Source organism: Dipteris shenzhenensis, chromosome 10, assembly GCF_047967505.1.
Source record: "Dipteris shenzhenensis isolate YYH24624 ecotype China chromosome 10, Dip_SZ_1.0, whole genome shotgun sequence".
Lineage (NCBI taxonomy): Eukaryota > Viridiplantae > Streptophyta > Polypodiopsida > Gleicheniales > Dipteridaceae > Dipteris > Dipteris shenzhenensis.
In genome coordinates this window covers 52,158,681-52,302,859 of record NC_141605.1, presented here as the reverse complement: position 1 = coordinate 52,302,859, position 144,179 = coordinate 52,158,681, and the positions used below count along the sequence as shown (strand labels likewise).

The 144,179-nt window shown below is 39.3% G+C and overlaps 1 protein-coding gene across 1 annotated transcript; it reads left to right on the top strand.

The window, feature by feature from the left end:
* Positions 1 to 111,770: 111,770 nt before the first annotated feature.
* Positions 111,771 to 112,807, top strand: LOC147897961 (toll/interleukin-1 receptor-like protein). Its single transcript, XM_087380157.1, has 2 exons — positions 111,771 to 112,323; positions 112,761 to 112,807. The coding sequence occupies exons 1-2, from the start codon at positions 111,771 to 111,773 to the stop codon at positions 112,805 to 112,807; spliced, it is 600 nt and encodes a 199-aa protein (XP_087236283.1).
* Positions 112,808 to 144,179: the final 31,372 nt, after the last annotated feature.

Below are 144,179 nucleotides of genomic sequence, written 5' to 3'. Positions count from 1 at the left end.
AAGGAGGGTGGATATTTATGTCACTTCTTGACGAGTTCAAGGATTTGGTGCTCGAACCTCTGCTCATTATAGCTACCAATTTGTGAGATCTCTTTCGTGATCTTCATGTCAATCTTCAACAACTAATTGTATAATGCATTGTTCAAGGAGACGATGGGTGGGATGATACACCATGGATGATTCAAGGTAAAGAACTAGTGATACACTGGGAGGAATTCGATTTCAATTCTACTCATTATGCGGTGATCGAGCTACTTGCTACATCGGAGGTAATTAAAAGGGTGACATTCAAAAAGGGTGGGATGCTCCCCAAGTTTTGGGGAGATTTGGTGCATCTGCTTATTAATTCCTGTGGATTAGCTCGTCTTGAATGATTTCTTCTTGATCTCACTACAAAGGTTTCTAGGGCTCGGCTATATAATGTTTCGACCAAGGAATTTCTTTGTAACTAATCAACCTTATGTGCCTCATTTTGAGCTTCAAGTTGTAATTCTTTTTGGTATAAAGATAAACTATCAACAACGGATTGCAAGTTTATTTGGTGCTGAAAGTCTTGCTCAAGTATTGAATTCTCCCCACCCTCTCCTTCTACCTATCTTGGACTACTGAGAAACTTGGGATGTCTGGATTTTAGTCTTGGTGTGATGACATCTTGGCTCCTCCATTTTGATGGCACATACAAGCCTTCGTCCAAGGCTGCTGGTGTGGGTGTGAAGCTCAGTTCACCAGGGGGTGAGGTGTATTGTTATAGCAAGTCTATAGAACAAGTACTTGCAACCAAGCTGAGTACTCGGCACTCATTTTTGGGCTACAAAAGGCACAAGAACATCGCATCAAGCAACTTGAGGTGCAAGGAGATTCCAACTTGTGTGTGAACAAGTTAGTGGAAGGTGGAAGGTGCGGAACAAAGACTTGGTTCCACGACATCAACAAGCATTGGAACTTTGCCAACAATTTGAAGAGGTAAAAATTCAGCATATCCCTCGAGCTCAAAATCTAGGTGCTGATTTCTCAGCACGTGAAGCTTGTACTTCAATCATGCATGAAACGAGTGGAAGTACCGCCACAACAAAGCCGCAAGCCACGAATGAGGGTGATCATTTATAAGGAATGCAGAGGTTGTGGTCATCATGAAACTAAGTGTTGGGCATATTTGATACGAGTTTACAGACTTTGGAAGATCATCAGAAAGGTCCTCAAGGACATTGCTCAAAATAAGGATGCCAGACCACACACCCCTTGAAGAAATAGCATGGCGATTACAAGAACTGGAAGAAGCTAAAGGTGATGTGCAAGATCTCCAATTATTGACATTTGTCATGGCATTCTTGTTTGCCTTGATGAATAACCTCATGCAACGCTATGTCTCTAACCCTCGCTTGTAAAGATGGATGCAATATCATGAGGGTTGGTTAAGATTGTCTATGAGCTATTCTATGCTGAAGATTCTTCCCGTATAATATTTCACAATACACCAGTCACACCCTACCCTGCCTATGTGTGCTTTGTGGATGTATCTCCCTGATTTTTTGTTCAAGCTACCTCTTTCAATTGTTTGCCAATAGATAAGCCTCATTTGTCTCTCTCTTTTCCATTTTACAAGCATGGTTAACATTCCCATGTTCTATGGATGGGTTCAAGAAAATCCAAATGAGTATCTTGTGGCCTTCAAGCGCTGTTGTGTTTCTCTAAACTTTCTTACTGAAGATAGATGGCTGTTGGTTCTTTCCACATTTCTAGAGGGTTTGGCTCAAGTGTGGTATGAGAAGCAGGTTGAAGACTTTCACCAAAGCTGGCCAAGGTTGATAGCAGTGATGATTGAGTATTTCAACAAAGAAGAGGAGCTGGAGAATGTGTACTTGCAGGTGGCAAACTTGAAGTAGTCAGAAGGTGAGACAGCGCGTTGATATGTGGATCGAGTGGCTGTGCTCCTGGACTGTTAAATTACCATGTAGGAGGACAATGCCAGATTTTGAGCTGGAATGACTCAACATGTGCTGGGCTACCTTGTAGCAGGAGCAAGTGACAAATTATGCCTCAAGCTTAAATGGGAGAATCCCGAAACTATGGTGCTAGCACATGAGATTGCTCAAAAGTTTGATAAAGTTCAATGTGACCCCGCTTCAAAGAAGATGATTGTCCCTCTGCAACCCCCTCAGTTCTTGCAACAACAACCTGGAGGGTCTAACTCAGAGGCATACCCCCATCCCTCATCAAGGATGTATCCACCGCCTCCACCTCAAATGTATGGTCCTCCCTTAGATGCTTACCCTCAACAAGGAGTATATACTCAACCTCTGCCTCCCTAGCCTTGCCCACGAGCCCCCCTCCTTCCTACTCCCCCAGCCCATCCTACTAAAGAACCCGGAGTCAATGACCTAGCCAAGGCCCTGAATGATCTTCGGCTTGAGATGGTAGGCATCAGAAATCAAGCCAATCGCCCTCCAAGAGAACGTGCCAATGTTGTGTGCTACGAGTGCCACCAGAAGGGTCATTATCCAACGGAATGCCCCAATATTCCAAGGGTGAATCTTCTAAGTGAATCAGGCACCGAGGATTCTGATGTAGAGATCCTTGACCTTAGGAAAAGAGGTCGTACCACCTCAGACCCCTCTCCAAACTGTGGACTGGGTTGCCTCAGGAAGAAGATGTCCTTCTCAAAGCTCTCAGATGCTAAGATGGTAGACCCACCAATAGAGAAGACTAAAAGATCTCGCAAGAGTAAGTGGTCACCCTCGGATTTTCCCATCGGCTCGGGGCAAGAGGACTATTCGGTCGTTCAAGACCTTGCTCATGGGTCTTTGAGCATCACACTCCCTCAACTAATAGCATTAAGCCCTAAGGTGAGACGTGAGCTGTAGCAAGGGCTCTCAACAAGGAGGAGCAAGAAAAAGGGAAAGGTATGAGAGGTCTCTTCTATCTCTGAAGAAATTGATTGGCACCCACATACTGTCATAGATAATTACCGTGTCAAAAGTGTGTGTCTCGATGGGGGAGCTGCATGTAATATCATGGTGCCCCGTATCATGAAGAAATTGAATTTAAAATGCACAAGGCATTCCTCCACTCGAATCAAGGTAGAAGATGGTCGATGACTCGCCAACCTAGGAGTCATTGAGGATTTGCCCATCACTGTCAATAGGTTAACCACCACCGTCAATTTCTATGTAGTGGACATCGAAGATATAGGAAGGAGTTACCCAGCCATACTCGGGAGACCATGGTTGAGAAAGAGTGATGCAGTCATCTATTGGAAGACAGGATGCATCTTTTGGTGCTTCTAAGGAGAAGATCCTAGTGCAACCAGGTGCCATTGAACCAAAAGAAGAAGAGGAGTAGGACAGTGATACTCTCTTATCCTTGCTGTCTGAATCAATGAAAGAATCAAAAGGGGGGGAGAAGTTCTCAGAGGAGGAAGTTTACATAATGGGGGTGTCTCCGACCCCGCCATCTACAGAAAAGGTAATAGCTAGTCCTTAACAGCTTGAACCTATGCTTTCCCCAGACCTCATGCCAAGTGAGAAAGACGAGTTCCTAGAAATGTTCAAAGATTTCCCTGACCTCTTCGCAATTAGCTACCGCCACCTTTGCCATGTGATGTGCATGTGACTGCCATAGAGCACAAGATAGAGCTGAAGTTGATGCGAAGCCTGTGGCTCAGAAGTATCAGAGATTAGGGCCCCTACAGACCGATGCTTTGTGCTCAGAGTTGCAAAAACTTATAGAAGCTGGGTTTATTGTTCCGGTTCACACAATACTAAATGGGTTTCACCAGTGGTAGTCACCCCAAAGAAAAACAACAAGTGGCAGGTCTGCATTGACTATAAGAAACTCAATGCAGCCACCAAGAGGGACCATCATCCTCTTCCCTTTCAAGACCTCATTCTTGAGAAGGTAATTGGTCATGAGATGTATACTTTCTGTGATGGTTACTCCCGAGTTTTATCAAATCAGAATTGCTGAGGAGGATGTGCTTAAAACCACATTTGCCACACCTTGGGGGACGTTTGCATTCAAAGTATGCCATTTGGCCTCACCAATGCTCCTGCTACCTTTCAAAGATTTATGCAGATGGTGTTTTTTCCATATTTGGGGGTTTTCTTGGAGGTTTTTTTAAAATGATTTCTGTATATTCTCGGCATGTAAGGAGCATATCATGAAGGCTAGGATGGCCTTCCAAAGGGTCAATGATGTGAATGGCAGCCTCAACCCTGATAAATGCACCATTGGAGCCACTCAAGGGAGGTTACTGGAACATATTGTCTCATCTGCGGGCATCAAACTGGACTCCGAGAAGGTAGAAGCTATCCTCAAACTCTCCTTGCCAACAACCAAACATTAGGTACGCTCATTTTTCAATCTAGCATGATACTATCGCCGCTTCATTGATCAATATGCTGCTTTGACATGATCCATGACTATGCTATTAAAAGATAGAGTTGATTTCTCTTGGGATGAGGATTGTGATCATGGGTTTGTACAAATCAAGAGTGCTCTGGCTTTAGAACCCATTCTATGAAATCGTGATTGGTCAAAGACTTTCTATATCAATCCTGGGTTTGGTGAGCATGCTCTGGCAGGTATTCTTCTCCAGCAAGGGGAGGATTGGTTCATCCATCCCGTTTGATTTGCTTCTCGACAATTGCTAAAAAGTGAATGACACTACTCTGAGGTTGACAAGCATGCTTTGTCTTTGGTATTCTGCATTGAAAAATTTAAGCATTATGTGGCTGGAAAGTCCATCATAATCTACAGCAATGGTCTTGCAAAGCAGGTTCTTCAATCACCAAATCCCATGGGCCAGTTGGCCAAATGGTTGGTAGTTTTACAAGAATATGATTTTTCTTTCAAAATTATAAAAGGGGGTTGTTACAACTTGAAGAATGCTTTGATTGAGTTAGAGGAGTGCCTCAATGTAACCCTTGTAGTGGCCATAGAAGTTGGGGATCTATGGTATGGTGGTATCTATAGATTTCTGACCGCTTTCTCCTTTCCTCCAAAAAATACTAGATATGAGAGAAAGAAGATCTGCAGAGATAGTGGGCGCTATACTCTCTTTGATGGGGTGTTATACCGTCAAGGCCTGGATGGGACACTGACGGGACATTGATGCAGATGAAGTACCTAAGGTATTGAAGCATTATCATGAGGGATTTTGTGGAGGCCATTATGCCGGTGACTATACAGCTAAGAAGATTTTACATGCTGGGTACTACTAGCCGACCTTGTTTAAGGATGTCACTATGTATTGCAAAACTTGTGAACCATGTCAATTCTTTGGTAGGAAGGGTTTGTGTCCTGGGCAACATCACCCAGTGATGTCCATCCATCCGTTTCAGAAGTGGGGAATAGATTTTGATGGGCCCCTGCCCATGACTGCTCGCAAAAAGAAGTATCTTCTGGTAGCCACTTATGTCACTAAGTGGGCTGAAGCTATCACCCTCCCCGCTGCAAAAATGGTAAGGCAGTTTCAAATTTCATATTTGAACATATCTGCACAAGGTTTGAGACAGCCATGGAAATAGTATCTGATCATGGGAGTCCATTCTTAAATGAAGCAGTGGAGTTGCTTATGGATCACATGGGTATTGATCATCGCACTTCTAGCATCTATTATCTAGCATCCATGGGAGAAACGGAGCGGACCAATGGCCTCCTTTGTAAATCCATGGAAAAAATGGCCACAAGGAACAGGAACTAGTGGGATCAGAAGGTCATTGAAGTTGTGTGGGCTTACAACATCACTAATAAAATGTCTATAGGCCACACTCCTTTTGAGTTGGTATACGGTACTGAGGTAGTTTTACCCCTAGAGATAGAGATTCCGGCCTTGAGATTGGCACAAGAATAGAGGATGATAGAAGATGAAAATGTAGAGGCCAAGTTGGTACAACTTGAGAAAATAGATGAAACCCGACGCCTTGCACTACATCATTCACAAGGGATGGGAAAGACACTTGGCTGAGGGGGATGTTGTGCTATGCTTTGATAACAGATTGAACCACCAAATGGATAAGAAGTTCCTGCCACTGTGGACTGGTCCATAGAAAGTCATCAACGTAGCAATGGGTCTGTACAAGTTCAGGAGTTGCATGAGCCATATGGCAAGAAGGTGATTAACAAATGTTATCTCAAGCCCTTCTTTATGCGTGATGGTCCCATGCATGGAAATGCTGTGCATTCCCTGCCTGGGGGGGGGAACTGTTATGGATAAATTTGACCAAAGTAAAAGGCATAAATATGTGTGTGTGCTTGTATGTGTGGCAATAGTATAATAAAATATGGTGTGCATAAGGCCCAGGATTGAGGTGGCAGGGCATGACCATGCGCTACCCTTCCACGTAAGAGGATTCATAAGGTGTGTTGTACATAATCCATGGTAGTAATAATATAAAATGATAAGGTGGCATGGGTCCACGCCCGCATTTAGTGAGATATGGCCCAAGGACCATGGGAGAAGTAATATAAAATAGGTGGAGTTGGATATTATATTGGATTATTCCCTCCATGTAGGATAGGCCCATGTGGGGGGGGTGTAGAAAGTCCAAGAATGCAAGTTAAAGAATGGGAAAGTAGGATGAGGTGGCAAGATTCCTTGTGCCAACCCTCCACTTGTCCTCCTAGATGTTTAAACATATTATTAAATTGGAAAGCGACCAAGGGAGTATCTTAGACTTGGAATATGGGAGTTGATGTATGTGGAAAAATGAGGCGAAGGGTTGTCGCACACAATTGAGAGTGTGTAACCGCCTAGCCTACATGGGAGACTCTTCCACACACACCATGCATGTGGGAGGATGCATTTATTGGGAGAGACCCCCTCTCTTGGCTATAAAAGGAGGGGGCTATTTCTTGATGGAACATGTTCATTCTTGTAAAGCCACCTAGCTAGTACTTTTATTTCTTCCCCCCATCTTTCCTTTCAAATAAAGCATGACCCTCCTCCCTTGATGTCTCCATCTCTACATTCCACCTCCCATCATGTGCATGCTCCTCTTCCCCTTCTCCCTTCCCCCTTGTGGCATAGTCCCTCTCTTCATTCCCACCCCTCTTAATCCTTTTTCCCCACCTAATATTAATGCTTCTTCCCTCATGTTTCCCTTTCCTCTATGACCCTCGAGCATCGCCATGCCTCACATCTAGCATCATGCCTCGAGTTAATAGTATGTGTGTGTGTGTGTGTATAGAGAGAGAGAGAGAGGGGGGCGGGGGGGGGGGAGGAGGGAGGAAAGGTGCTCCAACACACAGATTGTGTGGAGCCTAAGATTCACACTTAGGAAGAAATGGTCTAACTTCAAAGTTCTTAAAGGCTAGCACACTTCCTTGTATAAACAACTTGACCACACTCAATGATCATGAAATATGAAAAATACAGCTATGAATAAGAAAATCGGAAGGCATTCATTCAAAACTAGGAGACATCAATAGATAGAGGGGGAGGGATAGGTGCACCCACACAGGGATTGATATACCATTAAGAGGCAAATACTTTCAGCTCATTCCTTTCTGAACATGAAATGTTGCGAAAGATTATGACATCAACAATGAGTTAAGGTGAAAGAGTGAGATAGATACATTTTATGGTGCAAAGAAGCAATGCAAGTTCCAAGGAGTTCCATGCCTTCTTGAACATGCAAAAAATAAGCCAAAGTATACATAAAAAAGGAGTAGCTACATCATCTTTGAGAATCAGCGAGTCACGGAGTGTGCATGGCATCTGAAATCGATGTTATTTTAGCACACAACTATGTTTCTAGTCAAGTTACCACAAAGTAGCCTTCATTACATCAGTTTAAGACAGAGAGTCTTTGGGTTTGGATTTGAAATCCTTAATTAAAGCTTGCCCATCTCAATAGACTACCCATGTATTTGCTTTGCATGCTTCCCTTACTTTTGTGTGTTCACTATTTCGTTGTTTGAGATGAATCAGAGTGAACCCCATAGATATCCAAATCTTTGTATAACCCTCAGCTTATGTCTTTGTCTAAGGATCTTCACTCTTGCTACCCTCGAGTAGACCTGTGCTTGTGTGCCGTTTTGATTGATATTGCATATATCATTCTCATCCCATTCAACATTCTGTCTTGAGACATGTGATAATGTCTTCTATGGATTTTCCCTCGTCTCATCACAAACTTGCATGCCTCTTTCAATCATGCTATGCATGAAATTGATCTATTATGCACTCTAGATTCTTGCTCTTTTGCTTCCATATATATATATATATATATATATACAACAACACAAAGCATCCCCTCGTCTTTCTCTGCTTTCTCCATTTCATCAAGTAGCCAATCCACATGAATATCCTTTGGAAGTGCTCTTAGACGCTGAGGGTATGGCACACGAGATCCGTGGTGTGTACGAAAGAGGGCCCTTTCTTCTTGTCTTCTTGCCTTTGCATCCTCGTATCTCGTCACCCATCTTTTCATCACATCACTATTAAGCACGCAAAAGAGGTTGATACTATTACGCAACTCCATGTCTATTACTTTGTTGCGTCCTTTTCCTTGAGGCACAATAGAGGTCATCCTTAGGTCTTCATCATCTCTCCATAGTCGTGGGAGAGAGCTATCCACATCAATAAGAAACTCAGAAATATATACAAGTGACTCTTGTACCAACCAACCCTCGGCCATGCTACCTTCGGGTCTTGCATTTTGTCTCACGAAGCCCTTCAAGGTCTTCATGAAGCGCTCGAGAAAGAACAACCATCGTGCATGTATAGTACCGCATATAGCAATCTCATCCACCAAATGCACTATGAGATGTAGTTGGCTTGTGAGAATAGAACGTGGAAATGTCTCCTCCACTAAACAAACCGCCTCCACTGACATAACTCGAGCATTCTCAAGCGTGGTGGGATCTATTTCCTTTGAGCTCACATACCTCACAAGCTCGCCCATCTTGTAAATACAATCTTTCACGTCCTTTGATGCACTACGTGAAATGCTAGTAGGTAGTATGAACTGAACCCGCGAGGAGGTGGTTGATTAGTTGCTTATAGCTATTCACTCACAAATTTGAAAGGAAAAAGATATTATGCATATAAAATACTTACTTGGAGCATCTTGTGCCAATCATGAGATTTCAAGCCATATAATTGCTCTACACCTCTTTTCTTACTCTTTGTAAAGGCTCCCTTCAAACACCTCATGCATCCAGTGGGAGTACGAATTGTAGTAATAGCGCGCTTCACCGTCGCCATCTCTAGCTTTGATAACATCCACGGTGCACGAGGTTAAAAAACACGCCCATTTGGTCTCTCTTGAGGCCAAGCTTCACGCATCCTCCCTGTGGTACATAGATCCTCCCTTATGCCTGCCGAATCTCGTGTCCCATTCAAATGCTTCCAAATGGTAGATGCCACATTCTTGAAGATATGCATGGGATCGAGCAGGTGATTGATCTTGAGGTGGGACCAATATGGTAAACGATAAAAGATGGAGTATCTAAACAAAATAAAGTGTTAGCGTGCAATCCTTACTTTCAACCAATATAGCCAATCTTTACTTCCAGCCAATAGTTACAAATCCTTACCGGCTCATGCCAAGTGGTGGAGGAGTCGTGGAACCGTCCCAAATTCTCATCCAATCTCCCGCAGTGAGTGATTGTGGGAGGACTTCATTCCAAGGGGCAACATATCTAGGATGATCAGGTGGGAGAAATCGATGGTGATTCTCATAGATGACCTTATTCAATGCGTCTGCCCGTGAGGCAACTAGCGAAGGACCACAAACAGGACATGCATGGTAACCCGATGTAGTGAGACTTGAAACAATAGATGCAATTAAGAGTGGAAGGTGGGTTTAGGGTGCCACGTCCTTGCCTATTCATAATTCAAAAATGCAATGCTTACCTGAACACTCGCCATAGCCTGGGAAGTCATGCATCGTCCACATCAAGACTGCTTTGCAGTTGAAGTCTCGTGACGAGGGAGGCCTGCTCACATCATGCACCTCGACACCTCTCCAAAGTATCTCTAGCTCATCAATCAAAGGCTCCAAATAAACATCAGGGTTTTTGACTTTATGTTTCCCTGGAATTAGAAGGGACAGCATGACATGTCCTTTCTTAATAGCCATAGAGGGTGGAAGATTGTAATTCACCAATACCACTGGGGCCATACACTGTAAGACGTGCTTTTGAGACCAAATGGGTTCACACCGTCCATACCCAATCCAAGTCTCAAGCTCCTAGGTTCTTCCTTGAAGCTTGGCCATGTCTCTTCAATATGCTTCCACGCAGGAGAGTCCGCGGGAGTTCTCCACTTGCCATCGGTTGATCGATGGGAGGAATGCCATGACATGAGCTCTGCAATAGATTTGCACTTAAACATATGTTGGATGCGAGGGATTATGGGAAAATGTCGCAATACCTTACGAGGCACGTCCAAGGTTTTGAGATCTGCTCTATATCTTGCCTCTCCACAAGTAGGACACTCTCTTGCATCCTTATGTAGTCCACGAAACAAAACGCAATCGTTGACACATGCATGGATGCGCTTGTAATCTAATCCTCCAAGAGAGGTCACATGTTGCCTTGCCATATCTCTTGAGGTCGGTAATTTATTCTCCCTTGGAAGCATTTTACACAATAGCCTGCACGTGAAGACCATAAATGAGGAAAAGCATTCGAGTAATTGACCCACGCGCATAATTCACCCTGTTTGCAAAATCGACTTTAAATTAAAGCTTACTTGAGTAATGCATTCAAACTTGCATTGCTCCATCCATAGATGGTTTGCAAGTTTAGTAACTCAAGGAAGGCACGTAGAACAGAGAATGTGCACCCCTCAAACAGTGGAGTCGATGCTGTGGTAAAAAGATCATCCTGCTCCATGCTATTATCCCTCCCTTGATGGACATATAAATCCCGCACCATATCATCAAACACCTCCTCCTCCACGGCTTCATGAGGTAATGGTGGAGGGCTACTATCACCATCACTCCATGCATCCGTAACGGTCCCTCCTGAAGATCCCACCTCATATCGCCGACGCTTCGCCTCCTCACGACGGGCATAAGGTAACATGTGCGGGTGTGGCACTGCATCCTGTATCAAATTAAAACGGGATCATTATAACTCAAACATATGAACACCCATAGGTATCTCAATCAACCTTAACTTACAAATCCTTACCCTGTTTACGGTCACATCCCATTCTCCATACTTTGAGATATGATTGAGCGTAATCCTGCGTGCACGATACATGTATCCTCGACATCGATCACACAGACATTTGATTTTTTGCTCCAACCACATTTCGCGATGGTGGATACGGAGGGATTCATCCTCACTGGAGCTGCTTGTTGAAGATGGAGACATCCTACAAACAAACAACCCACCAAATTTGCTCTTCTTCAAATGCTTAACTTAAAAACTCTGTGTCGCGTCTATCACCGCATCTATCGTCGCGTCTAATGTCGCGTCTACATGCGCGTCTAAATGCCCGTCTACTCTGTGTATTTAAACGTGCCTGTAGACGCGCTAATAGATGCGACTATAGATGCATTTACTCTGTGTATTCAGACGCGACTATAGATGCGCTAATAGACGCGACTATACCCGCAACTTTTAAATCTGCTTTTCGGCGCGCCGCTCGCTTTGCTTTTCTTTTGACTACTTAAACTTCACGAGCTGCTTTCTTCCTTCTTTATTAGCAGTTCTATAGATTCGAAGCTTAAGAGAGAGCCTCCCATACATAGTTCCAAGCTTTCACTCAAGACAAAGGGACCGTACCTACACATCTTGCTTCCAAGTCTAAAGAAGAGGAGGAGTACGAACAAGGAGAAGAAACAAGTTTGGAAAAGAAAGATCCTTCCATACCTTTTTCCAAGTAAGTCCTTTTGAAGTTGTTCTTGCTTGCTCTTTCCAGTTTTGTACTTTTTCGCATCCACGAAACGCAGCATCTAGGTATGAGCGACACGTTCTTTTGTCGGGCGAAACGTCCTTTTCCACTTTTGAGTATTCTCGACTGTCAGAGCGCGTGTATAGAGGCGTTTGAGGGCGCGTCTAAAAGCGCATCTACAGGCGCGTCTATATGCGTGTCTGGCTTGTTACAGACACACACAGACGCGTATATAGACGCTCAAACAGACGATTTGTTAAACGGAAATTTTAACGAATTGTTAGACGCGCTGTTAGACGGATGTTTGGATGGACTGTTAAACGCTCTGTTAGACGCGTTTATAGACGCGAAGATTAGACACTCTGTTAGATGCGTTTATAGACGCGAAGATTAGACGGGTCTATAGACGCGCTCTGACAGAGCCTCTTTTTTTTTTTCCCCCTTTCTTCTCAGCTCCCAAAGTAATAGATTTGTTTATTTTTTTCCAGTTCAACATGTGGCCAGGAAGTGCTTCTAGCTCACCTGATCCGCGTGAATCGATATGGAAGGATTTATATAATATTTTCGGGCACCCTCCTAGTCCTGCGGAGTTATACGGGTACATGACGGGTACCCTTAACACTCCCCAGGAGTCGGCACTACAGACTCCAAGCCACCCCACACCACCTGAGATCACCCCAGCGGAGTCCGCACAGCCGTCTTATGCCCCGTCTTATGCCTCTTCCCCCGTACCGTCTTATGCCCCTTCCCCCATGCCGTCTTATGTCCCTTCTGCCATCCCGTCTTATGCCCCTTCCCCCATGCCTTCAGGAGGTCCTTCTGCCTCAGCGAGCCGTCGACGTACTCCCCAGCCGTCGAGACTCGGTTCTCCAGCTACAAGTGGTCAGCGTAGTCCCGCGCAGTCCCCAGCTACGAGTGGCCAGCGTACGAGCTCGACACGACAGGGTGGCAGGCGTAGTAGCAAGGAGAGCGGTGGGAGAGCGGTGGCGGATGCATGGCACAGTGCTTTGGGCCATGTGGCGGTGAGGAGGAGGATGATTCCGATGATTTAGACGTGCCTCTGGGTGATGGTACGATTTATTATGACATCACCCAGACAGGAGGCATCTTGATGGATGCGCGGGGGAAGGATATAATGGCCTTCATGCGCTCTGTAATTGCTAACAATTACAGAGATTGCTTTATCCACTATAAAGACCACCCAAAGAGGTTGGCTGATGAGACCCTCGCTACTGTTCGCTCTAGGTATCCTAACCCCCCCAATCGCCAGTTCACAGATAAATGGGGGAAGTCAAAGATTGTTACGATACTTAGCAATAAAAGATCTTCCCTTAAGAGGCAGGCACTAGCGGAGCTTGCCAGACTTGAGGCAGGTCAACCTCCAAGGGGCCCGCCCCACACCGCTCAGAAGCGTGAGTGGAAGAAGGCAATGAAGTCAGCGAGGGAGGAGCCCACCAGTCTGCAGCACGTGGAGGCACGGAGAATCCAGATGGAGGAGTATGGGAGCGCGCATTTTGGAGCAGGGGGTGTTGAATCATGGGAGGCCCAATTTGTAAGTATCGATCTCAAATTATATTGCTTATGTAGTTTATTAGGAGGTTGGTTGTTTCTTTGTACTAATCCCTCCACAAAGTGTATTGCAGTCATGCAGCTTGAGATCGTGGGCAGATACCCTACTCCAGTGGAGACAGCCTACCACCGCCACCATCGCAGAGGAGATACATGGAGGCACTTCTATGATGATGGGTTGATTACTGAGGAGCAGTATACCCGAGCTACTGGACAGGCCCCCCAGGTATTTGAAAGTAATTAAATAATGCCAAAATTATAAGTAAAGATTTGATTTTTCATACATTGATATATGTTGTCCCTTGTTTACAGGGCGCCCCTGCACAAGACAACGAGGAAGACGAGGAAGGAGGTGCAGAAGGGAGCGCAGAAGGCAATGCAGAAGGGAGCGTGGAAGGCAGCGAGGATTAGTCGTAGAAGTAGTGCTACTATTCTTTTTTGTACTTAAAGCCATTGGCTTGGCTTCGTGCCTCTTGTATATAGACTCCTCTTATTTTTTGTACTTGAAGCCACATGACATGGCTTAGCTTCCTTATTTTTTGTACTTGGAGCCACATGATGTGGCTTAGCTTTGTGCTATATGTATATACAAGCACTTTTTGAGCTTTCAATTTTATTGCGTTTTGGAGTTGTAATATTTTATTTGGAATTGTAATTAAAATGAGGTTGGCTGTAAGAATTGAATTACAGAATGTGGATATGGGATTCTTGTAACAATATAGCATACACAACATACACAGTATTCTGTAAAAAAAAAAAAAAAAAAAGACGCGTCTATCAGTGCGTTTACAAACGTGTTTATATTCGCGTCTGTCTGTTCGACTTGCGTCTATACATGCATCTATCAAAGCGTTTATATGCGCGTCTATTTACGCGTGTATGAGCGCATCTATATGCGCATAAGTCTGATATATAGACGCGCTAATAGACGCGGGTCTCCTGACGCGCAAATAGACGCGCCCGTAAGTTTTTTATTTAGTTCATGAAACGCGTCTGTGCGCGCGTCTATGGGTGCTTTGTCTTGTTGTGATAGAGAGAGAGAGAGAGAGAGAGAGAGAGAGAGAGAGAGAGGTAAAACAATAGGTGAACATTTAGTAGCCGCATTGTGGCAATAATTAATTGCACTCAAGTTATCTGGGAAAAGCTAAAGGAGTCACAGAATTGGGATTCTCTGAGCAGTTTGAAAGAATTTAGTGTAGAGGAAGGAAAAGCAAGGTTGGCAAGGTGGTGGCTAGCCATCATCCTTAATGTTTTGCATATATGATTGAGCAATATTCAATTGCGAATTGACTGAAAGCTGAATAAAATTCCATGCTATTGATGACATTTAAAAATACTAGTTCTTATGCTTTCAAGCATAAGAAAAAAGCAATTTGAAGAACAAATTTTTTGCCCACCTCTTCTTCCTTCCGCCCACTTATGATTTTGCTTTCTGTTTAATAGGAGTACTCTGGTTATGTCTTTCCCCATTCGTCTCTAGACTCTCTCTAGAGGGATGTTGGAATGGGATCCTCATATTTGTAAAGGTGCTTGAGGACTTTGTTGTGGTGCATTAGATAGTTTCTTGAGTCTTGGAGGGTTGAAAAATCTGTGAAGTTCATTGAAGATGAGTACATGGGCACCGTGCAGCTAATTGGTGCATGGACATTGTTCACATCATGGTTTGAAAGGAGACAATTCAAGCATGGCCTCCAAGTGTGATTGATGAGGTGCCATGATGGTTTGGATAAGTCACCTTGGCTGATTGGTGCATGGATGTTGTGGTCATGAAAGGCGAAGCATGGCCTGCGAGTGTCAGTTGATGAATGAATGAAGCATCATGGTGATTTGGCTAGGTCACCTTGGCTCCTATGAAACTAGATGGTTGGCAGTTTCTTAAGGGCTCGGCTTGTGTGGCTATCTCCACCAATTCGATGAGAGTCATCAAGTTGGTGGCTTGTGTGGCTATCTCCACCAACTCGATGAGAGTCATGTAGCTCTCATAGTCCTTTTGAGTAGAAATAGATGAAAGAATCTGCTCTCTAAAGTGTCCATAGGCATGTCATAGGGGCCAGAATCAAGTTGATCTAAGTTTGTCTTTGTAAGAGAAACAAACACGATCGTCGTGAGCTCAAGTCATCAATTATTTTTGTATCTTGATCAGTTGAAATACAAAGGCTTTAGAGTTTTTAAATACAGTGAAACTCTTTTTTTACATTTGAATTCTTGGATATTGAAATTCATGCATAATATGTGTCGGTTTAAGAAAGTCTCTTGATCCCTCATATTTTTGATTCATTTGAGAGTGTGGAAGTGTTAAGGTTGTTTGAAAAACAAAAGAGTGACATCTTGAAAAGGGTCAAAATACCCTCCCCATAACTATGTCCTTGGAAAGTGTTGGAACTGAACCTAATAGTTTTCTAGATTTGAGAGAGTAGCAGCGGCCTCTCACTAAAGCTGAAAAAATAGAAAAGTGTGCTAGCAACTTAATAGTAGGACAAAAATCATTTATGCAAAGGATTGCAAGCCAAAGCCTCGAGGGGTTGCACTACTAAGAAAGCTTATGTATCACGTATTAAATGGTTGTTTCCCTATGGTATAAGTTAATACTTACTTCCATTTGAATGTTTAATCTACAGTACTAGAAAATCTTTTATACTAATAACATGCATTTAATGAATAATATTTAAATCCCTACCTACATATTGGTCCTGTAAAAATCCACACAGTGCTTTTGCAACTATAAAGCACCCCTTGTATTACACCCACATCATATGGTTACATATCTTTACGTTCCCCCCTTGAGGTTTCATCCCCTAATGTTGGGTGATGTTTATAATTTTACCTAAACACTTTTACAAGATATCATGTGTTCAAAAATTTAATTCCAATAAAATACTTATGTTTGTGAAATATTTGGATAAAAATACATGTATAATAAGGATATTGGAATTGACCATTTAAATAGGGATCAAAGTAGCATTTTAAATTGTGAATCTTCATTAAGAAATTAAGGTATTAAATATGAAATTAAAAAATGACAAGTTGAGTGCCACATTTTCTTCGAGGTCTCTTTCATTTTGGCCCTTTTTTACTTTTCAAATATTCTATGGCAAAAATGATATCTTCTATAGAAGTAAGGCTGCTAACTAAACGGGTCAATACTTTTGGAAAAAAATCCAAGGTGAGAAGCTCATGCTGCACTTTTACTAAACGGGTCAATACTTTTGGAAAAAAATCCAAGGTGAGAAGCTCATGCTGCACTTTTATTTTTCCTTCACACCTCCAAAACCATTGTATCTTGAAGCATCTCAAACATTGATTTCACCACTTAATTAAAAACTGACATATGTATTACAAAATACACCCCAATTTATGCCTTGTATGGTTTCCAACAACCACACTTGGTTTCCAACAATCACACTTGTTGATTGCTCCCTTGAGGCATATCCAAAAGGCAAATGAAAAGCACTTCAAAAGGACATGGTCCAATTGTAAATATTGAAACCCATAATATCAAAACTTAATGATAAAATGTTATTAGATTTGCAAATACTTAGCATAAGGATAAAAAATGTTAGAAAAACATGGCCTCATTGTAAACGTGCAAGCCTGCTTGCATTTGCAACATCCTCATTTCTTCCCACCCAAATGAGATATTGCACTAATGCATGAGGATATTTACAGCTCTAGAAAAACTATAATAACTGCAAGAAAAGTAACCTGCGTGCTCATTATCACAGTAATGATTTCTCGTCACAAGATTGAAATTCTAGTCACAAGATTGATCTTGAAAGCGACCATAGAAGAAAACCTGGATAACTCAAAAGATTAGGACTACAAGATGCAAGCCGAAGCAATTAACTCAAAAGATTAGGAAGCAATTCATTAGGTTTAATCACATCCTTCCCGCACTAACCTCCTTCTGCGTTTCGTCGTGTAGTTTGTGAAGAGGATGCCTGCCCAATTTGAATAAAAGAACATGATTAGAGCTTCTGCTATCACCCTCATACGTTATGGAGAGACAGAAGCTCAACAGGGTTGGTTTATAGAACCTTGAACGCCCACTTCTGGGCACCAAAAGTGCTCCAGGCGGAATTTTTTCGAATCTGTAATTGACAATGTCACATGTAAACGATGCCTGATTTGCCGAAATCACGGGTTTAAAACAGACACTGGAACTTGTTTATCGGCAACAAAATCCTAGGTGGGAGCTACCCAGATCTTTCCTTACCCAGCGCGCGCACTCTCCCGCCCCTAGTCATCAAAGCACAAAAGCCGGGCAAGCTATAGCCTCTAGGTTAAATAAGAAGCTCTGCCAGGCTTCGGGTAGAACACCTCTAAATATGCATGGCGTGCACAAACAAATCGCCGTGCCTCGCGACGAAGCACCGGGCAATTCAGACTGAGACCCTCTTGTATATTAGTGTAAGTATTACTACCAACCTTGTACCTTATCCCGTGAACCTTATGCTTTATACCGCGCGACATGCATCCCTTTAAACAGTAAAGTGATCCGCAGGAGCAAGATAGACTTCCACAATTCAACGGTAGGAAAAAAAATAAGCCGCTTGCGCTACCATATGCATCTCGACATTCAAAGCGAACGTGACCAGAAACAGGAGGGTTTGAGCATGCTTGGCGGGAGATTTGGAGCGAAACCTACTTCTGAAATCATGATCTTAGAAGAGTGAGACCTGCAGGCCGCTAAAGGGATGGATAATGGGAGAGGGCGTGGGGGTTCGAGGTGAGTAAAATCAGCAGTGACAGATAGAAGGGTGAGCACGCATGGCCTCCTGCACATGGCTGATATGCAGGCCGCTACATGTGTGCTCACTCTCTTCTGTCACGGCCTGATCACGACGATCCCCCTGCGAATGAGCTACCGGAGGAGGAAGGAAAACAACCTAGCTAACGCTCTACAATTGAAGACGAGAGAGAGTGCTGGCTATTTATACTGTCTCGGCCCAGAAGTAATCATGTGATTTGCACTTAACCCACATTATTACGAGGCTTCTTGAATTACAGGTTCGAAACCTAACTGAGCACCACTCGAAACTAGCTATAATGTCACATGATTCTCATTTCAGCGTATACAATGGATCGCTCACTATCAGTTGTATCCTCCTGATAGAGACTCCAAACATACGTGCAGAAGTGGTGCATATTGTTTGGTAGAGGGATTTACACTCTAACCAAACCTATTATCCTTAAAATAATATTTCCTATTTTGGTAAGTATCAAAAGAATAAAGTTGTAAGCAAAAAAATAGGCTCATCCAAGTAAATGAAAATACTTTCTTTGCTTTTTGAGCAAAGGCAACACATCTTTAAATAAAATAATCCCAATACATCCACAAAGTATGCAAGTTGATGACATAGGGACCGATGTTGGGTATTCAAAATCATTACGTTCACTCTGCCATGGGAATCATGGTTTCGTACATAGTGGAACATTGAACTAATTCAAAATAAGGTGTCATGGTAGTACATATGGAAGAATACTTGATACACATTCTTACCCCCCCCCCCCCTTCTCTCTCTCTCTCTCTCTCTCTCTCTCTCTCTCTCTCTCTCTCGCATGTACAAGCCCCCGCGCGGGCATGCGCACACACACACGTGTCATGTATGTGTGTGCATGCGCGCATGTGTGCGCAGATGTACCTGCATGTGTATGTAAGTGCACAGATGCAAGTATGTAGCTCCTAAAGTTTGAAAATTTTAAGTAACACAAAGCACTACAAACACAATGTTGTGATTACACAACCACTTTGAATTCTCATTTAAGCTTAGGATGACATCATCTTAGACAACTCACACTATTAGTTGTTGAGACGTGCCATCTTTTAATGGAGACTTTAATTACATGCGTGGAGGTAGTACCCTGGGGGCCCACCACGTAAAAACCCCATATATCATGTACAATCCAGGGGTATTAAGGAAAACCCCTACCTACAAATTTTTATAACCTATATACATCCCTTCTCTAAATTTTGAGATGATTAAAGTGTCCCTTATGTATGAAAATTTTCACTTTTTGAATTAAAAAGCCCCTTATGTATGTATATTTTTTGTAACTCCATAAAAATATAAAACTCTTTCCATTGATCGCACGTTCTATTTATATTTTTTAGTAATCCCCTCGGGGGTAGTACATGCAATTTGGTAGAGATCTTTCACTAGTATTATGTGATGTTAATAAGAATACTTTGTAGTTCCATCAAAGTTTAGGTCAAGAATACAATTCTATTTGCAATTGCCACCATTAATGCTATTAACCATGTAATCTAAACATGAATTTTCCATATCACACAAAAAGGTACATTTTGACATCATGATGTTCGATATTAGAACTTAAATTATAATGAGTCTTATTTTGAAGCCAAGAGGGTTCACCTTGAACTATGTAAGTATACTACATGGGTACAACTGAAGGGTTTTTTGGGGGTTTTCTAATTATCCTAAAGTTCACTTGCAAAATATCTTGTATGGTTCCAACATAATCCATTTTGCCTACGATGAGATTTGTATCCATCGTGCTAGCTCTACTCTCTTGTGAAAAATTGGCCATGATTCCTCGATCAAATGTGTTGCCTTACATCAATTTTCTCTACTCAGTAATGATTAGCATGTGCCCACATTGTATTGAACGAACAATAATACAAAGGTAATGGATTCTCATTAGCTTATACAAAAGGTTGTAGATGAATGTAAAATATGATTACATAAATTTAGATCACAACCTCCTCCTCCGTGTCTGTCATAATCTCCCCTCTTTAATTTGACTAGTAGCTTAAATGTGTTTACATATGGGTTTTTAAATTGGAAAAAAACAAACAAACCATAAGATTGCATAGAAAAAGGGGATTTTTTTTTGTATAACAATCTAATCACAAAAAATTTAGGGGAAAAAATAGATTGTTAAAGTTTAGTTGTGCTTTTTCTCTACATATAAGATTCGTAATAAAAGTCACAATCTCCAAGTAGTTTAAATTTAGACATTTCTAAAAGTATGCAATGCTTGACAAGATAAGAACCTATGTCAGATATTCAAAATCATTAGTTTCCATTAGTGCGCCATGGCAATAATTCTCTTTTACATAGTAGAGAATTTAACTCCTTTGGAAAATAATCATAGAAAGTACAATAATGTGCCATGGGAATAATGCTCTTCTACATAGTAGAAAAGTAAAAATAGTTCAAAAAATATTAGTAGTAAAAAAAGAAACTAATTCATAATAGCAGTCTCTCATGCTAGTTTTATCCATTCAACATTTCCAACTTCTTATAGTGAATGATATACAGTCAGCATTTGATAGATAAATAATTGATAGAACTATCACTACCTTAATACAAATTTATGCTAAGACTATATTTTAGAGTGAAATCATGATTTTATCTAAGTATAGGTATATCTAATTACCACTTTAAACTTAAAAAAATGTATCCATAGATTTCAAGAATAGGAGAAAATGATATGTAGGGATTCTCCTAAAAGGATAAAGATTCCAATTAGTATTTTTAATGAGTATATATGTTGATTTAGATTTCTCATCCAAAAAATGAAGTAAAAAATTCTAGGACTGGGAAATAAACAATGCATGGTATGCCAAATCCTTTGGCATACTTTCATGGCATAAAGTATACTTAAAACTTGTCTACAATTGTACTATATCCCTTTGCTTGTTCTTTAAAACACTAAAAGACTAGACATAATTTCTATAAACGTCTAATCAATGTCATTAACTTATTCTAAAGGCCCTTACTCTCAACAAATCATTCCATAAATGTAACTAACCTAACTAGTGGTGTAGTTGAAGGGGCCTTTATAGAAATTTGATTCAGAATAAGTGAAGTAGCCCAATTAGGCTAAGCTTAAAGGGATGGCTTCAAAATTTCATGCAAAATGATATCAAGACATTATTCCAACATCCACATAAAGGGGCCTTACCACTAGGCTAATGGAGATATACATCTAAGATACCACTTGATTTTTATGCAATAACATAGAGTATTGTAGCATCATCTCTCTCTCTCTCTCTCTCTCTCTCTCGGCTAATGGAGATATACATCTAAGATACCACTTGATTTTTATGCAATAACATAGAGTATTGTAGCATCATCTCTCTCTCTCTCTCTCTCTCTCTCTCTCCTTTGTTATGGAATTTTAAAGCCTTCTTAACATTTAGGCATGGTGATGACTTAATGAAAGGATGTGGAAGTGAGAAAGGAAATATAAACGAATAAGAATCTTTGAGTACAGACATATAGTAGGTCAAAACTTTGACCTCCAAATCACCTACTTCATATTACATTTTCAAACTCATTACAATGCTTTTGGTGGCAAATAATTCAATAACCTACATACCAACATGTATTTTATTTTTGACCACCCAGCTAGCCAATTTGATTACACGCTGTTATTAAATAAATGTGACACAAGAACCATGGGTTTTTGGCATTTGGATTACCCCCTAATGGTAGGTCCATTTATGTTAAACGACCTTACAGACAAAATTCAAGATATGCATAGAGTCTGCACATTGAGCATAGTTTCTTATTAGTAGGTTTTTGTGTCCCATAGCACCAAGATAAAGCTTAAGGGTTTTATTTCCTATTAACTTGGCCACTTCCTAGAATTATTCCAAGGCATTGATAAGGTATTTTGTGGTTTTGATTATTGGCCATATTAGATTATGTCATGACAGAATGTGGACATTATTATGGATTGGAAATTACACCAATGGCATCAAGTGGATTAGTAGCTAAAGTTTTAAGGTTGCATTGTCATAGAAATTTCAAGCTATTCTACCAACTTTTAGATAAATTGGCCATACTTCTTGATCAAAATGAGTTTTCCCATAGTTCTTAAGTCCCATAGTCTCTCATAGTCTAACAATAACTATAATACATATGTTTGGGTTGCTTGGATAATCATACTTATTCTGCTTTATGAACATGAAATTAGATGTTGTGAATGCTCATATTTAGGCAAAAATTCATTTGATTACATATATGATTTATTTATTTTTTTCAAAAAGATTACTTCATTAAGGATGAAGGAATCTTGCATCTTTCATTCGTTAAGTATGAATGAAAGACACAAGAGCAAGCTCAAATGCGGGAGTACATCATGTCATGCATGAGAGAAAAAACATGTCAAAAGGAGCTAACAAAAATCCAAGGTGGAAGTCGAAAATGCCTCGATCTCAACCCTGAAGAAGACTCAGAGAAGAATGGAGACCCTCTCCAAACTCTGAGAAAAGTATATCTCTTGGTTGTAGCTACTTTGGAGGATCCCTGCATGCTTGCCTAGATGGTCATCAGTGTGTGTATAGTATCAGTCCATATACTAGCCATAAACTAGGAAGGGTGAACCTGTGAACCCTCCATTGCCTCTGTACATCTGGCCCTCCAAATATGCCAAGCTGCAATGCTAGCTAAAATCTCTCAAGATGTGCTTACTGAGGCATGAGCAGCTCTGAAAGGAGTGAAAGGAACATCCTAGAGAGGGCATGACTTCACAGAGTGTCATTGTATAATGAAGGATGAGTTTGAGTCATGTCCCTCAAAAAAACCTGAGAGCCACTAAGAGATAACCATGCCACTAATCCCCAAGTCATGAAGAAGGGTGCTGTATGAAATATGCAAAGAATCCTAGCAACACTCTTCCACATCATCCTCGCCAGTCTGCACTCCCAAAGGCAATGATGAACTGACTCAATTGCTGGGTGGCATTGAGGACAAGTAGGGTTAGCCCCGAACCTCGATCTCCACAGGTTCACCGCAATCCCTCCATGAATAGAAAACGAAAAGGAGAGAGTGATCTTTCTATTTCTGAGGGATTTCCAGAGCATCCTCCAAAAGTTTTTCTGCACCTTTGCAGAAATATGAAAACTATCCCAATGAGGAGCTCTAGAGGGCCTCGAATCTCAACTGCTAAGTTGAAACTCTTGGCATTTTTGATTGTGTAATGAAAGAAGGGGATGATCTTTTCTTGGTGCCTTCCATCAATCCATTCCCACTCCTCTGGGTCCTATTGCAGGAACCTAATGGGAGGACCATCATATAACTAGAGTCTCCAAGACCCAAGTGCCAGGAGAATAGGGTTAGGATCAATATACCACTGTGAGTCCGTGCCCCACTTCATGTAACCTACAGTCCTAATAGGCTAGAAGGCAACCTCCAAAAAAATGTCCTGATAAGTCTTCCTCCCAAATGGACATAAAAAAAAAGGGTCTCCTCATGTGCATCTTGGAAGGCAATAACCTGTAGTAAGGGAACACCTATCCCATTGAAAGCTCCCAACCAAGTGGACTCTGTGATCGGCATGCCATCTGTATCTATCCACTCTGATGGTATGGTTGCCTCTATATGTTGCATTTTGACTACAATCCCTCTGAGGTGGCCAACTAATAAGAGTCTCTAATCCTTGGAAGCTTTCTAAAAGCTTGCGAGGAACCTACAATGGAAGTAGGTCCCCTTTCCCATCTAGACCACTACATATAATGTGACACTCCTACTGATCTGTCATGCTCATCCAATATAAATTCATTATGATTACATATATTTGACATGGGTTGGTGCTCTATCTCACAAAAACACTCTCACAAAGACCTCACAAAGCTTGGAGATGACTAACATGTTCCAAACTAAACCATACTTTGTATATATCTTCAATATGACATTATGTAGTAGCATGAGCTTTTAGGGACCTATATCATGTAGAGCATCAAATTGAAACCTTATTTTTATTGTTGGTTACGTTGTAATTTATGCTAAATTCACGATACAAGGATTAAGTGATATCATAGAAACCTTATAGACAAAGGTCAAGATCATCACATTAAGCATATTCTAGTGTTAGTAAGTTTTGGTGTCCCGTAGCACCAAGATAAAGCTTGAGGGCTTTATGTCCTATTAATTTGGCCACCTCCTAGAATTATTCCAAGGCATTGATATTAAGGTATTTTGTGGTTTTGATTATTGACCATATTAGCTTATGTGATGACAAAAGCTTGGAATTATTATGGATTGGAAATTACACATATGACTTTGAGTTGAATAGCTAAAGTTTTAAGGTTGAGTTCTCACCGAAATTTCAAGTATTTTATCAACTTTTAGATAAATTGGTTATACTTCTTGATTAGAATGAGTTTTCCCATAGTTTCTAAATCCACAGTCTAATAATAACTATAACAGATATGTTTGGATTGCTTTTGGAGTTAGATAATCATCTTGGGGGGAAACTAAGAAATATGTAAGATAGCAAGTGCAATCAACAAAAGGGTTTTATATTTTTCTGGAGTTTTAGAAACTATACATACATAAGGGGTTTTTCAATTCCAAAAGTGAAAATTTTCATACATAAGGGGTACTTTAATCATCGCAAAATTTACAAAGGGGTGTATAAAGGTTATAAAAATACATAGGTAGGGGGGTTCTTAGATACCCCTTGATTGCATGTGCTACATGCAAGTAATTTGGCATAGTGCTCCCCCCCAGGATAATCATACTTATCCTACTTTATGGACACAAAATTAAATGTTTTGAATGCTAATATTTAGGCAAAAATTCATCTCATTGCATATTATCGCTACACCATCCTGCAGTCAGTCCCACCACCAACCTCCTCCGGTGTGGCTGAGGATGAATCAGCAACAAGAAAGGGGGCATGTTAACATCCACAAGGTACAGCCATTGAATGCAGGGTAATCAGTGAGCAAAGGTGACCAGTCTGAATGATCTTCTTCAACAGACAAGCTCAAGGGAGTTTGATACCCAAATACACCAAGGTCAGTGATTACACACAAAGTTAATTTAGAACCTACAGGTGGCCAATGCTGGCCCTTTGGTTAAGGTGTCTCAGCGCCTCTTGCAATTAGTAATGCCTATGAGTCCACTGACTGATAAAGAGACAGATAGGTGGATTTAAAGAAATGCTATGGAGGAGGATGAGGTAAAACTAGGACTGTCAAAAGAGTTTGAAAATGAGGTCCATAAATTGGATGCTAGTATGAGTGAGTTTGATGCAAGGGAGTCAAAAGAGGAACTTTGAGGGTAGTATCAACGACAACAGAAAGATTTTGTAGTTCAAGGCAAGGCCCTAACTTCTTGGTACAGGCTATACAAGACTTAGGCATTGGCCCTAAGTTTACCTCTTTTTTGAAGATACTTCTCACTAATGCATTTGCAAAGCTCTTAATAAATGGGCCGGAAATGTCTTAACCTCTATCTCTAAAATGCTCTATTAGACAAGGATGCCCCCTGGCAACACTATTGTATGCTTGTAGATTCTCCAGGTTGGATGATTAAGGATCAAGTTGAAAAAGGGGCACTAAGAGGAATTGAATTAACTTGTGGAAATCAATTGGTGACACAACTATTTGTAGAGGACACCACTCTCACTATTTGTAGTTCCCCACAATACATAGAGAATGCCTTCAAATACATAGACAATGCCTTCAAATATGTAGAGATTTTTTGCATTGCTTGTGGCTCAAAAGTCAATCATTTGCAAATGGGATATGTTGTTGTCTCTGGAAATGATCAAGAAAAACTTAAATCAAAAGGTTGCAAACAGATTCCCTAGGGGCAAATTTCCAAACTACTGGGTATTCCTATGGGTTTCAAGGTCAATATACTCTTCATATCTCTCCATCCATTTTTGCATCTTAGGACTATTGAGGATACAAAACTTGTTTAATTTCTCCCTTTTCTCTTTGCTCATATTTATTTCAATCCCTTTACCTGGGGAACCTTGGCAATGGCATGATCATCATCCTTGATGTTCTAAGCATGTTGCATATTGAGATCCCTAGATGTAAGAAACTCTGTGATGTATACTAATGAATCTTGCACAAGCCATCCCTCTACCATGCTTGCTTTGGTTCTAAATATTTTCCTTACAAATACCTTTAAATTTTCCATAATTGTTCAAGGAAAAACATCCAACGACTATGAATGGTTCCTGCAATGGTGACCTCATCAACTACGTGTACTAGGGATGTTTTTATTGAAGCTATGCTCATATATTAATATAAAATCTTGGCAAAAGTTTTCAAGCTCCTTTTTTTAGTTTCACATCATTGGTAGAATTTAGTAACTTTTCATATATTTTCTTTTAAATTTTGAAGGAAAAAATGTAAATTTTGGCGAAACTTTCAAATTTTTGCATAAAAGTTTCAAATCCTGGTGAATGTTCCAAACATTTATTTTTATTAGGGCATACAACTTTTGATGCCAATATAAAATTGTATCTTCTTAACAAAACTAACTTGAAAAAATAATTCATGATGTGTACAAGCAAGTACACCTGAGTCATTATAATGCTTGTGGGAAAGTGCTTCTCAAGCAAGCACACATCTTCAATGGAGTCCACCTTAGCCCTCTCAATGCTCGATACAAAGATATCTTTTTGTGAGATCTACCTATTCCACATGCACATGTAAGATTAAATATTTTCTACCGATCATTTTAAATTGTATGAAATATAATGAAAGTGATAGGATAGTAAGCATACCTGATAATGCCACTAATATTGTAAATAGCTTTTCTAACATCTTCTGATAAGCATCCTCTCACTGTAATTGGGAGGATAAACTACCCAAGCAACAAAGGAGTGATAACAATGTATCACAATCATATAAGTTACATGAAAGAACCACAGTGATCTTAGTTCTACTAAGCATTCAAGATAACATGTAGAATTCAAGCTAACATCTTCGTTCTATTAAGCATTCAAGCTAACATGTAGAATCATATAAGCTACATGAACTTGCACCAAAATCTTAGTTCTACTAAGAATTCAAGCTAACATGTATAATACTTGTAAGACCTTGTGCCAATCATGGGACTTTAGGCCACTAAGCTTATTGCACTTTGTAAACGCTCCCCTCAAGCTTGAGGGGTGCACCACTAAGAAATCATAGGTATCACGTGCGTCCAAGGGGTATTAAAAAAACCCATCAACTAATTTTTAACCCCAATAAAACAACCCCTCTTTACTTATGAGCTAACGGATTTTTTTCTAAAGTTGAACTTCAAAACCCCTCTTGTTATTGTAAACTTGTTAAAACTTTTTCACAAATGGAATTTAAATACGCCTCCTTTTGAATGCATGTGGTACACTAAAATTTTGGGAGGTGAACCCCCCAAGCCCTCAAGTAACACGTGTACCATGGGTGTATGAAAAGATGCAATGTATGCCTTGACCCTGGCCTCCTGTCTCTTGGAAACGATCCATGGCAACTTCGGGAGAACAATTCTAGGAGAGTCTTCTTGGGTTCTTAAACGACCCTCTTGGGTTGTAGAACCACACTCTTGGGCTCTACATGCATGCTCTTGGGGCCCAAGTGAGGCATCCTACCCATCTCGCCCAAGTCTTCTCGAACTCCCCTTGTGTCTTTGTCACCAACCAAGTGTGCCCAAATAGAAGCCCCCATATTATTTAAGATATGCATGGGATCCAAGAGAGGATTGATTTGTAGCTCACCCCAATATGGAATCTTATGAAAGTCAGTAGTGATTCCATACGAGGAGGAGGCACCTCACTCTTAGCTTTGTAAGCCTGAATCTAGTGAGCTGCCTTCCTACGAGCCGGTGTTAGATCAAGTTGACCTTCATGTGCAGGTTGGTCAAATAGAAGGTCTTGAGCATGACCTTCATAAACCATATTCCTTATATGTTTGGAGTGTCATGCATTCAAACTAGGACCACAAATATGACAAGCAAGGTACCCTTGTGTTTTAAGTCCTACATGCATGCACAAAAAGGTCATTAGACATGCATAGATCAAACCACAAAGAATAAAAGTATTAATAGGCATTCACAAGCACATACCTATGCACTCCCCATATCCTAGATAGTCATGCATGGTCGACATCAAAGTTCCCCTGATGGAAATGTATGTGGCCTGCATCAGAGCTTTCGAAACATCAAACATATGTATGCTCCTCCATAGGGACTCCTTGGCCTTGTACTTCCCTGGCACAAGTAGGGCAAGCATTAGGTGTCCCTTCTTTACTGTTAGCCATGGTGGGATATTGTAGTTCACCAAGACTATGGGCCATGTTGACCATCATGTCGAGCGCCAACCCAAAAGGGTTCACAATGTCCATTGCGAGCCTCAAATGTAAATTGTGTAGCTCCCTGTCAAAGGCCGGCCACATGTCTATGTGCTTCCAAGTATCACAATCTGTAGGGATCCTCAAAGTGTCATCAATGGACCGACTTTTAGCATGCCACACCATCAACTGTGTAATGGACTTGCATCTCAACATGTGTTGTACTTTGGGGATGATGGGAAAATATCTCAAGACTTTCACTGGGATCTTATCACCTAGCAAGTCCCTCGTAAGTCCTGTTTATAGCGCTGCATCCCACACTCCTAACAATTAACCAAATCTCCATACTCATGAAAAAACAAAAGACAATCCTTGGGGCAAGCGTGGATGGTGTCATAATACATCTCAACCATTGTCAACAACTTATTCACTTTGTCTTTGGAATTGGGCATGGTATTTGGGGTAGGTAACATCTTCTGGAGTAACCTAGGTATTACAATTTTCATGTCCAAGAAACCTTAAGAATGAGTTGCTAATTGAAACAATTAGGAATGAGATACTAATAATGAGGAACTTTAAAACAATTAATTTGCACTAACATCATCAAGGCTAAGAAACTTGTGTTTGACGAACCATACTTTGCCTGCAAATTCAAGATCGAGAGGCAAGCTCATAGTTCTATCATCCTCGCACTAGGATACAAGCGTGTTGATGCCAAATCTTGCATCAAGATCTCATATTCAGACATCTATCCCTCATCTCCTATTGTTCCTCCAAAATAGAACCCATCATGTCTGCCATACCCTCGTCCTCCTCTAGAAGATCATCCTGAGGATCATCTAGCTCTAAGTGTGGTGGTGATGCATGCGTGGGCCTTGTTGCTCTCCTCATCTTGCATAATGATGCAAGGTTAGTATGTACAATACACATGCAATATCAATATTCATGAATTACTCAAATACCATTGGTTTACTGATGATCCACTAGCATGACAACCAATATCCTCTATTGGTGGTGCCTCTCCATACACCTACAAGTGGCACATGATGATATGGTGCTGATGATGAACCTCTCACTTGCAATGCATACAAGGATAAAGAAATATCTCGCAAAGCCACTCCATGCTCTCGAGAGGTGGCTCCCCATCTGATGAGCTCTCACTACTCATCCTCTCCACCCAGTGAGCACATCTAAATCCATCCCACAAAGTCAAGTCGAACACCCAAAATATCACAAAACTCCCCAAACCCTAAACCCTTTAAGTCCCCTTAAACCCCCAAAACTCCCTAAACCCTCTTTAACCCTCTTAAACCCTCCTAAACTCCCTTAAACCCTCCTAAACCCCCATAAACCACCAAAACTCCCTTAAACCCTCCTAACCCCCTAAAAAAACCCTAAACCCTAAACTCCCAAAACCCATTATAATCCCCACTCCCTCCAAACCCTAAACCCTAAATCCCCTTAAATCCCCTTAAACCCCCAAACCCCCTTAAACCCCCCTAAATCCCCTTAGACCCCCTCAAAACCTCCATAAAACCCCATAAACCCCCAAAATCCCTTAAACCTCCCGAACTCCCCAAACCCACACAAACCCCCAAAACCTCCCCAAAACCTCCTTGAACCTCCCAAACCCCCCCAACCCCCCTAAAAACCCTAAAACCTAAACCCATAGAACCCCCTTAAGCATGGGCATCGAGGTATTTATCGATGCCTCTAGTTATATATAATAATGTAAGTTAGACTGATGGTTTCGCACATAAAAACCCGTGCCCCCTTCTCGCGATGCCATTTGAGTTTTCCTTCTTCATCAATGTCATAATTCGTATTGTAATGAGTGAGTTCCTAATTGTCCACATAAAATCTACCCTACTACCGTAGAGCAAACTACCAAGTTGAAATCTCTAATAAGATTTTGTGTCAAATAATGACATACACAATGGAGGCCAATCGTAATGACTATGAGCACAAACTCACCACAACATTTTGGGAATATCATATGGTGTACAAAGTCATGATTAATTGCATGCGCTTTAGCCTTACGTTTTGGGGTCAAAGCAGTTATGCCCATGGAATTTATAGTTCCAAGACTAAGAGTGTCGGTTAGATGAGGCTATTCTTAAAAGGCTAATAGAGCATGAAAAAGATAACAGAGTATCAAACGAGGCTATTCCTGAAAGGGTAATAGATGTTCAAAAGCTCGCTCAAACAAGATTTAATTAAGGTCGAGAAACTATGTCGAAAAAAGTGGTTTAACCGCAATCTCTAAAACAAGAACCTTAAGGAAGGCAAACTTATGCTATTATATAGCATGAGAAATACTAATCATAAGTTTAACTATCGTGGTATGGGTCCATATCAAGTTGTGGAAATCATGCCACAAGGGTCATGTCATATCAAGACCCTTGACAGAGTTGAAATGGATGGCTACATTAATGGGAGTAAGCTTAAACGTTATCATGACCACTACGAGCCATCCATCAAGAAAAGGAGTTGAGAAAAGAAGTTGCCCACATGAAATGGCAAGCAATAGAAGAGGCTAAAGGCCATCAAGCCAAAGCAAAACAATTAGGGCTCATAATAATTTATAAAGCATCTGTATAAGCGATAAATACCTTGGACAATCTGACCATTGCACTTGCTAGAGTACAACTAGATTTTCAATTGTGCAAGGAAACTATTTATTCCACTCAACCCCTTGTGGATGTAGGTGTGCGACAAACTCTTGACATGTGAGGTAACCCTTGAACCCACTCCTATCATGATACAAGCAATAAATGGTCAAAACATGCTAGCCATAGGTTATGTGGAAATATAAACATTAGTAAATAACCATAAGGTGGTGAGCAGCAGATGCCACGTGATGCCTGTTAGATATCAATGCTCCACTCTCATGTAACTATGCGGGAACCAGCTAACTCTACTTGTAAGCCCCCCATATGAGGAGAAGGCATTTGAGTAGGTCCTGGTTTGGACACCAGATGGGGGCCATGTGTGGCCTGATGGCTGGATGGAGTTGGCACACTGCCAACTAGGCTACATGCAAGTGCGGGAAGGCATCCCATGACTGACTGCATTGAGGGTAGAGGGAGCATTTCTTGGGGCAGCCCACTCTCGGGTTGTAGGGCTTGCCGTTTGGAGTCCTAGATGATCCCGGATGGCTGTGGGTCGAACGGCAACCGTAGGTTAGTTGCTCTATTTTGCGCACTGGTTCTATCATGTGGTCGGTGGCCTATTTCGGGACTGACCCCCAGTCGACCATTTTGGGCGGACTGGGTCGGTCACCCAATGGAGCCCAATCGACTACGACTGGTGGCTATATAAGAGCAAGCCCATGAAGCCTATTTCATCACTGGCTACAGAAACCCTGATTCCTTTGCATCCAGCCTCCGTCCTCTACTGTTTCCAGCTCACCATCGAAGCTTCTTTCACAGGAGTGCACGGTTGGGAGGCAGTGCCATCTATTGTATCAGTTCTACAGTAATCAAATTTTTGATTCTCCATACTATCTGCTTTCTCTCTGTGTACGAGATCCTGTTATCTGTTGAGCACAAACATTGTATTAATTTCTTACAATGCCTACAGGTGCCATGGAAAAATAGGTGATCCTTGGAAGGAGTTGGTGTTGGGTAGTCAATTGCCAAATTGATTGGTGAGAATGCATAGCAACATTGACTAATGATGGCCACACCTCGATGCTCTCAATTGGTTTGGGAGCCTCATACCTAGTGATATACCTGACCTATGAGTCCAACACTGCACCTGCCCTAGTCCGTAAGAGAGCCGTAAGTCCATGAAGAATAATCAAAGCTTCCTCACCGGTCCCTGCCAACACCAAGGTGGTGCCTTCCTCCTTAAATGACAATACCATCAAGGCACCAAGAGGAAAGGCAAGAAGGCCACTAGCTACTGTATCCACCATATCAATGGCCTCAACCCTAGCCTCTCCACCTCAAGAGAAAGTCTCTCGTTGGATGCCCAAAGGTACACTCTTGGCCAAATACTCTCCAATCTCTAGAGGGTCAAATTTATCCCAGATTTATTTCCTACACTGGCCTGGGGTATGAGATGCTAAACCAAGGATATTGCGACAAGGAGACGTAGCGAAATGTAAAGAGCAAGAAGTCACCTCAGATGGATTCCAAAAAGGCTACTAAAAGATCAGGGTACTACGAAGGAAATAGGTATCTTTGGGTACCTACAACCCGCCACATAGCTACTCTGCCTTCCCTTGGACCCATCCATGAGCACAAGGTAGTATTCAGCCCCCTCAAGTGGCTAGGCAACAATAGGACCACAAAAACTTGTCTCTACAATGGAGGTGGACCCACATGAATAGGTTGCCCACTCATCAAGGGGAAATATTACCAAGGCAGTCATCAACAACCCCCTTATACCCATGAATTATTATGTTGACCAGAAGGATCATGGCGTCAAACACCACAATAGTCACACAAGAAGTTGCTCCTAAAAAGGGAGCAGAAACACAAGGACCTATTGCATCAAAATAGAAGTGTGAGGCCCAATCATCTGGTGTGTCCCAATGGGTTGTCAAAAGAAAACCACTAAGTAGGCTAGGAATACTAAGCCCTTGCAAATCTTATTTCATTTTTCATATCTTCATCTCTAGGTGAAAATAGGAATTCCATGAACTAGGTGAAAATAGGGAGTCTCCACAACAAGTCCGACCTTAGGTGAAAATAGAACCCTTTGTTGGTTGTGGTTTACACTAAGGAAGTCATTTCAACACAAGTTAGCTTGGGTGACTAGGGTTGAGAAGTCTGGATAAGTTCCATTTCTAGGGTCCCTAGATCACCTCCTTACATTCCAAGTCAGCATGCCCACATGCACTCACAAGCACATAGCTGAAGTCCAAAAAAGTCAACATGTTAGTCCAATCTCTAAACAGGTAAAAAACAATCAACTTTCTACTTTAATGCTAGCTTAACAACTGCTAACATGACAACTACTAAAATAGAAGTTATTGCTATACGCCTAATGTAGCATGGACTCGCTGTGATATAATGTTTGTAACTACTTTAAGCCTAACACAATGACTTCATAACATGACAACACTACTTTAAGGATAAGGCCACCTACTGCAATAACAACACTGACTTAATACACTATAATACCAATCACTACACTCATAACACCTCTCATTGCGTTATGGCTAGCACTGACCCACCATGTTACTAGGATTCCTATATAAGAAAGCAGCCCATTTTGCAGCTCCTCACATCTCAATGTACTAGGGCATTGCCAAATTTTTTCAAAATTTTTGAAAGATCTCCACATGCTCCGTGGACATTGATGACCTCTTCTCTGCCCTTGAACTTGTTTTTAGCTTTGACCAAGATATTCCAAGATGTGAAGCTTCCTTCACCTTCCCACCTTCTATTACATGATCTAGCTCTCATAATATCTTTGTTCCTCTACCTTCCCAAATGGAACAAGCCAATCTACTCAAGAGTCCGAGCCATCATCCTAGCAATCTACTTCTAGACCTCAAAAGAAGTGCCACTTTGCCAACATCGAGAATGTGCGAAATTACACTGAACATATCATGAAAGTAGCTAAATTTTCACCCCTTGGAGCCAATTAGTTGGAGAAAATTCAAGGGGTAGCGGTACATTCTTTAGATTTTGGCTATATTATCACAATATGATGAGGTAGCAGGCACTCTAGGACCCAAAAGTGGCCCTTCTCATTTAGGCCATGGGCCTTTAATCGGTGGCGGATAGGCTCTTGTGCCACCTAAATCTTTGTGAAGTCACCAATTTTGTGGCTAAGTTCAACAATTCTTCAAAAACAACAAGATGGATGCATGCGGATGGCAACTACGAGTTCTATCAGTATAACTCTACCACAATTCAAAGGGAATTTGGGTTACCTAGTGTCTCTAAGCCATATGAACAAATTTTCCAAATGGATCGATTTCTCCAAGGTTTTGATTAGTATGACACAAAAATTCATAGGGGTGGGATCCCTATCAATTTAATCAGCAACCCTGTCACTGCCAAGGCCACCAGAGCAATTACCTTACTAGCCCAAATATCATATAAAGAGCATCACGGTGTGATCCTTCCAAGTATTCTTGCCCACCTACATGAACCAAAGGAAAGGAATTGGGCTAAGTACTTTTATGTAGGGCTATTAAATGTCTACACCAACTTGCAACATTGAATCAGAAATTCGATGTTTTCATGCCTATTATCCATCTCTTATCTAATGATCCTATACCAAACAACTTTAGTGATGCCTCTAAGGACATCACACTACTGTCTATGCCAACCTTGGCACATGTCGACAAATTCCTCGCCTAAGAAGAAGGGAGAAGGCCAAACCAGCCAACAAGCTCAAGAAGCATAGGCCAAGCAGAGAAAAAAAGAAAACAAGAGCCAGACCTCATGCAAAAGCCAGTAGAAGAGACGAGGAAAAGGGAGGTCAAGGCGACAGAGAGGCTCAGGAAAAAACTTGCCTTAAAGAAGCTAGCAACTAAAGACAAACCTCTCATAGCCCTCTCTCAAGAACATGGGCCGACCTCATTGCTAAGTCCCACGGTTGGCAAGGCAGAAAATTGTACTATAGAATAGGTCCGGGAAGCCACAACAAAGCTCCAAGCACAAGCACAAAGTTAGGCATAATAGTAGAAGCCTCATCTCCCATTGACATTCATTAGCAAGAATAGAGGTCACAAGTTCTTCAGTTTTCAAATGACTCGATTTCCTATGTCTAGTTTTTCATGTCGTATTACTGTTCATGTCCTCCTAACCGTTCTTCTTTTCACCTTGGGATTTCTTGAGGTTTAATCTGATACCTTTTTCCTCTTTTGGTGCCTCATGACTTAGAGATGCTATTGAAAGAGGAAAAAGGTAACCAAAAAAGTTAAGGTCATCCTCTGTATGTCCTTCTTTGAGTAGATTCATTGCTCTTTTATTATCTTGAAGAACTGCTAGTCTTGATGCTTCTCCCAACTACTACAAAGTTTCTCCAATTGGTGCACAAACCATGTCATATTGAAATAGAGAAGATAATATTGACATTAATGTAGAATGCACTCCTTTCTTTTCCCAAGACTTTCCCCATAATTTTGTCGTGTATAATCCCTACCCAATTTATTTTGATACCCCACTTGGCTTCATGTATTGAAAAATAATTGTTGATAATTGACATATAATCATACAGACTTAAGAACAAAACTCGTTCCATGAACTATAGATACTACTTTTTCTATTGATTATGTTCTTGTATTTTTTGACCGAGTGATATTCTCTTGTTCGGAGGGTGCACTACTAAGAAATTATATGTATCAAGTGTGTTTAAGGGGTATTTAAAAACTCGCTCAACTAAAATTCCCCCCCGAATAAAAACACCCCTCTTTACTTATGAACTAATTGATTTTTCTAAAGTTATATTAGAAAAGCCCTCTTGTTAATGTAATCCTGTTAATTTTTTTCAAAAAGTGGAATTAAAATACTTCTCCTTTTGAATGCATGTGGTACACTAAATATTTTTGAGGTGAGCCCCTCGAGTTGTTAGTAGCCTTCCAAACTCCTTAGCAAGCATGTCAGCTATGAATTTTGTTGTATCTTTCACCATTGTAGAAGGAATAAGTGGTAAGTGGAAAATCTCTACTACTAGCTACTTTAAAACATACTATTTGGTGGCTAGGTACCCTGTGCAAAAACGTGAATTGCTTGTCTAAATCAAGGTTTCATCCCCACTTTCACCAATTTGTTTCTTCATACTTTGCTAAACCAATAATCCATAGCCAAACCTGGGTTTATGGCACTTTCTCATCCAAATAGAATTTGAAATTAGAGAAATGCACAATATAATAGATAAGCCACAAAGCTACTTGTTCTTCTCTATCTAGTTGTGATTCAACCATTTCTTCAAGTTCCTTTTCACTTTCCATTTCTTTATCTACTCGGTTGCATGGAGGAACAAAGGATACTATGCACTTCATCGCCATAAATGCAAAAACATGATCAAAAGTCATTTTTTCTATAGAAGTTGATTACTTCAGAGTTTGTACAAAGAATATTTCAAGATTGGCACAAGTTTTGAGGCACTTTCAAATTCCAGCATCTGGACAGTAACTACCACATGTACCAAGTGTCATCCATACAACTACGGGGACCTTTTGTTATTTATAGTATTTCCACGTCCTTAACACACTTACAAACTAGTTGCTTGCCATCCCTAACTGACGATTGAGTGTCTTTGATTAGCTATTTGTTGTTTCTCCCATCTCGACATACAGTTTCATTTAGAATACATTCACCACATAGGAAACAAATTACCATGCAAACTCACAATCTAAAACTTACCTTGTCTCAGAGTCGATAAAAGCATTTATAAAAGCATCGATATTAACGTTGAAAAATGCAAGACTATCAAAACACATTAGCTTGCTCTAATGATCAAAGGAATGTTAAGATACCTCAAGAAATTGATAGAGGGAACATAAAATTTGTACTGAAAGAGTTTTATGTGGATCAGAAACTATTAGATGCGAATTGGATAGCATATCTCCTTTATTTTCACCATGGATCATGAATGGGTGTGAAAAAAAATGCATGGACATGATTCTAGCCATGGAGATGGGACTCAATGGCCATGAGAATTTTCACAATCCTTAAACTCAGCTAGTTTTAGGCCTATCCAAAGTATCATGGCCGTCGGGTCCCATTTGCATGGTCTTGAATGAAAATTTCCATGTTTTTTCCCATGCATCCTCTATGATGGTACAAAAAAAGGAACCAAAGGTCTTCTAGGCATGCAAATGGGACCTGATGTCCATGATACTTTATACATGCTTTAAATCCATCTATTTTGAGTAATGTGCAAAGTATCATGGCCATTGCATCCCATTTGCATACCTTGAAGACCTTTGAGGCCATTTTTTGTACCATTGTTGAGGATGCATGGGAAAAAACATGGAAATGTTCATTCTTGACCATGGAAATGGGAGCGGTGGACATGATACTTTTCATGAGACTTAAACAAACCTAGTTTGAGGATTGTACAAAGGGTTGTGGCCATAGTCGCATTGGCATGGTCAAGAATGAACATTTCCATGTTTTTGTACCAATTTAGTGGGGATGGCTAGGTAAAAACATGGAAATGTTCATTCTTGACCATGCATATTTGCATGGGCCTTAAACACACTTAGTTTTAGGCCCATAGTATCATGGCCATCGGCGGGTACCAGTTGCATGGTCTTGAATGAACATTTCCATGTTGTTGCCCATGCATCATCTATGGTGGTACAAAAAAAGACCTCAAAGGTCTTCTAGGCATGCAAATGGGACCCGATGGCCATGATACTTTGTACAGTCCTTAATCCATATATTTTGAGGCCCATGAAAAGTATCATGACCATTGGGTCCCATTTGCATGTTCTTGGACAAACATTTCCATGTTTTTGCCCATGCATCCTCTATGATGGTACACAAAAAAAGGCCTCGATGAAGGTTTTCTAGGCATGCAAATGGGACCTGATGGCCATGGTACAAATGACATTTCATGATATGATACTTTTTAAGGTCCTTAAATGTAATTATTTTAAGGCCCATGCAAAGTATTATAGCCATCCAATGTCATTTGTCCCATTTGCAAAGTCAACCTCCTTGTTTTTTGATTCCCATGCATGACGCACTTATAAAAACTAGGGATTGGGCTTTGCAAATGGGGAAAGTGACATAAGATGGCTATGATACTTTTTGCAATCCTTGACCATACTTATTTTAAGTCCTCTACAAAGCATCATAGCTATACAGCATTTTTCCCCATTTGCAAACCCCAACCCTTTATGCAGTATTAACACCGATACGTACCCTAAAAGAAGGCATCATGATAATCCAAAGGGCATAACATCTTGCTAGAATATATGCACCATCACTATGTAAAGTCTTGTCAAATTAGTCCCAGTGTGACCATTGGTGCCCATAAATAATTTTTTAGATTGGTGCGATTAAAAAATAGGACAACCATATTCGAAGGCCCACTAGGTCCTAAAATTACATTGACCCAAGTTTGACTATTACTTTCACAACTTTCTCATGAACTACAACTGAATCAAACACATATATAATTCAAAAAATAAAGGTTTGTAGAGAAATTTAAAAAAAACATATTGTATTTTTTGACACTTTTATAGACATTGTTGAGACCTAAAAAACACCTACTTCCCTATTCCACCTTGCCTTTTGCCCTCTTCCATCCAGCATCCCTCACTCTCTCTCCCCTTCAAACTTTGCAACCACCTCCCCTCCACTTCTTATTTTAAAGGAATTGCATGCAACAAGGAGAAAGCTAGGCTACTCTTCTAAGAAGCTACATTTTAGTTCTTCTAGTCTTCAAGGTGACCAAGTAGTATTCACCATATAGTACCATGGATTAATACATCAACACAAAAACTAAAACACATGAAATTAACATTAAATCCTCTAGAATTAATACTTTCGGTAAGTGACGTTATATCCCTAACAACTTAAATTGGGGAGAGAGAGAGGTATGGATCTTCCTATTTTCCCTCCTCCTTTCAAAAGTAATGCAAATGTTCAGTATTTTTTCTAAAGATGTTGAAATCATCCAAGAACACCCACATGAAGCTGGTAAGATAAGGTTCAAACACCTTTTGTATCCAAGATTGGAATGTCAACAGTGCATTTTTCAATCTGAATGTCATCACATTATTGGCATAAACCCTCCATTCCATAAAAGAGCTAGTTTATTCTCATCTTCTTCAACCATCTAGACTTGATTGTACCCCCTAAAACCATCTAGAAAACTATACATCTTGTGTGCAGCAACAGCATCTAGCTAAGTATCACAAAATGGAAAAGGGAATGGATTGTTGCCACATTTAGCTTCCGGTAGTCCACACAAATTCTTAACTTACCATTCGTCTTCACGGAACGGTGACTATTGGGGATAGCCAAGTCACTTTATTTATTGGATAGATGGATCCCACCATCAATAGCTTGTCAATCTCCTTCTGGAATTGCTTCACAAAATTTGGATTCATATGGTAATGCTCTTGAATCATGGGGTTGTCATCTTTCTTCAAATTGATTGAGTGAACACAAAGTTGGATCCACTCCTTTTACATCTATGTATTCCCATGCAAGAATATCTATGTGCTCATGCAATAGCTCAGCTAGTCATTGAGAGTGTTTTAAAAGCTTATAGGACTAGTGTAGTAATGCTGCCTTTAGTTCCTCAATATAGTTGGTAAATTGGGCTTACCCATTCAGGCTGAACCAGCTCATGGCCCTATCACTCAAGAGGCACTCAAGGTGCTCGCAAATTGCAGCATTTTTTTTTGCATCTCTAAAAATAGAATCAAAACCACTCACTTGCCACCATGGGGTTTTAAATTATGCCACATGGCTATCAAGATCGTCCTTCTTACGACCCTTAAACTCAGTGAACTTACACTTCAGACTTTTTGCATTCGAATTCATTAGATTGGTTGTTGGAACTAGTGGCACTGGACTCATTGGATTGGCTGGTGGAACTAGTGGCACTACCTATCCTGCTAGATTCAATGCTCCTTTTGAAGTCTATTGATTTATTGGATTTGGTTGAGTAGTTGGATTAGATTTTGGAGGGGTGCCCTTACTAAGAAACACTATGTATAATGTGCATTCAAAGGGTATTTTAAAAACCCCATTCATTGATTTGCCAAATTTACTGAGATTGTTTGTCCAAAATATAATTGTCAAAATGTGCTCAGTGTTCTACTTGGTCTTGTTGAATCTTCAAGTTATACGTTCATCTGAAATTGTTGTTGTCTGGCCTTACGCCTTTATTCATCCCATTCTAGCCTTCTCGGAGCATTATTATTCTGGCTACCCCTTCAGGTGTTGCTAGGATTGAAAATTATGGGCTACTATGGTTGCTAAACTTGTTGGATTATTTTGTTGGTTCCTTGGCTATGGGCTCTAATCCCTCGGCTACTAGCATACAATTTTTCTCATCATCAAGTTTCGTGGCTCGATTATTTTATCCCAACCCTCCAACTCAAAGGGAGTGTTAGCATAGTTGATGGTTTGTTTGCCACTTAGCCAAGGCTACAATTTTGATTACGGATAAAAGTTCTCGATCCCAGCGCAACAGCTCGTCCGACATAGCCACATCAATGTTCATCATTGGGATGCTTCCGTCCACACCTGAGGTTTCGTTTGCATTTACTTCTTTCTCAATGGATCGTGGTTCTACATTGCACCCTGCAAGTGCCGCCATCAACGTGATCTCAAATGCAAAGCAATGGGTCCAAGGTCTACAAAGTCTAATATGCAGGCACTCATTTCTTACATTCCATTCCACACGTAATATAAGATACATGTTTTGGATGATTCAAAGGCCAAAGAAGTACCAATTTTCATTCATGGATACTAAAATACCATCATTAGTAACTTTATGATCCAATTCATCAATTACTGTATGAATTTCATATCAACCTTCACCAAACCCATCGACTGAATACTTCCGCAACAGAACTTTGATGCTTGACCATCATTTTCTACCTGCAATATTAGCATCATTGGCCACTTCGGTCTTGGAATTGGCAAAGTAAATGAATAGCATGATCGCCAGTGTCTTGGGGTTCATCAAGAACCCTCAAACATATTCCATAAAGGAATTCCTAAGGCTCTCATCTCTTATAGAGGATAGGAAAATTATTGAATAGATCATAAACATGTTGCAGTAGTACATCATGTCAACAACATTATCAAAATATTATGTATTGGAGAAAGCAGTATCCTTGGAATACAACACAAATAATTGAATATAGTATTGGAGAAAGCAGTATCTTTGGAATACAACACAAATAATTGAAGAATCACAAAATAATGAATAACAGAATCGTAAACATGTGAACAAAAGTCTTAGAGGAAATATTCATATCCATTCATCATACTTCTTCACAACAATTACATCCCTCTCTCACTTCTATCTCACATGCGTGGATTAGAAGGCATAACACCCAACATCTACCATAACTATATGGAAAATAAAAAAATACTTATCTGCATATGTTTCTATATTTATCTGTATATCCACAAGGAGTATTCACATACGGACTTAGGGTCCCTTGTAGAGTCCCCTATCTTGCTATCCATCTACCATATATTAAACATATGAGCATATGTAACACTATATGTACATGGATGATGACTAGTCCGACAACCCATAAACTTTAACACTCCCCCAATGGTCTTTATATCACAAAGTGATACACAAGCTTTGAACTTGTCAAACTTCTCATGAGACAAGGATTTTGTGAACAAATATGTTTCCTAGCCCTCGAAGAAACAATGAACTAGCTGAACAATTCCTTCCTCCATCTGATGTTGTATGAAATGGTAGTGGATGTCAATGTTCTTTGACCTCATGATTTTTTGGATTCACTTCCATGCAATGGCATTTTGGTTAAAAATCATCATAGCACCATACTAGACTGCCAATCCTTTGAGAGCCTCCAAAGCCATATGGCTTTACAAACACATGCCATGTAAGATATATATACTCAGCCTGTACTGTAGATAGTGCCATGGATTCTTGCTTCTTGCTAGACCAAGATACATAATGAGCATGAATGTGTATCCTGAAAGACTTGTATCTTTCTCTGCAAATCCTTCTAGAAGCTTCATATACACTTTCTTATAGTTCTCCATTAATGAGCATGTAGACTTGACTTCCATTTGATTCAAGTGTAATCCCATACTACAGGCAAGAGAAAGAATAAGGCAGATTGTCTTCATCCTTGTGATTAGTGCAAACATCTTCTCATAGTCAATTCCCTCCTATTGAGCATATCCTTTGGTCACCAATCTTTCCTTATCCTTGCTTATAGTCCTACTAGCTTTTGGTTAACTTTGTAGAAGCACTTGTAACCAATGACATTCTTTTATTTGGGTGGTTCCACCAACTACAAAACTTCAACTTTTAGAATGCCATTATACTTATCTTCCATGGCACCAACCCATTCCTAGGATTTTCTTCTCTCTCAAAGTTGACAGGCTCTTTCACCTATGCCATATAGCACCTATAGGCTTCATGTCTTTCAAAATTCCCTTTGCTTTATCCACTAGCTTCTATACTCATCTTGGCATCTACTTGGAAAATGAGGCTTTTTAGTTGATGTCAGTATGTTTTGGTTTTATAATTGAGAGCCCTTATGTCCAACCACACATACTATCTGACCAGGGATTGAGATCACCAATTTATAAATAATGCCATCTTTTAGACCATGTTTAGTGATCAATTTTTGTGTGAAAAAGAGAATCCTTTTGTCATCAAATAGAGTGCTTCAATATTCTGATCAATGCATTGGACAATTGACAGTAGATTCATGGTAAATCCTAGAAGATAAAGAACATTGCAAGTGAACTTTATCCTCCCATTTGGAAGATGAATTGTTATGTCACTGATTCCTTTGACTAGATGATTGTCTCCTAGATGAACATTTGGTGATCCCTTGAATAGATCAAGTGTCTTGTGGTGCATAAGATACCAATGTCACATCTAGTTTTCTTTTATGAGCACACTGTTGTGCATAATTTGATGTCCTTGATGAATACATCGTTGGATGACCTATCTCCGACAATGATCAGCATCCTGCCTTTGCCACAACACATTTTTCCACCCCTTTTTGATCCATCAAAATCATACTAAACTTTTGCTATATGTTCCCTTGATTATTTCATGTCAATATTACCAGGTCTAGCCGTTGGCTTACTAACATTCTCTGGCAATGTGAACCATCTTGCCACATTCAAAGTGTTTGATTTTGTTCTTTGTAGATGTCTTCTACTTAGGAAAATACCATTGGATTTAATTTCTCTATTTTTTTCCAAGCTTGGACTTCACCATGCTCTGCGCTTCTTGTCTTTGAATTGCATATTGTGCATCTTTGCCATTAGTGCGCGTTCAACATGTTAATCCCTCAATCCTTTCTGACAATCCTCTTCTTGGATCAATAGGCTTATCATTTCATCACACTTAATAGTCATGCCTCTGCAATCACTATTCATTAGGCTTAATAGTCATGCCTCTAGCAATCACTTCCACTTTGAGACTCTCGTAGGATGGGGGTAGACTCTAGAGTATCCATTTACTAAACTCTAGATGCCATCTTAGTGATGATTCAACACTAACGATTGGATTATTAATTGCACCACCCACCAAGTTAGACTAAAGGCTAATTAAGGAATGTATGTTTGTGTGTGTGTGTGTGTGTGTGGATATATATATATATATATATATATATATATATATATATAGAGAGAGAGAGAGAGAGAGAGAGAGAGAGAGAGAGAGAGAGAGAGATTATACATTGTTGATGCATGACATGTTTACAATGTCTTCTTCCCTATCTAAGTTACTTGGATCATATTTGTGCTAAAATACATAGAATACAAATTTGGAGATCCTCCTTACATTAATGGAGAAAATATACCTTCACAAGAGGTTCTTCCATATTTATCTATCTTACTAGGCATATGTTTTAGTGTGATACGATAGAGTATTAGAGAGAATACTTTTAGCTACGTAATGATGGGGGACTACAATGATTTTAGATAGTCACTATGGGTCGTTATCCTCTCAAGTGGAATTTAATTGGCCTAAAAATGTGGTATTGTATTTAGGAATCTACAAAGTAAGCAATGAAAGTCTTTGCCAAAGATCATGTTGATATGAGAGAATAATCCTTTTTCATGCTTTTTAAAAGCATAGATCTTTTGCTTGGCAATGCCATTCTTTTAATGGTTAGCAAAGTAGTGATGGTATTATTGTTTTGAAGATGAAAGCTCTTGTAACTTACATTTTATGCCTATATTGAAGAGCTCTTGAGGTTAGAATACTTGTGAAAGCTTATAGAATAGTTTATAGACCATTTTGGGAGATCAAGAACACTCGTTATGAGGAGTCATACTCATATTACAATTAAGATCATACCATGCCACTTATAGGATCTAGCTCAAAAATGAAGTGAAAGTGGTCCTTCACCAATAGTGAGTTTTCGTTGGTGCCATTTGTCAAAGTAAACATTTTGGAATTTCTTGGTTGCGGGTCATAAGTGTGGTAAGCTTTGCAAGTTTGAATTGGTTCAACCCAATAACTTGCGACCTTATAAATACCTAGCCTACTACACGTTCCTCCTCATATTCGTTATCAGGTTCTGCAATCCTCCTCCTCAGCTCCTCTGTAGCTCCCTCAGGCGATGGGTCGTTGTGATCAGGCCGTGACAGAAGAGAGTGAGCACACATGTAGCGGCCTGCATATCTACCATACGCAGGAGGCCATGCGTGCTCACTCTTCTCTCTGTCACTGCCAATTTTACTCACCTCGACACCCTCTCGCAACCCCCTTTTCTTTGAAAGAAAAATCAAAGGGCAGGAGACTCGCCCGTCAGAAAGTTCATATGCCGGTCTTGTATGAGAATTAGCTTTCGCTCGGCAGTTCTTAACGCGAGGCACCCTGAAGTCTTTCAGACGCATTTCAGACTTTCCTCTCCGCGTTTATCCTGTGTAACCTTCTCTTAGCACTGTTGCCTATTGTTCAAGTCTATCTCGGTGCTGCCTAGCATTTTTATTTCATGTCTAGGGCTACGGCGTCAGGACAAGCCGGAGAAGACCGGGGGGGGAGGGGGGGGGGGGGGCGGAGACGGTTTTCTGATGTGTGCGGAAGGTAGGCGGAACTGGCGGTTAGTAAGCATCAGGCATGTTCACCGGATTTCTCAGATACATCTTCGTCTTGTCAATCTGTGAAGGAGAATGTACGTTAAGTGTGAGTTGAGATCCTTTGATTGGACCAACGGTATTCCCTTCGGAGACCAGTTTATTGAGCTGGGCAGACGAGACTAGGGGTTGGGAGTTGAGCACGAAGAGTACGATGCCTCCTGAAGGTATGATTTTTTCAACCATTGAGCTCTGACTCATCTGAGATCTGCAAATTTCATTCGGTTCCCCTAAAAGGTTGCCTATTCCAGAAGCCTCTTTTCCTCTCAGCAGTTGTCCTACACCTCGTTTCTAAATTCTTGGATGAGCTTACGTGGTAAGCATGGTAGCCCGTTATGAGCATCTCGTGTGAAGCACCTTATGTATGGCTTTATCTAAGTGTTTCGAGTCCCTTACAATATGTTCACCTCGATGTTCATATTCCGCTTGAATGGGATTGCAATTTGCCTAATTAAGCCCATCCACAATGCCAATGTATTTCATGCGATAGTCTTGTGACATCTTTCTCAAAGTAGAGGCCTCTATGGTATAAGGAGCACCAAGTACACCCTCAGCTTGACCATGAAACTAACAATGAGAGTTTCTCCCACCGATTGGGGTAGATATTGGGTTCACCACAAAAATGTAGCCTTAGAACATATATTGGGTTTTGGAATCCCACGCTTACCAAGGTTTACATTTGCATAAGGTTTATTTATTTATTTTGGGAAAGAATTATGTAGAACAATTAAAAAAACGTATCTTTTCATTAGGTACCCTTGAACAGTACTTGTGTGTTAGTTATGTATGGTAACCTCCTAGAGGCTACAAAGAGGGCCTCTTCAAAAGCATCATGCAACATTATTACTCCCTCAATGCTATATTGGTTTTCCATTTTGCTAAATATGCTTTCATAGAACCTAGAACGGATATAGGAATCATAAACCTTTGATTGTTCATGGAGGACATAACATGGGCGAGGAAGACTTTTTCTACATTGCAGTCAAATGTCATTAGGGATTACAACCCTTGGTAAGGTATAATTTCTTATTATGTTTTCCTTTTATTATCTAAGAAGACTGCTCAATGTTATACATGGTTTGAAAGATGGACATAAGTTTTAGTAGGCTAATTTTAACAACATGCTTGAGCATGCTAAATGCATGTTCTCAATAAGTTTGAAATCTCTAATCTCTATTCATGAATTTTGGAGTTATTAGAGAGGCATTGAGCTATGACATGAGGTTTAGTTAAAATCTCTCAAGACTGGATGTAGTTAAAACTTGTTAGTTTAATTGGTTATGCTTCTCACACATTGAGCCCTTTCAAAGTGATAATTTCCATGAGCACTAAGGATCCTTCTACCTCATCCCATAAGATGTGGTATCCCCTTGCATCCAAGTGAACAATATGGAATTATAGTGCATGGAGCAGGTCTATAAAGCTCATGCTGCTTTGCAAAATCAAGATAGTCTACAAGAAACACTAGCATTGTATTATCGATTCTATCTAATCAATCACAAAAAATAAAAAAAAGGCACACTTTTGTGTTTACAGCATGTACTAGCTGGAAAACTTCTTGAGGGTAATGTGACACATGGAAGCATGATGAAAAGGTTCTATTTTTTATAAGCAGGCTCAGCTAGCAGTAATATCTGGGACCTTTCCAAATGTAAAGCATCCTAGAAGTATGAAAACAAAGGAATCCTATGTTGCACATGTGGAGATATAATAGGCATTCTAGTTTTAACCTTCATCCCATAAGATGTGGTATCCCCTTGCATCCAAGTGAACAATATGGAATTACAGTGCATGGAGCAGGTCTATAAAGCTCATGCTGTTTTGCAAAATCAAGATAGTCTACAAGAAACACTAGCTTTGTATTATTGATTCTATCTAATCAATCACAAAAAATAAAAAAAGGCACACGTTTGTGTTTACAGCATGTACTAGGTGGGAAACTTCTTGAGGGTAATGTGACACATGGAGTGTGTAATGATAAGAATAAATTTTTTCTTAAACTTGAAATTTTAAAAAAAAAATGCATGAACCAAAGATTGCTAAATCAAGAGAAGTATCCCTTATATAACTAGAACATCCATGAGGGCATGTTTTCAAGATGCATGGAAGGCTTAGGGATAGTAAATCAAGTTGGATGGTAAGTAGAGAACTAAATTAGGATATTGAATTAATATTCTTCTCCTTTTTTATTAGAATAGAGCAATAATTTTGTTGAGCTCAATATGTGTTAAAATTTGTTTTCTTCATAGCAAATGGATGATGTGGCAAATAAGAAAGATACATTGTTAAAAAATTAATATGATCATCATAAAGTTATCTATCCAAATGTAATAAGTATGGAATGAACCTCACAATGAGCTCACAATCAAGCATATATGTTTGTATCAAATTCTTGAGGTAGATAAATAAAGAACAAAGGGAAGAATGAAGTACAGTCTCATTTAAGACCAAGAACCATTGCATCTTAGAAATGTACTTCTTTGTCTTTTCATGTGGATTTCAAGACTCTTTTGAATTAAAATTTGCAAATTTTATATTTTATAATAAAATGCAAAAAGATGGAGAAAATTTTTCCCATAAATGATAAAATACTATGTTTTCATTCATGGGCATTTAGAACATAGCACTTCTTAATGATATATCTCAGTCAATCATTTAACTTTAGGAATGTGATTCTAGCACCACCTTCTAGAACTTCATGCGGTCATGTTCATTGATGTATGACCTTGCGAGAATCATTTTACACCCTAAATTTAATGGAAAACTATTCAGGCAATCATAAACATTGTTTATGTGGTTCTAGCATCGACTTGCTAAGAATAGGAAGCACCAATATTGGATTGGAAAAGCTATATGCTAATGCTCTATTTCTCAACTACACCAACCATTAAAGAAGTTAGATTTTTGTACATGTTACCCACTACGTGTACTAGTACCAAGTAATTGGTTCTTGATAATTGTATTATGGGTATAATCGCTATGAAGATCACATCAATTAACGTTTTGTACAAGTTACCTACCATATACTATGATTCTTTACTAACTATTGCTTGTTTTTTCAATGTTTTTCCAAATTGTGAGCAGTAGGGTTGCAACCTAAAAGGGATAATACTACCATGCATTGAATAAAAAGTCTCATCCAAGAATTTCCCCCATCAACAATGCAGTCTAATTTTACTTTGCAAAATAGAAGGGGATTTTATACCAAAATATTGACAATAGCTATAATTTCATAAGAATGAGATTAATGCACATTTTAGGTAGGATTCATATGGCAGTGAACTAGCCTTTGGATAGATAGCTATTTTCTTTTTAAAAATTTGGCACTCATAACTTTGGTCGTAAGTATGGTACCAATTTAAGTATTCTTGTACCTTGGCACACATATTTTCTTTCTTAAAGCTTGGCACTCATAAGTTTGGTCATATAGTACCAATTTAACTATTATGGTGATGATGATTTTAGATGACTTTATCATTCATAATAAAGTCCTCATAAAAGCCAAGGGTATTGGAAAAAGGAAATACTTATTTGCATGTGACAAGTTTCATTCTTGAGTTTAGCTACAAAAAAAAAAAAATAATGATGAATAATTACAAGAGGTCATGGACTATTGATTGTTACACAATTCATCCACGTTGTGCTTCATTTTAATTAGTTGAATGTTTGCCAATTAGTGCATCCCTTATATAGGGTGTGCATATCCTTGTGAGGGAAAAGGTACTCATAAGCAGAATATGTATGAGGGTAGTTCTCTTTCTATACTATCTAACTCTTATGTGGTTAAAAAATTAGATAGGCTAATGATTACGTTGGGATTCAAGACGAAGGTATATGATCTCTTTCATATGACCAAATATGTGAGTTTGAGAGTGTTAGCTATTTTGTTGTATAAGAGAATTCTCAAAGAGTCACATATGTTCTTACAGTGCCTAAATATTTATTAAAAATTTCCATTGATCAAAAAAGTATTCTAGAGTGTTAATGGGTGATATATTCACAAATATGCAACCTTGGAGATTATTTGTTATGTGTTTTTCCATTTTAAAGGGTCTCATGTTAGCGATGCAAAGGTATAGAGAGAATATAAACTTACAAATATGAAAACTTTGTTTGTGGCCCTTATTGTGGAAAAAAACATTCATTTTGTGGGTAGCTACAACATCAAAGTCTTGAGAGTGTCGATCTCAAGCCTTTGATAGCATGGACTATTTATCAAGTGAATCATTGTCACCTCTATGCAAGTTGATGGACATATCTATATGTGGAAATTTCAAGACCCTTGCTCTCATATATTGGCATAGATAAAGAGAAAGACAAATGGAATGCAAAATTTAATGAATTCGATGTAGTTCTAAATACAATTACTTTGGGTCCACAAATGAATAGCAGTAAAGTCTTCTTGAAGAAATAGTTATTCGGTATTTTCATGGGTTCTAGTAAGAGCATCACAAGTTATTTTCACTACTTCAAGTCAATTATAAGGCACCCCGCAAGTAGCTACTAGTTAAATTGATGCACAAGCACTCATGATAGAAAGTGTCACTAACGGATATACAAGAATAAAATTATAATGATGCTATTTGAGAAGAGAGAAGGAATAATATGTAAGAAATAGTAGATTATAGTGATGATGAGAAAGTATTCCTTTTAGATAAATTGAAGGTCCATGAACTATGTTAGTCTAACAAAGTTAGCAATAGTCATTTGAAAAATTGAGATATACTACCATGTTTCGAAGAATATATCCAAGCAATGATGATTTATTAATATCCAAGACATGAATGTTAGGTCTTCAAGTAACTCATACACACATGTATTCAAACATGCTAGTTATGCAAGAATAATGAGGCAAATAAAGGACTTGTTGAAATTTGAGGAAGAGAATTATGACTAGTGTGAGGGTACAATATAAGAGCTACATGTCCTATGTTTTGCAACTATAAATAATTATAGTTGTGGAACAGTACGATAGATGGTGTATGTTCTTAGAGTTTGTAGCATGTCGTCATTTAGTATCTCAATATAGGATGCATTCATTTCGTTTTGTGTCCCTTTTGAGTTTTTTGATATAACATCTAGTATGACTACCAGTGTTGGGAAATAAATGATCTTACATATAAAAAAAGGTTTCTATGTATAGATAGTTGGGTATCAACAATGGAATACACTCTATTACGTTACGGGGTGTAAATGAATCTATGGTCATGTATGTAATATGTGGTGGAAATCGTATCTAGTTTAGAGGCTACTTTAGAGTTGAAAATGAAGCAATTAGACTTTGTCATATAGCTAAGTATATGGGTTCAAGAGCGTGATTGGGCATTTTGGAGTCGATGAGACACCTTGCAAGGTCACATATATTTTCCAATTTCTTGCCATGGTTTCTATCAATCTTCTAAAATGATAATTTCATGTTTATTTCACAATTTGCAAGGTTAGATGGGATTTAAATGTAGTTCTTGGCCATTTCATTACGTTTCTCAAGGAAGGATTAAAAGCAAGCATATCCACTTGCTACTTGACCACTCCCTTAGATATTGGATGTTTGTTCATTTACCCCATATCATTAGTATTTTAGCAGTAGATAAGTTATTGTTGCAATATTGGGATAAAGTGAGCATCTCTTAAAGAATAATTGATTCCATTATCACATATATTTTGATTATTTCATAGCTTATCTCTTACCTTTTATTAAAATTTTACAATGATTTGTACATTATGATTTTGATAGGAAGTTTAAGAAATGGTTGGCCTGTCTTTTCTATTTCAAGGTATAAAGATAATTTTTGGTGATTTTCTATTAATTTTCTAGATGGTATATTAAGTAATCCCATTATGGTTTGAACAAGGGCTCAAATTTATTTGGTGAACCCATGATCCTCTAAGGTATGGAGGTATCAATATTTGTTCTTATTCTTAAGGTGCAGATTACAAGGATGCAAGAGGTTTATTTTTCTCCTACAAGATATAGAAGGATTAATTTTCATCCCTTGAAAGTCCCTACAAGGGATAGAGGATTAATTTTTTGTCACAAGACAACCAAGTGGCATTGACCACCCAAATACCTCCCAACTGAGTAGCATGTACCACGTAAATACCTCCCAATCTCATTATAAAACTATATCTCTCATGTAGGAGTACCAAAGTTATTACTCTCTCAAGCTCAATCAAACCTCTAAGAAGCTTCAAGGTGTCCACCAACCATGTACTCAATTTTCAAAAGAGTTCCATGTTGGAGTTAGTGTGTGATCATCCTCATGAGATCATCCACTTAGTTAGGGTAAGTAGTGTGGTTAGACGTGGTATACTATCGACGTGGATTCCTTGCACGCAGCAGGCTATGTAAGGGAAGACAACAAGCTGCCTTCATTCTGACGCCCTCCAAGCAGTTCTATGAGGGTCGACTTCCACGGTTTTAGGGAGGACATGCAACTCTTGGCCTCTCCATACTACTAGAGGTTGACGGTTTGACAGTTGCTAGCTATCATGTGAAGAGGAAGTAAATTTCTCGGTCAGTTGTGTGTGATGATATAGCTTTGGAGCAATCCGTTCTTGTTAGTGAGACTGTTTTGATGATTGTGAAAGCCTTTGTGGCCTTTTTGGTTCAATATTTTGTAAAGAGCAACAACCATGATCGGAGCTCTAGCTATTGGTGAATAGAATTATCTCTTGTGTGTTTCACGAGTTGAAACATCTTATTGTCTCTCTCTTCTTCTGTTTATCAATTCATAGCATATGCTTTAGTTTTATACATTCAATTGATTTTATACATGCAATATTGAAGTAGGGCTTTACCTATCATTCTCCTATCATTCCAGACTCCACATATATAATTAGAGGATGGATTATGATAAATGATATTTTAAAATGATCACATATGTTTAAGGTAGGGACATATGTTTAAGATGATCACATATGTTTAAGGTAGGGAGACATGACATCCAATCAAAAAAAGCGATATTGCCTCTAGAAACTTTACAAAAGAATTTAAGGCAAAGCAACAACTCTTTTTGTAATGAAAAAGTTGAATCCATACTATATGTCCTGATGAATCCATTCCATCCATTCAAATCAAAGAGTTAAATGATGAAGATATCATTATTCATTGGATTATCTCATTAGTATGCCCTAAACTTTTGTCTTTCTTATTATGTTCTATTGTGGATGTAATATTAAATGTGTATTATTAATCAGCTTATATGTATGAAAAGAAAAGAAAATCAAAGAGAGAGAGAGAGAGAGAGAGAGAGAGAGAGAGAGCGAGAGAGAGAGAGAGAGAGATTTGCACGAGAATACATAAGTTGCCAAACTCATATGTCCATCCCATGTCTAGTCACATGCACGCTAGCCCTATATCTTCATAAAGAGCTCCAAATTGTCTTATTTTCCTAGAAAATATATCAACTCATCTCTTAGACTATCAAGATAATCTCTATAGCTCATTAAATATAGCCACACATAGTGAGAAAGAAAGGGTAATATTTGATATAACTAGACAAGGGTTGATCTTCAAAAGTAATTTTTTGATAAATGTTTATGAAAGTGCATAAAGATTAATACAAAGTGTCTAATCAATAAATTTGGGTTTTAAGAGATACAAAACTTGCCTATTTAGATCTCAAAAGCTCACAACTTTACACATTTGTGTTTTGACCTTAAATGAACTTAAGCATGAGCATTGCACTAGAGAAGCCAATTTTGTTGCTAAAAGGATTTCTCTCTCTATTTGAATTTATGTATCAAGGGACTACAATTTGATTGCACATCAAGGGCATCCTTTTATATATTGTAACTTATTTTTATAGTAAAAAGGATGGATCAAGCAATGTTGAATAGCATGAGTTTTAGCAAGTATACATAGATATTTGGGTACATGTGGCCTATCTAGTATGTAAGGTGTAAGTTGTATTGAATCTTAGTAAATTGTGACCTTACTACAATACACAAGGTGTATCATAATGACAAAAGCAATATTGTGTGATCATAATAGTTATATATAGCACTACATGATTGCATACTAGGATAATTAATTTATTAGTGCAGCTATGTTTTGGACTAGTTATCAACACTCAAAACAAAGTAAAACAAATTGCCCAAAGTGGCAATGAGCTTCAAATGGATGAGACTAGGAGCAATTGGTGGGCTATATATGTCAAAAGTTTTCATTCAAATTTCACAAGGACTTGTGGCTTTGAATGATTAGCAAACTTTGTTCTCTATACCACGTCTCCAGGAAGGTTTTGGGTGAAATATAAACCTTCTATTGAAGAATAAAAGGTGGTGCTTTCTTTCAAATATTTGATTATGAATTGCTGATTTGGTATCTATATTATTGCACTCTTCAACTCATGCTTTAATCATGAAGCTCATAAAGATAATGTTAAGGTATGCCATGGTATTAAAGTTTAATGTAGTTATTTCAAATATCCAACAAAAAGTTTCTTTACAATATTACATGCAAGAGCCATGCGTGTTATGGCCTAGTTTGCACAATATTAATGGAAACTTTCCAACTAGATTTCATGATGTTGATGTACAATATATCATCAATTTATTAAGTGTACTAGTAGTGCCATTAATGATATCTAAAGCATACTCTAACTAAACTGGAAAAAATCATAGTGCAATTTGTGTACAACTCTTTACTTAGCTATAGTATATCATTTCAAGGATATAATTATTCATTTAGATAGTCTCATTACCTCATCTCAAGAAGCCCAATTTGTCTCAATGTTGAAGCTTAATTTACTACATTAAGACTTCAACTTTTAATTTACTTCAATAATACTTCAACTTTTAATGTAGTAAATTAATAGTAGGCATAATGAAAACTTGAAAGTGGGTCTAAATTTATTATGTTAAGTAGTTGTTGTTCACACTAGTTGAATGATGTATAATTTATAAAGCAATCATTGAGGAAAAGAGAGTTGAAATTTATATATAGTCATCATAACGACACTCTCTCTCTTTATTAAAAGATATCATTGAAGCAAAGTGTTCTATGATGAGTCATTGATCAATCCATACATGTTGCTTGCCATGGCCTCAGTTACCAAATGGTTCCATATAAGCAAAGGAGATAGCTTTATTCCCAAGGGCTCCCTTGTTCTTTCAGCCATTTGATAAAAGGGTTGATCAATATCAAAATGGATACTTTAGTCTACTATTTGATAACAAAAAGTTTGTAAATATCAACATAGATACTTTAGTCTAAAGTTGACTTGCTAATGTTTAAGGTTTTCCAAGGATTTTAATATAAACTTTGCAAGAAGTTTCCAAAATAGTCCTAGAGTGGCAATAGACTTTGGCTTATTTTCAAAGCACGAGTACATGACACATGTACGTCTTTCTTAGTAGAAGATCTGTACTTTACAGCTCATTTACTTCAAACCAAGTTGAGGGACCTAGAACTTCTTGTATCGTATGTCGGCTGCCAAACTCACTAGATAAAAAGACAATGCTATTTCGTTAAGTTTAATTACGTCAGTAACTGAGAAATGGATGTAAGGACTCCAGACGAAAGCTCTTCGAACACATCTCAAGTAATAATTCTGAATCGGGATCCGGGCTTTCATATGATGAGTTTCGTCATATTTGTTATAATGGATGTAAGGGGCCAGGGCAAAGCTGTTCGAACGCATCTCAGTAATAGTTCTTCTCGATTGTTTTGTCTATAATTTCGGACTCGGGATCTGGGGAGCCCACTTCCATATCAGTTTCGTCACATTTTCCTCCTTACAAGTTACAACAGCGTGAGCCCTATTGAGTTAATTTTGGACCTTGAAGCAAAACTGGAATGCCCAGGTATATCACATCAAAAGATCTGCACTCCCCCAAGAAACTGGGAACTAACAGGCAGGGAAGTAGCACGCCAGCTGACTCGCTGGACTCTGGAGTGACTCAAGAAATTGCACTTTTGCAGGCAGTATATCCTCCTCCTGATTTGCAAGGATCCGCATGCGTTTGACACTTTCAGGGGTACTTTGTTGATCAGCGGCCCTTGGACATCGAACCAATATTGCAATTGCCCTTGGATGGCGGGACACTGCAGCCGTGATGAACTGGGGATAGAGTATTTGACACGCATGGGGAAAGAAACTTGTGGTGAAAGAAACTTGTAACTAACTAAACGCGGCATGATCGAAAAATTAGGCCGTGCAGTATGCACGAATCAGCTGGCACATAGACCAATAGATGATACCTGGGCGTTAGGCGTCGCTGTACTCTGGGCGAGCACCTGCTACCTTATACTAATGGTGGTCTCCCAAAACGTTGAATCGTGAACGGTTTAAGGTAAGGGCGTTAGGTGTCGCTGTGCACTGGGAGCGAAGACGCGCCTGCGGATACTAAATGAGGAACCAAATGTCTACGGGAACCGTGAAAGTGCAGAAGCAAAATATATATTTCGGGAAAGCCTGAACGTGAGCACTGACCATCTAAATGGAGATAAGACATTATGATATATTTCTTTCCGGTGGAGGTGCGTGGTCCGCGTGCTCCTCTAATAAAGAGGAGTCTCCAGGACACGGCTCCCGGGCACATATTTATAAGCATCCTTAAAGGCCTCGCCCAACGCTCATCACTCAGCTCCGCGATCATACTATTATTGTGTCGTCGAAGAGCGACTGCCGTCTGGCTGTTGTGATTGTTATCTGTACATTCAAAATGGCGATTACTATGCTGGAAAAGGGTCCTGTAAACTAGCCGTGTGGATCAAAAAGTCAGAATATTGTTTTCAAAAGTTGAGGCTAATGAGGGAGCTTCATAGTGGAGCACCTCCCTCAAAGGAGATTGGAGAGAGATTGGACTAGTACATGTACAAATGTGGGTGATTCCATCAAGGCAAACTACCACTTCCTTAAAGAAAACAAACTTGTTTTGTAGAAAAGAAATAAAATATAGATGTTTGGATATGATCTCAAGAGTGTGTTTGGAAATCCACAAGCCTAGATACATGTTTTAAAAGCTCCCCCATGCCCTGAAAGTTGATCATTATCCCTCTCGCTCTCGATTTTGTTATTGCATTACCAATTAGTCACATCAGACTACTTCTCTCTTTATGATTTCATTTCTCTATCACACACATCATAATGTTTTGCATTATTGGTAGAACAGTTTGGTATTTGAGGAGATTTTTTTTTTTTTTGAGGAGAACAATTTAGTATTTGAGGAGAATACTGTAATACATTAGTTTACTTCAAGCAAACTTAATGTGCACTCTTGTAAACCTCATCTATTGCTTTTCTCTCACTCAAGTGTGATTGAATGCCAGAGCATGATCTTCCCTACTACTCTTATACTTATGACATCAAGGTGACATCTCGCATGTCCATGTACAACCACTCAGAAATGCCACCTCAGAATGCACTTCGTCTTGCATTAATCTTTATAAAAGAAATGGTATTCTTGCATATGTCTATAGGGTAAATCATGTTCTTTGCGCTCCTTCCATTTTATTGGAGACTTTGCAAAAAATCCTTAGCACAGGGCATGAGGTGGTCTTATTTAGAAGGCCACGAGGGTCTTTATAAAATGTTTCTAATTTGAAAAGTATGTTTTAAATCAATTTAAATGATTTAAATCATTAAAAACACCTACTTTTATGGCCAAAATATGGTAATTAGTTTATGAATATTATACCAATTAATATCTAATTTCCTTGCATGTTGTACATAGTACCATATCATATAAGCAATATTTATCACATAGCTCATCACATGGTAGTAAAAAAGGTTATGGTAGGAATCATAATTCGGCAATCATGAAAGAATGAAAACCTTCATCAAGTAGTTTTATTAATTATTTTAATTTCTTTGAAATTTATTAAAATATTTAAATGAATGGTTTGAATCAAATGATTCAAATCCTCTAAAAATCCTTGGAAGAGCAATGTGTAAAGAGGGTAGAAAAAGGTGATTTTGATTACATTCCTAATCTATACCCTATGCTATGATCTATTACACCATGATGCCCATGCCATTTGCCAAATCATTTAATCTAAGGTCTAATGTTGTTCACTTAATCTTAGTAGTACAACACTATATTAGGGAATTTGGGAATCTCCCAAGTCCCACTTTCAAGTAAAGGGTTAAGATTTGACCATGTGGCCAAAACTTGAACCCTTATCTAAAAGTGGGACTTGGGAGAGTTCCCTAATATGGTGTTTAGTATGGATTCCACTTTCAAGTAATGGGTTTAGATTTGACCATGTGTGCAAATCTTAACCACATTGGGAAGTCCCAAACTATTTGAAAATTCCCAAAGTTCCTAATATAGTGTTGTACTCGAAAAGTGACTCAAAAGCAAGAGGAAGAATGATAGTATAGGTTGAGTATATACTACACAATCAAAGAGCAACTATTATGTCATACAACTTGTATGCTTAACTTTCTTCACTATATCCAACCATGATGCATTTACGTGACTTAATATCCAATTTTATGCGATGATCATCATGTATGTGGGCACATGCTATGCAACCAAATATGCGAAGATGCCCAATGCGTGGCTTGTATCTAGTGAATGCCTCAAAAGGTGTCATACCCTAAATTGGTTGGTGGGAATCCAATTAAGCAAGTAGCTTATAGTGTGAATTGCCTCTATCCAATAGTGATTCGAATGATGCTTGTCACTAGGCATTGTTCTAGCACTATTTACTAAAGTCCTATTCTTTGTTTCAGGTATTGGATTTTGTGCTAAGGGTTATTTGCACATGTGAATTGCCTTCGAATGCCATTACTTAAACTGCAAAAGTTCATGAATGTTGAAGACATGTATGCACCTCCTTTGTTTGATCTCATGACTTTGATCTTCCTTCCTGTCTGGTTCTCTACCATGGCTTTGAATTCTTGAAATATGGAAAAGACTTTAGATTTCTCTTTGAAAAAATAGACCTAACAATATCTACTATAGTCATCGATGAAAGTCAAGTAGTAAAGCGAACCAATATTAATGCTACGGGTCTGTGCATAATCCCATACATCTGTATGTATCCAAACAAGAATACCTCTTGCTCAAGAGGTACTTCTCCCAAAGTTTGCTCTTGTCTTTGAGAAGAGGGAGAGTAAAAGAGTGGAGATGAGGAGAGAGGACATAGCTAGAGAGAATGCCAAAATGACTAACTATACACTATATTAGTTAAAAAGAATTAATATATACAAACCTCTTTGTGGTTGGGATTAGGGTTTCCAACCCTTGTGCATTTTTAGTACTCTATGTGTTAGTGTTATGCACATATGATAACACTTGATGTTAAGATGAATCCCCAATAGAGAGTCATCATTTAACTACAACCTTGAGATCCAGAGTGCCAATTCTTATTTTTCAACTAAGATGAGACAAGTATCCTAAACGTGAAGGGACCTCAAGGTTGTTTTGTATGGTGAAAACTCCAAACTCTTCTACACACAGAGAGGATTCGAACTACTTCGAAGATCTTGCCTATGGAGCCAAGCTATGACCAAGGCTACCATTTAGCTGAATGGTTATTGAACCCCAAGGTGAGATGCACCTATGAACTTATAATGTCACACTGCAAAAGATGAGACATGAGAATGTCAAAATCCATAGATGAGGCACAAGTGAATCTCATCATGAGTGGTGAGGATAATAAAGATCAAAGTCTTGACCTTGTCTCGACGTGCCTCCAATTGAGAGTGATAAGAAAGAACAAAGGGAAGACACGCCAAGTCTAGAGAAGTGTTCCGAAAGGCAAGAAGGAGGATTCAATGCTCACGGCATGCACACGATGGTGAGCATTGGCACATAAAATGTGAGGAAATATGGAGACAAGAGTGGAGGACAACCACCAATTGAGAATCTAGATATGCAAGAAGCTAGCACCAAGAGATGTATCATTCCAAGAATCTGCTAGATTGGTGGATGGAAATGTCTAGAATAGAGAATGAGGATATGGAAAGAAAGTGCTCAAGAAGCCCTGAGGTGGACAATTCATATTTCAAATCTATCTGACTCATCAAGTGTAAAATTTCAAGGTTTCAAGGAGATAGAGGATGACGATCCCTACAACCATCTATAAATCTTTCTAGCAGTGCATGTCAACAACATTTAAGGACGTTTATATGAAATATTTACCATGCACCATATACTACAATCGGTGGGTCAATTAGTTTCCCATTAGGTAAATCTTTGGTTGGATGGCATATATCTAAAGCTTTTCTAAGGTAATTTTTGCAAGAGATTAACAAAGAGGATGTCACACCAAGCTCAAAGGTTTGAAGCAGAGGAAAGGGAGAGGCAATCCAAGATGTTATGCTAGGCAGTTGCGATCCAATAAATCAATTAAGTACTCTTTTAGATGACAAGTTCATGCCTACTTGGTTATTTTTTGGATTACACATGGATCTATGGTCAATAGAGATAGTGAATCTCACCAAGATGTACAAAGGATTCTTGAATTGAGACGTTTCCCTCAAAAGAGTGGGGTAGCCAAGCTCAAGTAGAAGAAGAAGGCCAAGGAGAGTGAGCAAGAAGCTATGCTAAATTGAACAAGGAAAAGTACACTCATGACACAACTGAAGAAGTCAATGCAAGAGATGGGTATCCAAGGTAGGACTTGGTATTACAAGTTCTCATGCCATTATAATATTAAGGGAGAATTCCCTACCAAGTACTATGATGCATATGCCAAGTTTGAGCATGATCACTTGGAATGTTGGCTGATGTCAACCAAGCTCGGGGTGCACTCTAGTAAATCCTATGTAACATGTGCATGGCAAGGGGTATTTAAAAAACCCCTCAACTAAAATTTTTCTCCCAATAAAAACACCCCTGTGTACTTATGAACTAAGTGAATTTTTTCTAAAGCTGAATTAAAAAACCCCTCTTGTTATTGTAATCCTATTATTTTTCTTAAAAACTGAAATAAAATTACTACTTTTGAATGCACGTGGAACACTAAAATTTTGTAAGCCCGAGCAACAAATTCACTCAAGAAGTGAAGGCAAAGGATGAGAGGCCGCCATGACAAGAGGAAAAGGATGTAGAAGAGGTAGAGACCAAGGAGATCAAGGCCTGTAGTGAGACTAGGATAGATTCCAAGCAAGGATGATATAATTATGTGGAAAAGTTCGCCATGTGAAGACAAATGAAAGTTGTGGTAAGAAAACATCAAGCTCTTCAAAAACAATTTCAAATGAAAGGGGATAGATGTTGAATGCTAAGAAATCAAGGTCATTAAAATGGTAGACATGAATGCAATGTCCTACTCAAAAAGACTAGCAACTAGCCCAAAGAAGGTATCAATACGGCCAAGACATCGTTTGAAGGAGAATATCCAAGCTACGCGCGAACTGACAAACTATTTGAAGGGAAAAGCCCCTATGTTTGAGCTCTAAGAATGATCTAGATCCGATCTAATTTCCAAAGAAAGCTCCTATACAAGGAAAATCTTCAGCCAAGTACAATTGACCTAAGCCAACTTAAGGCCAAAAACCAAGCTTTGAGATAACGAAGCTTGGGAATTATTCTAAGAAATGAAGGTAAGGCTAACCATGGCTGAACTTTTGCAATTGGCTCCGTATTGTAGAGAAATATTTGAAATTTGTTCGACTCAATTTTAAAATGAAGTGCAATAGTGGTTCACTCAGTAGCCACTATCCCAATTATAGATACTCTTATGGATGAGGAGGAAGTGCCCATCATCACTACTCAGGAGAAAAACATCCCAAGAGTCATTGTGGATGGTGAGTTAAGAGTCAACATCACCTCCAAGACTCTAGTGTAGATGGTAGATCAGAGGCCCAAGCATCCCCAAGGCATGCTTTCCAATGTAGTCATTAATATCAGAGGAGTACACTATGCTGTGAGCCTCATTGTTGATCACTAGGGAATTAAATGCTTAACCCTTGCTATTGGATCTTAGGAGTGCAAAGGTTCTTCTTGATTTAGGATCAAAGGTTCTGACAATTAGGACTAGGAACCTCAAGGTTTTGATCTTGATGAACCTGAGCAAAATCTTGAGCAATTGTACATATAGAGACATGGAATTGGAAGACCAAGTTCCTAAAGATGTTGAACCTTGCTTCATGTACATGCATATCTTACCCATTCGTGAGGTCAATATATTACAAGTGGAAGTAAAAATAAGCAAATAATGCAAGATGATAAGCTCATGGAACAAAAACACCTATAGCATGAGCATTTTTTAGAGGGTCATGGGATACCAAGAATTGGCCAAGCCCAAGATTAGGATCACTTTGCTTGGCGAGCGCAGCATGATGCTTGAACCAACATAGGAACTCAAACAATGCACAAACAAGGAGCCAAGACTAGTGAAGGTAAGCAATGATGTGACGACTATAGACCATTACTAAACTTACAGAAATCAAAATTTTATTAAGAAAACTCAAATTTGTGTTTCCTTGGAACTACATGGACTTGTGCAAGGTTCCACATGATATCTATCAACATAAGATCCCTTTGTTGCTTGATGCCAATCAAAGATGAACCCCCAATTATGCCAAGAAGGTGAATGTCCAACTTGCTCAGGTGCATTGAGTCAAGTTCATCTATGAATTATATTAGAGATATTGGCTATTCTCAATTGTGGTGGTACTCAAAAAACATGGGAAGCTACAATTATGCATGGATTACTAAAAGCTAAATGCTCACACCATAACAAACCAATTTCCTATGCCATTCATCAACACTAACTAGGTAGCAGTCTAGAAGGTGTACTCATTCATGGATGAGTAAAGTATCGTTGGCATAGGAGGATCTGTAAAAGAATACTTTCATCATTAAGTGTGATGTCTATTCTCATGGAAAGTCATGCCATTTTTCATAAGAGATGCACCATTGTGACATGGTCAAGATCTTCAAGGAGAATTGGCCAAGTTCATTGCAATTTATTTGGTTGATTGGGTCCTACAATATTGGGCTATTGGACCTATTATGTCATAAGCTTGTGTTGGAGAAGAAACAAGCCAAAAACAAGTGGGATCCAAACTTACAATGGGCTTTCCTATGTATGCATGTTTGGAGTTAAGAGATGGAGTTATGAAGTAGAAAGGTGTGGCCCACTCCAAAAATTAACCATCCTCATGTGTAGTGATTCTCTTGGCCACAAAGGTCCTAGGTATGTTCAACATGATCTTTTGAGGCTAGCATACTTTGATTAAAGCATGAAGGATGGGTGAATTGATTCATCTTTCGTGTGGTTGATCAAGAAACCCTATGACAATGAGCTCAAATGGAAGTATGCATTGCACTTATGATTAGAGGAGAGGGGGTGCTTATGTGCTATGAAGGAAATATCACACACCTCCTTGATTACCTGTTGATTGATAATGACCTTACTCTTGTCCATGTTTCTCTATGTCATCATAGGTGCTCAAAAGTACATTTTCCTCTATTGTGTTGAATTATGCATCTCATGGGAGGTGTGCAAACCTGTGCAATGGACATTATTGGTGAGAAATTGCTAGTTCTTATGGGTCTAGTAGATTGGGTGTAGAGAGATAATATGGTATGTTAGTTGTCTAGGTCTCTTCTTCAAAGGAACCATATGGAAGTGGATTCCCATGGGGATTAGATTGTTGATAGCTTTGTGTTCACTGGCTACTCAAATGATTGATTAAGAACTCCAAAGTAACAATGACATCCACGACTTAGGCCATGTGAAATGGTGTTAGATTGGTCATGACCTCGGGGGGTTATTGATAAATATGTAAGCATAATGCATAGGTTCAATAGAAGGGATTATTAAAACCTTTACTTTTTCACAATTATTACATGCAAAAGGGTACCATATAGAAGGGTTATGCAAAGATCAAGAATAGAAAAGGCACATGTTTTACTCATGAAAAATTCAAAGATAAGGTAATTTTAAATTTGGCCTTGAATGCATGTGATTCAGAGGATTTATATATAGTTAATCCCTGGAGGTCATGACCTTGAATGCTATTCTATAGACTATAGAGCTATATTTAACTTCATGTCACACTCTCACTCGTGTGCATTGACTATCTTGGTGAATATATAGACTTTATTGTTGATTCTACTTTGTGATTGCACCTGTCATTGCTACTCAATTGATGATCTTGAAATCCTTAAAGACTCCTTAGACGTTTCCACCATGAATCTTTGGAATGTTGATGATGGATTCTTAAGAATAGAAGGTATCACCTTGCAGGTGTAAGAACCCAATCAATGATGAAGGTTGTCTTTTGTTGGTCCTTTGATGCTATGGAGATGTGGTTGTAACCACTCCAACCATCCACAAATGAGTACAGCTCATCTCCAACTACTCAATACAAGATGTTGTCTATGAAGTTTATGGGGAATGTGCATGGTATGTCTAGGCATTCAACTTTTAGTAATCCACACATACTCAAAGTTTTCCATTGTTTTATGATTCCACTAAGATTGTTAACAACCAAGCTCTTTTGTGCATGACAAAAAGGAATCCTACTCTAATAAGCTAGATTGACAAGAAAAAAGAATGCGACATACAATATGGCAAGAATGTCTCATTAAGTGGAAAGATAGACCTGAAGAGAGCTCAACGTGGCTAAGGGTAAGCAATCTCTAGAGGAGGTTTCCCAATTTTGATTTCAAGGACGTAAACCATTCTTAAGGGAAAGGGAATGTTATGTCAGCCATAACAGCAGAAGCCTGAGGCTTGGTTAGGATGAGGTGAGAGACCAAGAGGGCTTGATAGTGCAACGGTGGACACACGAGTTAATGCCTAGGAATAAATAGGCCTAACATTACAAAGGGATGGTTCATTGGGATGCACTACCTTTAAGATAGGAGTTAATGCAATAGCTACTTTTAAATTTTCAAACTCCTCTTCTGAGATTCATCCCATATGAAGGTGCTTCCCTTCCCCTTAAGCTGGTTCCTCATTGGAAGAGAAATCTTAGTATAATCTTGGATGAATCTCCTATAGAATCTAGTCAAAGCCAATAATATCTGTAATTCTTCTAGATTTATAGGATGCGGCCATTCCAATATGGCCCTCAAATTTTCAAGATCTATACAAATGCCTTCTTGGAATATTATATGTCCCAAGTACTTTACTTCTTTTGAAAAGAATTCACATTTGGATTCTTTAGCAAAAAGTGAGTTATCTCTAAGCAGCTAGAACACTTTTCGCAAATGTTCCAAATGCTTTTTCTTGGTTTTACTATAAATAAGGATATCATCTAAAAATATTACATCAAATTTCCCTAAATATGGCCTCAAGACACTATTTATAAGTGTCATGAAAGTTGTTGGAGCATTTGTTAAACCAAATGGCATTACTTTAAATTGATAATGCCCATACCTAGTACAAAATGATGTCGTAGGGACATTCTCTTCTCTAATTTGTACCTTGTGATATCCTGACCTTCAACTAATTTTAGTAAAATATTTTGCTTCTTGCAATTGATCAAAGAGCTCATCAATGTGAGGCATAGGATACTTATTTTTTATGGTGATTTTATTTCATGCTCAGTAATCTATGCATAAACATATAGTACCATCCTTTTTCTTTACCAGGTTAACTAGTGCAGAACAAGATGAGCTACTTGGTTGAATTTGGACCTTCCTAAGGTATTCGCTTAATTGTCTCTCGTTCTCAAGGTCCTGTGTTTGACTAAGCCTATATGGAGGTTTATAAATATGGGCAAATCTAGGAATTAAGTCCAATGTATGATCTACTTCTCTCTTAGGGGGTAAACCATCATGCAAATCAGTTGGAAAAACATCTTTAAACTTAAACGAAAAATCATAATTTTTATCACATCAAGAGAAAATTTATTCTTTTCAAATGTAGTAGAAATAAAATCACCAATAAAAGAAAGTTCACAGAGATATACCTCACATTATTGTTGTTGTAGAAGTCATTCCAATTCTATTGAGCAAATAAGAGGAGAGTTGGGCACATCATGTTTTGCCTAAATCTAGAAGATTTTACCATATTTTTCAAACATAATGGAATTATTTAGATAACTCTGCTGTAAGCTATGCCCAAGACTGTGCAACCATTCTCGACCAAGAACAACATCTATTCGATCGAGATGCATCCTAATAACCTTGGAATTCCACCTCTACACCATGAAGCATGGTGTCCCAAAACCTTTTTAACACTGCCCTTTGCTAAAGAAACAACTTATTTATTGGCACTTGGACTCTATGGCAACTTCAATTTCTTAACTAGTGACTAGTTTAAGAAATTATGTGTTGCACTATCATTGACCATAATTCTTACCCTTTTCCCCTTTATTTTTCCATGGATCCTCATCAAATCATGAGGACCCAAGGTGGGATGCCACATTGCCAATGATAGATAGTGTATGTGGGTGCTATCCTCATGATAGACCTCTACCTCAGTGTGCTTTTCAGTACCATTAAGAGGCAATGCCTACACTGCATGTACTTGTTTTTGTGGAGATCTATTTGGGGCTTTAGCTCTTGCCTGTTTGTTTTTAGGGCAATTCCAAGTAGCATGGTCTTTACCCAAACATTTGAAGCAAAGATTTTCCTGCTTGGCCCTTTCATAATCCTCTTTCTTCAAGAGAGGATATTTTTGTTTTTGAGGTTTCTTAGGTTGTGCTTGCAAGGCCTTTGTCTTAAAGTGCCCCTTCCTTTTAAAATTGGTACATTTGTTGAACTTAGGAACAAAACTTGTTTGTTCCAAAGTTCTAGCTTTGGATTTCCCCATCGTATTGTCATATATTTGGGCATACTTAATTGCTTCTTCAAAGGTCTTGAGAGAATTTCTTCTCATCTCAACCTTATAGGTATCTTTGAGACCTCCCACAAAACCCCTTATCTTCTGGAATTCTTTGATCCCTTTCAACTTAAGGGCTGCCTCCCCGTAGCTCACTCTGTATTGAACTAAAGTGCTTTTACCCATAGTACAAGTGTCCTGAGTCTCCCAAGCTCATTCTAACTCATTTCAGGTAAAAATGCTTTTAAGAAAGCTTGTTCAAATTTAGTGCAATACCTAGGAATTCTATCATTTTCTGTGAGGCTTATCCACCATTTATAAGCCTTATTTTCAAGGGAAAGAATTTCTTCTACGAATTGATTTTCAAGAGGGGTATTCTTGAGTCGATGGAAGTCTTGCCATTTTTGCAAAAATGTATTAATCATGTCCTTGTTGCATTCTTTCTCTTCCCCATTGAAAATTGGTGGTTTCAAGTCCTTAAGAATATTAGAGGTTTCTTTAAGTTGAGGAGTAGATCGCTCAACTTGACTAGGAGGAGTCGGTGATTGTGCCATAGGCGCTATGATTGATAGTTGGATAGCTTGGTCATGGATTTAGTTAGGGACTTCAATGTATCATTAATAGTTCCTAATTGTGTTTCTGTGTTTTGCATTTGATTCTCAAGTTTAATGAATTTTGAATATGGAATTCCATAATCACTGTAGTAGATGTCCTCTATTTCCATGTTATCCTCTTGAGTTTTGTTACGAGCTTCCTCATTTATTTCCTCTTCAACTATATCTTTTGCTTTTTTAGGTCTTTCCTTGCTCTCTCTAGTCATTTGATCCCTTTTTGATGTTGACATTTTCAAATATGAAATTTCCAAAGATTAGAAAGCGAAAAGCTTTATAATAAAAAAAAGAAAATAAAATGCCCACTTCCCTGATATTTGTTTGATGGTTTTTTGGATTTCTTTTCTTCAAACTCATTGTGCCTTTTTGCTTGTGAGTGATCTTGTCTTTACACTCCAATCTATCGAGCTTGAATTTTTCTATCACTCTCGATCTTCGATCCCTTTTGACTTGAATATTGGTGAGCCTAAAAACATTAGGACACCTTGGGACCTTGGAAAGAAGAAACGCCTTAGGAAAGAAAGGGGTGAAGAGGAAATAGAGAGGAATAAAAAGGAAGTGATGAGTGGACTCTTTTTGATGCCAAGTGTCTTTTTAAAGTACCTTAAACTTTTGAACCCACTTGGAATCCCTTTGTAATGCTAGGCCTATCTATTCCTAGGCATTAATTTGTGTGTCCACCATTGCATTATCAAGCCCTCTTGGTCTCTCGCCTCACCATAACCAAGCCTCATGCTTTGGCGATTATGGCTGAAGTAACATTGTGCCCAAGTTTGGAAGTTTAGCTTCTTTTCTTTAGATGTTGTCTTGTTATTATGTTTGTCAACCTAGTGTTAGATCCCCCTTGTTTGTATGTAGGGTGGAGAAAAAGATCTTATAATTACACTACTCTTGATATGATAATGTAAACCTACATTTTCAAAAAACAAAAACTTAAAAAAATTGAGAATTGTTTAGAGACATGTTCTCCCCATTTTTGAATTCAAGACATTTGATTCAACAACTAGATAAAGTTTCTGCCATACTCTTGAACCCTTTGAAAATTTCAAGCAATTCAAACTTTTTGTCTGATGGTGTAGATAAATATCTAAATTCCAGTATAGTAATAAATAAGGTGACAAAATAGTTAATACCACAAAATGATGGCATTTTGGTCATGTACCTTCCAATATATTCACTAGGCACTAGCTCCGATTGTCTCTTGGATCTAGTGGCTTGAACCTTGGTAAAGGATTCTCTATGTTGCTTCCCATAAATGAACTCTTCACACAAATATCCCTCTTGATGTATGGGATTTCATTGACCATGTTCTTGTGTTCAAGAAATTGCATCATGTACTAAAGATGTCCATACCTTTTGTGCCACAACTGGGAGCCTATATGTGCACCCATGCATGCTCTCTATCTAAGAATTGTGACTGCCAACTTAATAAATATTCCATCTCTCAACCTAGTGTGAAGAAGAGAACCTTGATATCATCAAAGGGAACCTGAATCTTTTGATCGACACATTGTATAACCGATAGTAGATTCATTGCAAGTGCCAACACATAAAGAAATATATATTTTTACGAAATGAACTCAACTTGAAGGTAAATTTAGTGAAGTAAAAAGCATTTTATTGTGTGTAACAACTGCATTTGTAGAACAAAGAGTGGATCAAGGTTCGAGATCCAAGCTAAAATTCCTTGATCTACTTACTCAGAGGTTTAATAGGTATTTTGAAAGCAAGAGTTTGATTTCATAGGTCATGTAGCAACTTCTTTTGGAAACAATCAACAACCATGTCAGATATGATTGCAAGCTTGTGAAAGAATAATAAATTTTGTTGTTGTTAACATCTAATTAAAGTGGGAGCGGGTCAAGGGGACTAGCATGAATTGACGACTGTACTTGAAGCCTTCCACGAATTGACTAATTTGGTACAAATGATGAGGCAGAATTTGGTTAATACATAGCTAAGAAACCAGGCCCTAAAAATGTTCTTCATATCATCATATTAGGGATCAAAGTTATTATAAAAGGAAAATATAAACTCAATTCGCGTGTACCTTTCATCATTGCTATGGAAATTTTGTTGCTTGATGTACTTTGACTTTCATCATCTGCTTCTTTACATATTACTTCCTATCATTGTGCATTTTATTACACTTGCATCTTTGTCTTATTATCCTTATCATTGTAAAATTTGTTGCACATGAATCTCCATCTTGAGTTCCTTTTTCTAAAACTTTATATTTCTCTTTCCCTTTTTTTCTTTTGCATAAGTATTGAACATTATATAATATCATTTCCTATTGTATGATGATTATATTATAAATACACAACATTTATAAAACATTTGTTTATACACCTTTGCAAATCTCATGAACACATAAACATCATCTTCCAATAATCATCATCTTCCAATAAAATCGCTTCTGTAAGTATCCTTTTATTAAATGTGTACAATGTCAAATTAATAAATCCTTTGTTATGAATGCTTGTGCTATCTTACAGATTCCTTAGTTGAAACCCTGAGTTGTCTTCTATAGAATTTGTAATTTATTATAAAAGAAAAGCATTAAACACTTATCTAAAAGATTTGCTACAAACTAGATGAAGTATCACAAGTATGTCAATGAACAAAGTGAACATCACAGAATATCGAGTGTTTTACATAGTTTCTAAAACTTAGTTTCTAGAACTTAGGGGGTATTGTAGGTAAAAGAGTGTTAGCATATAATAGAACATTATTTGAACAAATTTAAATGTTGGGTTTTCTTATTAACCCTTGAATGCATGCTTTAGTTTGGCCTTTTTGATACTCCGTTGACCCCTAACCAAGTATCACAAGATCCTAGTAAATGTCTCCATTTCCTCAATTCATTTATTGCATATGCTTGCTTACATGGAAGCCTTGTTGAAGAAGGTGAATGATATTTGATCATTCATAAAGCCTGCCCAAGATAAGAAAAGCAAACAAAGAGGAATCCACTAGAAATGGTGTGGAGGAAGACTACAAGAGATAAAGGGGAGAGAGAGAGAGAGAGAGAGAGAGAGAGAGAGAGAGAGAGAGAGAGAGAGAGAGAGAAGGGGGGGAGAAAAGGTGGAGATGGTGTGTAGGAAGACTTGAGGAGATAAAGGAGAGAAAGAAAGAAAGAAAGAAACTATTATTATCGTCCTCTGGGGGCCTGAAATCGACCCATGGGACCCAATGGAATGTTACAAAAAGTCTCCTTCTTTGAAGGGTGGAGTGGATAGCTAGCATGTTGCTACCTGTGTAATACATTGGTCACGGTATGCAAGGACCTTGGTAATATAATTGCCCAAGGCTGCGAGGTGAGGATGGGAAAGCAAGCTCTCCAAACTGTTGTGATGCTGCATGACATTGCTGAAATCTTCTCTTAGATGCTCATATCGCGGACATGTCAAAAGAACATGTGCCTCATTTTCCACTTCATCTAAGTTGCATAGCTGGCAGAGTCTTTCTTCCCTTGATACTCCTTCCCATGCTTTTTTCTCCACTTCTAGGGAGTGTGATCGAGTTCGGATGATTGCGATGCTTCTTCTTGCCCTGAGAGAGATAGGTGTGCATATATATTTGTGTGCTTTGTTCTCTTTCTGAGAGTATGTGGTCCAATAGAGAGAGAGAGAGAGAGAGAGAGAGAGAGAGAGAGAGGTCAACAACTTTAAAGTCTGCATTCAAGTCCAATGAAGAAGAGAAGCCACATATCAACATATTGTCCAATAGGAAAAATGCACTTCCAAAAATTCTAAAAATGCTTAATTTTTGCTTTGCCCAAATTGCATCTAAAAAACAATACATTATACTCATAATACCATTTGGCCAAAGAATATGAGTGGTACAACGGGGAGGCGTTGCAAAGTTAGTATCAATAAGCAAGGGAAAAAGCTGTAATTTTACAACGACCTATTAACTTAAATTTTGTGAACTTTACAACGACCTATTAACTTAATTTTTGCGATGAAGTCAAAGCTAAGAGAGAACTGCCAAAATCACCGAGGAGTCACATTTCCAACTCTTAAGTGTTGAAAGGCCTATTTCTAGGGTAGGAGTCGACGAGTCTCTCTCTCTCTCTCTTTCTTTGCTACTTACATACTGTGACATCAAGAGTTTATGTGCTTATCTGCTTGCCTGCTTGGCTGCCATTGGACTTCTAAAGCTGCCGTTTAATCTTTCGCCATATGGAAGCTGTCTGTGAATATGTCGTCCATACCTTCGTTCAAATCTTGTCGAGACGGGACGGACAAGTTCCACCAACGGGCATCAGCTTTGGCCCATGACCTTATTACAGTCCTTTGTGGTATGCCAACCTACTAAATGTAAATCGACAGCCATCCCCCACCATGTGAAGCCTTCGGAGGCCGTGCGGCAAGGCTTGCAAACAAAAGAATATTGGTTTTCGCAGACATACTTGAAAGCGTCTTGAGAAGAAGATTACTTTTCTCAGACATACTTGAACAGCAAGCACGTTCCCTTCACGAAGGGGCCTAATTAGCCCGCTAAAAGGGGGCTCGTGACTCGGAGACCTAAAAAAGTAGTTCTCTGAGTCGACTCTGAGCAAAATCGAAGGCGATCACCGATGGCAAGAGAGAACTAGCCCCAAGCCGCAGAAACAAGGGCGTTGAGGCGAGTAAATGGGCAGTGACAGGTAGAAGAGTAAGCACGCATGGCCTCCTGCGTATGATGTATACGCAGGCCGCTACATGTGCTCACTCTCTTCTGTCATCACGGCCGGTCACAACGACCCTTCGCCTTGAATCGTCCTCCTGTGCGCAAGGAAGAGGTGGATGCTCTCGAAGGTAACAGGCTTCGTATAAGAGATTTCTGAAGCAGTTGTCAAGCTATCCTCAGTATACCATGAATTTTATGGTGCCCACACAATGTGTGGATCACAAAGAAGCATCATTCTTTTGATATAAATGCATTATCATCCACAATCTTACATCCCATAATCTTTGAACCCCCAAATAAAGTCGCCTAGATGATTATTTTGTCATCAAACAATAACAGTTTAGTCACTCTTTATTCTATTAAGTGAGAGACAAATGAATTATAAGAGCAAATCTGTGCAATCTCAAGTGAGGGATTTCATTAGTCCCTTGAATTAAATACTCCTTTAGGTGAGATATATTTCATATTATTACAAGATATGACAAATTTGAGCAGCCTTATCATTTCTAATTATTCAGAGTGTAAGCTTGCCACTTAGGAGGTATATATTCTAAAAACTCAGAAAAAATGAATTATAAGAGAGCAAATCTGTGCAATCTCAAGGGAGGGATTTCATTTGTCCTTTGAAAGACACAAGATATGTAGGATTTAAACAGACTCACCATGATTGTTGTTTTGTAAAAGTAGAGTCTTTTGTCCCTTCCCATAAAGATTATTCTCTTTGAAATTATAAATGGATCCACACTTGACTAACAAGCTCTATAGTGAAAAAAATAACAATTATGTCTTCTTCTGTAGAGATATATATTATATCCTTCATTATTTGCAAGCATGAGCTCATCTTTTGTAAAATCTCTCTCTCTCTCTCTCTCTTTTGGAGAGGTTATCTTGTCTAGTAAATATTTTATAAAGAAGTTCAATTAATAACAAAAACATGAATCACTTGAAGTTATTCATAAAGGAGTATCATATGCTCAAACTAATGAAATGAAAATGCATATATTGAATTAAGCATCTTGGAAGGATAAGTATACTAAATGAGCACTCTTCAACTCTCATAATTCACAATGATTCTTTTGAGATCATGGGGTAGATAAAACACTCCATTTGAGGCACGTCCTGCATGCATTAAAGGGTAATAGAAAGTTCGAGTTGAATAAGTAAACCCTTTATAAGCAAGTTTCTAATTAAAAGTGGAATTAAGAAAAGCCTCCCCTAGTGAATGTGTGTTTCGAGGTTACATAGTTTCCACAAAACTTTCAAGTTTCTCCTTAAAACCCTTTTAAAATCAATGTAAGGTGTAGTAAAAGGGTCATGTTTGCTTGGGTGTAGCCATTTTTGTTGAGGTTCAGGGAATCTTCTATATATAGGTATCTTGCATGATCCATAACTTATGCATTGCTCAACGGAATTTTGCAAACTTTTTCTTCAAGTTGTAGTACACATTCCAAACTTGAACATGAGACCAAAAAATTATGGAATAAGGATTTGGAACGAGACTGTTATAGCATCACAAGTGCTATGTTGCATGTGAAGCATGCATACAGAAGACTATAGGATATATCAATTTATTCAAAAACATCAAAATTTTATTCTGTACATACATGCAAACAAGTAATCATTCCACCAAAGGACACACCTAAATGAGAACATTAGGCATGGGTTAACAGGCATCGACATTGTGCTAAATTGATGCACACCCATTTGAAGGCACGCTCCATAACATTTTTTGATTGGTTGAAAACCAAAACGGATTGAAAATTTGGAATCCAAACTAGTGGGACTACTACATGGTGGTCTGAAAACATTGATAGTTGTTGATATTGGTATCTAGATCCACCCTAAAATGGAAGAAGTTGAAAATGTGCAATTTTTGCATGTGCAAAGATCTTTTAATAAATCCAACACTATTTACAATTTTGAATTGTTTCTTTTTCCATGCACTTGTTTGCTTAAGCATGCCAACTTTAATTTAATTTCATAATACATGGCATCAAACCCGATAGCGTGCCATTTGGCCTATTTGTGTTTTGAAGCATTTTAGGCCACATTGCACTTGTTTGTGATATCCAATTCTGCTGACGTGTATCATCGGAGGGGGGAAATCCAGTGGCTGCTGATAATTTCACTACTCCCACAAATTTTAAATTTTCATATCTCTTGCCCAACGTATCTTGGAATATTAAGTACTTGCAACCTACCCCCACCTTGCAAATGCCCTGCAACCTGCACGCACCTCGACGTGACCTGTTTTCTTTTGGGTAAGTTGTATTCTATTCTTTGCTCACCTCACAAGCTACTTCTCTAGGTCTATTCTAGTCTAATGGTGGCCATGGCATCAATGGCAACAAGCAGCTCGCCATGGCTTGCAAGAGAAGCAGATAGAGGATGCAAGGCAGGAAAGCTGAAAAGCCTGGTCAAGGCTCAAGCTCAGGGGTTCACCTCCAATTTTTAGTGTACCACGTGCATTCAAAAGGAGGGGTATTTCAATCCCACTTTTGAGAAAAATTTAACGAGATTACAATAACAAGAGGAGTTTGAAATTCAACTTTAGGAAAAAATCAGTTAGCTCATAAGTGAAGAGGGGTGGTTTTATTAGTTGAGGGGTTTGTTAAATCCCTTGAACGCACATGATACCTAGTATTTCTTAGTAGTGCACCCTCCGAGGGCACAAGGAACATATTGCGGGTCAAGGAAAGCAATGGCACGGTATTGAAATGGTAACGGAAGATACTTTTGCAACATTTGTGAAGGGAGAAACAATGAGAAGAAAGAAGAATCCTTGAAGAGCAGCAGCAAGATGCAGTTGTAGATGCATGCATTCGATCATTGCCATCGAAGCGAAGGACATGAGATGTGGTGTCACGATTGGTGGGAGCATTCAAGGCAGCAACATCAGGCCATTCAGGTATCCTAAACTAGCCCAGTGGTTGACTATCCTAAACATGTCCTAAACTAGCCCCATGATTGAAATTGTGGTTGTCCTAAACAAACCCGTTAGTTGAAATTGTGACTGTCCTGAACTAGCACTGGTTGACATTGTTTTGCTTCTAGTAGCTTGATTAGTTCAATTTAGATTTATTATATACTTTAATTAGACTGCATTTTTGCACGAACTGTGTTTTGTCTTGTTTTAGTAGTGAGAAAAGGGAGCTCACTGTACTATTGTTCCATTTAAAAGAGGGCTAACTGTTCTAATGTTCCTACATGTCGCGTCAATAGACAGAGTTGTATCTCAAGTTTATGGATCAGAATCCTAACATTTCAATTGGGTGGAGGAGCTTTGAGCATTGTAAACCTTGGTATGTTAGGAAACTCAAACATAGGAATGTTTGTTGTTGCAAAATACACATGGACTTTGACCTAGCTAGGTAAGCTATGAATGAATTGAGATATGGTTGTGTTGGAGAATTGCTCCATGGGGAATGATGCCCATGTCTCCCTGCTGATCTATTGGCCACTTGAATCCTCATCATGTGTTGCAAGGGAGAACAGGTTTGGTAGCTTAAGGTCTCTATGGGAGCTAGTGGTTTGTCCAAAGGGAGACTGTGAGTGGCATCGCACTGAATGCATTTGTGGCACATGCAAGCATTGCATTCTGAAGCTGAAGAAGAAGACATTTCATGTCTATTCAAATGAAATGAGAGAAGACAACCATGTTGCTCTAAAATGGAGGAGATTTAAAAATGTCAATGTTGAAGGATCTTATAAAAAGATATGGCTATTATCATATAAGAGCACTCAACCGAGGGAGCTTATAGGTCACATGGTTCAATCCATCCCAAAATATGTGCTTCACAATTTCATGGCCAACTAGTAGGATAAGCAGTTCAGAGCGTGGCTTGCCATTTTTTCCCATGACGCTATTGTCTTTGTCATAGATTATGATGAAAATTATTCATTTCAAGAACAAGATGAGATATGAAGTGCTCACTCGTACAACAAGAAGACAACAACTCGTGTGGATACCACGTACAACCATTTGCTTGATTATTCCACGATTGATGCCAATCTTCTTACTGACTCACAAGAGTCCAAGTTAGTGCAACGCACATACCATGTCTATGTTTCAGATGATAGTGAATATGACACCTTATTTGTGCAACATGCTTTTCCACTGCATTGGGAATGGTTGAAAAAAGAAAATCCCCTTGCAAAAAATATAAGACAACATTGGGTGTGGTCAGATGGTGCTGCTTCTTAATTTTAATCAGCTTGTAGATTCTACTTTGTCTCAAGGTTCAAATCTCTGACTGGTCTAGACATCATGTGGACTTGAGGTGGAATTTCTTTGGGTCTAGCCATGGCAAGGGTGAACATGATGGATGTGGTGTTGTTATTAAGCAAGATCTGTTTAAACACCAATTAACATGCCCTCAAGAAAAGCTCAATGATGCCCATGATGCTATAACATGGCTTATAGCCAACCTCTCCACAGGCGCGCATTTGACATACAATTAACAAAGCCTTAAGAATAGTGTATGAATAGAGTGTTCCATGAAGTGAAAGTGGATGAAGTGCAAAGGAGAAGATAACACTATTGCGAGAAAATTAAAGGAGTTCGTGGTCTACATAGCATATGTTGCTTTTCAAACAATCACTTGATTAAAACAAGAAAACAAGAGTTATCTTGTTTCTGTAGTGCGTGAATCATAGGGGATCATGACAATTGTGAGAACATTGCAACTGTGAAGACATGGGAGTGAGTTCAAGTTTTCCCTCTACGTTCAAATGGAGTGACAGACAATGGAGAGACAAACAAAGACTCACCACAGTTTGGGGAGAGTTTCGATGACTGCACTAATTGTTTGTAAGAGGGGGATAACTTTGTAGTTGTTGTTGCCTCTGGAAAGAACTAGGAAGATGACCCATAGTTTCTATTGCACTGCACAAAACCTAAGCACAAGGTTGAGGAAGCATTTAAGGATAATTGGGGAACAATCTATTAGAAGTGGGATGTAGTAGTCCGAGCTTTTGGTTACAAAAAAATATCCAATAGAAGCCACAATTACGAATTGATACATAAGAGTCCACAAGCATTTGTGTACTCTCATCTAGTAAGAGATATAAAGTTCCAGATGCAACCTACGCCACAATGAAAGAAGGGAAAGAGTGTCTTCAAATTTATTTAGACACCCATGAGCACATCTCAGGGTGTCTTGGAGCAGTGGATGAGGATGACTAAGATAGTACTAAGAAAATGTAGTCTCATTGCAAGGAAACAATATTCCACTTATCTTAGAAAATGGAAAATGTATTTGAGACTACCCTTCTTTGAGTAATCCCAAACTAATTACCGCGTGTGTTTTTATAAATCCCAAACGATAAATCCCATACTTATTTTTAGCATATCCCAAACAACCACTGTGCTAGTTTTAGTAGATCCCATAATGAATCCACAAATCCAACAATCCTAAATGAATGAATTGTATGCCATTAATCTTGTAATAATAGAAGCAAACCACCGCACTAGTGGTGGTTAATATCCTAGTGTGTAACCAACCACCATGTTGGTGACCACTTATATCCTGCACTATCGCCATGCTATCCCAAAATGCGTTGCAAAGTGCTATACTTAAATAGTCCTCTTTAGGCTCATCATCTTTAACTGTCAAATTTCAGCCACCAGGCTACCTAAGACATTAGTCCTATTTCATTGCTTCATTCACCTTGTGTATTAATAAGTAGTCGTGTATAAACTCAAGATCCATTCAATTTTACTTTGGTTCACTAAAATAAGATCAGCTAACAATTTACTCGGGCAGACTTGAGATAATTTGTATATGCTCACAAAATATTACGCTCACATATTATTGACACTAAGAATAAACCAACTATCTTTTCAGAGATATTTAAGTACTAACATGAAAGCAGGTCGACACAAAATTAGGTATTACGAGCACCATAGATCATGGATGATGGTAGTCCAAGAAAGTACACAAGTCCAAGAAATGCCTGCAAGATTTTAAATTTTCCAAAATACGATGACATTTTGTAGCTCGAGGAAATTCCAAACTCTCGACTTACTTATCAACCTATTTATAGCAAGCATCTCCCAACTCTTTAGGCCAGTCTAATGAGCTATCACATACCTCATTACACACTCGGACCACCAATTTCTTGTTTGCCTTTGCCGACTTGTACGCCCATAGTAACTCCTCCTTTCACTCGGGGTCCTCTTCATCTTGGTATTTGCGCTCTATACAACTTCGCGCCGCCATCATATCCTGCCAAAAGAAACCTACATCATGAGCTTGACAAGTCCCTTAAAGGAGTAGGAAAAACGTTAGCTTGGGAAATTAATATTTAACATCTTTGCTGACCCCAAGTCATACAACCAATTGCAAAGCATGTCATCCTTGTAGCTATTATCCTCCCTCCTCTTGGGGTCTGGTTCTGCGAGGCGGTCATCCAACATTTCTCTCAGATCATAGAACATGAGCATTCCAAAGTCTTTTGGGTATGCCATAGATTTGCAGTAGGTGGATCGGTGTACAGTTTTTGGGCTAGATTTCATAATGGGCTCTTAATTGTGTCTGCACAGAACTTAAATAGGAAGAGAGTGCATTGAGCTTGGACTTCTCATTCTTCTTTTATACAACCTGACATGTCCACCTCTCATCATTCGGCTAAGGTGGGTAGTCTCCTTTGTCAACGTGTTGGAACTCTAACAAAGATATGCAAAGATAATGTGCGAGCAATATTGAATTCCATACATGGAAGGTAAAAAAAGAATCACAAATACATGTGGTGATGTCACAAGAATATAAGTGAGGACTCACAATTAATCACTTTCCAATTACCACCACTGGGCTTGCATGATCAATAGAGTAATTAATTACTAGTCATCAGGCTTGCATGCTCAGTAGATTGAAGTTAATTACCAGCCATCTGGCTTGCATGCTCAGTAGAGTGTAGGTAATTACCACAATTGATTACCAGTTAATTACAAGGACAGTGTCATAAGACTCCTAAATGAATGAATTATAAACAAATCATCCTAAACAAATGAATTTTATGACATTCATGAGGTGTGCAGGAGAGTTCATTGAGCCCAAACTTTTGATTCTTCTTTCATACGACGTGACATGTCCACATCTCATCATTCGGCTGAGGTGGATAGTCTTCTCTGTCAGCGTGTTGGAAACTCTAGCAAAGATATGCAAAGATAATGTGCGAGTAGAATAATACTAGTAATAATAGAAGCAAACCACCACGCTGGTGGTAGTGAATATCGTAGTGTGCAACCAACAACCGCACTAGTGGCCACTTATTATTAGAGGGGTGGTCAGCCCCTAAAAAAGACTCGAGTAATATATATCCAAGATTTACTCTTATACATTTTAAATTGGTTTCACTCAGAAATGAAAAAGTGGTTTTGAGGTTGAAGTCGAAACAAAAAAAAGACGGGTGAAAACAAAAAAATAGTGTAGCCGAAGCTCCAAGGGATCAAGTGTGCCATATCTGAAAAGATTTATATTAACACAAGGATTTCAGGACAGTGGTACAACATAGAGATAGTGGGAGCCTTCAGCACATACTTTGCAAAGTATGGGTCTTGACTCCTTATAATATTGAAGGCCTTCCCACAATTCCGACTGCAATCGATCCATCTTCCGACTGATAATCTCAGGTCGATGTTGTCGAACAATAAGTAACTCCTCCAATTGATCAATCTCTTGTACGACAATCTTGGGTTCTTAAGGGACCCATTGTGAAATGGCTTCATCTTTTGCAAGACAATAGGCTAAAGAAATGTCATTGCTACTGTGGCTTTCCATCTATGTTCCTTCGTTGTTCCTTCACTGGTTTGTATCGAAGAGCGTGCAAATTTCAATGATCTTTCTACAATGTATAGACATATAAATGTATATAGATATTCAAAATCTTTCCTCTTTTAGGGTCATTAACTCAGTTTAACCAAAATATTTCGTCTCACCTCATGGTCCTTGGCCTGTCAAAGGACACTATCTAGTGACATAGTTGAGAAAACATCACTTCAGTGACTTTGGAAATATTATAATATTGCATATATATATATATATTATTATATGAAATATATGCACACACACACACACACACACACACACACACACACACACACACACACACACACACACACATATCTTAACCATTGCACTTACATTGAGAAATATGAAATCCCATGACTAATCCACAATTCCTAAACGAATAAATTGTATGCCGTTCATCTTGTCTTGTAATAATAATAATAGAAGAAAACCCCTATGCTGGTGGTAGTTATATTCCTAGTGTGAAACCAACCACCATGTTGGCGACCAACCACCGCGGTGGTGGCAGTTAAGTTAATATCCTTGTAATAATAGAAGCAAACCATCGTGCTAGTGGTAGTTAATATCCTATTGTGCAACCAATCTCCGAGATAAAACCAACCAATGCTATATTAGAAGAGTCACCAGGGGGCTGGTTCCACATGGCTTTGAGAAGGTCACCTTTTTTAGCTCCCTGATTGTAGGCTTGGCCCTCCTTGCTCCTTTCCTTGCTTCTTTCAGGCTAGTTCCTTCCTTCAAGGGCCTGGTCCCTCCCTTCTCATCGCTTCCTCTTTTCTCGCTTTGAGCTGGCTCAGCCCTTCTTGCTCCTTTCCTGAAGGGGTCTAGTTCCTCCCTTTAGGATCCTTTTCCTCGTAGTCAAGCTAGGGCTTAGACTTCTTCAATTCAAGATCCTTGTCTTTTGAAAATTTTGCCCAAATGGCAAATTGAGCTGCAGCATCTACTTTCTCGTCGTAGATAGCTGTAGTAGTAGGCATGCACACTTGATCTATCAATGAACTAGGCAATGGAAAATGACATTCTCTACATACCAAACTTGCATGCACAAACACCCCAAAGCAAAAAACATGCACAAGGTGGTAGCATGCAAGCCATTGGATCATGCAGTCATCTATGATGGGGGTATGGCAGACCATGCATTTTGAACCCTATTGCATAATAGGATAGGCATATGATTTAACTATTGCGGCCATCATTACCACAGTCTTGCTCTCGGGGGGGTCACTATGTATAAACCCTCTGTATCACGTGCGTTCAAGGCATATTTCTAAAATCCCTTATCTGTAAATTTTTCATTAATAAAATGTACCCTTTTTCTATACAAATCTGTAAATTTTTTTGAAAATTGTTTTAAATACTCCCTTATGTAAATTAACTTTTGTTAAATTTAGATATTAAAAAAATCCTTTTGTTGAACTCACGTGATAGGGTTACATATAATGAGTGACCCCCCCGAGGTCTTGCTTTGTACATGACGAAGTTGCTTCTTGATTGCTTCATGATGAAGTTGCTTCTTGATTGCTTCCTCCCTCATCCTAAGGTTGTGGATGTTCTCCCTCATCTCCTCTACTCTCTTTGCTCACTCCGTGCAACAGCTTCATTTGATTCCCTCAGCATTTCTTGAAGCTACTTAAATTGCTCAAAAACATCAACAGGGACATTTCCACCAAGACTTCCACTTTAGTTTGGAAATCTCTCATGATGATGGAATGCTTTTCAAAACTTTCAAAAGCCATTGCAAGCTTATGCACAACACTATTATAGTTGTGTTGCAGGGTCTTGTAGCTTAATCTTTGAAATTCCAAAAGTATTTCTAGAAAGCACCCCCCACTGTGGTTGCTGCAACTTGCTCCAACATGGTTGCTCTTTGCATCCTTCCTAGATTGGAAAGGTGCCTCATTGTCTTCTTCATCATGGTTGATCTCTGCCCCATCCTTCTTGTCCTTGAAGCTATCTCGCAGCTCTTGCATCACTGCTCTGGTTTTTGCATTCTCCCTTTTTAGTTCCTCCATCATCCAGGTCTTTTTCAATGTTCAATGCGTTCTGCATGTTGCAGAGCCGTTTGTGAAAAGACTCTTTTTCAGCTCTTTGATCTTCAAGATACTTTCCCATCATTGCTAGCTCTTTGTCCATGATGTCCCCATTAGTTCTAACTTCTTTAAGCCTCAATACTACAGACGGGTCCTATTCCAATGCTTAAGGACCAACGATTAGCATGCACGGGGTGCTAATCATCAGTAACCAAAGCAAGATTCGTTAAGGGTCGCTATATAGCAACTTTAGGCAAATGTCGCTATATAGCAATGTTTAAAGAGCGTCGTTATATAGCGACCTTTTCATCATAGTACTCTAGCATCGTACATTCACCTAAGAGTACTTGATCATCTTCTTCAATAAAGTGTCGTGATTTTTGATGATCGTCATCTTCTTCCTCAATATTATGATCTCCATCTTCCTCCCATATGATGTCAATATGCGCATCTTCCTCTGCTCATATTGTGATCTTCATCTTCTTCGCTAGATCCATCTAGATCAATTGGATCGGGCATTGGTATTTGCATCTCGATATCCACATCTCTATCTTCAAAAATTTGCTTACTTCATGGTGCAACTTGGATCACGTACCACCATCTTGGATCAGAATGATCCGGATGAAAAAACCACCTATATTAAAGAATGGTGCCAAGTGCGCTACCATCAATTACATATATCAAATTATGCCTAAGTACATGTATCAATGGATCTTTAAAAACGAAAGCTTTGATTAATTAAATCATTAGTATGCACCTGCTCATAATGCTCGGGAAGAACAAAAGTATCACTTTCATCGGTCCAAAGTTTAGTGGAGTCTATTGCAAAGAAACCGCTATTGTCTTTTCTCACTCGCATGGGGACCGTTGTAAATAGTTCTAAACCATTTTACATAAAAAATGAAAATACTAAATTGTCTGAAATCAATTTCATAGATTTCGCGTATGGTTCCACAATAATCCAACTGTGAGGAGAGAAGATTGGTATCCGAAGCACTTGCTCGGCTATCTTGTGTGAAGTTAGCCATGACTCCACAATCAGACGTGACTCTCTTTGAATCGATATATTGAAGATGGGTGCCAAATGTTGTCAATTATATATATATCAATGGACTTTAAAAACGAAAGCTTCGACTAATTAAATCATTAGTATGCACCTGCTCACAGTGCTCGGGAAGAACAAAAGTATCACTTTCATTGGTCCAATGTTTGGTGGAGTCTATTGCAAAGAGACCGCTACTATCTTTTCTCACTGTCGCATGGGGACCGTTGTAAGTAGTTCTAAACCATTTTACATCAAGAATGAAAATAGTAAATCGTCTGAAATCTATTTCATAGATGTCGCATATGGTTCCACAATAATCCAACTGTGAGGAGAGAAGATTGGTATCCAAAGCACTTGCTCGACTATCTTGTGTGAAGTTAGCCATGACTCCACAATCATACGTGACTCTCTTTGAATCGATGCGTTCCACGCGAAAATGTCGTCCATATGACCATAATGCACTATACTTTTTGTACTGTAAAAGAGCATCATTAAAACAATGAAGATGCACCTATTTTATAGCATATATTGCCACAAATAATTACTTAATTATGTCAAGAGATAAGAAACTTACATGCACCATACATCCAGATGATAACTCTCACTCGCGCTCGCTTATTGTCTCTCCATCACGTTCGGCTTTACGTAGAGCTAGTTGTAGCCAATCAAGTGACATGTGAGTAGGGAGAAGAGCCAGATCTCGTGGATATGGTTGTGATCACCTGTACATTACTCTAAATCTCGTCCTTGCATTTATTCTTTCTGCTTTGGCCACTTCATATGTCTCAATCCACTTCTGCATCTCAGGGCTATTGAGGATACAAAACTTATTGAATTTCTCCATTTGCTCTTCGCTCATCTTTCTTTCAATCCCTTTTCCTTGAGGAACCTCGCCAACGATGCGATCATCAACCTTGTTGTGCCAAGCTTGCGGCATATCAGGATCCGTGGATGCAAGAAACTCTGTGATATATACTAATGACTCTTGCACAAGCCATCCCCCTGCCATGCTTGCTTCCGGTCTTGCTCTTTGTCTTACAAACCCCTTTAAAGTTTTCATAAACCGCTCGAGAAAAAACATCCATCGACTATGAACGGTACCTGCAATAGCCACCTCATCAACTATGTGCACAAGCAAGTGGACTTGAGTTGTCATAATGCTCGAGGGGAAGTGCTTCTCAAGCAAGCATACGGCTTCGATGGATTCAACCCTAGCCTTCTCGATGATCGATATAGATATCTCTTTTTGAGATATCCACCTATTTCACATGTCCATGCATATGTAAGATATTTGAGATATCCACCTATTTCACATGTCCATGAAGAAAATACATAATGCGATTTGATAGTAAGCATACCTCACAATACCACAGATCTTGAATATAGCATTTCTAACATCTTCTTGTAAGCACCCTTTTATTGTAATTGGGAGGATGAACTATCAAAGCAACAATGAAGTCATGTCAACAATATAACATAATAATAATTATGCCAACGCATCACTCTTATCAGTACACTAATTCTACTTAGAATACCTGTAAGACCTTGTGCCAATCATGGGACTTGAGGCCACTAAGCTTATTGTCCTTTGAAAATGCTCCTTTCAAGCAACGCATGTACCCTGTCGGTGTTTGAAAAGAGGCAAAGTCTGCCTTGACTGCTGCCTCCTCCCTCGTAGAGAGGATCCACGTTGCTTTCTGGAGGACAACTTTTCCCGAAGCATGCACTTGGGGACACAAACAAGACATCATATTCATAGCACGCAAGTCTTCTCACACTCCTCTCGAGTCCTTGGAACCAACCAAGTGTGCCCAAATAGTAGCCCCCACATTCTTGAAGATATGCATGGGATCCAAGAGATGATTGATTTGTAACTGACCCCAATAAGGAAGCTCGTGAAAGATCGATAGCCTCTTCATACCAGGAGGAGGTTCCTCTCCATTCGCCCTCCAAGCTTGAATCCAATCACTTTCCTTCAAATATGATGGTGGTGGATCAAGCTGACCTCCATGTGCGAGATGGTCGAGCGGAAGGTATCAAGCATGACCTTCATAAACATTTTTCCTCATATGTTTGGAGTAGTGTGCAAGCGATTTTAGAGCCGGTCCACAAACAGGACAAGCATGGTACCCACTTGTAACAAGTCCTACACGCATGCATGAATGTGTTAGTACAAGACATGTGTGCAAAAGAGAGTAAAAAAAGCATAATCCCTCATTGTACATGTAAAGACACAACCACATACCTATGCACTCTCCATATCCTGGTTAGTCATGCATGGTCCACATCAAGATACCCTTGACCAAAATATCATTGGTATGTCTAGGTGCTCTGGAAATATCAAAGACCTGCACTCCTCTCCATAATATCTGTAACTCCTCTATCAAAGGTGCCATGTACACATCCATGTTTTTGGCCTTGTACTTTCCTGGCACAAGTAGTGCAAGCATGAGGTGTCCCTTTTTTATTGTTAGCCATGGTGGGATATTGTAATTCACCATGACTATGGGCCATGTCGACCAAGATGTCGAGCGTAACCTGAAAGGATTCACGCCATCCATGGCTAGCCCAAGATGTAAGTTGCGTGGCTCCCTCGCAAAGTCCGGCCACTGATTATCTATGTGCTTCCAAGCTACACAATCTGCGGGAATCCTCAATGTGTCATCAGTGGACCGATGAGATGCATGCCATGTCATCAACTCCGCTATGGATTTGCATCGAAACATGTGTTGTATTCTTGCAATGATGGGAAAGTGTCTCAAGACCTTTACCGGTATCCGCTCACCCTGCAAGTCATCTCTATATCATTGTTCCCCACACTTTGGACAACTAGCCAAATCTCCATGCTCACAACGAAAGAGAATACAATCATTACAGCAAGCATGGATGGTATCATAATCCATACCCATCGTTGTTAGCATCTTTTTCGCTTCATCTCTTGATGCGGGCATGGTATTTGGTGCAAGCAACATCTTCTGGAGCAACCTATGACAAAGACACTATCCAAATGATGATTCTCAAAACAAACAATATCCAAATAATGAGTCAAATCAAGGGCTAACCTCATTAAGGCCGAGACACTTGTATCCGACCACCCATATTGTACTGGTAGATTCAAGATTGAGAGACAAGCACGTAGTTTAGACATCCTAGCACCCTCGTACAATTGTGTTGATTGCAACTCTCGCATTTTGACCTCAGACTCTGACATCACGTGTACGTGGGATGTAGTGCCCCTAAAAATGGAATCCATCATGTCGACCATATCCTCGTCATCATCCGAGAGACTATAGTCTTGCTGAAAGTGAGAAGGTATATGTGTTCCCTCGTCACCCTCCTCATCCTGTTTTAAGATTTCGTGTAAATATAAGATCTTCTATTTCCTGGTATACAATAAGATTGCGAACTTAAATAGCTTTGACTTACCGATGAGCCATCAACATGTGCAACACCAACGGGGGGTACTGGTTCTGGTTCCTCCGCATACATTCGCAAGTGGCGCATGATGATACGACGTTGATGTCGCACTTCTCGCTTGCAATGAGTGCAATGACAATATAACCTTTCCGTAAGTCACTTCGTGCTCCTGGGCATTGGCGCATCATCGGATGAGCTTCCACTCGTCCCTTCCATCTACACTTATAAAATCACAACATAAGCATGAGGAGGACATATTGACAATTATAAAAAAGCATGTTTGAGCTTCTCTTGATGCCACATCAAAAAAATGATATAGCGACGCTTTTCTCTGTTTCGTCGCTATATAGCGACGTTTTTAATTAAAAACATCGCTATATAGCGACGGATATAGCGACGCTGTGGGTTAAAACCAAAAACGCCGAAACACGCAGCGTTTTGCTCATTCCATTCCCTAATCTCTTAAGTAAGCAACCCAAAATCTCCTCCCACCTATTTTTGACGACCTCCCACCTATTCCAAGCAACCTCCCACTCTATTTTCCACTCCTCACCCTTCTCCTGCCTCTTGTACTCCCTCTCTATCCTTTTCCCTCTTTGGTTTCTTGAAAGAAAGTTCTTCAAGAGGTGAGTTTGTTTCAACAATGTAGGTTGTTTGTTTGTTAGCTTTAGTTTTGTGAGTGTTTCTTCTTGTATTGCTAAACCTGTAAACTAGTTTTCATGCTTGTTTTGAAAGGATTGAAACAAAAAACAAGATTTCAAGAAAGAAAGAAAACTCACCTCTTTTTTCTGTGTTTCTCTTCCTTCTCTTTCTCCTTGTCTCCTCAATCTCCTCCTTTCCTTGTCTCCTCAATCTCCTCCCTTCAAGAAGTTGCTTTTGTAATCTCCTCCTTCCACTAACATCTTATTTGAAAAAATGGGTTGTTTTCTCTCTTTTGTAGGGCCAGTCCACTACACCGAGCAGGACATACTATTTCAGGTAAGTGCTTCCTCTTTTTTCCATTTATTATTTTTGTTATTTGCATTGGCCTGCAGCTAGCGCCTTAAGCGCTAGCTGTAGTGATGGGCGTAGGAACCCTCTCTTCCCCTCCCACTCTTTCCTTCTTCCCCCTTCTCTTATTCTCTTTTTTCCCCTTCTCCTTTTTCCCCCTTCTCTTTTTTCCCTCTTCTCTTATTCTCTCTTTCCCCCTTCTCTATTTCCCCCTCATCTCTTTTCCCTTCTCTCTTTCCTTTCCCTCTTATTCTCTATTTCCTTTCCCTCTTATTCTCTTATGCTTATGCTTCTCTCATTCCCCCTTCTCTCTTTCCCCCTTATCTATTTCCCCCTTCTCTCATTCACATAAGCTCATGCTCATGCATGAGCATAAGCATGAGCTTATGCTTATGCTAATGCTTAAGCATAAGCATAAGCTCATGCTTATGCTCATGCATGACCATGAACTTATGCTTAAGTTTCCCCCTTCTTTATGCTTCTATTTCCGCATAAGCTTATGCTTATGCATGAGCTTATGCGGAAATAAAGAATGAGAGAAGCATAAGCTCATGCTTATGCTTCTCTGATTCTCTATTTCCGCATAAGCTCCTTCTCTTTTTCCGCATGAGCATAAGCATGAGCTTATGCTTAAGTTTCCCCCTTCTTTATGCTTTTATTTCCGCATAAGCTTATGCTTATGCATGAGCTTATGCGGAAATAGAGAATGAGAGAAGCTTATGCAGAAACTCATTCTCTATTTCCGCCTAAGCTCCTTCTCTATTTCCGCATGAGCATAAGCATGAGCTTATGCTTATGCTCATGCATGAGCATGAGCTTATGCTTAAGTTTCCGCATAAGCTCATGCTTATGCATGAGCTTATGCGGAAATAGAGAATGAGAGAAGCTGATGCGGAAACTCATTCTCTATTTCCGCATAAGCTCCTTCTTATTTCCGCATGAGCATAAGCATGAGCTTATGCTTATGCTCATGCATGAGCATGAGCTTATGCTTAAGTTTCCGCATAAGCTCATGCTTATGCATGAGCTTATGTGGAAATAGAGAATGAGAGAAGCTTATGCGGAAACTCATTCTCTATTTCCGCATAAGCTCCTTATCTTTTTCCGCATGAGCATAAGCATGAGCTTATGCTCATGCAAGAGCATGAGCTTATGCTTAAGTTTCCACATAAGCTCATGCTTATGCATGAGCTTATGCAGAAATAGAGAATGAGAGAAGCTTATGCGGAAACTCATTCTCTATTTCCGCATAAGCTCCTTCTCTACCTCCGCATGAGCATAAGCATGAGCTTATGCTCATGCATGAGCATGAGCTTATGCTTAAGTTTCCGCATAAGCTCATGCTTATGCTTATGCGGAAATAGAGAATGAGAGAAGCTTATGCGGAAACTCATTCTCTATTTCCGCATAAGCTCCTTCTCTACTTCCGCATGAGCATAAGCATAAGCATAAGCTCATGCTTATGCTCATGCCTGCACATGAGCTTATGGTTAAGTTTCCGCATAAGCTCATGCTTATGCATGAGCTTATGCGGAAATAGAGAAGGAGAGAAGCTTATGCACAAACTCATTCTCTATTTTCGCATAAGCTCCTTCTCTACTTCCGCATGAGCACAAGCAAGAGCTTATGCTTATGCTCAAGTTTCCGCATAAGCTGATGCTTATGCATGAGCTTGTACGGAAATAGAGAATGAGAGAAGCTTATGCTTCTCTCATTCTCTATTTCCGCATAAGCTCCTTCTCTACTTCCGCATGAGCATGAGCTTATGCTTAAGTTTCCGCATAAGCTCATGCTTATGCATGAGCTTATGCGGAAATAGAGAATGAGAGAAGCTTATGCGGAAACTCATTCTCTATTTCCGCATAAGCTCCTTCTCTATTTCTGCACGAGCATAAGCATGAGCTTATGCTTAAGTTTCCGCATAAGCTCATGCTTATGCATGAGCTTATGCGGAAATAGAGATTGAGAGAAGCTTATGCAGAAACTCATTCTCTATTTCCGCATAAGCTCCTTCTCTACTTCCGCATGAGCATAAGCATGAGCTTATGCTCATGCATGCGCATGAGCTTATGCTTAAGTTTCCGCATAAGCTCATGCATAAGCATGAGCTTATGCGGAAATAGAGAAGGAGAGAAGCTTATGCTTTCTCATTCTCTATTTCCGCATAAGCTCCTTCTCTACTTCCGCATGAGCATAAGCATGAGCTTATGCTTATGCTTATGCTTATGCATAAGCATAAGCATAAGCTCATGCTTATGCTCATGCATGCGCATGAGCTTATGCTTAAGTTTTCGCATAAGCTCATGCTTATGCATGAGCTTGTGCGGAAATAGAGAATGAGAGAAGCTTATGCTTCTCTCATTCTCTATTTCCACATAAGCTCCTTCTCTACTTCCACATGAGCATAAGCATGAGCTTATGCTTATGCTTATGCTTATGCATAAGCATAAGCATAAGCTCATGCTTATGCTCATGCATGCGCATGAGGTTATGCTTAAGTTTCCGCATAAGCTCATGCTTATGCAGAAATAGAGAATGAGAGAAGCTTATGCAGATCTCTTTCTCTATTTCCGCATAAGCTCATTCTCTATTTCCCACTCTATTTTCCTCTTCTCTCATTTCCCCCTCATCTCTTTCCCCCTTCTCTGATTCGCATAAACTTTCCCTCTTCTTTATTTCTCTATTTCCCAGTCTATTTCCCTCTTCTCTCATTTCCCCCTCATCTCTTTCCCCCTTCTCTCATTCACATAAGCTTTCCCCCTTCTTTATTTCTCCATTTCCGCACAAGCTTTCTCTTATGCATGAGCTTATGCGGAAATAGAGAATGAGAGAAGCTTCTCTCATTCTCTATTTCCGCATAAGTTCATTCTCTATTTCCACACAAGCTCATTCCCCCTCATCTCTTTCCCCTTCTCTATTTCCCCCTTCTCTCATTCTCTATTTCCGCATAAGCATAAGCATGAGCTTATTCTCTCTAACTCTTATTCTCTATTTCCCTTTTCTTCCTCTCTTCTTTTCTTTCCATCTTCTTTCCCTCTTTCCTTTCCCTCTTCTTTCTTCTTGCCTATGCCTATGCTTATGTTTGTTTTTTTGTTTTCTGTTTTCGTGTTTGTGTCTATGTTAGACATGGGATCACGTCGCTCATCCGACGAGTACGGACAGCCTCGCAGGAGGAGAGCTCATGATCTATATGCTCCAGAGGACTTTGATCCCTCTCAGGTGACTACCCTGAGGACTACCCCTGGTCCCCGACTCCTCTCGGACCTAGCACTACGACTACCCCTGGTTCGACTCCTCTTCCACATAGCACTACGACTACCCCTCGGGGAACTCCTTTGCTAGCCGCGCATGGCTTTGTCGGGAGTCCCGACGAGTTTGTAGCACAGATGAGCGATGAGGAGGCAGCGAGATTCTTCTCTCTGCTCTCTCAGAGGACCTCATCAATTCCTTCCCCTACACCGACGGGTGGATGTACTGCCCAGCCATCCCCTCGTGCCCCTTCGACCATGGGATCATCACCTGTGCATGCCTCTCGCGAGGGAAGGAAGAGTAGCACGGGTGGCTCATGTTGTGCTGACTTGGGAGATGTAGATGAGTCAGCACACTCACGCTCCTTTAGGTCTCCACTTGGTCCGGAGACACAGTATTAGTTAGGTCCCTTTCCCTCTCCTAGTCCCACTACTACTCCTCGCTCTGGAAGCGCTCGCGCACATTCCACTCCTTCAGACTCTGCTACCGTCAGTCCCCCTTACTCATCAGGGGATCTCTTCTATCAGATCACATCTGCCGGAGAGATAATAGAAGATAAAAAGGGCAAAGAAGTGATGGCCACCATGAGGAGGTTGATGAGTCATCACTTCAAGAGCGGCATAAATACCGATTGGTGGTATCAAGATGGCCAAAAGAAGCAGGCGATGATTGATAAGTTAAAACGAAGATACCCTAATCCGCCAAATGTGGAATTTAATGACAATTATATGCGAGAGCGCATGGGTTTGGTCCTGAAGCATCGTAGATCAACCTTGCATACTTCCATCACAAAGGGGTTGGCTAAACCCAGTTGGGCAGACAAAGCTGATTGGAAGTACTTCAAGAAGCAACATAGGGACCATCCCGAAATGTTTGAGGGTCAGAGGAGGGCTGCGAACAGATGGCTGGACGTCATAGGTACTTCGCACTTTGGTGCAGGCAGACGGTATGCATTCGAGGTAATCGTGGTAAGTCTACTTCTTCTCATTTAATGTATTGTTCTATTTGTTTTACTTACATATTACATGCACTTTAGCTAACTCTAACTCTCGTAAATTGGATCCACAGCAAGCTGCAATCTCGGGGGGTCACTCATCATATGTAACCCTATCACGTGAGTTTGACAGAAGGATATTTTCTATTCCTCAAATTTACAGAAATAAATATACATAAGGGACTATTTAAAATAGTTTTGGAAAAAATTTACAGATTTGTATAGAAAACGGGTACATTTTATTAATGAAAAAATTTACAGATAAGGGATTTTAAATATAGGCCTTGAACGCACGTGATATAGAGGGTTTATACATAGTGACCCCCCCGAGGCTGCGATGGGCCATCTTCCTACAGATGCAGAGACGCGACGCGCATTTCGGATAGGAACAAAGCCGTGGTTCATTGAGCAAGAGGCAATGGGAGCGATGGTCGATTGGGCTGAGGTGGCTGCTCGCACGGTATAAGTTTACTCCTACTTGTAATCTCACTTTTTAATTTAATTTCCAATCTAATTTTTTATTTATATGGTTCACTCTTAGGGTCAAAGCTCAAGCGTCCCATCATCAGAGGCAAGCGATCGACAGGGCCAAGGATCAGATGCAGGTGGTGACGACAAGGGAGAAGACGCAGGTGTCGAGGACCAAGGAACAGGCCAACAAGACGAAGATGATTCGGATTCGGATGAGTAGTAGTGGTAGTAGCATTTTATATATCCGCTCGTTTGAGCAGTTTTGTATCGCCCTTTCGAAAGGGTAATTTTGTTAAAAACACTGTTGTATATGTCCGACATGTATATGCATTTGTTACTCATCATTTCACAAGAACAATTTTGTATCACCCTGCAAGCAAGGAAAATTTTGTTATAAAAAACTTTCTTTTGTAATTACAAAAAAAAAAAAGGATTAGTGGGGCTAAACAAGGCCAAAAGGTGGCCCTGTTTAGCCCCACTAACCCTTTTTTTTTACTTTTGTTAATCATCGCTATATAGCGACGTTTACCAGTGTCACTGTATAGTGATGATTAACACTGTCGCTATATAGCGACGTTTACCAGTGTCGCCATATAGCGACGATGAAACATCGCTATATAGCGACACTGTTAATCATCGCTATATAGCGACTTTTGCGCCCTTTAAAAAAAAGATTTTAATGTAAAAAGCGTGGGTATTTCCATCGAAAAATGGCCTATGCCTTGTAGTGTGCAATGATGGGAAAGTGTCTCAAGACCTTTATCGGTATCTGCTCACCTTGCAAGTCATCTCTACATCGTTGTTCCCTACACTTCGGACAACTAGCCAAATCTCCATGCTCATGAGATGAAAGAGAATATAGTCATTACGACAAGCATGGATGGTATCATAATCCATACCCACCATTGTTAGCATCTTCTTCACTTCATCTCTTGATGCGGGCATGGTATTTGGTGTAGGCAACATCTTCTAGAGCAACCTATCACAATTCAAACATACATAGGCTTCGAATAATGATGATTCTCAAAAGAACAAAGAAGTCATGTCACTAATCCTACAGCTTAGAATACCTGTAAGACATTGAGTAAGCTTAGAATCCTACAACCTGACATTGAGCAAACATTTACAGACTTCTGCATTCTTTGAATTAGAGTGACAGAAGTCTGTATTTGTTTGCTCAATGGTAGGCTATTGAAGCTTCATGTGGGAAAAAAGAGAAGGAAAGAGAGAGGAAAAGAGAGGAAAAGAGAGGAGAAAAGAGAGAGAAAAAGAGAGGAGAAAAAGGAGAAAAGAGAGAAGAAAAAAAACAGAAAAAGAGAGGAGACAAGAGAGAAAAAGAGAGAAAGTGAAAAGAGAAAAAGTGGGGATAAAAGAGAAAAAAAAGAGAAGGAAAGAGAGGAGAAAAGAGAGGAAAAGAGACGAAAAGAGGAGATAAGAGAGAAAAAAAGAGGAGAAAAGAGATGAAAAAAGAGGATAAAAGAGAGAATGATAAAAGAGTCACAATTCAAACATACATAGGTTTCGAATAATGATGATTCTCAAACATATATTCAATGATTCTCAAAACAAACAATATCCAAATAATGAGTCAAATTAATGTGGGAGCTAACCTCATTAAGGCCGAGACACTTGTATCCAATCACCCATAGTTTGCTTGCAATTCAAGATTGAGAGACAAGCCCATAGTTTAGACATCCTAGCACCCTCATAGAACTCTGTTGATTGCAACTCTTGCATATTGATCTTAGACTCTGACATCACGTGTACATGTGATGTAGTGCCCCTGAAAATAGAATCCATCATATCCACCATACCCTCATCATCATCTGGCACATCCGAGAGACTATAGTCTTGCTCAAAGTGTGAAGGTATATGCGCACCTCATCACCCTCCTCACCTTGTCTCAAGATTTCATGTAAATATAAGATCTTATCTCAAGGTTTCGTGTCATAATGGTATCCAATATTAAATCACGAACTCAAATAGCATTGACTTACTGATGATCCATCACCATATGCAACACCAGTAGTGGGTACTAGTTTAGGCTCCTCCACATACATCTGCAAGTGGCGCATGACAATACGACGTTGATGTCGTACTTCTCGCTTGCAATGAGTGCAATGACAATACAACCTTTCTGTAAGCCACTCTGTGCTTCTAGGCATTGGCGCATCATCTGACGAGCTTCCACTCATCCCCTCCATCTACACACTTCCAAAATCACAACATGAGCTGCAAGGAAATCTATTAAGATCCAAAAAATAGCCACCCATGAGCTTGTTTTCTCTCTTATTGCAATAAGTGCCTAAAATCCTCGCTATATAGTGACGCTTTGTCCTATTCTGTCGCTATATAGCTACGCTTTGCCCTGTTCCATCACTATATAGTGATGCTTTTTGGATATAAATGTCACTATATAGTGACTGACTAGTGACGCTGGGCGTTTTAACCTAAAACCCCATGCGACACTTTCTTTCACATCTCTATTGCGAGAAAAGCAAAAGTCTCTTCTCCCACATTTGATGACCTCACTTTCCTCCTCTCTATTCCCCACTCTTCACCCCTACCCAACCCCTCTCCCAACACTTGTGCTTTCTCTCCACCCTTCTCCATCTCTGCTTGTGTGAGAGGAAGTTTTTCAAGAAATTGAGTCTCTTTAAGCGATGTAGGTTCATTTTTTGTGAGATTTTGTTTTGTGAGTATTAATACATGTTTCTCCTTGTATTGTGTGCTAATTTTCATGCTTGATTGTCAGAGGTTAAGGAAAAAAAACGAGATTTGGTGAAAGAAAGAAGACCCACCTCTTCTCTTAGTATTTCTCTTCCTCCTCTTTCTCCTTGTTTGTAGGTTTATGCTTTCTCCTTGTTTGTAGGCTTATGCTTGTCTACTCAATCCAATCCCTTTGAGAAGTTTCTTCTCTAAACTCCTCCTTCCTCTAACTAGTTATCTAAAAAATGGTATGTCTCCTCTCTTTTGTAGGGCTAGTTTACGAAACACCGAGCGGGGCTTTTCTAGGTAAGAAAGTGATTCCTCTTCTTTCCTTTTGTTATTTTCATCATTTGCATTGGCCTACAGGTAGCACCTTATGCGCTAGCTATAGTGATGGGTGTAGGAACCCTCTATTCCCCTCTCTTCCCATCTCTTCTCTTATTCCCTCTTCTTCCCCTCTTTTCCTCTTTCCTCTCTCTTTCCCCCCCTCTTTCCCTCATATGCTCATGCATAAGCATAAGCATAATATTTCTCTCTTTTTCTCTTATGCATATGTTTTTCCTTCTCTTATGCTTATGCTCTTTTCCCCTCTTCTTTTTCCATTCTTTCAATCTCTTTTCCCCTCTTCCTTCTCTTATTTTTCACTCTCTTTTTTCCTCTCTTTTTCTCCTCTTTTCATAAGCATATGTATTTGCCTATGCTTATGCTTATGCATGAGCATATGCTCATATGCTCATGCATAAGCACAAGCTTATGCTTTCTTTCTTTTTCTCTTATGCTCATATACTCATGCATAAGCATAAGCATATGCTTTCTTTCTTTTTCTCTTATGCTTATGCTCTTTTCCTCTCTTCTTTTTCCCCTCTTCCTTCTCTTCTCTTCCCCTCTTCCTTTTCCCCTCTTTCAATCTCTTTCCCCTCTTCTTTTTTCCCCTCTTTCAATCTCTTTTTCACTCCTTTCCTTCTCTTCTTTTTCCCCTCTTTCAATCTCTTTTCCCCTCTTCCTTCTCTTATGCTTATGCTCTTTTCCCCTCTTCTTTTCCCCCTCTTTCATGAGCATATGTTTTTTCTTCTCTTATACTTATGCTTATGCATGAGCATATGTCTCCTTCTCCTTCTCCTTTCCTTCTTTTTTTTTCCCCTCTCTTTTTCTCTTCTTTTCATAAGCATATGCCTATGCCTATGCCTATGCTTATGCCTATGCATGAGCATATGCTCATATGATTATGCATAAGCATAATATGCTTTCTCTCTTTTTTCTCTTATGCATATTTGGTTCTTTTCCTCTCTTTCAATCTCTTTCCCCCTTTCCTTTCTCTTCTTTTCCCCTCTCCTTCTCTTATGCTTCTCCTTCTCTTTTCCTTCTTATGCTTTCCCTCTTATGCTTTTTGCTTCCTACCCGCTCTTGTTTTTTGTTTTTTGTTTTCATGTTTGTGTCTAGGTTTGTCGAATCTCCCTAAATTAGATATGGGGTCACATCGCACGTCCGCATGTCTTATACTAACACATCCATGCACGCGTGCAAGTCTTGTTCCAAGTGGGTACCATGCTTGTCCTGTTTGTGGACCGGGTTTGAAATCGCTTGCATGATACTCCAAACATATAAGGAAAAATGTTTATGAAGGTCATGCTCGATACCTTTCATTAGGAAAAAAGGGAGCTCATTTTGGGGCCTTTTACGGTTTGGAAAAATAAGCTCTCAACCAATCGATAGAGGGCCAACGTAACATTGGAAATTCATGAGAATAAGAGAAAATAGAAAAAAGAAATAATACTTTATGTAGGTACAAGTGTGCTACATTAATGTGGAGATTGGTTTTTTATTCTCACAAGATCTTTGGACATGAAGATAGATTCTAGTCTAACATTTTATCTGACAAGGGCCTTCCCACTTCCACCTTCCTTTGAACTTTGAAATGTTGTGTTGCCTTTCCTTTGAAAGGTCTACCATTCTACACCACTGCCTCATTGTGCAGCAGTCTCTTCTTTTCCAAAACTGCTCCCTTGATCCTATATGGCGTAGAGTAAGATGTTTCTTGTCAACTGTCTGTCTGCCCACTTTCTCTTTCTTGAAACTTCAATTTGTTATCTTGTTTACATTACTTTGCTGTTGTTACAGATTCACAAGGTCTCCATGGTGAATAAAAACCATGGCCGTTCTTGTGGAAGATGCTCTGTGGATGATAATGCTATGAAGGCAGAATTATACCACACATCCTTACCCCGTCAACCTGCTTCTTCTATTTCTTCGGTAGAGAATTCAAGTATAGTCAAAACAGAAGGAACTTGGGAAAGGTTTAGTGTTTCGAAAGGAGCATGGGTGCTCATGCAACCTAGCAAAAGAAAAAGACCCCAGACAAAAAACATTTTCTTGGCATCATGGAAGGGAGTACGAGATTTTAAAATCACCAGAGGGAAGATATCGGTGAAAGAAGTTTTGATTCAGCATGTGTACATGCATAAAGAACTTGTCTTGTGAGACTATCCAAATGATCTTCCGCAACACAGGCCTAATTGTATATTTTTCTATTGTGGTTTTTTTCTTTACGAGGTGTATGGATTTTTAAGATGAAGCTTTCTTTCTTTGCTTATTGACATTCTTGTGTTGTTTTATTTCAGATTTATACCCTTCATCATATGAGACATGGAAAAACATCAATTTTATTCTGGGATTTATAGATGTTTTGCATGGATTGATAGGAGAACAACAATACCAAGGTCGATGTGCAACAGAGCTAGCTCAATCGGGTATATTTTTTACTGATCATTTTTATCAGTTGCTGGACAATGCTAAGACACATGGTGTGTTAAGGAAACAAGACCTTCCCGCATGGAATTTAGTGGATTGGCCTCACCCACATTTTAGTGTTACAAAGGCATATAGGGCCAAGCTTTTCAAAGAAGTACAGAAAGCTCTGAGGCCCAATATTGCCACAATAATAATAAAATTTTCTTTATGCATTCCTCTCACAGTTTTTATGGACTTGTTTAATACCTTTCCAGTGAAGGTTTCAAAAACAATATTCATAGTTAAAGCAACAAGTTCGGCATGCATGCCACAATTTTTGGATAAAGGTTGGGATAAGAAGACATGTAGTTCAGTGTTTTGTGAGGTTGTCCAACCTTCTATGCAACTGAAGTACATGGTTGCATCGCAAAATTTTATTTTTTCTTTTTATTATAAGCGCAATCGAATGCTAGGCACAAAACTAGTCCCAATGGATCAAGATGAAGATTCTTTTGGTGCAAAAAATAAACTTCTTGATATGGATGTTGTTCAGAATGGTGATGTGCTAGTCAATATCTCATTAAGAGAATGTTGCTCCCTAGCTCAATTGTGCAATGACATTCTGTTTGAGACAGAAGGTTCTATTTCAAAGGACTTTTTATTTATCTACAACAATAAAAAGGTACACCATCTGATTTATCCTAGTCTCATTAAGCACTGCTATTAGTTTACTTTACCCTATTGATTCATATTTCTTTTTTGTAGGTGCTCAAAATAAGAGAGAGTTCAATAAAATGCAAAGACATTGAAAATTTGAAAATTGAGATAACGCAGACTCCATAAACAAAGGTATTGTATTCAATAAAGTAAAATTTTGTACAGAAGTGTTTGATTGTAATGTAGAACATATTCTTGACAACCATTTTCTATTTATCTACAGCTTGATCCAGAGGCTGCTCTACATGGTCCAAGCTCTCCGTATCATCATTTTTGGAGAATCTGTTTTCTGCTGCTCCATCCTATCCTGTACAGTATCTTGGTGCTGCTCCATTGTCTCCTCTAGTGCCCATGGAGCATCTTTTTGCTACTGCTCCATCTTCTCCTCAATAACATCAGTAGTAGGTCCTTGTTCCTGTGGCTCCTCCTCATCAACTCTAGGTCCTTGTTCCTGTGGCACCACATCAGCTTCATCTGTGTCATCAAGGTGTATGACACCTTCTCGGACTTTAGAGCTCTCACCCAACTGGATAGTAGCTGATACAATATGTTTGGGGGAGGCATAGCTCAAAAACTTCCAAATTGTATTAGCTCTGAAATTATATACATAGTTTGAGCTGAAGCTATCTTCTTTCATCTGCAATGGCATATGATGATTTAGAAAACTTTGTACCACTATCAATTATCTTGAAGCTAAATAAAATTTATTTTTTCTTACAAGGTCTGGCTGTTCTATCTCAAAATAGCTTGAAAGTAGATATTTGGCACTGATCAGCACTCTCCATCTGCAGCTACTTGAATCATCTTGTTGTGGTGTCTGTACAGTTGGAAAGATATGTTAGAAACTGTTAACATTTGAAAAAAACAAAATTATTCAATAAGTTCAAAGGCATAGCATGAAATAGACATCAATAGAGGGAACGACTTTTTATCTTAAGATTTATTGGCTCTATTGAATCCAAAAGAGAGACATTAGGAGGACAGTGATCCAATACATCTAGAAGCCTTCTAATACAACTACAATACATATAATTTAGTTAGTATGAAATCAAAATAATGAAGTTTGAAGTTAAAAAAAGCACACACACCACTTACAATTTCAGCTCTCTGTGTGTGTTTTTAAGAGAATTGAATATAAAGCATTGCTTTTGCTAGATGTCAATAGAAACAAAACTCCAGTGGTCACTGCGTAAGGAAAAAAGCATTAAGAAATCAAAGGCTACAAGAGTTCTTAATCTTAAAGAAGAATCCCAAAAGAAGCAGTCACCCACATACTTGTTATGGTTTGGAAGTAGCAAAACATCGATAACTTCAAAATTGCAGTATTTGAACCAGTTGGAAATACCGATGGGAGTCTCCTTTGCATCTCTTAACTTGAAAGAAATGGCAGGATCAATAATATGAATTGTATGCTATACAGAGTGGTGAAGCTAGCTTCTCATCATGCTGCATGGGACCAAAAAATAATTAGGGTAGGGTATAAAGGAGGTACAAGGAGGATTGTTTTGCAAACAAATGTAAAATAATAGACACTTACTAGAGCATTGCAAGAATGATATTATCTGAGCAATACTGATTCTTATGAGCCAATGCTGCCAAACATGGTTTTGTCAAGTCAAAATCATTCACTGAAGTTTCATCCTCAATATGGACAACTATATTAGGGCCCAGCTCCTGCAACCTTCTTTGTATCTGCAGCTCCCTCTTTCCAGTCTCCACATCTATAATAGATTTTGATTCTTTTATTTGTTGCTTCAGCGACTCCTCATAAGTAGCCTTCCCTCTGGTGTTCTTTGAGTGGGTTACTTCAACAACCTTAACCTCATCTACCTTCGACTTCCTTGTAGGTGGAATTAATAATATGACTCTCATCTTTATGTCCTGCCATTCCACAAGATGAACAAGCTTGTCATACCTCCATCTCACTCTGGACAAAGTGTTGAAGTCTTTGGCCATCAGAGTCACCCTGTGAGCATGGGCTGCTACCATGCTCACAGAGCCGTTGAATGGTTGCACCGTCTTGGTTGAAGATAGAGTTGGCCGGTTGTAGTGGTGTTCATGGCGGAGTTGGGGTAGCACAATTGGAGCAGCGTAAGCCAAGTCATTGGAAGATGCTGGAGCACTGTGCATATGCCCCACGGTGGTAAACTAGGCAATGCGACTCCTCTAGCAACGGGGGGAGGCAAACACCAACACACAACACAAATCTAGCCAGTCATTGACTGTTGATTGCTCTTGAGTTGTTTGCTGCAATTCTTAGGAAGGCTTGGAGACATTTGTAGAAGTCAGGTGTGCCACTCCCTTCATGCAATGCAAGTTGGCCTCGATTGTGACGCTTACTTGCTTGGATTGAAGTGAATAGTGATGGAGATGAAGGTCATTGGAGGATTAGCCAAGTTGCTTGCCTCTCTTTGGCTTTGTTGTTGCCCACTATACAGTAGACTCTTAGTGCCTTATGGCTTGAGTTGAGCTAAGCAACTAATAGAGGACAACAAGTCTCTTCCTATCTTTCAAGGACTAAGCCTAACTCTCTTTCTCACACACAAGAGAAATATCTAAAGAGAATGGTCTTCTTAAAAGCTCACTAACTCATGAATAACTCTCATCTCTCTCTCACTCAATAGAGATCCCTCATAAAGAAACTCTCAATGAATCACTCGAGAGACGGAGAATGATATCCCTGTCAAAGAATGGATGGAATCCTCTCAAATAAATGGAAATTTTCTCTCAAGTAATGGATGAAGATCTCTCATCAGAAGTGGACTCTCACGGAGAACACTCAAGAGAACTCCCAATTGCTCAAGCACTCTCATGCTCTCAAGGATCACAATGCCTCAATGGAAGGCAAGGGAGCCCTGATACCATGACAAAATATGAAGAGAGGGAGAGGAGAAGAGTGGAGCTGAGGAGAGAGGGCATACCTAGAGAGCACATCACAAATGACTAAGGGTTCACTAGATTTAGTTGAAAATGTAGAATATATACAAACCCATTTAGGGTTAGGGCATCTATCCCTTTCCTTTATAGCACTCTATATGTGTTATTGCTATGCACATGTAATCACATGATGTTGAGAGCGTGGTCTCTCAACAAAAACCCCTTTTTGCACATTTTTCACATACATAAGGGTATCTTATAAAGTGGGTACTTTTAGAATGAATAGAAAAAGGGTGTGTTTTATTTATGATAAATTTACATATAAGGGGTTGACAAAATATGAAGAGGTGAGAGGAGAAGAGTGGAGATGAGAAGAGAGGGCACAACTAGAGAGCACACCACAAATGACTAATTGTACACTAGATTTAGTTGAAAAAATAGAATATATACAAACCCGTTTAGGGTTAGGGTTAGGGGATCTAACCCTTTCCTTTATAGCACTCTATAAGGTTAGTGCTATGCACATATGATCACATGATGGTGCTATACACAGTGATCACATGATGTTGAGCACGAACTCTCAACACCTTCCCTCAAGATCAATATCATGAAGTAGGCCTTCCCTCAAAATGATGATTCTAGGGAATCGAAGGACTGAGCATTACATTCCATCACACCCCTTTAATGGGAATGTCCTTCCTCTAGTTCAAACCAAGAGCTAATCGGTGTTTCTCGAATAGATCTTTATCGAGTGGTTTGGTAAAGATGTCTGCAACATTCTCTTTGCTATCACAATGCTACACTGTGATGTCACCAAGTAACACTCTTTCTTTGATGAAGTGCTCTCTGACATCAATGTGCTTTGTCCTGGAGTGATATATTGGATTCTTGGCCAATGCTTGAGACGATTGATTATCATAGGATATTATTGTTGGCTTTGACTCATCAAAGTAATCCATTTCTGACAATAGTCTTCTGAGCCATATAGCCTCACATGCACCTGTAGGGAGTGCTCTATATTATGCTTCAGTCGAAGACAAAGAAAGAGTTGGATGTTTGTTTGACAACCATGATATAGCACCTTGACCAAGGAAAAATGCATATCCCTGTGTCGATCTCCTGGTCTCATGATCTCGAACAATGTCACTATCATAGTATCCATGCAATTGTGGATGACTTCCTCTATATTCTAACCCAAACTATCTTGTACCTCTGATGTATCTCAAGACTCTTATGGCTGCATTCCAGCGAGACTGTTTTGGATTTGCCATAAATTATGCTAGTGAGCTTATTGCATAACAAATATCTAGTCATGTGATTGTCAAATGTATAAGATGGTAGAACCTGCCATTGACTATAGGCTTTTTTGAATCTTTAGTAAGTTTCAAACTCTGTTCCATGGGAGTGGCTACAATCTTGCAATCTGCCATATGAAACTTCTTCAGGAGACTATCAATATACTTGAGTTGACTCATCAATGTGCTATTTGAATCTCTCCAGAACTCAATTCCAAGACAATAGTGCATAAGTCCAAGATCTCATGTCGAACTCTGTAGATAAGTCTTGTTTCAATTTTTTGATGAAGCTATCCTTGCTTCCTGTCACAATCAGATCATCTACATACAAAAGTGCAATAGTAATGTCTTCCCCTTGAACTTTGTAGTAAAGAGTATGATCTGCATTGGACTTCATGTATCCCAAATTACCAAAATACTATTAATTCTGTTGTACCAACTTCTAGGTGCTTACTTTAAGCCATAGAGACTTTTCTTGAGATGGGAAACACTCATCTCCTTTCCTCGTCTAGATAACCATTGAGAAATGCATTCTTGACATCAAGCTGGTACACATTCCATCTGCTGAGCGTCACTAGTGATATCAAGAACTGTATGGAATCCATCTTCACTACTGGAGCATAAGTCTCATCATAGTCTTGACCATATTGTTGTGCAAATTCTTTTGCGACTAGTCTGGCTTTGTATCTTTGAATATGACCATCTAGATTGTACTTCACTTTGTATACCCATTTGTTTGCTATGGCCTTCTTTCCTAGTGGAAGGTTGCATAATTCCCAAGTATTATTCTTATACAAAGAATCCATTTCTTCATTCATAGAAGTTTGCCATTCTAGCTTGTCTACTGCATCTTCGAAGTACACTCACTTTTGTGTAGCCATGATGGTAGTCATAAGAGCATAATTGGTGGTTTCCACCTGAATTGCTTTGCCTTTTTGAGTATATATCAATTTGGCTAGAGCTCTGCTTTCCCTAGTAGACCGTTTGAGCTGTTGTGGCTATGCTTGGGGTGTTGCTAGCAATTCTTGATCTTCTTCACTCGGGGGGGTCACTATGTATAAACCCTCTATATCACGTGCGTTCATGGCCTATATTTAAAATCCCTTATCTGTAAATTTTTTCATTAATAAAATGTATCCCTTTTCTATACAAATCTGTAAATTTTTTCCAAAACTATTTTAAATAGTCCCTTATGTATATTTATTTCTGTAAATTTTAGGAATAAAAAATATCCTTCTTTTGAACTCACGTGATAGGGTTACATATGATGAGTGACCCCCCCGAGCTTCTTCATCAACCTGTTTTGTAGATGACTATGAGGTCGATGCTTCTATCTCTTGTGTAGGTGAGGTTTTCCATTCTGATTCCTCATTAGAGATTACATCTCTGGAGATAATGACCTTGCGGTTGATGATATCATACAATTTGTATGCTTTTCTTTCTTCATTGTAACCAACCATGATGCATTTGCATGACTTTTCATCCAATTTCCTGCGAGATGATCATCATGTATGTGGGCATATGCTATGCAACCAAATATGCAAATATGCCCAATGTGTGGCTTATGTCTAATCAATGCTTCATAAGGAGTCATACCCTGAATCGGTTCGGTAGGAAGCCGATTAAGCAAATAGTTTGTAGTGCTATTGCTTCTGCCCCCAATACTAATTCGAAAGATGCTTTTCACTAAGGATTGCTCTATCACTATCTGCTAAAGTCCCATTCTTCCTTTCAGCTCTTTCATTCTGCTAAGGAGTATCTGCACATGTGAATTGTCTTCGTATGCTGTGACTTTTGCAAAAGTTCATAAATGCTGAAGACATGTATTCACCTCCTCTTTCTGATCTCATGACCTTGATCTTTCTGCCTGTCTGGTTTTCTACCATGGCTTTGAATTCTTGAAATCTGGAAAACACTTCAGATTTCTCTTTCAAAAAGTAGACCCAACAATATCTATTGTAGTCGTCGAATGATTTAGTCAAGTAGTAAAAACACTTATTTCATTAGTTTTGGACTCATATGTCTACTTTGGACTATTTCTTAAAATCCTTCCCAAATGAAAAGTTTACTTTCTGGCACTATCATTTCCACATAGTACATTTCAAAATATCTCTCTACAATGTTGCACTAATAATGCGAAAACTATATTAAATCCTAAATTTGTATTTCTTGTTTATAAGAATCATATTCTTAAATTAAAAAGTCCAAGTCATTAGTTTAAATCCATGAAAAACCATGCTATTGAGGATTTGCAAAATTTTAAAAATGTATACACAAAAGACCTGCAAGACTCTTTTTACTTTCAATGCAGAAAACTATAACACTCTTGAATATTCAAGAAATTAAAAGGTTTATATAGACATGAGACGTGATGGAAGCCTCTTTTGTACTCCGAAAAATAGCAATAGCTATGCTTTCAATTTTACATTATCATAAGTTTTACAAGAAATATTGCTCTAGATGAGTCTTTGTACAAAAAATCTGCTGTGGCCTTTTCAATAATTTATTTTTTCCTTTATAGTGAGTTTAGTACAAATGGGCAATCCAAACATTTGCTTGTTTGAATGTCCTTTTCTATCATCATAGAAATGAGCGATACAGACATTTGCTTGTTTAGAATGTCCTTTCTATCGCCACTTGTCGCTTGGATGTCATCTTCATTCACTCTCATCTGACCACCACCACCACCTTGACTCTTTCTCGATATTTGAATGGTGTTATCATGGGCATTCTTCATTTGCAATATCTCCTTCTACTTCCTCCTAGGCGAGCATCTTTATGAACTTTGTAATGTGTGAAAGAATTGGTTGTGGTAATTTTATTTTGTCTTCTACATCATACCCCATGTGCTTCTTTGTTTTCTTTGACCTTGATTTCTAAGATACTATTATTGTCTCTATGGAAATTCTTGAAATTGCATCATGGTTTGGGACTCATTCCTTTATCAGACAACTACTATACAATGTGTTATCTTGGTTCTCTTCCTACCCCTTGGCTCATGCCATACTGCTATAAATGTTGTACTTCTCCCCCGGTCATCCATGCTCACGTCAACTACTTTTGCAACCCAAAACTTCACGTTCTCTATTCATCATCCGCCGATGGTTGAACTACAACAAAACAATGGACGTCTATGTCTATTTGTCGCATAAATTCTCTCTTCTTGGGTCCACAATGTGGACATGGGAGCAGTGATTCAAACTCATTTTCAAAGAGACCACATGCTGGGCGGCGCAAGTCGTTACCAACATTTAGCCAAAATAAAGGTCATTCTGCCTTAATATCATCTTCTTGCATTTTTGCAAGATCCTTTATCAATTGGTAGGTCTTGCTAATTACAATAGTAGTGTGTTACTTACAAGAGGGCTTCCAATTAGAAAATCTCCAATGCCTTTTCTCTTAATTTGTATGTAATAAAAGCTTTTAAGCCTTCTATTTCACCATTGGATTTCTCGCTGAATTCTTTTATAAGATCCCATGTTGGATGCATTTCTTTACTCGGGATTAAAGTTAAGAGAGAGTAAGGTTCTTCAGGTTCCCATTTTGTATCAAGAGAATAGTGTTGCCACTGCATCACTGGTTTTTCATCCTTTAAGAAAAAGCAAAAATAGTGTGGAGCGCTATGACCTTTCAGGGAATCACCACCTTTTTGTATAAAAGGTAGAATAAAGCTCTTCAATCATACATCCTCTCAACCATTGAGCATACTGTTCCTTCCTTATTACAGCCACCAACTTGCCTCCCACATTTTCTTATCGTCATCCATTGTCTCCATGTCCTTGTGTTTTAGTTCTCTTGAAACCGTGCTAAATACTTGATCGATATCCTCATGTGTGTGCCCAACCAACAAAAACCCAACTTCAATCTAGGAGCAATTAGCATTGAGAAAAATGCAAAGAAGAGTACATTCTTACTCTCTCATCCACCATTGTTTGCTTGTACTCTCAAAGTTGTTGGTAGGCGACCTTTTTCTGCATGTACATTGTGAATTGCCTTCATAATGGATGTTACAACTTGATTGCTATCATGTAGATGCAAGGAATCAATCCATATGTCTGTAAAAGACTTAAATCCATGCACTAACACTCCACATAGATGTGTCTTTAAAAAGTATTTTCCTTGTAGCTTAGGTGGAGTGTTAACGAATCGAGGTAATGTTGTTGCATTTTTATCCATACTCATTGATGCTTTCTAGGGATTTTATAACTCCATAGTCAGTGGCGATAGAGTGTCCATAACGATCTTCAAACTCATCTATTCCTAAGAAAACATCACTCATTGATGCACTTTCTATGGATTTCATAACTCTATATTCTTGAAACTCCTCTACTCAAGCATGATTTCCATAATTCCATAGTTACTTGGTTTGACTCCAAGAACTTTATCAGTATCCATGAAGCCATCCATGCTTGAAAAGATATCACTTTTGACATCTTTGCCCAAGTTCTCAATGTGCATGAACTCATCCACCATGAATAAGGCATTACTTGTGAAATCTTTTTCTTTCTTGGTACCCATCGACTCCTGATAAGGTGTCAGTGCTATAGTTGAGTGCATTGGAATCATCCATCTCTAAAGGAATAGAGCTTGGTACATTGGCATATTCTTTCAATTCTTTGATGTTGTAGTATACATTATGTTTATCATTAAAAACCACATGTTGAGTCTTGCCAATCTTTAAAAATTGCATGCTCCATCTCAAATCTTTACCTACGTCATAGTAGGGACCATCCAATGAGATTGAGTTATCATCCATACCATCATCAGTAACTTTTTGAATTCTCATTTGCACAAATGTCCAGTGTTCCAATTGTTCAAATCCCAAGACTTGACCTTCTACTACATGTGAAGAGAATGGGAGAGAAGTAAGGAGTCTCACTTGCAGCTTTCTCACATACACAATGGGGGAATACACACAAAGATGGAGGTTGAAAACAGTTTTCCTCTTCTTAGTTGTGAAAGACAAAATAACTCTCCCTAAGTACAAAAGGAATAGGTGAACCCTATATGTGGGTCTCAAACCAAACTCGGCTAACCTAGGCGGCATACTAACTGAGCCACTAACTAGAGTACATAAAGATAGTTGTCATCCAGCTACTATTCATGGGCAGTGTACCAACCACATCTGTAGCTAACAAGTTAGTGACATAAATGCACAACTATCACCGTGACATATCACGAGTGGAGCTCAATCTCTCAACACTACATTCTTATTTGCAAATGATAACATTTGTAAAATATCTCCCACTCTAAAAACCCAAAAATATGCACTTTGTATTCCTATTGACATGTGTTGGATGTGTCTCATCTTTGTCCCATACAATAAATGCTTTGTTGGAAGTAGTATAGGGCATGACATCTCCAAGGATTTCCATATCCCCACACCTATGCTTTATCTCAACATGTGCACTAAGAATCCTTGATACGATAATCGCCACCTTATCTTCGCCAAGTCTTCTAAAGTGATAAATAGAATTTGTATCACTTTCATGGATTGTAGCAAATGCAACTACTTCTCTTTTGCAACATAGAATCACATCCATCCCAAAAATAAATTTTGTAGCCATCTCCTTTGTGAGTTTCCTTCGCAAACAAGCTGTAACAACCATTATAAAGAACATTAGTCTCTTCTCAATAATTTAATTTATTAGTTATTTAGAAATCTAGATCTTGTTTAAAAATTTAATTAAACCCTAAACCCTAAACCCTAATTCAAACCCTTGAAACCGTAAACCCTAATCCCTAAACCCTAAACCATAACTCCTAATTTCTAAACCCTAAATCCTAATCCTAGCCCTCAAAACCCTAGATTCTATACCCTAAGAATGGGGGAGGTGGGGGTAGGGTGGGGGTGGGAGGATGGGAGTGGGAGTGGGAGGGGCGGGGTGGGAGGATGGGCGTGGGAGTGGGAGAGGGAGTCGGAATGGGGAGGTGGGGGAGGGGTGGGGGTGGGAGGATGTGCGTGGGGCTGGGAGAGGGAGTGGGAATGGGGGAGGTGGGGGTGGGAGGATGAGAGTGGCAGTGGGAGGATGGGAGTGGGAGTGAGAGGTGGAGGTGTGAGGATGGGAGTGGGAGTGGTAGAGGGAGTGGGAGTGGGAGTGAGAGGTGGAGGTGGGAAGATGGGAGGATGGGGTGGGAGAGGGAGAGAAGATAATGTGATGGAGAGGCCAATGGGAGAGGAGATAATGATATAGAAGGACCAATGAGAGAGAAGCACTTAAAACCCTAGTTTTTCTTGTATATACTCTCCTCATCTCACTGTTTCTCTCATTTCAACAAGGAAGAGCAAGAGGAGAAGCAAAAGGAGGAGCAAGAGCAAAAGCAAGCACAAGCATACATCTCAATTTTATTCCAAGTACTTTTTTTTAATTTGTATTCTTTGAAATTTATTTTAGAGAGAGAACTTAGAGAGAGAGAAAGAAGAGGGAGAGAAAAGTGAAGGAGAGATGTTTAGAGAGAGATAGGAAGAGAGAGAGTCTCGCTGCCTCGACACGGAGAGAGAGAGAGAGGAGAGACGTTTAGAGAGAGAGAGAGGGAGAGAGAGAGAGAGGGAGAGAGAGAGATAGAGAGTGAGAGAGAGAGAGAGTGAGAGGTAAACAAGAGAGAGAGAGTGAGAGAAAGAGGGGGAGGGCCACGAGAGAGAGGGAGAGAGAGAGAGAGGGCCACGCAAGAGGAGAGAGAGAGAGAGGGAGGGCCACGTGAGAGGTAAGAGAGAGAGAGAGGGCTGTGTGAGAGGAGAGAGAGAGAGGGCCATGCGAGAGGTGAGAGAGAGAGAGGGAGAGAGAGGCGAGCCTCAAGATCCATCCTATATTAAAGCACAACAAAAATTTTAGGTACAAAAAATATAATACTTTTGCATGAAAACTACAATTACTTTGATAAATCAAAAGTACAATGAGTCCCATTGATATACCTCAAGTTTTCATTCTTCCCAATCGTATAAGTGTCAATTTCATGCTTTGAGAATAGCCTAAAAGGCTTTACAAGGCTTAGATACATGCATAAATGTGAAAAAAAATCTCGAAGGGGTCACTTGTCATATGTAACCCTATCACGTGAGTTCAACAGATGGGTTTTTATTAATTCAATTACTTACAAATTTATATATACATAAGGAAGTAATTTAATACCCAAAGGTTAATATACAGAAGGGCATTTTATATTAAAAATTATCTAGAAGTTTGCAACATGTGACATGGATATTTGTGTAGAGTGGCTTATGTCATGGGACATTTTGAAATGCTAGTATTGGCATTTTCCTTTTGAAATGAGTAAGCGCTCCTCTTGCATTTTCTTGAATTCTAGAGAATTCTAAAAATCTTAGGATGAGATTATGATGTTATAATTTTCTCTCTTTATTGCTCTTTTTTGGCCTTTTCATTAGGATGAGATTAGAATGCTTGAATTTATTTTTTGAAGTTTTTAAATCTTGTCACTCTCTTTTTTTTTCTTTCTATCCACAAAGGGATTGCATTGAATCAATGGTGGAGGAGTATTTTTGAAGTTGATGCCTCTTATACTTGATTTTATTAAGTTCTACTCAGTCTATTTAGCACTGCCTTTGTAAAGATCCTTCTAGCTCTCAAACAATTGATCTATTATTTAAAAAAGGATAGATAGTGGAGAGCCATTCCTATGATTAAATCCATTGGATAAAACCTGTGAGACTAAAGAAGTAAGATATTTATTTTTAGATAGCTCTATTCAAAAGGATTCTCCCACTTGGGAAAATATAGTATCCATATAGCAACAAGGGATCAAAAGCAAAATGAGAATTTGTCATTGAGTGAGAATCCCATTATGCTTGAGGGTTTTCCATGCAGTTGTGCCTAGAGTTGTAGATTAGCAAGTACCATGAGCATCACTACCAGTGACAGTTTGAACTAGAATATGGTAAACATGATGAATTTAAAGTAAATGAAAGAATAAAACTATTTCTAGGTTAGTAGGAAAACATAAGCACTTGTGTCTACTACATTGAGAGCTAAAGAAGGCTCTTATGTATGGTATCTTCAAAGATTAAAGAAGACCCTTTCTAGCTTCTTTATACCATATCTTTTCTCAAGGTATTATATACACTATACAATGCCTAGAAATGTCATCTTGTTGTTTGCAGCATATGCTACACAATGCCTAAAAATGCCTAGAAATGGCATCTTGTTGTTTGCGGCATCTAGTGGTGGATTAGTTATTAGAAGGACAATGCTAAAATCTCCCCAAGTTTTCATGGATGTGGTTGTACATAGGTGTTAGCATGGCATTGGAGCATAGGTCCTAAATGCAGTTATATTATAGTCATACATCCGATTAACACAATGTACAGTAATAATGAAACCTAGCATAATTTAACAAGAAGTAGCTAACCTAATGTACACAGGGTTGGGGGGGCACAAGGAAACCCATTGAGCCACTCCCTTTCACCATAGCTAGGAGTCTTGGTGGATAGTAGGGCAACCACATGTTTAGGCGAGTTGAAGCAATGGATGAGCAGAGGTCAGTGTAGGGCAAAGAGAAATGCTCGCCAGGAGGGCTACTATTTCCACGAGGCAAGGGGAGGCACAAGGTGTTCCTAGGAGGACTAGGAGAGAGTGGGGCAAAGGAGGCTAAGGGGCATCCACCATGGTTATATGCCTATGAAAGGAAAAAATAATTCTCACAAATATTTAGTGTGCGTGGAAACTATGGATTCCACCCATTACAAGCTATGGATCTTATGGGGTGGAATCTATATTTGCTAAATGCCTACATCTCCATCCTCTTCCCTCTATTGTCTCTACACTGATGACAATGCGACTCTTGTGTTTAGAATCTATTTGGCATCATCGGTCATGAAGTTTCATTTCTTTGGCTAGGCCCTAGCATCCATTGCTCTTCAAGAGACCTTTGTCTCACCCTGCCCTACTCCTCCCTTTCCTCCTCTTTTATAGTGTGCCTTGTCCCCACTGGCATAGAGCAATGAGAGGAAACTTGATCTGCACTTGGCTAGAGAGGTAGCCACTGTTGTAAGGCTCATTGTTACCTCAATTGGAGCCTTGGTGCCTCCCTGATGGGCATCACAACTCTGTCTACTAACTCAAATCATTAGTCATGCCTTCTAATAGAACACCATTGTAACACATAAAATTAAGCATACTAACAAAACATCCTAAATGACATGCCAAAATCCCTTATAAAATTCAACCATGAGGCCATCTTGTTTTAGAGCATTCTCACAAGTCCTCTCCCATTCACTATCAACCATAGGGGAAGAATTGTCAAAGATGCAATCGCAAAATCAATCCAACCATGATGTCTAGGTTGTGCAATATTGTGAGAATATTCTTGAAATATGGAATCAAATGATATATGAATAACACGGTTACAAGCTCTCTACAAGCTATGAAGGTGATAGCTCATGCAATCTTATCTAAATCTTGCTGCCAAAATTTAATGGCCCTTTAATGGGCCGCCGCTTTTGAAATCCCCCCCTAATCATCTTCCATCTTCCTCGCCATATCCTTCTTCCCCATCCTCCATGATCCCCTCTTGCTAATTCAACACTCCTCCCTCCAGAGAGTACGCTTCATCGTCTCGTGTAGGCTCGCTCCTCAAAAAAGCTGTACGCCTCCACCTGCAACTATCTCCATCGCCTCGTTCTCCAAGATTTTGTTCTGCGCTTTAACTTAATGGATGAAAGCTAGGTATTTCCAATACCAAGGTCGCTCAATACCCATCTTGGCTGTTTATTTGAAGTTTGACTGCTCCCCAATCTAATTATCAGCATTGTTTGGCTTCGCATTGTTTTCAATCCTCCATTTCAGCAGTTGCAGGCCTACACATTCATTAACACAGAGACTACTTCGCAGCAACAGGAAGTCAACATGCCCCGTTAGCTACAGCACTTCTCGACCTATGGGTTCTCCAATTGGTTCCAACTGTTACCTGCAACGCTGCTCGGTGAAACTTCTGTCCAAGTTCAAACCTGCAGGTAATATAAATATGAAAGTAGAGTAGAGCAAGGTCCTATGGATTTTCTCATTACCGTCTCTTTGTGGAACTAGTTAATGGTTCTTTTGTTGTGTGATGCATCGGCTGTCATTGCTCTTGTCACCGATCTTGGATCTTTCTGTCATCGATTTTAAGCAGACTCAAGCAATCGATGCCTGCTTTTCCTCCCATATGTATTCGATTCTCTAAACCAAAGTAAGTTATTTGGCTTGGGTACCTCTCCATTGTCCAAGGAAGAGTAGCAGGAGTTGTGACTTGTAGCCATGCACAACTCAAAGAGAAAAAGGGACGTTGACGTACCCAAGTGTGGCAAGGCCATTCAAAGGAGGGCGGCTCTGGATCCGTCTATTGGCACGCATCAGGTGTTTATCAGTCATCGTGGTCTAAAGATGAAGCGTAAATTTGCTAATCACCTGTACCGTTTTCTAGAGTTACTGGGAATCAAAGCATTTTTGGACATGAAGGAGCTCCCGAAAGGAGATGACGTTCGCCCTTATATGCTGGACGCTGGTATGAGAGCAATCATAGGAGTGCCTATCTTTACTAAAATTTACGCAGAGTCTCGGTGGTGTCTGGATGAGCTTGTGCAAATGATGGAGAGTAACACCACCCAAACGTCTAAAGTGATTCTAGTCTTTTATGACGTGATGCCAGAAGAGCTGAGGAAGAAGGATGGGCCGTTTGCAAACGCTATCAAAGCCCATCGACAAGAAGGCAAGTATGACGAAGAGATGATCAGATGGTGGGAAAATGCCCTACAGCAGCTTGCAAACCCCGCTGAGATGTTGCACAGTACGGAGCTCCTCTGTCTCTTAAGTATGGACCTGATCTTCTTAAGTATGGGCTTGATCTTCTCATCAAATGTGCTCCCTCTCTGCCTCCTTATAATACTCTCTCCCTCTTTGATAGTACTGAGCCATCTCTATGATACTCTATCCTGAGAGCTTTTCTTTTTTGAGAAAACTTTTGCGAGAGCCAAATCTTTGAATCAAACCTTTGAATTAATTAATATCTATTAATGTTTAATGCTTTTACATTTATTAAGGTATGATATTTTAAGGCTGCACAACCTTTATTCAATCTTATGGTGACTATTGTGAGATTGAATCTTATGGATCTGATTGTATCCACTGAATCCATCAAGGAAACTATACATTTGATGACTAGCAACTGCATCCAACAATGTGTCCTGAAAAGGCAATGGAAAAGGATCTGTTTGTGTTGCTGCATTCAATTTTCTGTAATCCACACAGATTCTCAACTTGCCATTTTTCTTAGGATTTATGACTATAGGAGATAGCCATGTCATTGCTTCCAAGGGATAAATAAATCCAACTTTGAGCAACTTATCAAGCTCCTCCTTGACCTGTTTTGCATAATTTGGATTCATCCTGTATCTCTGAGATACTACAGGAACTGCATCTTTCTTCAGATTTATTCTATGCATACAGAATTGTGGATCTACCCCTTCATGTCTGTATACTTCCATGAAAATATATCTTTGAATTCCTTGAGAAGTTCAGTTAGTTGTTCTCTGAACTGACCCTCCACATGGACACTGATTTTGACCATTCTAGGCTCTTCCTCTGAACCCAAGTTTAGATCCTGCAATTTATCTTGTCTGACCCTTGCTGTTTTGGACATTTGCTCCTCAAACACTTTCTCTGCTTGTATAATTTGTTGCACATGCATTTTTTGCATCTGTTCTGAACTCAGAGTATCTATATCTGATTGGTCTGCTCCTTCCAAATCTGGTTGTTCCATGATCTCTGAATGATCCTTTAGTTTAGATTTCTTCTGATCTTTCTCCACTTTGTATTGTTCCACAATTCTTACCACATCTATGTCAAAGACTGGAATAACTGACTCATTGGCCCTGAGGAATGCTTCCTCTTCATCCTCCTCTATTTCATTTGCCATGCTAATTGCCTAAGCATGAAATGCCCTTGCATGAATTGGTAAGATTGTCTCCAATGTGGCAGCAAACTGTTGCATTTTCACATCATCTCCATACACCCCATTAAATCCACTTGCACCCCATTTGTCTCAAACTGAGCTACATGGGCATCAGGGTCCTCCTTCTTGGATTTTCCCTCAAAATGTGCAAATTTAACTTTGAGGTTTGCTGGATTAGGTGGTTGAGCCATTACTGGATTAATTATTGGTGGTAAAATTCTCCTTCTAACTTGCCTCTTTGGCACAGGATTAAACTGTTGTCTTCTCACTACCTGTTGTTGGATTCTTGTCCATGCTATTAATCCAAAGAAAGTATTTCGGATCCTATCTTGTTCTTCAGGTGATAATGTCTATTCCACATTGCTGCTACCTGCGACCTCTGTTTGAGCCTCCTGATCAACTGTGGCTTCCTCAGTCAGATTTCCAATCTGAGTACTTGTATCAACTCTTCTGTGTTGCTGAAGGGTCTTCTCTCTTTGTAAAGGGTCTTCCCCTTTACCTTACATAAGCTCTCTAATAATTTTGTTCATAAGGCACTGCATCTCGAAAAGGCAGTTTTGGGAATGACTCAACTGGAGTTTATAGCTTGCCTTCTACTGAGAGGATTTCTATTAATTGTCCCTTGGATTTGTGCAGGTCACCAAGGAGACTCTCTGTTCGCGCTTTGTGCCTAGTTAGCAATCCAAAATCAAAACTATAATTGAAATAAAGGTATGATAGCTTTTCTTTCTCTGCTCAATAACCCATTTGTTGGTAAATTTTTGATAAGTTGATAAGCTTTTTTTTGGGGGGGGGGGTTTCTTCTTCACGTATGTTCGATGTAGTGTCATCTTTTCATATAGTATGTCAATGTCATAACTTTTTTATTCTTGATATTACATGACTATTAGATATCGACGTAGTGTCGTATTTAGCCTTTCGACATAATACGTCGATCATCTGATTTGTAATGTAATATTTGAGTCAATTACTTGGGCCATGCATTTGCATGGTGCTTATCTTTGCGCATTGGATCGTATTACTCGATTATATGTGCAGTTAAGTAAGTAAGTCTGCATTTCGACATTTGGTTGTAATATTCAACCTTTGATGTCGTTACAAGGACTCCTTCTCATTGTTTTGAAACTAGCTCGACACTTGGTCGTATCATTCGACTGTATGTGTCATTTCTCAACCTTAGAAGAGTAATAGAATTCAACACTTTGTCGTTTATTCGACTTTTGGTGTTGTTCCTTAGATATATAATTTATAAAATAAGTAGGCTTCGACACTAGGTTGTTCATTCGGCTTTCAGTGTTGTCGTAGCTTATTTCATAAAACAAATGTTTAAACTTCCACACATGGTCATTTATTTGGCTTTCAGTGTCGTTGTAGGTTATCAGTGTTGTATGATAGTTTTGGCTTCAACACTTGGTCGTTTATTCGACTTTTGATGTTGTTGTACTTAACATTATCAAATATAATTGTCCAAGCTTTGACACTTAGTCATTTGATTTGATGTTCGTGTCATTGTAGCTTGCATATGAAATGGTTGTTTGTGTTGTTTAGTTTAAAATAGTTGTGATCTAGTATAATTAATAGACTAATGGGAAACCCATGCGTTGTTGCAATTGGTAAAATAATAGCTTAGTTAGACTCCTTCAGCTATCACCGCCTTGGTTATAAGTAGCATTGAGATTCGGATTTGCATGTTGGTATTCTTCTACCAAGTTTCCATCCTCAATAAAGACTTGACATTAATTGTGAAGGCCCAAATTGTGAGCAAATTGTAAGGATTCTTATCGCTAGCAAGCAATCATAACTCAAAGGTATACAGTTTCTTCCACATGAAATATTTTGTGTAGAATGTAGGGGACTACACTTCTAGTGTAGAATCTAGTGTCTAACACACACTTCTCCACACACTCAAATGGTAGACCCATGTAAGCATGATGCAAATTTCATAAGAATGGAGTTCGTTGTGTTCTTTATTGTAATTAACTTTGTGTTCATTGATTATTTAAAATATGAATATATTTTAGATTCTCTCTCAATACTTGGTTTTTTCATGCATGTTTTGCCAGAAATCCTTTTGTGAAAAGATGCAAGCAGAGCAAAGGAAAAATTGGCTCAAAGTCATTAGGTGGCATCTTTGTATAGGGATAAGTAAGATGAGCAAGGAGAAATAACAGACATAACTAACAATGCAATACGGATAGAGTGTTTCTACAATGAGGTCATAGCCAACACAATGGGAGAGACACTACCCAAGAGTGAAATGAATGAAGGTGGAGTACGTCACATGATCAATAGCATCTTAGGAAATATGAAGAAATGTGCAGAAGACTTGCGAGATGACTTGCCTCCTAATATTGACATGGAGAAATTAGGTTTTTGGGATTTGAAGTGGAAAGAGGAGAAGGGTAGAAGCAAGAGGGCAAAAGACATAGATTCACATTTCACTATTTTGAAGAGAGTATGATACGAGCAATTAAAACATTCATGTGATCCATCTTCTGAGGCATGGTTAGCTATTGAGGGTAGTCGCGGGGATGCTTCTCACAAAGCACATTCATTTAGGAATGGTGATTGTTCAATTGTGTTAGGTATCCCCCATGAGGCTATAGAGGAGGGTGAGAATCTTGGTGCTGGCTCATTTGGAGTATGCTTTAAAGTCACTTTTAATGGCATCTCTTTCTTTCCTCGAAGTATTACTTATGCAGCGAAGCGCTACAAAGGAAACATATCTCACAACTTAAAGTCATTTGACAAAGAGTATGGAATGCAAATATTACATCTAGGGATTGTCAGATGCATAGGATTTACTAGAAGCTTACCTTGGATCAACATTTTTCCATACTTCAATGGAGGGAGTATTGGAGACATGATGATGCAGCTACCCTTTGAGAAAGGGACTTTTAGAAAGCAAGTGTTATGCTTGAAAGGCAATGGAGTCACTAGGAGAGAACCAGATCCAATACTAAGTGATGTACAGCTTACGAGATTATAAGGCATTTGTGGAAGCTACCCCAGACATCATACATGCATTGGTTGATGCATTAGTAGCTGTACACCAAGAAGGCATTATACATTGTGATCTACACCAAGAATCATAGTCATCAGATTTATTTCAATGCAACTAACTATATGTTTGTGGAAAAACAAAATAGAATGACATTGGCCGAGATGAATAATCGACTAGCAAGATTTAACACTCAACCCCATGCCTGTTTGCGGCCTGCAGTTGAGATGATGCCTTAGTTTTATTAATCCAATTTTATTATAAAGCTACTCTTGGACAATTATGTTTATAAACTATAATGTTACTCTTTCAATGCATTTTGAATACTAGTATATGCATCTATACTATTTGAATTTAATAAAGCATTATAAAATATATTTTTTTAAAATTCTCAAATTTTTATCTTCGTGCTGTAACTTCTTGCATTTTGAATACTAGTATATGTGTTTATAGTATTTGAATTTAATAAAGTGTAAAGGGTCTTAGAATGTATTTTTATTTTTTTTCAAAATTTTATATTTGTGTATTAGAATTGTGTATTAATTTGGGAAGAGTTTGTGTTTATTACAGTTAAACTCAAACCCATGAGTCATGCATACAAATTTTTATTATAATGATTAAATTTAAACTCGCCAGTCATGCACAAATTGGCAATCTAAATTTTGCAGGTCATGCACACATAGGTGGAGGGGGGGTTATAATTAAGGTTCTCATTTTATTTTGAAGTACATCGGTCTCCTATCATGGCATCTTTTTTCAGGATTCAAGTGATTGACACTTTGAATGCAAAGAGGATAGTCCTCTATTTACAAGGGCACATAAGAACTAGGAACATGTCTAGAGAGAATTGAATCTCAAAGAGAACATGCGAGAAGCGAATCTAGGGGACTATGAGTGTGTGTCAACTGATGATAAAATCATCGAAGCATTGAAGAAGGGACTAAAAAGTGCTCAAGAAAGGTGTGAAAGTTTGCATATGAAGCCAAAGGGTGAGAATATGAAGTGGTGGATGGAACCTTGGTCAAATGGATTTGTAGATGCATATTCACAAGAATCTGATTTTGAAGAAGAAGACCAATGTCAAGCAGATCATGTGTCAAAAATAGATGATAATGACAACGATGCCTCCATAAGTGAAATCAGACATGTGGTGGATTCTCTCCTAGATGAACAAGAAGCAGTGAGCCCAGTTGTTACCATTGATGGTAAAACCTCGGGGGGGTCACTATGTATAAACCCTCTATATCACGTGCGTTCAAGGCCTATATGTAAAATCCCTTATCTGTAAATTTTTTTATTAATAAAATGTACCCCTGTTCTATACAAATCTGTAAATTTTTTCCAAAACTATTTTAAATAGTCCCTTATGTATATTTATTTCTGTAAATTTTAGGAATAAAAAATATCCTTCTGTCGAACTCACGTGATAGGGTTACATATGATGAGTGACCCCCCCGAGGGTAAAACTCTCTTCAAGTCCACATTGGTAAGCCAACTTAATGGAAATCCCACACTCTCTAAAGATAGACTCACAAGGGTTCGCCAAGGAGTATACTACTCTAAGGAAGATATACCTCTTGCTACATCAAATGAGAACCTATTTGGAATAGGTTCCGATTGTGCGGTATTCTTTCATGAAGAACACAAAACAAGGAAAAGCAATAGGAAATGCAATCCAAGATCTTTGCAAAAAAAGAAAACACAAGCTATATAGTACCTTGGATGAGTTCAAAAAATGAGAAGAAAGGTTGGTGGGGGGTATGTGGAATATAAAAGAGGGTTCAACCTTTCAGATAGACCTTTTGGAGTAGAAGTCCAGCTTGGGTGGTATCAAAAGGCAAAAGGTTCAAGATGCTTCACATATGACCTTACAGACCTTGACATGATAAATATTGAGAGCGTAATTGCATTGGCAAACCTCACCTATGAGGGTAATAGCAATAAGTATACTTTAGATGAGAATGATTGGAATGCATTCAATGACTTTGTAAAGGGGCATTAAACGCACTTGGTAGGGGCTTCTTTGTAATCTTTCTAATATGATAAAAGCTTTATTACGATTATTACTATGCGCTGAGTTTAGTTTGATTTGTCTTGATGGATTTTTTAAATTATTTATTTGCAGGATCTTGAATCACAGAAGTGGATGATTTGCAACCGCCTGGGTACTTTTGTTTATATGAATGCCACTAAGCAAGTTTGAAAATGCTATTTTGGCATCGGGTACAACAAGATGTTGTATGAATGTAGCCTCTATGGTTTTAATACCATGGTTTGATATGACTTAGTAGATGTTTGTATTTGGCAAGAAATAAATATTATATATCATCATTGAATGCTTTGTAAAATTGGCTAATCTATCATCCCTTCTCCTAGCTGAAACACCCATACATATGGTTTTGTAAAAAATGGAAAGATATAAAGCATTTATAAAAGCTCCCAATCTTTCATGTAGTATTTTTATAAAGGTTGTTTCTTGAGCTCTTTATGTGTTTCAAGTGACTTTGCACAATTCTTTGGTCTTGGTGTATGGCACACATGATTTGTCTTGTTTGATATTTGTTCCTCTTAATTTTTGCACAATAGTCTTTATTCTTTGTTTCTCTTGCCTTATGGCATCATCAAGACACAAACCCATCTTAAACTTATGCATTGCCCATTATTGCAGTCGGTACCTCAATTTTTTGTGTGTAGATTCAAATAATGCAGGTGATGTAGAGATCTTGCATTCTAAATATCTCATCCTACCTAAAGGAACTCCAAAAGTAGTAGTGTATGACTCACATAAGGACTTTTAAAATTCCTCTAGGAAAATAAATATACTTACAGAAGGGGATTTATAAATTTTCCCAAAATTTACAGAGGGGATACTAGGAAATACTACAAATAGGTTACATAGGGATTTAGAAAAGAACCCTTGAACGCACGTTATATAGACGTATTACACTAAGTGACCCCCCCGAGAAAAAAATAAGGATTTACAATCAACTCGTAGATAGTGTAAAATGAAATAAAGTACAATCGACTACAAATCTAGAGTCTGTCTAATGTAAGTGTAATATGCTTTGTCAACTCCCACAATTGGTATAAATATAATATGCTCTGTCTAGTCCTATAACTGATTCAACTGTAATCTGTCCTGTCTACTGATACAACTTCTAATCATCTTGAAAGCCTTAAAACCTTGATCGTTGCTTAAATGGTAGGGTTGTTGTGAGTGCAAAACTGAATGTGAACAAATGGATTGACTCCGATTAGAAACTAGTCGGGAAATTTTGAGCATGGCTTTGATTGGTTTTTTTGGAGTTGTCTCCTCTAAGGACAAACTAATCTATGCTAATCTAGACTACACCAACTGTCAAAGTGAAGAAAAGCACGAAATAATTTCTTTTCCATTGTTCTTTCTAATATGCTTAGGTTGCGAGTTAAAAGCAAGAAATAATCTATTTTCCATTGTTCTTTTTAATATACTTAGGTTGCGAGTTTAAAAAAGATAAATTTTTTATTTACAAAAACTAATTTACTTACAACTCATAAGAATTTAACATTCACATTCATAAGAAGTTAAGATCTTAATAAATTTAAAAATAATAAAAACTAAAAATTTACATTGACTCCAAACCCTAAACCCTAACCCCTAACCCCCAAACCCGAAACCCAAACCCTTAAATCCTAAAACTTAACCCCTAAACCCTAAACCCAAACCCCCAAACCCCCAAACCCTAAATCCTAAACTCCAAACCCAAAACTCCTAAACCCAAACTCCCAAACCCAAAACCCTAACCACTAAACCCTAAACCCAAACCCTAAAACCCTAAAATCCTAAAACCTAACCCCAAAACCCTAAACCCTAAACTCAAACCTCCAAACCCTAATTCCTAAACCATAACCCTAAACCCTAAAACTAAACCCAAACTCCCAAACCCTAAACCCTAACCCCCAAACCCTAAACTTAAACCCTCAAACTCCAAACCCTAAACCCAAACCCCCAAACCCTAAACCCTAAACCCAAACCCCTAAACCCTAAATGCTAAATCCTAAATCTAAACCCTAAACCCTAATCCCTAAACTTTGAACCCCAAAACCTAAACCCTAAACCCTAAACCCTAACCTCCAAATACTAACTCCCTAAACACTAACCCCAATCCCAAACCCTAAACCATAAACCCCTAATCCCTAACTCCAAACCCTAAGCCCTAACTCCCAAACCCTAAACCCCCAATCCCCAAACCTTAAACCCAAACCCCCAAACTCTTTTTTAGTTGAAATTAATTTAACTTAAAACTAATAAGAATTTAAAATTCACATTCATAAGAAGTTTATATTTTGACAAAGTAAATTCTTATTAGTTTGAATCACAAAATTTGAAATATAAATAAATTTAATTTAACTTAAAGTTTATGAAAAAATATAATGATTTAAACATAAAATTAAGAAAATAAGACTTAAAATAAAAAATTCAATATTAACGTACAAGAATATATAAATTCTCCCTAAAAAGAAATAAATTAAACTAATAATATACGAATGTAAGTTAAACTACTTTTAAAATTTTCAAAAATGTGATAAATTTAAAATTATACTTTCTATATTCCAACACAAAATGCATTTTTTAAACTATATTCTAAAAATTTTAATTGAGAAATTAAACTAGTAAATTGAAAATGAAAGTGAAACTCATTTAAATTTAAAAAGAAAGAAAATTTTAAAATTCAAGTTTCCACAAGTTTGCCTTTTCGCACACGTTTGTCTTTTCAAACACAAGGTTGTCTTTTCACATAATTTTCAAGTTTCCACACGTTTGTCTTTTCAAACACAAGGGTTCATAGTTTAATAAAGGCCAACAAATTTGAAATTCAAGTTTCCACATGTTTCTCTTTTCAAACACCAAGGTTTATAGTTTTGTTTGTTTAAGTTTCGACTAAATCACACACCAAGGTAGATAGTTTTGTTTACAAGTTTCCACACGTTTACATTCTGCTTTACTATCTCTCCTCTAATATCCCTCATTGATCGTAGCTCCCACATCCCTCCATCAAAACATCTCTCCTTTATCCCTCCCACTCCTTTCTCCTCCTCATTGGTAAGATTTTCTATCTCTTTCATTCTTACTCTCTCTATCCCTCTCTCTCGTACTTTCCCTTGCTCCCTCCCTCTCTAAATTTTCATCTCTCGTCTATCTCTCTCGTCTCCTCTGTTAGGACTGAGGAACCCACTTTCTTACGAGTTTCGTCACATTTCTCCTTACAAGTTACAACGATTGTGAGCCTTTGGAGCAGAACTGAAATGCGCAGGTATATCACATCAAAAGAGGTGCAATCTCCCAAGAGACTGGGCAGTGGGAACTAACAAGCCGTGAAGTAGCACGCCAGCTGAGTGATTCGAGAAATTGCACTTTTTCACGGATGTATCCTCCGTTTGATTTGCAATGATGCGCATGCTTTTGACACTTGAATGGGTACGTTGTTGTCCGCGGTCCTCGGCGATATCCCTTGGATGGCGGGACAGGACACTGTAGCCGTGATGAGCAGCAGATAGAGTACGTGACACGCATGTAGAAACGATCTTGCTGTGACAGAAACTTGTACCAAACTAAACGCAGCATAAACCGTTCTCTGGGCCAGTACCTGCTCCTTATACTTAACAATGCACATGGTGGTGGTCTCCAAAACCGTTGAATGGTGGAAGACAAGGGCGTTAGATGTCGCTGTGCGCCCGGAGCGAGAACCGAAGTAACATATTTCGGGAAAGCCTGAACGTGAGCACTGAGCAGCTAATGGAGATCGATAAGACAATATGATCTTATTTCTCTGGCGATGCGTAGTCCGCGAGGTCTACCTCTTTACAAGAGTCTCCAGGACACCGCTTCGGCGATGCATAACCTGGCTCGTCGTTGAAGGCCTCGCCCCAACGATCATCACTTGGCAGCCGTAGCCACCATGGTCGTAGTATCATGTCATTGAACAGCGAATGCCGTCTGGCTGTTGTGATTGTGAACTGTACTTTCAAAATGGAGACTTATAAAATGCCTGGCAATCAAAAAGTCAAAGTAGAGCAACTGCCTCAAAGAGAGGCCTAGTACATGTAGAAATGTGAAAAGTGATTCCATCTAGGCAAACTATCAATGCATTAAATAGGATAAGCTTGTTTGTTAAAAAGAATCGATGTCTGATATGATCTCAAGAGTGTGTTTGGAAATCCACAAGCCTAGATATAGGTTTTAAAAGTAGCCTTTGCCGTCATGCACCTCATCAAGGTGAAAGCTATCATTATTCCTCTCCTTCTTACTTTTGTTATTGCATTTTCCAACTAGTGTGATCACAGTGTTCATCACTTTTTGATTTCATCTATCTAATATACACATCATAATCTTTAGCCTACATCTAAATATTTGCATGACCAAAAATCTTCAGTGGTCTTAAAACTATCAAAGTGGCCTTTGAAATTAATCACATACCACCCCATGGCATGTTTGATTAATCATGGGTTATCTTTAATCAATAAATCAAAAATTCATGCACCCAATGCTTGCGAGCTAGGTGAATTCATTTACAATGCCAAATTAAGCCTAGAGGACTCATAAAATTAACTACTCATTCTACTTTCTCTTATACACATAAGCCCAGTGGTTGTTATCATGGTTATACAATCATCATTACATTCTTAAATTGATGCCACCCTTGCACAAACTCAATCTAAGCCGTATACTTGCGTCTAATGCATGCCAATTAGGTGGCACCATTCCCAATGGTTGGTGCGCCAAATTCAATCCTAGTTGATGGTAATTAGCTTCTTACTCTACTTGCTTTACATGTAATCCTAGTGATACATGCAAGCCCAATATCGTGACTAGTAACTCTGCTTACTCTGCATGCAAGCTTGGTGGTGCATGCAAGCCCATCGTGACTTGTAATTGTAATTATCTGCTCACTCTACTTACTTTGCATGCAAGCTTGGTGGTGCATGCAAGCCCATCACAACTTGTATTTAGCTGCTCAAGTCCGGTGGTTGTCATCGTGATTCGTAATCAATTGCTAAATATACTTACTCTATATGCAAGTCTCGTGGTTGTCAACATGTGACTGGTAATTAGTTGCTTACTCTACTTACTTTGCATGCAAGCTCGGTGGTTTTTATCATGCTTGATAATTAGCTACTCAGTTTAATTACTTTGCATGCATGCCCCTCGATGCATGCAAGCCTAGTGGTTGTCATAGTGATTTCACTTTGAATCATCATTATATTCTTAAATTGTGATTCATTACAATGTCATTCTTAAATTGATGTCGCCCTTGCATGCTCCCCCTTATGTCCAATGCATTGCAATTGCTTACTTTGCTAGCTATGTAATTAGCTTGGAAGGTCATCATGGCTGAAGTTCAACACCCCCCTTGCAAACTTGTAATACTCAACCAATCAAACATTTCAAGTTGCATACTTGCATCCAATGTACGACAGCTAGCTACTTACTATTCATGTAAGACTTGTGGTGAATTTTACTTAAATTGACACCACCCTTGCAGAATCCCTTGCACACTTAGCCATCTTGTCCCTAGCACACTCCCTTGTAGCTATACTCCCTTGAACTCACACATCTTACAACTTCTATCCCCTGTCTTAATGGATCCCTTTGGGCAAAACAAGTTCCAAACCTTACCATCAAGCCACTCCTCCCAATGAATCTCTTTGTCTTGCCATCTAGCCCCTCCTCCCCAATGGATCCCTCTCGCTTGCCATCTAGCCCTCCCCTCTTGAACTTGTGAGACATACTCTAATCTATCTATTCCCTGACCTTGAAATCTGAGACATAGTCCCATCTCACTTCAGATGCTCAATCTCTAGGTTCTCTAGTCAAGTTCACCAAGATGATGTAATAAGACAATCTGTAGGAGGGATCTATTGTTTGTCATAATTATAAAATTTTCTATCAAGGCTAATTGAAAAAGCCATTAGCAATCCTAGAGGCAGTTCGTAAGCTTGTTACTTGAAGGAGGCATGTAAGAAAAAAAACCTTTTAGATTTATTCCCCGAAGCTCACATTAGTAGAGATGGTGGAATCAAGTCTTTGAGCTTGCCAACAAATATTTAGGGTATTTTTCCTAACATGAGAGGAGCCATAAAGTTCTGGAACGTCCAAGCAATAGTAGAGCAATTAAATAGACATATGGTCTCTTTCTCCAAGAGTGTGCTAAATAGCTTAAAGAATATAAATCTAGAGAATCCTTGAAATTAACATTTGAGACCACCAAAGTTAGAGTACACTTCATGGGAACTTTCCTCAAAATAGTCTTTTACTGTATGAGAAGGATATGACATAGCTATAGATGGAAGCCACCTATGCAACATCGATAGCACATAAGATCTACTGTGGAAGGTAGAAGCAAAGTCCATACAGCACAAAAACAATATGAGGCTATTGAGGCCCAAGATAGAGAAGGAGAAAAAATGGATGAGAACAAAGGGAGAGAAGAGAATTTGAAGAGATTTAGGTCAAGAAATTGTATTAGCAATTTGAAGAAATTAGCATAAATGGGAACCAAGCAAAGGCTGCTGTAGAAAAAATGAAGAACAACTTAAAGCTCAGAAACTAGAAAAGTAAGTTGTTTATCAATACCTCTACAACATGTAGAACACATTACTAACATTGAACATCAATGATCTTATATAGTTCAGCTGGAAAAAAAAATGGCCTACAGAATTTAAAAGAGGTGCACAGCTTAGATTAGCTAGCTACAAAGAGGGAAACATTAGCTATGTTGGTTTACTCTAAAACAAAGGAGAAAGGGCTTGGGTGCACAATGTCAAAGATGTTGGCAATCAGAAGGACCAACATGCCTTCAGTAGTTTGATGCAGAGTAGAAGCAATGCAAGATCATTCAGATCCAAGAGGTCTGTGGGCCTCATCAAAACACAAGAAAAGAAGAGACAAGCTAAGTGTGGAAGTTATTGATTAAGTGACAATGTTTTGGCATCAGAATATGATATTTTCTCCAAATAACAAGGACATCTTCAAAAAGCAAATGGGACACAAGTAGTGGGACGAGCACATCATACACATGCTTGATACAATGTTCCCTAAACTTGTCCGATGGTTGTCTGTGAAGGACATATGCAAATAAGGGTGGTGTCTCCAAATAATAATGACATATGCAAAACGAAGATGGGGCACAAGCAGTGGGATGCACACATCATACACTTGCTTGCAGGTCAGTGGTTGCATAAACCAGCCTAATGGTTGTTTATGAATGAGCTTTAGAATATTTTAATTGTTTAACTAGGATAGATTGGGCTTAATGTGATTGTCCTAACTTTGCCCAATGGTTGGAACATCATGCAATATATCACTATATTGGTTTAGGTCAAACACCAGTTATATGATTGTCCTAAACTAGCGTCGTTGAACGGCAATATATCTCACTAGCTGGATGGTTGTTAGTGAATTAGTTTTGGAATCTGGACTGCTAGCTTAGACTTAGCATGATTGTCCTAAACCAGCCTGGTAGCTGAAACATCATGCAATATATCATCTTGCATTTTTTTGATCAAACACTAGTTTTTTTATTTTCCTAAACCAACATGGTTGAATAGTTTTTTTTATTGCAATAGAAAAAAATGTAAGAAAACAATACAACGTCTATCCTTAATAGATAACAAGATCTCGTACGCAAGAGAGAAAACAAGATAGTAGAGAGAATAAAAAATTTTATTACTGTAGAACTGATACAATAGATGGCACTGCCTCCCAACCGTGCACTCCCAACCGTGCACTCCTATGAAAGAAGCTTCGATGGCATACTGGAAATAGTAGAAGATGGAGGCTGGATGCTAAGGAATTAGGGTTGCTATAGCCAGTGATGAAATGGGCTTTATGGGCTTGCTTTTATATAGCCACTAGTTGTAGTCGGTTAGGCTCAATTGGGTGACCGACCCAGTTTGCCCAAAATGCTCGACTGGGGGTCGGTCCCAAAATAGGCCACCGACCATATGATAGAACCGGTGCAACTAACCTACAGTTTTCGTTCGGCCAAAAGCCATCCGGGATCATCTGAGGCTCTAAACGGGCCCCATAATTTGAGAGTGGGCTGCCCCAAGAAATGCTCTGTCTACCCTCAGTGCGGTTAGTCAAGGGATGCCTTCCCGCACTTGCATGTAGCCTAGTTGGCAGTGTGCCAACTCTATCTGGGGCCTTACAAGTAGAGTTAGCTGGTTCTCGCATAGTTACATGAGAGTGGAGCATTAATATCTAATAAAAAATAGCAATATATTGTTATTTTATGATTGATGACCACCTCAGTGGTTGAAATGGTTGTGTTTCCTAGTAGTTAAATACTAGTTAACCTTAATTTATAGGTTGGTTTGGGTCATATACTAGTTAATTTCTAAACTGGGTTGGCTTGGACTTAATGTGAGTATTCTAAACTAGCCTGATGGTTTAAACATCCTGCAATATATCACCAAGTTGGCTCAGGTCAAGTTATGTGATTGTCTTGAACTAGCCAAGCTGAAACATAAATATATTTCACAAACAAAACTAATTAATTACCAGCCCAATGGTTGGTTGAAATTGTTGTGTTTCCTAGTAGTTAAATTATATATGTAACTTATGGGCTAGTGTGGGTCATGTGCTAGTTAATTTCCAACCCGGGCTAGCTTGGACATAATGTGAGTGTCCAAAACTAGCCAGATGGTTGGAACATCATGCAATAGATCATCAAGCTGGCTTAGGTCGAACATGAATTATGTGATTGTCTTATACCAATTTGGTTGAAACAAAAATATATTTCACAAATAGAAATAATTGATAACCAACCTAGTGGTTGGTTGAAATTGCTTTGTTTCTTAGTATTTAAATTATTTAAGTTTAATTTTCATGTTGGTTCAGGTCATATACCAATCAATTTCAAAACTGGGATGGCTTGGACTTAATGTAACTATCCTAAACCATCCACATGGTTGGAACAACATGCAATACATCATCGAGATGGCTCAAATCAAACTAGGATGTATGTATCCTAAACCTGCCATGTGGTTGGAACATCATGCAATACATCACCGAGCTATGTGGTTGTCCTAAACTAATGTGTTTGAAACAAGAATATATTTCACAAATAGAAATAATCGATGACCAGCCTAGTGTTTGGTTTAAATTGCTTTGTTTCACAGTAGTTAAATTATTTAAATTTAATTTTCGTGTTGGATTGGGTCATGTACCACTCAATTTCCAAATTGAAATATTGGCTTGGCCTTAATGTGAGTGTCCTAAACCAACCCAGTGGTTGGAACATCATGCAATATATCACTGAGCTAGTTGAGGTCAGGCATGAGTTATGTTATTATCCTAAACTAGCATGGTTGAAACAAAAATATAATTCACAAACAAAAATAATGGATGACTAGTCCGGTGGTTGGTTGAAATTGTTGAGTCTCCTAGTAGTTAAATTATTTAATTTTAATTTCCAAGATAATTTGGGTCATGTAGTAGTGAATTTCCAAACTAGCATGGTGGTTGAAATTGTTTTGTTTTGAGTGAATGTGATTTACTTTCTAGTAGCTTAATTAGATTGTTTTGTTGCAAGTACCTGTTTTAGTTGTCCTCATACTAATGCAAAAAACAGAGTGTTTCTTTTCCCAAAATTTTATTTTTTGCATGTGGGGTGAGTGGACGGAGTTATATATAAAATTTATGGCTCAAAACCCTAACCTTTTAATTGGGCGAAGGACCTTTGATCATTGTAAGCCCTGGTAGGTCAAGAAACTCAAAGATAGGAATGTGTGTTGTTATAAAACACACATAGACTTTGACATGTCCCGTCAAGCTTTGAATGACTTGAAAAATGGTGGTGTTGTAGCATTGCTCCATAGATAGATGCCCATGTCTTATGGACAAATGTGTAGTTTGTAGGACACCCGGATCCTCATCATGTGTTTTGATGTTTTTAAGCTAACAAGCTTATATATGTCAACATGATTATATACACTTATTTTCAAAAAATTATTAATAGGAAATAAAAAATCCCAATGGGTGTCACACTAAACCAACATTTTTGTATTTTTTAGTATAAAAATGCCATTGCAAGTTAGTTAATTCACACAAGGTGGCATTAGAAAATAAATTATTTAATTTTACTTTCCCATGAAAATCTAGCTTAAATACCCCTAGAAGGCCCCCTTGTGAATTCTTAACCTTAGTAAGGGAGTTCTACTACCAAGCCTATCCAACTTGTTTGTCCAGTACCCATTGAGCCACCTTGATGAGCTTTTCATCCTTCTAGTTAAGCTATTTAGATCAAATTGTGAGCAATTAGTTGCATGATTACTTCAAAAGGGGCATCATAATAAATTTCTTCCAACGTGGCACTTCATTTTCATGAGGGCAAAGTACAAAACCCGAACCCATTTCGAAGATAATTGGAAACTTTTTTTACCACAGGGTCATCCCATCATGAAAGCTAGGTGGTTGTAAAGGCTTGGTTGCTATTTAATTGGCTACAAGTCCGGTGGCTAAAAGGTAGTGATATTAAGTCATCACTTTTAATACTGATCGAGCTCCTAGCGACACCACTTAATCCTTACCACACCATCATTTTTCTCTCCACTCCATCATTGTTATAAGTCTCCATTTCCCACCTATTGAAGGCTAGCATGGTGGCAATTGATGACTAGCCCAGTGGTGCTCTTTTCCAAGTAGTTAAACTACTTTAGCTTATGAGTAGATAAATTAGTTTAGTTTAATTTATGGGCTCTCTAATCCATCTTTATTATAATTCTTCATGTCTCACCTACTGAAGGTAATTGACAGCTAGCGTGGTGGTTCTCTTTTCCAAGTAGTAAAATCAGTCTAGCTTACGAGTAGCTACATTAATTTGGTTTAATTTTCGAGCTCTTTGCTCCATTATTATTATATCTCCATATCCCGCCTATCAAATGATAGCACGTGGAAACCAAAATGTTTAAATTTATGGGTTTCCAAGTAGTTAAATTAGTTTGGTTTACTTGTAGTTAAATTATTTAATAGTTCATTCTCTAGGTTGTTTGGCTTGGATGTGATCATCACAAACTAGCTGAGTGGTTTTAACAGTAATATATAATTCAACTAGTTAATGTGATTGTCCTAAAGTGATTTTTGTTATTGTCTAATTATAGAAATTGAAAACCAAAATACATTTCATGACTGAAACAATTGATGACCACATCAATGGTTGAAATTGTTGTGTTCAAGAACCAGCATGGTGGTTGCACAAGGAAATGCCACTAGACATTAAGGTCATTATATGGTGACTCATCCCTAGAAAGATATCTATGTCTTTCCAACTAGGATTTCAAGGGAGGAAAGTCCTATGTTGATTTCCACCCTAAGTCCATGGGAAACTAGGTGGATTTGGTTTCATTTGGTTGGTCCCCTCTAGCATAACATGTTGCATCAAAGAATTGAAGGAATCTGATAGGATCCCATCGTCCATATTAAGGACATTATAATAAGTGATGTTGATGCTGGAAAAGGTTTCATGTGTTGCAAGTGACTTGAATGTTCTCATTGGTATAGAATACTTGTCTTGTGTTGCAAGTGACTCAAACATGCTCACCGCCGATAAAGAAGAACTTTCTTATGTTGCAAGTGACTCAAACATGCTCACCATTCTAGAAGACTTGCATTGTGTTGCAAGCGACTCAAACATGCTTTGTGGAATAGAAGACTTGCCTTGTATTGAGAATGATAAGATGGGACTACAAAGAAAAATAAATGAAGTGATTGAGGGGATTAATGATGCAATAATAAGAATTGATGATGTTAGTGATAATGGTCATGATGCTTCCACTGGAATGGAGGGCAGTGATGGTAGAACGTATGAGACTTATAATATTGGTCCTAACGTTCTTACCAGCATGAAGCATTTCGATGGTAGAATATCTAATTATGAAGGATAAATATTTCAACCACACAATTTAAGAGGCATCGGCAATAGGTTGATAGATTTAATGAATTTTTCTACCAGATTTCCATTTCCAAGATATTATAAAGCATCAAATAATCCACAAGACCACTCAAAATTTGAGTTTAAAGATGAAGATTCAAGATAAATGGATTTGATGGGTAATGGTCATACTTGACGTCTAGGAGATGTAAGACACTATTCACAGAAGGAAAGTATGTGAGTGTCAATAGGCAATGAATCATGGCACCAATTCTTGAATCCAAGAGATATGAAATGCTATTTTAGGACAGGGCCAAATAGACATAACCATCATGTTCAAGAGTTTTCTTGATTTCTTCATCAAGGTGATCAGTATTTGAGGCTCAAATCCATGGTTAATGGAAGCATTGTAAATGCAATTGTAACATTAAAGAAAATCCTTGAAGACCATGCATTGCCACAGCCTCATCTTCACCAAACAATGCTAGATGGAAGAGTGGAATACCAACTTCCTTTGGGAATTACAAAGTTCAATGTTGTCCTAGAAAATATCAATAAAACATTTAAAGATAGAGAAAAGAGCATGATTTTAAGGTCAATATTATATAAAATTTAGCATGGACAGTTTTGCCATCTTGAGATACCATTAAAACAAAGGATGTCTAAATGTAAGACACGTGAAGAATAGAAATATTCCAAAGAACATAGCAAGTGTGAGCAAGAACATAGCAAGTGTGAGCAAGAGCACAAGAAAGATATATAAAGTCATGAATAATCCATTTACGTGTGGAGGATTCTAGAATGCAATATGCTTCTTAGAGAGAGGAAGCTATTTCACATGTCAATAAGTCCATGTGCATCGGTATTGATGGTATGGATCAGACTAGAACAACTTGCCAAGATGTAGGGTCAACATTTGCTTGGGTGTAGCCAATTGTGAAACTATTTTTGAGCCATGTTGGGGCCACGACGCGATGTGCTTCTAGGTGAAATTTTGAATTTTGCATGGACCCGTGCTCTTGTTGCAAATTTTCCCGATGTCATTGTAAAGAATAAGGGAGAGAGATAGGAGACTCAAGTTCAGCTTTCTTCACAACACACAAAAGAGAGAGGACACAAGGTTGGAGGGTGAAGCCTTTCTTCACTTTTGCACACAACAACAATACAATAGAAGAGGGAAATACCCTATATGTCAAACCCTAGAATACGTGGTTCATATGTGAACCCAAACCAAAAACATACGTGGTAGTCTAACTACACCACGAGTACAACTAACATAGGCGGTGACGATAGTCATCCAGGAGATATATCGGGGGTAGAGCTTGATATCTCAACACTCCCCCTCAAGCTCAAATCCATCTCACGTACACCAAGCAAGCTCCTAAATCTGCGAAGCTTCTCGGTACCCAATGCCTTCGTAAAAATATCAGCCACCTACTCCTCAGTGCTGACATAGACAAGATCAATCTCACCAGCTAGAACCTTCTCTCTCACAAAGTGATAATGCACCTCAATGTGCTTCGTTCTAGCATGATAAACTGGGTTATTAGCAAGCATGATGCTGCTAATGTTGTCACAATGAATGACAACTGCTGCATGAATTGACTGTCCCATATCTGCAAGTAGCTTCCGTAACCAAGCTACCTCACATGCAGCCATTGCTGCACCCCTGTACTCAGCCTCTGTGCTCGACAAGGCAACTGTTGGCTGCTTCTTGCTGCTCCAACTGATGGCACCACTCCCAAGAGAAAACATAAAACCACTAGTAGATCTCCTGTCTGAGACACTACCAGCCCAGTCAGCATCTGTGTATCCATGTACCTGTAATGCACACCCACAGCTTCATAAAACAGTCCATAATGCAATGTGGACTTCACATACCGCAGTATGCGCCTAGCCGCATCCAAATGTGGCTTCCTTGGTGCCTGCATAAAGTGACTCACCAGCCCCACAGCATAGCTCAAATCTGGTCTGGTTATAGTCATGTAAATCAAGCTACCTACTATGCGCCTGTACATAGTAATATCTTCAAGAAGCTCACCTGTCTCTGCATTGAGCTTCACATTCTGCTCCAATGGAACAGAGATACGCTTATAGCCTGTCATCCCATATTTGGACAGCATGTCCAAACCGTATTGCCTTTGCAATAGCCATATCCCACTCGGGGATCTAATAACCTCAATGCCCAAGAAGTAACGCAGCTCTCCCAAATCCTTCATCTCAAATTTCTGCTTCAACAGCAGCTTCACTTCATTAATGTCTGCATCACTATCACCTGTAATAATCAAGTCATCAACATAGATGACTACAAGCACAATCCCTCTGTTTGTCCTTTTCACATAAAGTGAAAAATCTGAATTGGAAATCTGAAATCCAATAGTGACAAGATATTGCCCTATCTTGTCTGACCATGCCCTCGGCGCCTGTTTTAAGCCATACAAGGCTTTGCGCAACCTGCATACAAAATCGGGGTGTGCATTATCCTCATAACCTTCTGGCTGCATCATATAAACCTCTTCCTGCAAATCACCGTGCAAGAAGGCATTTTTCACATCCATCTGATGCAAAGACCATCCCTTGGCAGCAGCCATAGCAATTACTGCTCTCACGGTTGCCATCCTTGCAACTGGGCTGAAAGTTTCCTCATAGTCAATTCCATATGTCTGCGCAAAACCTTTGGCAACCAATCTTGCCTTGTACCTGCTAACAGACCCATCAGCATTGTGCTTTACTTTGTAAACCCACTTGCAGCCAATAGCCTTCTTATCATGAGGCAAAGGCATCAAATCCCAAGTGTGGTTTGCATCCAAGGCAGCCATCTCTTCATCCATAGCTGCTTCCCAATTTTTATGCCCTGTTACATCCTCAAAACATGTGGGCTCTGGCTCCTCTAGAACCTTGACCATATAAGCATAGTGATGTGCTGTATACCCATCATATCTCAGCCTCTCAACTGGATACTTAATACGAGTGGACCTCCGTACAACTGGATCAGTTGCAGGAGTCTTTAAATCATGCCTGCTTTTCCTTGCACTAGGTGTAACAACAGAAGGAATCCCAAGTTCCTCATCAAGGCTCATTTCAGAGCCGCTTGACTCTCCATCAACATGAGAGCTACCAGTAGACACATCAAACACTGGAGCATGGTCTACTTTTTCTTTTCCCTTATGTGATACCTGCACAACACTATCAGGGCTGCCATGTGACGATTCACTAGATCTCAATCTCCCTGTCCATGCATTAGATCCACTAGTAGAGGACTCTCTGGGTCCACTCAAGGCTTGAGATTGCTGCTCTGCATTTATTGCAGCATTCCCGTTTCCTGCATCTGCATCTCCTACCATAACAGTTGGTGCATACCAGCTGCTCATTTCATCAAAAACAACATCTTTGCTCACTTGCATTTTGCGGGTGGAAGGGTTATAACAGCGATACCCTTTCTGGTGCAGAGCATATCCAATAAAGATGCATTTTTCTGCCTTAGGATCCAGCTTTGTTCTCTTCTCATCAGGAACATGAACATAAGCTATGCAACCAGCAAATACCTTCAAGTGAGAAATATCTGGTTTTTGGCCTGTATACATTTCTTCAGGCGTCATGCCATGGACAGCTGCAGTGGGGGTTCTGTTCATAATATAAATAGCAGTTGCTACTGCTTCAGCCCAAAAATAATCAGGCATGTTTTTCTCATTTAGGATCGCCCGTCCTACTTCTGCAATATGCCTGTTCTTCCTTTCTGCAACCCCATTCTGCTGAGGGGTAGACCTGCATGAGTACTTCCTTTGAATTCCCTGTACTTTCAGATATTCACTAAATTCTTCTGAAAAGTACTCTCCCCCTCCATCAGATCTTAGCACTTTAATATGCACACCTTTCTCTTTTTCAACCATGGCCTTAAAAGCCTTGAAATGGCTGAACACTTCACTTTTGTGCCTCATAAAATAAATCCACACCTTCCTAGTGTAGTCATCAATAAACGTCACATAATAATGGCATCCACCAATAGAAGCAGTTTTGGTTGTCCAAACATCTGAATGGATCACTTCCAAAGGTCTTCTGCTCACCTTAGCATTTTTGGGAAATGCATGTCTGGCCTGCTTACCCATTTGGCATGCTTCACATACCTTTTGCATTCCCTCAACTCTGAATTTAGGCAAACCTGCAACAATGTTTTTCGTTTGCATAGATTTCAGCCTTTGTATATTCACATGCCCAATGCGCTTGTGCTATATCTCAATATCTGCAATGACACCTCTCCCATGCGCAAACATAGCAGCTTTCACCTCAGGCATATCAACATCCAAGGTGAACATTCTGCCATTTTTGTTGCCTTTCGCAACCAAGCGGCACTTATTTTTCAAGTCCTCAACAAAGCATCCATCAGGATTAAATCTAACCTGCAGACCTTGCTCAACCATCTGGCCAACTGAAACCAGGTTCTTAGTGATTTTTGGAACATGAAGTACATCTGCCAAGTACTTCGTTTTGCCATCCTGCATAGCCAATGGCACTTTACCAACCTGCGTAATTGGGTGCGCAGTATCATCACCTGTTTCAACATAACCTGGCTTATCCAAATTTCTAACATCATGAAACCACTCACCATGACTGGTCATGTGGTTAGAGGCACCTGAATCAACATACCAAACATCATTGCAAGCTGCAGCATCTCCTGACATGGAGTTAACTATATGCTGCATCACAAAAAGGTGCTCATTTTTGTCGTCACCATGCCCACTTGATGATGCATAGTTGCTTTGCTGCAACTTCCCACTTTTGATGTCATTCTGCTTTTTATAGCATGTATTCTCCTTGTGTCCAGGCTTTCCACAATAATAGCATTCTGTGCTGCTATTTACTTGCTGGTTCCTTTGCCATGAACCACGGCCTCTTTGGCTCCCCCTGCCTCTAGAACTACCACGTCCTCCTCCATAGGACTGGTTTTCCTGTTGTTGCTGTTGGTTCTGATTTCCTGCACGGCCACCAAAACGGCCTCTTCCTCTACCTCTGCCTCTACCTGTATTCGAGTAGAAAGCAGTCTCTTGAGAAGTTGAGGTGGCTGAACCACCATTCCTTTGCTCTTCACTCAGCAAGAGAGCAATAAGTTCCTGAAAATCAGGAAATGTTTCACGGACTCCAATGGATGTCCGAAACCGTGCATAATCTTTCCCAAGACCATTCAAGATCACGGACACTAAGTCCTCATCATCAACAGGTGCTCCAATGGAGGCAAGAGAATCTGCAAGGCCTTTCACCTTCAAGGAATACTCATTTATATTCAGATTTTTCCTTTGCACATTGTGCAACTCCTGCTTTAGCTGCATCTTTCGTGCTTTGGTATTTGTGCTATACAGCTTCACCAATGTATCCCATGCCTCCTTAGGCGTCTCTACATCCTGTATATGCACAATCATAGAATCTGAAATGCTAACAGACAGCCAATACAGGCATTTTCTGGCTTTTTCATGCCATTCTTTAAAGGCCTTCAATTCAGCAGGAGTGGGAGCAGCACCCAAAACTGGTTCTGTAGTTTCACCACTGATGTACTCCCAAACTCCCTTTCCCATAAGGAAGTTTGTCATCCTGAACTTCCATGCTTGGAAGTTGTTCTTGTCAAGCTTCTCACTGACAATGGTAGACAGATTCTCAGACATTTTACAAATCACGAATTGCAACAGCAACCTGTAAACACAGCAAATGCCTCACAAGGGCAAATAGCAAAACTTCTGCAAAAAACCTCACAGGGGCAGGTCTGCAACACTGACGAAAGTGGTATTTCACCACACAGTCACTTCCTAGTGACGATTTTGCATCAACAGGCAACAGGCATGAATCTGCAACTCCCAATATCTCTACACACAGGCATACGATGCAATTTTTGTGGCACCTTTCCACCGACTAGCCGCGCAGTGGTCGTACAGTGAAAAACAGGGCCTTTTTCTGAGTGCCTGCGAAGAACTTCCGCCTTCAAAACGGGCCCCGAAACGGCCTCAAATCAAAAAAATAAAGTCACCGAGGGCTTTGCCCCCGTCACAGCATATACTGCGCTCTCGCCACACCGCGAAGGGCCTCTCAATCTGAAACAGTGCACTCCTGCACTTCTGGCTGTGCTACCTGCAGAGATTTGCTCCCAAACTCGAAATAGGAAAGCAACACTGGTCCTCTTACCAGGACACCACAAACTTGGCTTGCTTTCTTGAGCTCCTTACCACGAACAAGGCTCTGATACCATGTAAAGAATAAGGGAGAGAGATAGGAGACTCAAGTTCAGCTTTCTTCACAACACACAAAAGAGAGAGGACACAAGGTTGGAGGGTGAAGCCTTTCTTCACTTTTGCACACAACAACAATACAATAGAAGAGGGAAATACCCTATATGTCAAACCCTAGAATACGTGGTTCATATGTGAACCCAAACCAAAAACATACGTGGTAGTCTAACTACACCACGAGTACAACTAACATAGGCGGTGACATAAATGATAGTCATCCAGGAGATATATCGGGGGTAGAGCTTGATATCTCAACAGTCATGATGCCTTGATGATGCTGCACTGGGGTAATATTGAGACACAATCTATTTATTATGAACACCATAGGGCTTGACACACAGTAGCTTTGCACTACATCATGCATCTCTACATTGCTTCATGCAACATAGTCTCTGGCCTGACCACCTATCATCGCATAGCCTTTTTTTGTAGCTTTGCCACCGGTCAGTCAGTAGTATGCCCATGCAAATCCTTAAAATTCAAGGTTGTCTTGGAGAGACCACCACACTAGTTCTTGGTGTAATATGAGATGCAATCTATCATTCTGAACACCACTATAGCGCAGTCTCTAGCTTGACCACCTCTCATTACGTAGCCTTTTGCACAGCTTCGCCACCTGCCACTAGGCAGTGTGCCCATGCACATCATAAGTTTGATTGGAGACCACCATGCTAGTTTTTGGGATAATAGTGAGATGCAATCTATCATTCTAAACATCGCCTCAGCGTGGTAACGACTTGTCATTGCCAAAAATTCAAAGTTGTCTTAGAGTGACCACCGTGTTGGTTCTTGGAGTTATAGCTCTGTTACCTATTTTTACATATTACGAGAGGAGGTCTATGACAACCACCACCTTGGCAAACATAAGTATATCTATGACAACCACCACATTGGTTCTTGGAGTTAAATATTTGTGGACCAAGGAAAATGTATTTCCTTGTGCAACCAAGCAAAATGCAATTGACAATATGGCCCTTGATGGGTCCCCTTTAGGGGCAAGGGCCATAATATCTACATGCCATATATGTCTAGTGGCATCTTGGATATTGTATAATGCATGTCGATATGGCCCTTGCCCCTACAGGGGACCCCTCAAGGACCATATCATCAATTGCATTTTCTAAAAGTTTAATTGTATTTTTCTAGATGTATGTCCATGAAACCACAACAGTGGGTCATTGAGCTATTCTAGCGCTATTTTGCTCCTAATTTTTTGATATTTTAGTCCTTCTTGTAGTAACTATAAATGAGGGAAAAAGTATTCTGAGCCACCATGATGACTGTAGGCCCGGTGGTGCCAATCCACATAATCAACTACAATTCATCGAGTGAAAATTGAGCAAAAGAGATTACAATTATGTACATCTACATCCAATAATAGGTTACATAAAAAGTAAACAACTTATACTGAGCAAAAATCTAACAAAGGATCATACATTTATAAAAACTCAGCAATTGGTGAGAGCCTTAATGGCCAAAAGATTACATCTAGCAACCATATACATTCAAATATAAAAGTTAACAATAGTGCCTTGAGGGGTTCACCTCATAAAATTTTATTATACCACATGCATTCAAAAGGAGGGGTTTTTAATTGAATTGTTTGAAAAAATTTAATAGGATTACAATAACAGGAGGGGTTTTTAAATTCAAATTTTGAAAAAAATCACTTAGTTCATAAAGTAAAGAGGGGTGTTTTTATTGGGATGAAAATTTTAGCCGAGGGATTTTTTAAATATCCCTTGAATGCATGTGATACATAGGGTTTCTTAGAAGTGCACCCCCCAAGAATAGTGCATACTGAGAGCCTAAAATTGAACAAAAAGATATTACATAAACATTGTAATAAAAACTCGACAATTGCTAAGACCCTTAGAGACCAAAACATTACATCTAGCGAGCCAAAAGATTGTTGAGAGCCTTAGAGGCCAAAATATTACATCTAGCCATTGTTGAGTGGTTATGAGCCTCATCTGAGCAAGTCTTCGAGGAAATTTGTACAACTCAGTATTGCCGCCAGCCCAGATTGTTACATTAAAATGTTTTAGGGAGCCAATTGAGGAGACAATGGAGAGGCCGAAGACCATGCACATTGCCAAGACTCAAATTACACCCCCCCAACAAGTCGAGAGTACTTTGTTATGAAAATCTTGAGGCCTTCATCGACGTCTAGGGGGAACCCATATAGCACAACCATAAAGAGGCTAGAGGTGAGCATGTCTTCTAAGGTGGTGACATGTAGCTATGGGAGGAATCGACCATGGGAATGAAGAGTGTCCACTAGTTCCAGCATATCTACTCCAAGTGAGTGCAACACAATCACCTTATATGAGAAAGTATATAATATTGGGATCACAGTGCATCAAGGGGTGGTGGTAGTAGGCATGGTGAAGATGAGTGGGTGAGCAGTAGATGAGCGGGGGAGCAGATGAGTGACGAGAGTTGGAGGATGGAGCATGGAGCGAAGTAGAGCAGGGGTGGAAAAGAGTTAGAGGAGGTTGTGTGGAGCAAAGTAGCAAAGCACGTGGAGAAAAGTAGCAAAGTAGGGGTGGATGAGAGCAACATTAAAAATGGCAAATGTCGCGATCTTATATATTATAAAGTTTGAGCCATCATGCTAGCTAGAGCTCGGGGTTCCATCCATATTAATGTTAGATATCAATGCTCCACTCTCGTGTAACTATGCGGGAACCAGCTAACTCTACTTGTAAGCCCCCCATATGAGGAGAAGGCATTTGAGTAGCTCGATTATCCGATAGGTTCTGGTTTGGACACCAGATGGGGGCCATGTGTGGCCTGATGGCTTGATGGCTTCAGATAGAGTTGGCACACTGCCAACTAGGCTACATGCAAGTGCGGGAAGGCATCCCATGACTGACCACAATGAGGGTCGACGGAGCATTTCCCGAGGTAGCCCACTCTTGAGTTGCGAGGCCCGTTTGGAGCCCCAGATGATCCCGGGTGGCTTTGGGCCAAATGGGGACTGTAGGTTAGTTGCTCTATTTTACGCCATGGTTCTAACGTGTGGTCGGTGGTCTATTTTGGGACCGACCTCCAATTGGCCATTTTGGGCGGACAAGATCGGTCTCCCAATTGGGTCTAACTAACTACGACTGGTGGCTATATAAGAGCAAGCCCGTGAAGCCCATAATTTTCACTGGCTACAGCAACCCTGATTCCTTAGCATCCAGCCTCCGTCCTCTCCTATTTCTAGCAAGCCATAGAAGCTTCTCACATAGGAGCACACGGCTGGGAGGTAGCGCCATCTATTGTATCACTTTTATAGTAATCAAATTTTTGATTCTTCATACTATCTGCTTTTCTCTCTTGCATACAAGATCCTGTTATCTGTTGAGCACAGACATTGTATTGTTTTCTTGCATGGTATCAGAGCTTGGGCTCTAGCAAGAAGATTTGGTAGTGTGTTTCTGTTTGCAAGTAGATTGTGAGAGATGGCCCTGCCCGCAAGACTACGAATCCCACCATTTGGCGAAAGCAGAAAGGTTGACAACACTAACTATCCACTCTGGAAGTTTAAGATGAAGACCATCCTAAGCGCATACAAGCTTTGGGATACTGCTACTGGGGTGGACGTGAAGCCGGTTCCGAGACCGAATCCGGCCAATGTAGCACAACAAGTAGTACCAACTACAGATGAGATTCTTGCATGGAAAAGAAGAAATGCAAATGCACTATGTTCTATTGTCTACAGTGTAAGTGACTCTTTCATGGTGTTAATTCAACATGTCACCACAGCGGAGGAGGCATGGACGGTCTTGAAAAATTAGTACGAGACCATGAATCAGATGCGGATTCAGAATCTGGAGACTCAACTCGCGAACGAGAAACTATTTGAGTCTGAAACGGCAGAGAAGTTCATCATCAGGGTGAAGAATCTGCGCGATTAGATGACTGCGATTGGCATCACCATCACCAATGAGAATCTAGCACAAAGGTGCATACGGATTCTCCCACTAAAGTACGATGGTCTTGTTACAGCACTGAATACGGTCTTGTTACGTCACTGAATACGCAGAATAGAAATCCGCCCCTAAACTTTAAGGATTTTAGTGCAATGCTTCTGGAGGAAGAGATGCATCAAAAGACGAGGACTGGATTTCTCGGCTGGATCAAAGAAAGGTAAGGGTAAGGACTCTGGTAACCCAACAGGGCACAAGCAGAATGAGTGCCAGAAGAAGATTGCAGATGAGAAGAACGGAGTAAAGAAAGAGTCTAGCAATAGTGCGCAGGAGGCAGTACCGGTAGAGCTATTCATAGCAATTGAGGAGATTTGCATGAAGGCAGTTCGTGTACCTGCGGATGAACCTTGGATTATTGACAGTGGTGCATCATGCCACATGACCAGTCGGAAGGATTGGTATACCTCTCTACATCTGGTAGGGAATGACATCCTGGTAGCACTCGGCAATGGTGCAAAATGTCCAAAAAAAGGAAAAGGTACGGTTGCTCTCAAGTCAGATGGAGTTGTAAAACAGTTGTCCGATGTTCTTTATGTGCCAAATATCAAGAGGAACTTGTTGTCCATTTCTGTGATCACGGATCGGGACCTCAAAGTTCACTTCAATAAGAATGCCACACAGATTTTGGATCTTCAAGGGAAGGTCATTGGTAAAGGTACACGACACAACAATATCTACAAACTCTCAGCTTTTAGTGCTCGAGTCAATGTGAGCAACACTAAGCTATGGCATGAGAGGTTTGGTCATCTAAAACTTAGTTCTTTAAAGGAGATGCATAAAAGTGGTGTTGAGATATCGAGCTCCACTCGTGATATGCCAGGGTGAGAGTTGTGCATTTATGTCACCGACTTGTTAGCTACAGATGTGGTTGGTACACTACCCATGAATAATAGCTGGATGACAGCTATCCTTATGTACTCTAGTTCGTGGCTCAGTTAGTATGCCACCTTAATTAGCTGAGTTTGGTTTGAGACCCACATATAGGGTTCTTCTATTTCTTTGTACTAGAGTTCTTTCGGCTTTCACAACTAAGAAGAGGAAAACTATTTTTAGCCTCCACCTTTGTGTGTATTCCCCCATTGTGTATGTGAGAAAGCTGCAAGTGAGACTCCTTCCTTCTCTCCCACTATCTTCACAAGTGGAATGATTGCAGACCCACCAGAAATTTTAGATCTGCCCGATGTATGTGAAGCTTGCATGATGGGCAAGCAGGTTGCATTTCTTTCCACACCAAGCTTGTATTTCTCTTTGCAGGATGGTGATTTAAAAAGTAACAGCATCCCTTTCCTAAAGAGGTCAGTAGGGCAAAGGCTCCTCTAGAGCTCGTTCACACGAACCTCTGCAGAAAGGTGGAGACGGAAGCTTTGGGTGGTTCCTACTACTTCATGACGCTGATCGATGACTACAGTAGAAGGATATGGATATACTTCTTGAATGGTGGTTCCTACTACTTCATGACGCTGATCGATGACTACAGTAGAAGGATATGGATATACTTGTTGAAGACTAAAGATGAGGCTTTTAGTAAGTTCAAAGAATGGCATGTAATGGTCGAGAAAGAAACGGGGAGGAAGGTGAAGAAGCTGAGATCAGACAGAGGTGGTGAGTTCACATCAAGTGAATTCGAAAGTTACTACAAAAGTCACGGGATCAAGAGGCAAAACCCTTGCCACATACACCACAGCAAAATGGAGTAGCAGAGCGCAAGATGCGCATCATCTACGAAATGGGTACGAGTATGATGAAAGGGAAAAATTTGCCAAAGTCTTTCTGGGCTGAAGCATGTAACATGGCAGTTTACATTCTAAATCATAGCTACACGAAGGCTATGGATGGGATGACTCCACTGCAGGCCTTTTCTAGTAAGAAACCTTTAGCTGCACATTTCAGAGTTTTTGGATGTGATTGTTTTGTGCATCTCCTTAATGCTAATAGGATCAAATGGGAACTGAAGAGCCAAAAGTGTATTTTCTTGGGCTACAGTGAAGAGGCGAAGGGTCTCAGGGGGGTCACTCATCGTATGTAACCCTATCACATGAGTTCAACAGAAGGATATTTTTTATTTCTAAAATTTACAGAAATAAATATACATAAGGGACTATTTAAAATAGTTTTGGAAAAAATTTACGGATTTCTATAGAAAAGGGGTACATTTTATTAATGAAAAAATTTACAGATAAGGGATTTTAAATATAGGCCTTGAACGCACGTGATATAGAGGGTTTATACATAGTGACCCCCCTGAGCGAAGGGTTACCGTCTCTATAATTCTATTACCAAGAAGGTAATAGTAAGTCGTGATGTGGTCTTCTCAGAATAGGTGCATCAATTAGAGAAGGATGCTTCCTTCCCAGACAACCAAGGCTAGGATATCCATCCAATATAACCAGCAATAGCAGACCTAACTCCCCCAATGGTGCTTGGGAGGATTCAAGATAAAGAAGAGGAAGAAGAGCCTGCAAAACCACAATGGCAATGGCCATTCCCGAAGTGGGTAAAGCAGCTTTTGGATGGCAGAGAACCTCCATCCATTGAGGAGGAATCATCCAAACACCATCGGTCCAAGAGATTAGAGGAGCAAAGAAAGGCGCAGGTACACTTGGTCAACTATGCTTTGATGATAGAGGTGATCCGTGCTAAAGAGGCACAGGGTGATGATAGGTGGATGGAGGCTATGCAATCAAAGTATGGCTCCATAATGAAGAACAACACTTGGGACCTTGTGATCGACCACCAAAACGCAAGCTAATTGGCACCAAGTGGGTGTACAAGACCAAGTATAAGTTAACGGCATGTTGGATAAGTACAAGGCTCAGCTTGTGGCAAAAGGATTCGCACAGGTACATGGTTTTGATTATCGGTATACTTTTGCTCCCGTAGCTCGACTAACCACAATTCACAGTGTTTTGGCTTTAGCAGCATAGGGAAGTTGGCCCATGTTTCAAATGGATGTAAAATCTGCCTTTCTGAATGGCGATCTCAAGGACGAGGTTTACATGGAACAACCACCAGGTTTTGTGATCCCTCGGTTCAGAAGGTAAAGTCTGTAAACGGAAAAAGGCACTTTACGGGCTGAAACAAGCCCCACGAGCATGGTACCAGTGGATGGATGCCTACTTTCTGCAAAACAGGTTCAGGAGGAGCCCATCTAATGCAAATTTGTATATCTACAGAGAAGGAGGCAGGTGAATGATCGTGGTCCTTTATGTGGACGACCTTGTCATAACATGGAACCATGAAGAAAAGATCTCTAGACAAAGCAGTTGCTAGGAAGAGAGTTTAAAATGATAGACCTCAGACTGATGCATTTCTGTTTGGGGATTGAAGTTTGGCAAGAGCCAAAATAGATCTTCATCTCACAACTGAAATATGCTGGAGAGATACTGAAGGCATTTGGCATGGCTAAGTGCAAGACAGTTGGCACCCCTATGGAGGTTGACATGAAGCTCTCAAACGAGGATTCATCACCACTGGTGGACGAAGTGAAGTATAGAAGGCTTGTGGGCAGTTTGATTTACTTGTGCAACATGCGGCCGGACATAAGTTTTGC

Excerpts from the sequence above, each read along its gene's own strand:
- LOC147897961 (XM_087380157.1), top strand. The coding sequence starts at position 111,771 with ATGCACAACTCAAAGAGAAAAAGGGACGTTGACGTACCCAAGTGTGGC. Across the intron at positions 112,324-112,760 it reads GGAGCTCCTCTGTCTCTTAA|ATTCTCAACTTGCCATTTTT; the intron begins GTATGGACCTGA and ends TAATCCACACAG.